Source organism: Nymphaea colorata, chromosome 4, assembly GCF_008831285.2.
Source record: "Nymphaea colorata isolate Beijing-Zhang1983 chromosome 4, ASM883128v2, whole genome shotgun sequence".
Lineage (NCBI taxonomy): Eukaryota > Viridiplantae > Streptophyta > Magnoliopsida > Nymphaeales > Nymphaeaceae > Nymphaea > Nymphaea colorata.
Window position 1 is genome coordinate 24,438,276 of NC_045141.1, and position 110,841 is coordinate 24,549,116.

Here is a 110,841-nt window from a genome sequence, read left to right on the forward strand (position 1 = left end):
CGGAAAATGCCGGTGGTGCAGCAGACGAGAGCGAAGGTCATACCACAGAGGTCCAAGTGATGCCCTGGCTGCTGGTGGTGCGGCACAAACTAGGAGTCATTTTGACTCCCAGTCTGTTTGGCACCACCGACATCCAGAGCGTCGGCTAGACCTCCGGTGGCATGATCTTTGTCCTCGTCTACTGCATCGCCGGCATTTCTGGTATAGCAACCCTCTCTCTCTGTCTTTCTTCTCTCTCTCCATACCCCTCTCCTTATCCTCAATGGTGGCGTCAAACAGGTGAGCACATAAGCCCTACGGTGATGTTTGGGCTATATGGGGCCAACACATCATCTAGGGCTAGGTGAAGTGCCTGTATTAAACAGAAGATGGTCAATTGTCTGGATGTTTCAGGATGCGGAACGATTGGCTTTTAGGTTAGAAGCAAAGAGGAAGACATTACGTAGTGATAGGATCAATTAGAAACCAAAACTTGCAATGGGAAGAGAAGAACAAGATGAAGAAGGAGACGTGGTAGCAAGCAGGCAGTGGACATCTTCTTCTTGTTTCTAGATTACTGAATCATCATGCCGCTTCTCTTCTCCTACTGACTGCAAGGTGACATCTAAAAGCGAAAATTGGATGTTTTAGCGTTTTCAAAATCGACAAGAACAACCTTAAGCTTCCACAAACTGAAACCCTTTTTTCATTTCTAGTAGCGCTCAACACCCAGCTGAAACTTAGCCAAGCCGATCTGAAGCCCTATTATTGGGCCGAGAAAGTTGGGCTGAGCGCATTACCTGACTCGTGGTCCAGCAGCCCAAGCTCCCTCGTGCTCGACTAACCGGCATCCCTGCTTACTGACACCAGGCCGATTGAGGAAATTACATTTGTCATTTTAAAAAATATGAATATTTATAGTATAGAAGATGAACCCAACTAGCATGATACAATTCCTATGAATGAAATTTCATAGCTTAATACATAGCTTTTAGGTGAATGTATCAAAAACTATTGCCATGCATCGAAAGTTTAGAATACAATAATGATCACAACTAACTCTTAGGAGTTGTAGGGCTCTAACACTCTCTTAAGACATATGGACCTACTAAAATAATCATTGCAAGCGTGTCAAGACCAGTCTAGGTGTAGGTGCGGTTGCGGCATTGGCACAACACAAAGTCAGTGGTTAGCAACATGAACTCAGTCAAATGACCATGGATGTCCAATGCTTCTGGAGGCCGTCGTTTATTTCTAATTTGGGATCCAAGGTGATATGAAATCATTGAGGAAAATTATTAGGAAAAAAGGTGAAGTGAACAATAAAAAAACCGTAGAAATTGAAAAAAAAGAACTACAAAAACTATCCTTCGCGTGGCATCCCTGACATGCAAAGACACCTAATGGAGGAAGCACAATCATGATCAAGATATAGGGAAATTTGGGTGTTTTGTGCCTTCTTTCAGGTCCATCTTATCCTTTTAGGAAGAAGGCAAAGACGGATTGCAATGGATGAAACTTGATGGAATGCAAAGGGTGCAAAAAAAAAACAAAACAAAACAATACAAAAAAATGCTCAAAAAGAGAAGTTGGGCAAATTTATTTGGTTCTGTGGATTGAGCCAACTGGATTGGATCTCCAAATATCCTTCCAACCTCCCTCCCTCCTTCTCCATTCACCGCTCCCTTTACCACCTTCCTTAATTAACACATGTTTTTAGGCAATAGAATCGCTTATGTGGTCTCGTTTGCAATCGGTTCAGCCACTTGGAATTAACACATGTTGTTTAGGCAATACAATTGACGGTGTGGACATCTTTGCAATCAGTACGGCCTATTGCATTGAATATATCAATGTCTTTCCATCCTCTGATGTCCTTTGCAATCTATTAAGCTAGCTGCATTGGATCTCTCGATGACCCTTTGTGTCACTAAGGAGTCATTTGGCAGCAAAAGCATTTTGTTAATGTTTGATAAATTTGACCTAAAGTTTGAGTACATTCGTGAAACACTTCTTTTAGTATTCCACAATTCTGCCTCACTATTTGTGACAAATTCATGACACATTTTCAAAGTATTTTTGTTGCCAAACGGCCTCTAAAGGTCATATTTTATGTTTGAAAAGAAAAGCACTACCCACCTCTCCCTACCTTGTCTTTCTTTCATCCTTCTTTTCCTTCGACATTTTACAACCCTAGTTTACTTACGCACATCTCTCACTCTCTCTCTCAGTTTGTTTTTTACTTCACTTTTTTTATGCTGTCCAATAAGATGAGTTTGGTGGTAATTTTAACATTTGCGTATTTTTTTATTAATTTTATTGGCTAAATTCTTTAAAATTTTAATATTTTGTATGTTTAATAATTTAAAGTTTATAAAAAATAACTTTGGTGTCCATGTTTACATTTGCACAACATTTTTTAATTAATTTTATCAGCTTAGTACTTTAAAATTTAATATTCTATGTTTCATAAATTTCAAGTTATAGGTTTTGGTATATAATGTTTTAAAAATTTTGCCTTGTTTTTTTCAATAATCAGCAAAATAGGGATGACAATGGTCACCAAAATGTTGAGGATATAGCGGTCGAAGAGGAACGAGTGTAGACCTGCAACATTTATAACGGTGAGATTAATCACCGGTATAGGTTTTGTAGTTTCTCCGTAGTAGCGTCTTACAATATGCAGTAATACATTTTGCTTTAATTTTGTGGAAATGTTGAATTCCATCTTTATAACAGTGATATATATCACCACTGTACAAGGGTGGAGCCTGTAATTTTTTATCCCAAGGGTAGAACTATACTTTTAAAATTTGAATAAGAGGCGAAATAAAAATTTTCAAATTATATATATATATATATATATATATATATATATATATATATATATATATATATATATATATATATATATATGTGTGTGTGTGTGTGTGTGTGTGTATGTATACATTAAACTTTTTTGATTTACATATAAATTTTTAGAGTTTTTAAAATTTGAAGGGGCCAATCCCCCTGCCCCTGCCGCTATAGCAATTGCAGTTCATCATCTTCAAAAACGTGATTCAAGTCATTTAAAACAAAATGTTTAGCGGCATTAATATTTCCTTTGTTTGATTTTATGAGAAATTTGTCCTAAAACGCCATTTATTTCCGTGTCATTGTTGAGTATGCTTCTACTGGGGTGATGACATTGGGTCTGATCAAGAATAAAGTGATGATGGCAATTCTATCGTCTACTGTTGCCAAATGTACAGATGTTAGCCTTTGCTCCCCAGAATCAATGGTCTTTGTAAGTTTCAATTCCTTCTTCACTAGATGAAGGACAATCTCTAGCTGCCATGCTTTGAGGGCCATGTGCGACAAAGTGCGCCCTGAAGAAGGCTCCACTTCAGAAATTGATTCATCTTCTGGCCACATCTTATTCCACATGCCCATGGATGCAGGCAACAGAGCTCGTTCATTACCTACTAAAGAAGAAACTGGAACTTATGGACACAACTTAGGAGGAGCAAATGCTACTACACATTTACAATTGGCAGCGATAAACAACAGAATCGACATGATCAGTTCTATTCTTGATCAGAAACCTTACGCCATTGTCATGAGACAAATGTCATAAGAACACGATGAAGATGGCCCTCGCCCTCGTAAGCAATAACTACTTGCCAGCAGCTGCCCAAACGTCACAGCTGGGTCTATGTGCCCACCTGTTCACTGCAGCCATTAGAGATGGAAAATGGCGGTGGTGCAGTAGATGAGAGCGAAGGTCATACACAGAGGTCCAAGTGATGCCCTGGCTGCTGGTGGTGCGGCACTAGGAGTCATTTTGACTCCCATGCATGATCGTGAAGAAGGTGATGTAGGGAAAGAGGAAGGTGGCCATGAACTCGGAGACCTTTGCCCTCCAACCAAGACTTGAGCTTGCCAGGCTTGGCCATGAGTGACAGCAGCGGGTCCATGTAGTCTTTGTACTGGCTTTACGCTATCGTTCCGATTGGCTCCGTCTTCGAGAACTTGTTGGCACCGAGTCTAACATTTTCTTCCTTCCCCTGCATTTTCAATCCTCTTTCTCGCATGTGCTGTTCCTTTCTTTCTCTCCCCTCTCTTCTTGGTCGTTGTGCTGTTTTTTAACGCACATGGCTTCCATTTATAGGAAAAGATGAACACTGAACTCTCTGAAGTGTGGCCGGCCTCCGACGTTGTGAGAATTTAACGCGAGGTCAGGTTTTGTCAACCTGCTGACTTATTTGTAGTTATTTGTAACTGCTAACAAATATACATAGATGGGACATCTAAGTTTCACTTGAATGTTAGATGTAACTGTGTATAAGATTTGAAAAGGATTTTTTATTGTCCTCTTGAGACCTACGGCCTTGCATTTTTAATGCAATGCCCTTGGTAGTATGGTTAGCAAATGTAAAGCAGGATCAAGAACCTTGAGCGATAATGGCGAATTTCCATGCATTCCAATATTTAAGCATCCCTCGGCCAAAAGATGGATAGAGGGCAACAGGAGCTCTCAGCCAGGTGAGGACATCGAGCTGCTCCTTTCGGCCGTGGTAAGTGAGGTGGCATAGGAGGGGGTGTGTAGTCTAAACTATATAGAATGCGGCTAACTCATAAAATAAATAAATTTCATCCCCAAGAATTTCTAATACCCTTCTCTCTCTCTCGTCTTTCTCTCTCCACCTCTTTTCTATATAGCACAGTCTGAAATTTCCAAAAAATTAACTGATTTGTTGGTGCAACATCTTTGATTCTTGGCAGGTATAGTCAACCGAAATTCAATGAGGGAAGAGAAATTTTAGAAAGAAATCAAAGTCTTTCCATTCTCCTAGTAATAATATGTTTCTTAAGCAAATCGCCCCACTGTCTCCCCAAATCGACCCTCACCGGCAACCCGCCTGGCCGTGCCGCTTTTTGTCGCCGGCAAACCATTGCCCTTCTCGGCCCCTGTCCAACCCACCGTGGAATTATGCAATCATTGTATTAGAAAAGCCACGTCCTGTCGGAATTCGACATGGGGTGCAATGATTTGCCGGCGAAGAAAAACAGTGGCATTGGGCGGGTTGCCATAAGGGGGGACAGTATAGTGGCGCGCAAAATGAAAGAGATAGACAGGCAAGGGGATTTGGGGAGCTAGTGGAGTAAGTGGGGGAGTATTTGCTTACGAAATTGTATTAACATAGATGTTGCTATGCTGATCGTGTGAGTGCTGCTTGCTGGCTGATTTCTTTTGTGAGAAAGGAGTGCTATGCTGAAAGGTGTGAGAAGGAAGAACTACCCAATCAGTTTCTAGAACCACCGAGCGTGAATGTGTAAAGTGATCAGTTTCTCCGTTATTGTGTTCATCACTTTACACACTTCACGCTCGGTGGTTCTAGAAACTAATCAGCCGTCTTCCTTCTCACACCTTTCAGCATAGCACTCCTTTTGATGAAAGTTAATGCAAAATTAAAAGCATGCAGCTGCCTTTATGAAGAAGGTGAATGGTTTAACTTTTGGGTTCTCCAAAAGTTCCATCGTGCCAAGACATGTGCCCCTTCACCTTGCTTATTTTTTTCAGTTTTTTGTTTTTAATATGGTCATTATATTTTTAGTTTTTTGTTTTAATATGTTCATAATGACCATAGTGGAATTACCAAAAGTCAATGTCATTTATTTTTCTGTTTTTTTTACATGTATAAATATGGCCATTTGGGTTGGCCAAAGTGTGTGTGAGAAAGCATTTCAAGTGTGCTCCAAATTTTAGTGTTGTGTGCTCTTATCATGTGTCATGTCTTTATGATCACGTGTAGAAACAAGTGCTCGATTAGTGTGTTGTGTTCTTGTGTTGTGTCATTCATAGGAGCACAAGAAGAGGTCGTGCAGGCAGGTCATTCCTTTTGCTAGCAGGTCGATTGTGTTGTCGTAATTGTTGGTAAAAGTGCAAAAGAAAAGCCTGCAAGTTAAAGTCTGCACATAACTTGTTCGACAAAATTTCTGTGGGAAATTTTTGTTCGTTATGGCTAGTGGCATGTCCACTTCGAATATTTTTCAATCGCTCATACCTGTATTTAGTGGTGATAATTATGGTTTTTGGAGCATAAAAATGAAGACTTTCTTTTTGTCACAAGATCTTTAGGATTTAGTTGAGAATGGCTATATGAAAAGTGCAGAGAGCTCAAAACAAGGAGAAAAAACAGTTGAATCAAGAGAGCAACAGAAGAAGGATTCAAAAGCCTTGCTTGTTCTTCAACAAGCTGTGCGACTATCTTTCCTCGAATTGCTGGTGCTACTAGTTCAAATGAAGCTTGGATTATTCTCAAGCAAGAATATCATGGTGATAGGAAGGTAATGACAGTGAATCTCCAAATCCTCCGTAAAGAGTTTGATACATTATTTATGAAAAACAATGAATCAGTCCAAGATTTTTTTTCAAGAGCTTTCATAATTATAAATGAGATGAAAACCTTTGGAGAGGTTGTTAGCAACCAGAAAATTGTAGAAAAAATATTGAGGAACTTATTGTCTAAATTTGATCATGTGGTTACGGCTATAGAAGAGTCTAAGGATTTGACTGCATACTCTGCTAATGAATTATTGGGTTCTCTTTTAGCCCATGAACAAAGAATGAACAGGTCAACTGAGAAAAGTGTTGAACAAACATTCCAAGCTCAAGTCAAGTTGGAAGACTTTAGCAAAGAGAGAAAGGGAGCAACTGTACAAAAGAATGCATGTCGTGGGTGAGGTAGATGTAACTATCATGGACGTGGATGAGGAAGATTTGAGGCAGACAGAAACAAGTCAGAAGGGGGTGACACTAACAATCAAAAACATGGCCACAAAAACAGGTATTATGTTTTTTGCAAAAGAAATTGTCATACTGAATCGTACTGTTGGGATAAAGCAAAACAACAAGCTAATGTAGTGGAAGAGAAAGCAGAAGATGGTAACTTATTTTTTACTCATACAGAGTCAAATAAAAATATTGATCATGTATGGTTCTTAGATAGTGGATGCAGTAATCATATGACAGGAAAGAGAGGCTTGTTTTGTGATATTGATGAATCGGTGAAGCAACAAGTTCGACTTCGAGACAACAAAAATGTGCAAATTGATGGTAAAAGCACAATTGAGATATCAATTAAAGGTGTTACTAAAAGGTTGGTACATGATGTTTATTATATACCTGGATTAGCATATAACTTACTAAGTGTTGGACAGTTAACACAAAAAGGATATTTGATTTCATTTCATGATGATGTATGTGAAATAAAAAAAAACGTTCTACCATGTCACCTATAGTAGTGCACATGACAAAGAACAAAATGTTTCCAATCGAGGTTTCACACTTTGATGCATATGCCTTAGTTGCAGACATGAATAAAGTGTCTAAGTAATGGCACTTAAGATATGGACACATGCACTACAATAGACTGAAGTTATTGGGGCAAAAAAAATTAGTTGTTGGTTTACCTCGTCTTACCAATAGTGAAAATATTTGTGAAGCATGTGTGTATGGAAAACAACACTGTCTTCCATTTTCAGTTGGGAAAGCATGGAGAGCAAAAACTCCTTTAGAATTAGTGCATGCTGACATTTATGGACCAACAAGAACTCCATATCTGAATAATAGTAGATATTTTCTACTATTCACTGACGATTTTTCTCACATGAGTTGGGCGTTTTTTCTTGTTGAAAAATCTGAAGCCTTTGAAAAATTCAAGGAATTTAAAGTGTTTGCAGAAAAAGAATGTGGGCGACCTATAAAAAAAATTCGTATTGATAGAGGGAGAAATTTTTTGTCAAATGATTTTGACAATTTTTGCAAATTACATGACATACGTAGACAGTTGACAGTAAGAAAAACTTCCCAACAAAATGGAGTAGCTGAAAGAAAAAACCATACAGTGGTAGAGATGACTCGTAGCATATTGAATGACATATATGCATCAACGTCAAGTGCTACTCATTCGAAAGAGACCAATTCAGATCATGAAGAAGATGTCGAAATAATTACAGATGGGTCTTCTCCACCAAGAAAGGTACAATCTCTACATGACATATATGCTTCTTGTTCATTTGCTTTTATGGTAACTGAACCATCATGTTATGAGTAAGCATGTGGTAAAGAAGAATGGGAAAAGGCAATGCAAGATGATATGGATACAATTAAGAGAAATTATACATGGCAGCTAGTAGATTTGCCACAAGGAAAGGAACCTATAAGTGTGAAATGGGTTTACAAATTGAAGTATAATGTTGATGGAAATGTGAAAAAATACAAAGTCAGACTAGTCGTCAGAGGGTATGTACAAAAATATGGCATTGATTATTTTAAAACTTTTTCTCCTATTGCTCGTTTTGAGACTATTAGGCTAGTATTGGCATTTGCAGCTCACTTAAAATGAAAGGTATTTCAATTTGATGTCAAATCTGCCTTTTTGAATGGTGCTTTGAAAGAAGATGTATATGTACATCAACCACAGGGCTTTGTCATAAGTGGACATGAGAAGAAAGTGTATAAGTTGAAGAAGGCCATTTATGGCCTCAAGCAAGCACCAAGAGCATGGTATGGGAGGCTTGACACATATCTTCACAAAAATGGGTTTTGACGTTGTGAGAGTGAACCTACATTATACTTGAAAAATGAAGACATTGATATGCTTGTAGTATTTGTTTATGTAGATGACATTATCTACATGGGATCAAGTGATGTGCTCATTCAAAAATTCAAGGACAGTATGATAAGTGAGTTTGAAATGTTAGATTTGGATTTATTGCATTTCTTTCTTGGTCTTCAAGTTGTCCAAACAAATAATGGCATTTTTATCTCTCAAGAAAAATATGCATTAAGCCTACTTAAGATGTATAAAATGTTAGATTGCAAGTCGTGTTCTACTCCTATGAATGCAGGTGAAAAGTTGACTTTGTCTGATGGGACTGCTAAAGCCAATGAAACATTGTTTAGAGGTCTAGTTGGTGGCTTATTATATTTGACTCATACACGACCAGATATTTTATTTGTTGTCAGCTTGGTATCCAGATTCATGCATAATCCATCATTACACCATTTGGGGGCAGCAAAACGTGTTTTGCGTTACATCCGTGAAACTACTGAATATGGAATTTGGTATAAATCAGATGTTTGTTTTAACTTATTTGGTTACACTGATAGTGACTGGGCAGGAGCTGTAGATGATCGAAGGAGCACAAGCGGTTATGTTTTTACACTTGGATCAGGTGCTATATCGTGGCGTTCAAAGAAGCAAAGTACGACGGCATTATCATCTTCAGAAGCGGAGTATATTGCTGCATCTGCAGCTACTTGTCAGGCAATTTGGATGCGTCGAGTTTTGGAAGATCTTGGTCAAAGTCAAACTGAAGGAACACCAATTCATTGCGACAACAAGGCAACCATAGCAATGACAAGAAAACCGATTTACCATGAACGGACAAAACATATTGAACTTCGTCATCATTTCATTCGTGAGATTGTTGGTAAAGGTCAAATTGTGTTGAAGTATTGCTCAACCAATGAGCAAGTTGCGGATGGGTTTACAAAGGCACTTTCATACCCAAAATTTATGAAGTTTCGGTCTCACCTTGGTGTTTCAAACTTTGCATTAAGGGGAAATGATGAAAGTTAATGCAAAATTAAAAGCATGCAGCTGCCTTTATGAAGAAGGTGAACGGTTTAACTTTTGGGTTCTCCAAAAGTTCCATCGTGCCAAGACATATGCTCCTTCACCTTTGCCTATTTTAATTTTCAGTTTTTTGTTTTTAATATGGTCATTATATTTTCAGTTTTTTGTTTTTAATATATCTATAATGACCATAGTGGAATTACCAAGAGTCAATATCATTTATTTTTCAGATTTTTTTACATGTATAAATATGGCCCTTTGGGTTGGCCAAAGTGTTTGTGAGAAAGCATTTCAAGTGTACTCCAAATTTTAGTGTTGTGTGCTCTTATCATTTGCCATGTCTTTGTGATCACTTGTAGAAACAAGTGCTCGATTAGTGTGTTGTGTTCTTGTGTTGTGTCATTCACATGAGCACAAGAAGAGGTGGTGCGGGCAGGTCATTCCTTTTGCTAACACCTTTCTCACACAATCAACCAGCCAGCATCACTCACGCTCACACGATCAAATCAGTTAAATTCTTGAAAATTTCAGAGTTCTAAACTTTTTATGCGTGAGAATTCTAAACTTTCGATACCCATTTCTCTCTCTCCCCTAAAGTGCTGATCGTGCAGATGTGAGAAAGAAGACAGTGTGGAATTAGTTATTCTTCTTTATTATATTTATCACGTAACTGAAAAATAACGTGTACTCCCCCGCTTAATGTATAAAAGACACCTAAGCACATAGCAATTAAAAGAGTGAAAAAGAGAAATTTTTCTTCCATCGTCATTTTTTTATATGGTGTCAACACCCATGTCTTCTCCCATTGCTCACGTCGCCTCAAACCAGAAGTTTTCTAACTTTCTTACCCATCTACATTGAATGTAGCCAATTTCATTTTCGTAAAACTTTCTCAAAAGGACGATGGAAAAAGAATTTCTCTTTTTCAATTTTCACTCTTTTAATTGCTACGTGCTTCGGTGTCTTTTATACATTAAGCAGAGGAGCACACGTTATTTTTCTGTTATGTGATAAATACAATAAAGGAGAATAACTAATTCCACACTGTCTTCTTTGTCACATCTGCACGACCATCACTTTCCACACGTTTCAGCATAGGAGAGAGAGAGAGATGGGTATCGAAAGTATAGAATTCTCACGCATAGAAAGTTTAGAACTCTGCAATGACCACTACCAACTCTTAAGAGTTGTATGACTCTAATATTGTAAGAAATATGGACTACTAAAACAATCACTCGATGCAGTCATGAACAAATATCTCGAGAGATTTGAGCGCTCTGTGCCTCCTTTCCAGATCGATCCTACCTCTTGAGAACGAAGGTAATGCGGAGAACGAATCTCGATCGACTGTAAAGGATGACTCTCGACAAAAATGTAGAGGATGCGCTCAGACAAATTAACAGACAAATTAAAGCTGTTCCATGGATTAAATCGCCTACCCTATCAAACCATGGCGAAAAGCTTCTTTAAAGCTTCTTTGTTATATATAATAGAGTCCACAACTCAATTTTCTTCTTTATTTTAGGTAATGTTCTAATATTTCCATAATGGTCATTAACAGATTTGATAAAATGAGCCGTCAAGATTTTTTCACCAAATTTGTCAATGTCAACATTATCTCCAAGCAGGGGAGAAGCAAAGGCAGGGAGGGTTCTCCCTCACATTTTTTAAAAATGCAAAAGACATATATGTAAATTTTAAATTTTTTTATTTAACATATATAAAAATTTTGAAAATTATATTTTGGTTCCTATTAAAATTTTAAAATTATAATTCAACTCATTCAACGAAAATTCCTAGTTCGGAGCCGCCTGTCTACAAGGTGATCACCAGGTTGACTTGCCTCTATGTCATCTTCCTTAATTAACGCATGTTTTTTAGCTACATAATGCACTCATCAATAATGCAAACTATTGAACCAACTAATTTTGATCACTATATCTCTTTTATCGCAGTCTGTTGAGCTAGCTGGATTGGACATCTTGATATCTTTTCACCCGCCGACTTTCCTTGCAATTTGTTGAGGCAGCTACATTGGATCTCCATGTATCTTTTCACCACTTACTTCCTTTCCAACATGTTGGACGAGATAGATTGCATCAATTGGTATCTTTTCATCGCCACCCCAAAAATCTAGGCGGTGTTGCGGTGAGTCCCACTTTGCTTCGAAAAGAACCAAACGAACCTCTTGTGTTGTGTAGAAGGTACAAACTCAGTTGTAAGTTGCTCTAGCGCCACCTTTTCCATAGAAAATGACATTTGTAGTCTAACTCAACATGAGAATGATAAACGGGCTTGATAGAAACCTCCAAGACTGACATATTATCGCAACATAGAATAGGAGCATATGTGTATATATATATATATATATATATATATATATATATATATATATATATATATATATATATATATATATATATATGCAACTTTCTGCATGTGTGAGAGGCGGATTCAGCTCATGTGTGTCTAATGTTGACAAATGCCTAAAAATGATGAATTACTTACTAAAACGCAAACATTCCTTGTTTCACTATAAACTATTGCTAATACTCTCGTGATGGTAGGTTTTCAGATTTTAATTTCTAGCCATAGGTAAATTTGAAATCCCAAATGTGTACATACATATATATTTGTGTTACTAAAGAGCAAAAAGACTTTGCAACCCTCCCACCAGAAATATCGAGTCTAGCCCTGAAGTCGCCTGTAGTAACAAAAATCAAAATAAAGACTGACCGTCCTGCTGACCCGAATCAGAAAAATGAAAAGAAAAGTACCCACTGCTTAGTTATCTTTATAAAAAGAAAAATAAGCATATTTGTCCTGATGCCCAGCCTTACTATTTTATCTTCTTTTGAAGATGTGTGTATTTGTTGCATGTATAAGACTGTGCTCGTAACTCGATCTAATTTTCTTTTGAAGGTGTGTGTATTTGTTGCATGTATAAGGCTGTGCATGCAACTCGATCTAATTTTCTTTTGAAGGAGTGTGTATTTGTTGCATGTATAAGATTGTGCACGCAACTCGATCTAATTTTCTTTTGAAGGTGTGTGTATTTGTTGCATGTATAAGACTGTGCACCCAACTCCATCTAATTTTCTTTTGAAGGTGTGTGTATTTGTTGCATGTATAAGACTTTGCACGCAACTCAATCTAATTTCAAATTCTTTATGAACACAACCTTTCTCTTTTTTTCCTATTGCATTATTCATCCGTTTAGTGAGTCCGTTTTGGATTGCTTAATTGATCCATGTGACCCACGCCCTTTGCACGGAGAATATTAAAACTAGTAACAAGACAACACATGCTTCATTAAGAATGCTGGTGCTCATCTGCAGGTAGAAGTTGAAGAATTTGACGAATTCGGACACGACTTCTCGCGTTCCTGTTCGTATTTGCAGACGCAAGGGACAATCAAGCCTTTGCAATCATCTTCTAGTTTCCTTGGCATGTCAAGATTATTGGGATATGGAAGTTGACTCGAATAAAATCGTTCTAATAATTGCCCAACGCTGCTTGTCTCTTTCCTTCCGTTTTCTTCTTGAGTTCTACTTCTCTTTCTTACACAGACAAAACAAAAGGAAGTGTATAGAATATGATGTGCTAAAAGCTTCCAAGAGATGGAATCATAAGGAAGATTGAGTTAGAACATGTAAAATATTGTCCCAGCAGATTTAGCAAGTCCCAACATTGAATTGGCCACATACCTTGCTTTTTTGGATGCGGACGGAAGCGAGTTTTTTTCTTTAATGCGTCTGGACTTGGTGAACCATGGCGGAAACCTAAAATAAAGAAGAAAATTGAGTTGTGGACTCTATTATATAACAAAGAAGCTTTTCGCCATGGTTTGATAGGGTAGGCGATTTAATCCATGGAACAACTTTAATTTGTCTGAGCCTTTATTTTGCATCCTCTACATTTTGTCGAGAGTCATCCTTTACAGTCCATCGACATTCGTCCTCCGCATTACCTTTGTTTTATCACTGAGCACTCTGTTCTATCATGAACAAATATGTCGATACATTTGAGCGCTCTGTGCCTCCTTTCCAGATCGATCCTAACTCTTGAGAACGAAGGTAATGCGGAGGACGAATGTCGATGGACTGTAAAGGATGACTCTCGACAAAATGTAGAGGATGCGCTCAGACAAATCAAAGCTGTTCCATGGATTAAATCGCCTATCCTATCAAACCATGGCGAAAAGCTTCTTTGTTGAGTCCACAACTCAATTTTCTTCTTTATTGTAGGTTTCCGCCAATGTTCACCAAGTCCAGACGCATTGAAGAAAAAAACTCACTGGCTTCCGTCCGCATCCAAAAAAGCAAGGTATGTGGCCAATTCAATGTTGGGACTTGCTAAATCTGCTGGGACTATATTCTATATGTTCTAACTCAAACTTCCGTCAGCAGTTTACACACGTTTCAGCATAGCGTATATCGAGGGGGGGGGGAAGAGAGAGATGGGTATCGAAAGTTTAGAATTCTCACTCATAGAAAGTTTAGAACTCTGCAATGACCACTACCAACTCTTAAGAGTTGTATGACTCTAATATTGTAAGAAATATGGACTACTAAGACAATCACTCGATGCAGCAGAGGCAGGCGTGGGCACTCTGTTCTATCATGAACAAATATCTCGAGAGATTTGAGCGCTCTGTGCCTCCTTTCCAGATCGATCCTACCTCTTGAGAACGAAGGTAATGCGTAGAACGAATCTCGATCGACTGTAAAGTATGACTCTCGACAAAATCTAGAGGATGCGCTCAGACAAATTAAAGCTGCTCCATGGATTAAATCGCCTACCCTATCAAACCATGGCGAAAAGCTTCTTTGTTATATAATAGAGTCCACAACTCAATTTTCTTCTTTATTTTAGGTAATGTTCTAATATTTTCATGATGGTCATTAACAAATTTGCTGACATGAGCCGTCAAGATTTTTTCACCAAATTTGTCAATGTCAACATTACATATAAGCAGGAGGGCTGGCAGGGGCCATGGCAATTGGTTTCCCCTCACCTCTTTAAAAAAATGCAAAAGACATATATGTAAACTTTAAAACTGTTAATTTAACTGGTATAAAAATTTTAAAAAAACATATTTTGGCTCCCCACAAAATTTTAAAATTATAGTTCAATTCATTCAACAAAAACTTCCTAGTTTCGCACCGCCTGTCTCCAAGGTGATCACCAGGTTGACTTGTCTCAAAAAAAATTCCTAGTTTCGTTTGACGGCTCCTGACCCGAATCAGAAAAATAAAAGGAAAAATACCCACAGCTTAATTATCATTAAAAAAGAAAAATAAGCATATTTGTTGCGTGCAACTATCCGGCCCGGTACCTAACCTTATTACTCTTTAAAATTCTTTTGAAGAAGTGCATATTTGTTGCATGTACAAGACTGTGCACGCAACTAGATCTAATTTCAAACTCTTTATGAACACAACCTTTTTCTTTTCTTCCTATTGCATTATTCATCCGTTTAATGAGTTTGTTTTGGATTGATTAATTGACTCATGTGACCCACGCCCTTTGCATGGAGAATGTTAAAACTAGTAACAAGACAACACATGCTTCATGAAGAATGCTGGTGCTCATCTGCAGGTAGAAGTTGAAGAATTTGACGAATTCGGACACGACTTCTCTCGTTCCTGTTCGTATTTGCAGACGTAAGGGACAATCAAGCCTTTGCAATCATCTTCTAGTTTCCTTGGCATGCCAAGATTATTGGGATATGGAAGTTTACTCGAATAAAATCGTTCTAATAATTGCCCAACGCTGCTTGTCTCTTTCCTTCCGTTTTCTTCTTGAGTTCTACTTCTCTTTCTTACACAGACAAAACAAAAGGAAGTGTATAGAATATGATGTGCTAAAAGCTTCCAAGAGATGGAATCATAAGGAAGATTGAGTTAGAACATATAAATTTCATTTGGTCCAATGCAAAAATATTGCCCCGGCAGATTTAGCAAGTCCCAACATTGAATTGGCCACATCCCTTTGCTTTTTTCGATGCGGACGGAAACCAGTGAGTTTTTTTGTTTAATGCGTCTGGACTTGGTGAACCATGGCGGAAACCATACCTGCCTGATTGGTGTTAATTGAAGGAAATCTTTGGCTACCAGAGTTCATGATTGGTTTAGATCGGGTAACATGGAATTTGTGAATATCTTGATCTGACGAAAACCAGAAATATCTAGTTTCTGATTTTATTGTAGGGCCAAGTTGGGCACAAGGACATCAATTCGACGGTCGGGTTTATGTAAACGATTAAGGAGAAGTCTTGTTTTTTCTACTAGAGGATACCAACGGGAGCTGGACCGGATTTTGGAATAAAGATCACCAACCTTATCCGGTTCTTGCCAGATTTCTAAATGCTTCTGGCCTTTTGTACAATTTGGTTTTGGGACAAATCTGGCTTCTTTGGATTATTATGGTTGTTGTTGCTTTTGTTGTTGTTATTGTCGCCGATTATTATTATTATTATTATTATTATTATTATTATTATTATTATTGTCAATATATCTGATTTGGATCTTATATCCAACTAAACCATTCCAAAACAATTTAAAATGGAAAAAAAATTAATACCCAATTAAGAACTTGGATTGTGGTTAGATTTAAAAAAAAAATCCAATCAGATACGGTTTTATATATGTATATAACTAAATCTGTTTTGAATCAGATCGATATATATATACCAATCTGATTCAAAACAGATTTAGTTTTAAATAAATTTTTTATATTCAATGTTCTTACGTTTTGAAAATTGGTCCGACTTCGTTCAAAATTCAGATTCGGATTTTATGGAAAAAAAAAACATGAACCGTTCAATTCTCCAAAGCTTTATAAGATTTTGTTTGTGCATTAATTTATTTTTATAGTTTTTGTCAATCAAATAACCAAGTATATTTTTCATCTATTTATTTTTATAGTTTTTGTCAAACATATAACAAAGAATATTTTTCATCTATTTATTTGCGTATTTAAATTGATGAAAGACGGTTGGTGCTTGGAAGCGAAGTGGTTAGCTGATGAAGCAAAATGAAAGTGATGGACATGATTAGAGGACCATTTCTTGCGGCTCTCGTCCAACCATCTTATATGGAAAATTAGACAAAAGAAGGGCATGTATGATGTCATCCTCATGTTCCCAACCTGAAGACTTGAGCACAAACTCCCCATGCTGGTGCACTTGGCCGGTTTGAACCTTCTTACCACACCACTGTCATTTGTTGTATGGATGATTGAGAGAAAAACAATGAAAAAAATATATAAATTCATATTAGATGACAAAAATATTCATCACTTTTTCTTTTTGTTTTTTTCGTAGCCACCCATTTTAATAATCGAAAGGCCTGATCATATGGCTAGTATATCAAGCCAACGACATTTTCAATTGCAGACTACACGTCAATTGGTATATATATATATATATATATATATATATATATATATATATATATATATATATATATATATATATATATATATATATATATATATATATATATATATATATATATATATATATATATATATATATAGAAAGAGAGAGAGAGAGAGAGAGAGAGAAAGGTATCTTAGTCCTCTTAGATTAGGAACAAAAACTAGACCGATTTAATTATCCAAGTGATATAACGTAGATAAATACATTTTTAAAAGTAATTTGAAAAGAAACGTGTATTAAATCAATCACTTTTCCAAGTTCAAGGTATGAGCTATTTTAATCATCAAAAAATTAACTAGTGAATTCGGTAAAATATTAATAAATTTCATGAAAACAACATGAATTGAAATATATTTTACAGCTGATCATAAGCATGCATGTTATCATGATCATGTCCATATTTTGTTTGAAATAATGTTTTTAACAAGAGTATAAACAGTCCGGTTGGTCTACAATATACCAATTCCTCTACATATGTTGACTCAGAATTAATCGCATAGCCTATCATTTTTGAAACGTATCGTTTTATTGTATTTACGCATATAGATTGATTGTAGGTTTTTCAAACGTATATGTCCGGTGTGCCACGCGAAAAGAGGGTCGTTGCTGGTGGGCGAGAAATACATCGATGGTTCCAGAACTTGTGAGTTCTTTCATTGCCGATCGAGCGTGAGACAAAAGAACGAAGTTGAACCCGAATGGCTTACGATCACTTCATTATTAGACCCGACATAGTCTCAACTGAACTTGGCCAGGGGCGGAGCCTAAGGGAGACCAGCAGGGACCCTCGCCCCTCTTAAAAAAAAAATAAAATTTATAGAAAATTTTACTTGTTTTATATAAAAATTTTGAAAAAATAATATTTTTACAGTAACCAAAATTTAAAAACTTTAATTTAGCCTTACTCATAAAAAATTTCTGAATCTGCTCCTAAGTTTAGCAATACTTGTGATGTCATGACTCAATCGTACAAATACCTATTTGTGTATGGACAGTCGAGTCTTTGAGCGATATAGACAGGGTTTTACAATCTTGAACAGGGACCAAGTCTCCCTGCCTAGGTGTGGTTTTCCTGTCATTAAAAAAAAAATCTTATTCCCAATATCATTATAGGTCATTATTTATTTCTGGAATCAAGCTCTTGAATAATTTGAAAATATAATATACGAATTTGTTTAAAAATTAAAAAAAAAGTTCTTCCAATGCTCTATAAAAACTGTTCAACTTTGGCATATGAATAGGTCGATCGTGGAATCGAATTTGAGTTGGTGTGATTCTGAACTTTGAGTGTGAAAGCCAACCACATGTACCAAACTGGAAAGCGGATGTTATTTTCATCATTCAATTCACAAGTTATTATTCGATAGGAACTGGTTCTGTAACATAACATTGTAACATGCCTCTCCCTCACTACAAATTAAAAGATTAACAGCAAAATGCAGAAACGTAATCACCAAACAATCCCTCGCTTTTTTTTTTTTGAATGACCGGAATGCTTAGCTTGCACGTTAAGCGCTCTCTTGTGGGGCCATCACTGTAACTTTTTTGAAAATCAGCGTCCAATGCTATCATTTTGAACTTAATCATACCAACACTAAATTAGAGTCACATGTAAAGCAAGAAGAGGAGCAAGTAAAATCCTTGCTTGTCAAAATTTCTCCTTGTTTTTCCTCCCTATTGTCGTTTTGTCAAAGCCACATGGAGACTTCTTCGTTTTCACCCACTGGACGAAGTGAAACAATGCTTAATTTAATCAAACACGATACATGTCTTTAAGAAACAATGACCCACCAACGAACACAGAGGAGTAGCCGCGAAACGCGAAGAAGCGGGTGCGCCACGTCATCGACGTACAGTTTCCGACACGTGTCGTGGTTTCAGGCGCCTATTGGAGCCCAATAAGCATAGCGTGGTGCATAAAAGGACACGATTGGACACGTGTCGTCCAGCGGATAAACTTACATGCTCCTCGGAAGATGGCGTATGGCTTCGAAACGAAGCTTCTCGCCCCTCAAAAGAGAACCGTCCGATGGGAACCTTGGGACACGTATGGTCACGTGTAGGGCCGAGATGCGTTGGGATCCCGAGGGAGGCGCTTATAAGATGGAGAGGCAGAGCCGGTGGAGGCCCAACCAGTGGGAAAGATTCGCCAGGGAAAGCGCAACCCAGGAAATCATTTCTCTGCATTCCGTTTCGCAAGGGAAAACGAGAACTAGGAAAGAGTTTTCTCGTCTTCACTGTTGATCGTCGCCAGACCATTCTGAGAGCTTAGCCCCGCGCGTGGACATGGCCTGTTTCGGGCTCGCCCACCAGCTCAGGTCTCTCTGCGGCGCTCCCGTCCATCACCCCGACGCCACGAAGTCGCAGGCCGTCTCGGACGCGCCTGCGCTTGCAGCCACGGCGATCTGGAGGCCGCCGGCGGCCCCCCTACTCCGGGGCCGGGTGCCGGACCTAGTCTCGCCCCCAGTGAGTCCTCGCTGCTCGTCGGCACCGTCGGAGGAGTGGCTCCGCCGCGGGCAGATGCGCCCGGACCTCACCGCCGCCTGCCTAGCGTTCGACGAGGCGGACCTGGAAGAGGTGGTGGCCCCTCACGCGGCGTCGAAGGGGAAAGGCGGGGAGGCGGCCGGCCAGAGCGGGGTGCCGGTGTTCGTCATGCTCCCTCTGGACAGCGTGAGGCCGAACCATGAGGTGAACCGCGGGAAAGCAATGAACGCGAGCCTGATGGCGCTGAAGAGCGCCGGCGTGGAGGGGGTGATGGTGGACGTGTGGTGGGGGCTGGTCGAAGGGCAGGAGCCGGGGCGCTACAACTGGTCCGGCTACGCCGAGCTGTTCGAGATGGCTCGTCGCCACGGGCTCAAGGTCCAGGCCGTCATGTCCTTCCACCAATGCGGGGGCAACGTTGGGGACTCCTGCACGTAAGCCCCACCCTTTATCCGGCGAAACCGACGGCCGGATTTTCTTTCTGATCTCCCTTGTTTTTTTTTCTGATTGATTTGAGTTTTATCTCATCGGAGTCTCTGCATGGATTATCAGAATACCGTTGCCGAGGTGGGTGGTGGAAGAGATTAACCGGGACTCGGACTTGGCGTACACCGATCAGTGGGGGAGAAGGAACTACGAGTACGTGTCGTTGGGGTGCGACGAGTTGCCGGTGTTGAGGGGGAGGACGCCCGTGCAGTGCTACTCCGACTTCATGAGAGCTTTCCGTGACACTTTCTCCCACCTTTTGGGTGATACCATCGTGGTATGCAACTCTCCTTTTCTCTCTCTCTCTCTCTCTTAACCCCGCTTTGGCAACATCTGTTCTGTGTTTGCTTGCGTGGCTTGCTGTAACTCTAACGATGACAGTGATGTCTCATGTCCGCTCTTGAACAATATTTGACCGTAAAGGATGATTTTCATAACAACCTGACGACTTTCTGGTGCTTATTTGCCGGATTTTTATTTGGGAAACATACTTTTCTGGTGCTTTAGCTTAATACGATTGATAAATTCTTATTCTCATAAGTTGTAATAAAATTTCTATGTTTATGCTTGTCGTTATCGTTGCCTGCCGAATATTTGGCATAAGTTTTAGGGATGTGTTGTTCGCGATTTGGTTTTCTTTTCCTGGTGAAAGCGTGCATCTCTGTTATTTACTTTTTGTGCCGTCGAAAAATTGCAGGAAATTCAAGTGGGTATGGGCCCGGCCGGCGAGCTAAGGTACCCTTCGTACCCGGAATTGAACGGGACGTGGAAATTTCCTGGAATTGGCGCTTTCCAATGCTACGACAAGGTAATTGAACTCGAATCGCCAAACTTGTTATTATTAATTATACGGTAGTTCAAACTTGATATAAGCCTCACATGGCACGTTTGCAGAAAACTTTTTCTGTTTCGGAAAAATGAAAAGTTTCCAGAGACAAGCTGTCTGTAACCCATTTTATGTCGCCTGATGGGCACATAGCACTACAATTTTTCTTTGGAGAAATGATTCTCTTGATTTTCATATCCCCTAATTCCTTGATTATGATCCAAAAATAAAGAAACACTACTATCTCATGATCTATAAATCGAAAAAGATGGTTTATAAGATCGTTTGGATAGAAAGTAAAGGAAAAGATATAATTTAGAATGCTTTAATATAATTTATGATACTTTATAATAATACCTTTTAACATTCAAAATATTTAAAAATTTGAGAGGGTTATAAATAGTAAAAAGATATCCTTAATCTTTAAAATGTTTAAAAAATTAAGGAGGTTATAAATTGTAAAAAGAGGCAGAGGTTGATTTACATTACATTTTTCTTTTTTTTTTATTTTTAATTTTCTTTCATTTCCCTCTTTTTTACATTAATCAACCAAAGGATTCCTTTCCGTCCAACCAAGGGCCTTAACAACCATGATGGGTTGAGAGTGAATTGCTTAGGAACTAACTAGTGTATTCTGGTGTTGGGTTTATGCAGTACATGGTGAGCAGTTTGAGGGCGGCAGCAGAAGCGATCGGGAAGCCGGAATGGGGCCACGGCGGTCCGAGCGACGCCGGACACTATAACAACTGGCCGGAGGACACCCCCTTCTTCCGGAAAGAAGGCGGGTGGAACAGCCCCTACGGCGAGTTCTTCCTCTCTTGGTACTCCCAGCTGCTTCTCAACCACGGCGAGCGGATACTCTCCTCCGCGGAGGCCATCTTCCGGGGCACCGGTGCCAGGCTCTCCGCCAAGATAGCCGGCATCCACTGGCACTACGGCACCCGCTCCCACGCCGCCGAGCTCACCGCCGGCTACTACAACACCCGATTCCGCGACGGCTACATCCCCATCGCCAAGGTGCTGGCTCGCCACGGCGTGGTCTTCAACTTCACTTGCATCGAGATGAAGGACTACGAGCAGCCGCAGGAGGCGCAGTGCTCGCCGGAGGGAGTGGTCCGGCAGGTGGTGCTGGCGACGCGGGAGGTGGGCGTGCCGCTGGCCGGCGAGAACGCGCTGCCGCGGTTCGACGAGTCGGCGCACGACCAGATCGTTCGGTCTTCGTCTCTCCGGAGCTTCTCCGGAGACGGGAAGGCCGGGCGGGGAGAGGAGAGCCGCGGCGCCATGTGCGCCTTCACCTACCTAAGAATGACTCCCCACCTGTTCGAGCCCGATAACTGGAGGCGGTTCGTGGCGTTCGTGAAGAGGATGAGGGAGTCCGGTAAGTGCTGGGAGCAGGTGCAGCGGGAGGCCGAGCCGTTCGTGCAGGCCTCCGAGCCCTTGGTCCGTGAGGCGGCGGGTGAGCTCGTTCGTGGTTGATGCCCGGTTCGGTTTGCTGGGGTTCGACTTGGTGTTTGCTTGATTTTGCAACATAACGTGCCTCCCTAGGAGGGGCTGCACCTGGGTGGGTGCGTCCGACTTGGCGCGTGTCCTGGGTTTTTGAGGGACATGGCCATGTGGCACACCCTTGATTAGAATACAAGTCTTCCTACCCAGGAAGAATATAAAAAAGAATGGAACAGTTTCTTCCAAGCGAAGTGAAAAAGATGAATGTTATTAAAAAAATGGCGATTGTTCATGTGAAATTGCTCTGTTTTGTTTTGTAGATCCTTGTGATCTCAATACCGACTTGAACTAAAACTAAATGGACCAATCCTTGCACAGTGAAATTGATAGATCCAATGTGTAATCAAATAATGGAGTTGAATTCAAACAGGACAGAATAATTTGCGCCATTGCGTTTGGAGCAAGGATAACCTTGTCTTGAAGCAACGGTTATCAGAGCAATCAAACGGGACATGGAGTCAAGATTCATAATATACATTAAGTAAAAGCGCGGACTCACTTTTCACTTGTTTCTCATCAAACCATTTCTTGTAAATATTGCTCCACATTGAAGCGTGTATTGACCGATACCCTCTTCCCATACATCCGATACATACATCCGATACGTGCCTGCAGAACTTTATACATATTTTCTCCTTTTTTAATCAATTTAAAATATTTTATACTATTTTAAAACTAAATCAAAAAATCTGTTCCATAGGGGCTGTGAGTCTTAAACTTTAGAAACCTTGACTAGTCAAGCAAGCTAGGGGCCTAATGTTAGTCTTAAACTTTAGAATCCCTGACTAGTCAAGCTCGGGATTCAGTCCGAGTTAAAGGCAACCTTTGTCTTAACTTGACTCATTTCGAGCCGAAACGCAAATCTTCCGGCTCATCTTCTCGAACGGACTTGACCAAGTTTTTTCAAAAGCCACCTGAATTTCTACCAACTCTGGTGACTTTGGCAATCTATTCTTTTAGAAGCCACATATGATTTTTGTTTCTCAAGTATCTTGAGAGAACCGAAATGGATTCAAAACCATTCCAGACTTCCCAGTTAAATTTTAAAGTTATGATAACGTTAAAATATTTCCTATTTACCTCGTTTGACTGCTTTCCTTCTTACTTAATGAGTTTAACTTACTTGGTAAGCGTAAAGGCTTTGAATTGTTTTATCGGCAAAGTTTTCTGCGTAGGCGTATCATTTTAGAAAACGATACGATGTCAGGCTGCATCTGGCACATCAGATCGACCGGTATTTATAAATTAAATTAAAAGATCAGAAATATTATAGAAAATTTTGGGAGAGACAAAGAAGAGCCGCTCGATAAGAGGGACTTTGACAACACAGGTTGAGATATAAAAATAGGCTTTTTCATCAAGTGGCATACAACTGGGGGGATATTGTGGGGGTAAGTGATGCAAAGCATCATCAGATTCTGGTTCTAGTTTCGGTCTCACTTTTGTGTTTCAGTGCAGATTATGAGTGTTCCATCCATGAAATTTTTTGTAGATTTGGAGCATAATCGAGATGAGGTGCCTTTGAGTATATCAACGGATCACTTCAATGCACATCTAGCTCTTTCGTCAGCAATTACGATTTTGGCTTATCTTGTTTTGAGATTCATTTTGTACTTATGTTCAATTTGCATATGTGTGGATTCATCCGGATTTGGGACTGTGCTCAAAACTCCACCCGTTGTTTCCTTTTATCTATATAAATGGACGACGACTTATTTTGTTTATCATCAATGCAGTTAAAGAAAAGTGAATGTTCTTTTTAAGTGTTTTGTTTTTCCTTTACATTTTTTTTTATCATACAACGTCTTTACTTTTGCTTCCAAGGTTTCGTTTGTCATCTCCAACTTGAGCTTGCATTAGTAAGGGCTGGCCTAGGGTGTCATATCAATAGCTCTTGAACATCTTGGATTCAATTCAACTTTTGGATGGATGTATCCCACTCATTTCCTGCCCAATGCAGAAGCAAAGAAATGAAGGGTTTTCTTCGGACGGTGAGTTGTTAACCTTTAGTTCAATCAAAAAATGTTGTTCTAAATCACAACAATCGTGGTTTAGTTCATCAGTGCACAATTGATCAGACCGAAAATCTCACGTCCTCGGTGCGAGAGATGCATTTTGATATGTATCTAACACTGAACGCTATTCTAACTTAGGTGGAATGAATACACGTGCTTGTTTGACGGTGGACACCGCAGATAGGCGCAAGCAAGAGACGAGTTGGACGGAACATCTTCTTTGTGTTCTTCACAGTGTGTTGTTGTTGTTGGTGGTGGTTTTTTTTTTTTTTTTTTTTTGGTTTCCTGTCAAAGATCATTTCCTCCCTGGGCATGGTTCGGTAGCTGGACGGAACGCTCTGTTCCAGTTCCAGAATGGTTTTGTTTCGTTTCGATTGGATCGCCTGGTTTTCTGGAGTTCTCGGCATCCGTTGTTTGATGGGACACAACGGAACAGAACACCCTGAGCTAGAGGCACCGCAGTCGTTTCCTTTTGGAATACGCGAACCTAAGGACCGAGGACGGCACTCGCATTTGCAAAAAGAGAATGTTGGATCCACTGATCCAACTTTTAAAAGGGCAAATCATTGTTCCATTTGTGCAAGGGATCGCCGTACTAGTGTTTGATCTCCAAAACCAAATAGTGACGGATCTGATAGTGGCCTTGATTGGACATCCCATGAATTTTTTAGCTGCTTCAGTCATCCATTTTAATCTTGGACACATATGGATAATTAAAAAAATACAAGGAAACAGTTTGGTACCAGACCCGTTAGACCATCATAATTGCAACCCGATCCAATCGACTGCCTTCTTTCCTACGGCACTGAATCGAGAGGCTTCTGAGTCAGGGAGTACAATCATGAATGAATGCCTCCAATGGAGTCTTTGTTACTGTGCCTGCCTGCGCCCTTCACTCGAAGGCAGTGCATTGGAACAGCGCTCAAGATCTTGCTTTGCTCCCAAGAATAAGGTCCTCAAATAAAAATAAACTAAAACCAAATCGCGATCTGCACATAAATCTTAGATGAAGGAATTGAGTCTTTTCGAAGAGAAAATCAATGACAAGATGAGATAGAATATTGTAGTCATTCTTCAATGCTTTTTTTTTTTATGTCCTACATTAAATGCAACACACTCAATTTAAAGGTACCCGAGGTCACATAAATTTTCTTGTTGAAGATCACCACACTTCGTTTCATCATCTGGATTTTCATTTATGATGACTTTGATTTTTTTGTTTTAACTTACATAACGAAGTTGGTGAAGTGCTTTTTGAGGTAACCCATGAAAGGGGGCATACTGGCGCTTGTAGTTCAACACTCTTAAGCTTAATGTATGTATGTTTTGGAGATCATACTTCCACAATTGCATATATAAGTATATATTAAATGTCCAACCCTCACCTCATTCATTGAGAGAAAGAAAAACTCTACCGTATGAAGTGAGAGATAAACTCTTCATAATACGTTGTAATTGTTAGACTTGAACTTACATGCATAGATATAAAAATTTAGCTCTATTCTTTCAAATATTAACCACCTTGCTTAACTTTCCCTTTCATTTGTTAAGTAATTTGTCAAAATTATTGGGTTCATGTGTGTGTATATATATATATATATATATATATGCACTATAACAAGTAGCAATGAGTATGGCCAATATATTTCTCATTAGATATGTACGAGTGAGTACGAGGGTGCAAGACTTTTGTTGAATCTGCCACCAAGTACGGAGCTTCAGGAAATAAATTGACGGATAATGAAGAGAAGAAACGATGGCCGAGATCGTAAAATTTTCATCCTTCGTTGGTCCTCGTCTCGTTTAGCTAGCTGGTGGAAACTGGTCGGATTCTAGGCTGGATCATGCATTTGTATCTGAAATAAGAAAAATGTATATCTTAATTTAGTCCCCAAAAATCTATTATAAACGATGAGGCGCGACTTATTTCAGATCCATAACTTCTTCTGATAGCTTCGGGTGAAGAAATGAAAAAGGAGCCACGTATTGATCCAAATACGTACTTACCCGGTTAAGATCCAGTAGAGTCCAAAAAATTGATCGGATTTAATTTGTATAGTAACCAATTTCTTATTTTTGGGTCACAAAGTACTTGGTAAAATCGTATCACGTTCAAGTCCAATATGAGAACATGCAATGTTCATTGTCAGCCGTTATGATCCAATGAAGACTTTACCAAGAGGATTTTGAGAAAGCTATTGGCAGTGGTAGGTAGGATATAAAGTGTACATAAACCAAAGATACATAATATACAAATCTAAGGGCTAATTCTTAGTTTAACACCAGGATAACAACACTATATTTTTTTAATATTGTTTCTTTCTTGGGAGGAATTTGAATCGATGCCAAGATTTGGATAACATGGTCCACACCAACGATGAAAGGCCACACCAGAATTTAAGGCGCTGGGTCATTTTCTTTGGTCCATGATTCGAATAATCAAGTCATCTTGTCAATTCAACTATTCGAGTGATCTTGGGGAAAAATCAAACAGTAACAGTAGAGCACAGGAAGAAAAGAGAGAGAGAAGTAGCTTGTTTAATGGTAATAAATGCAGATCGAGGGAGTGGTAGATGCAAAATTTAAAGCTGGACATTAAAGACAGAGCGGAGCGATGGGTAGGTTTGCGTTTTTATTGCTCTGATAAAAGCTCGCTGGCCTGCCCTGTCTCTCTCTCTCTCGCTCTCTCTAAAGAGTCTTAAACATTCAGACAGGAGCGGACGTCGCCGGATCCGCTCTGAATTCTGCACTATCTCCGGCGAACTCCCACGCAGAAACCGCCCTTCCCGATGCTGTCCATGCAATAAATTGCCCTTCTTTATTGTACCATCCATTTCGACTCCTCTTCTTTCTTTCTTCTGCTTCTTCCTCTTCTCATAGTCTTTGGCGACCTAAGAGCGCAGTCACACGTGCTGCAGACGGAGCATTGAGCTCATGAGTGGAAGAAGGGGAAGAGGAAAGAGAACAAGAAGAAGAAGAGAGAGGTGTCTGAGCTAAGGAGTCCGACAATGGAGAAAAAGAGGAGAGAATATGGTATATTAGAGTTCTTCATCCTCCTCTTCTTCCTTCTTGAGAGCTCAATGGCTAGTGGTCTGGAGTTCAATTTCACCAAGCATGTCAATACCTTCAGATTAGCGAGGATACAGAGACATTTGAACAAGATTAACAAGCCTGCGGTTAGGACAATACAGGTAGCATCATGTTTCTTTGAGTTCATCATCATCATTCCCATTGCCAACATGACTAAGTAATTCAAATTTCCAGAGCGTAGATGGGGACACCATCGACTGCGTTCAAAAGCACAACCAGCCTGCTTTAGACCATCCGCTGTTAAAAAACCACAAGATTCAGGTAACTGCCTTATATGCTTTTATCTGTTTTTCCAATGATCTTTTACTTTATATGTAGATAACTTGTGAAAACCAATTTTCGAATCTCTCTTTCTTTTAGAATGTACCTACAGTCATGCCAAAACCGAACCTACAGAGTAGGAACTATTCTGGCAGCGGGTTTCTGGCAAGAAGGGCATGGCAGACTTGGCACGGAACAGGGCACTGCCCCCGCGGAACAGTTCCCATCCGAAGAAGCTCTGTGAACGATGTCTTGAGGGCCAAGTCCACGTTTCATTATGGGAAGAAGAAGGTGGTTCGGCCTCTAAATCAACAATCAAGATCCACCGAGGCGCCTGATGTTGTTAGCGGCAACGGACACGAAGTATGTTAGCCAACCAAGGCATGAAAGAAACTTGATTTGAAAGCAGAAGATTCTCTAAAAAACTATTGTTCCCATGTTTATTTCACTTCAAACCAATCTGACTGAAAGGACAATGTGCGTGCAGCATGCAATTGCATATACTGGAAGTGGGGAGTTCTATGGGGCAAAGGCCACCATCAATGTATGGGATCCTTCCATTGATGGGTCCAATGAGTTCAGCCTCTCACAGATGTGGGTTCTTTCTGGGTCCTTTGATGGGTCTGATCTAAATAGCATTGAGGCCGGTTGGCAGGTACTTTTTGCTTCTTATTTGCCATCATTTTTGTTTGTATGAGAGAGATGGGACTACATACTGAAGTTATGATTTTCTTTCTAGTCAGGTTAGCCCTGAACTTTACGGTGACAGCAGACCAAGATTATTCACCTACTGGACGGTTGGTTTCTCTCTTTCTCTATCTCTTTCTCTCTTTCTCTCTCTTGAATCTCTCTTGAATATGGTTTGCTTTGGTGAACAGAGTGATGCATACCAAGCAACAGGATGCTACAACCTCCTCTGCTCTGGGTTTGTGCAGACAAATAGCAGAATAGCCATTGGAGCATCGATATCGCCTGTTTCTTCAGATTCAGGCGATCAGTATGACATCACCATTCTCATCTGGAAGGTATATTTTGAAAAGATGTTCATGAAATTGATGTATCATTAGCACTTACATATCCAGCTTTCTAGATAGACTCCAAGCACAAGATGACAAGAACCAGCCCTCATGGAGTCATGAGTCATGATGGGGCTTTTTGGTTTTCCCCTTTTCACGCCAAAAACGACGTTTGTAGAAGGAATTCTAGATATTCCTTGGACTCTCTCCCTCTCTCTCTTCATATGGACGCATTTTATGCAACCCCATGCTGAAATCTGTGCATTACATGTATTTGCACCAACATGTGCTTCAAGCATTTTGATTGGTTTTTTGGCCTCTCTTTGCAGAGGTGTCCTCTCTATAAATCCTTATGCTAGGAATCTATTCTTGAATCATGTTTTTTGACAAAAAATTGTGATTTTTCGCATCTTATTGGAAAAGGTAAGCCCTTGATCTTCGATGCTGCAAAAGACATGTCGCTGCAGTTACCATGACATTGCTTCAAACGAAAAATTTTCAAAAAAAAAAGAACTCATTTGCTTCTGTTGCTCTGCTCCTCCCCTGACATCGCTTCATCGAATGCCACAGCAATGCTGAGCACCACCTTCGAACACTGGCTTCCTCGCTTTCCCTTCATGCACAGATGTTTCCATTGTCCTGCGTTTCACTTGCTGATAAACGCCTTACAGGCCAAGACAAAGCGGATTCTTTCATTCACTTGTGTTGTTTCTATCATTCAAAGTTCCAACTGTAGACTATTTGTTTCTTTTTTCTTTTCTTTTGGTGCAGAGTCCAAATAGATTAAACATGAAAGTAGTATGAAAGAGAGAACTCATTTTCTTTTCTTCGTAACTTCTGAAAGGATCCGAAATTGGGGAATTGGTGGTTGAGCTTCGGCGAGAACAACCTGGTGGGCTACTGGCCGGCGGAGCTCTTCACGCACCTGGCGGACCACGCGGAGATGGTGGAGTGGGGAGGGGAGATCGTGAACACGAGGCGGAACGGGCAGCACACGTCGACGCAGATGGGCAGCGGGCGGTTCGCGGCGGACGGGTTCCGCCACTCCGGCTACTTCCGCAACATAGAGGTGGTGGACGGCGACAACAGCCTCAGCCCCGTTGGGACGCTCTCCACACTCGCCGAGGACCCCCACTGCTACGACATCGCCAGCGCTTCCAGCGAGGCGTGGGGCAATTACTTCTACTTCGGTGGACCAGGGAGCAACCCCCTCTGTCCTTGAAAAAGAAAAAAAAAAATACAAAGAATCTACTCTTCTTTTTTCCCTTTTTATTTTTTTTACTGTCTAATTTAATTCTTTTTCCTTAAAAAAAATCCCTCCTCCTCTCCTTCTCTCTCGTGTAACATATGGACTTTAGTATATGCTATGAAGGATAAACAATTAAGAGTAGGCCAGGTCTATGTTTTCGCTTAAATTCTGCATGGATTAAGTTTAGTTTTGTATTAAAGATTGTTTAAACATTTATAAAAAGATTACCTAAATGTTTCTATAGAGATTTGGTAAATGAGGTTTGAACGTCTAAGTTTGTACACGGAAATGTAAACCTATCTCGCAACTACTAGTCCTGAAAACGATGCCATTGTTGTCCTCGAGTTGCAGTCAGCAGTGGAGTCAGTACCTCTGCGTTGCTTCAAGGGCAATGGTAAATCATGCCTCTTGCGTGTGCGGCAATCCACTTATATATTTTAATTCTGCACTTTGTTCTCTTTGATCCTTAAAATACATTCTTGGAAGAAGGCAACTGGTTAGGTTCTTATGTATCGAGAAGTGAGAGCACTTGTTGAGTTGCGAGTTCATTCTATGTCGTTGGGTATGGCCATGATATTATATTCAACAACGATTGGCGTGCACCAAGGTTTGTCACTAAGGACAAGCATTCAAATAAAATCCAATCTGGATTTCTGCCAGTTTCTCTGTCTAGAGATGCAAGTCATGGATTCCAATCAACGTAATTACATAAGAGCGGAGGCAGGTGTGGCCACTGTGTGGGCAATTATGTATACAGACTCGCAAAAAAATCTTATCTTCATATTGATATTCAGGAAAATTTTTCTACTTTTTCATATATTGTGCTACTTAAAGATTTAAAATTTTGTAAGTGGTACCCTTAGTCAGAATTTTTTGGCTCCATCCCTGCCAAGATGTGTCCGTTTGATTTTAAAAAAAAAAAAAAAAAACACTGCATTCTGACTTGCTACATTATAAAACCCTGTGGTTAGTAGAGTTCCCTCCAAAATCTTTAAAAAAAGATTATGAATATTTTATTTAGATCTTCTTAAGTTTGGTGGATTCATGAGATTTGGTTTTCTTCCTTGGCATCTTATGCAGACGGCTTTCTAATATTAAGATCTTGAGTTAATCTTTGTAATTATAGAGAATACAAAGTAAATATTATTAGCCTTTACATGAAATCCTCATTATTGCTCTTTGTTTATGGTAAATAAACAAAGAGCATTATAACGTCAACATCTACACGGAAAATGATTGAACGGGAGCAATTAATGGCTATGAGGAAAGATCCATCCGAAAATGTGATCGGCTGTGAAAAAGTTTTTCTACATGAAATAAATGAGTCCAGTGAGTGTTGCCAATCGGAGTAAATGCGTTCTCCTCCGGTTTCTACTCTCTAGAGACTCCAAGTGAGTGAATAAATAAATAATAAATGGACTGCTCCCATGGATCTGGCAATGGGGGAAAAAATCTCCGAAAAAATTTTGCCTGAAATGAATGAGTTCAGTAAATTCTTCCAATTGGAGTGAATAAGTTACGTCCTCCGCCTTTGGACTCTTTGAATCCGTCGAAAAACCAGCAACCCTTTTGCCACATGCAGCTGACCATGGCGGTCTGTTCATATTTAATGTTTTAGAAATTTTTCCTGATACGAACCCATTTATTTTCCGATACCCAGTGTCAGAGGCTTCCTTCATTGAATTTTCTGATCCGGTGGTAAGATTTTCCGGTAGTCATCAAATAAAGTTCAGGCGGCCTACCTGAGTTAAATGTTTTCAAACAATTATACTTTCTAATGTTTAAGCTATAAAGTACAAAATATATTGAAAAATATATGTATGGTTGGATATAACCTAAAATAGATATATTTACAAATATGACGGCCGAGAATATGTAAAAATTATGTTTGTTTACAAATAAAAAAACTACACTTATATAAAAGGACATTTTCATTCAATATTTTATAAACTCCGAAACAAACCATTTTTTTCTAATTACTGTTAAGAAAAAGTAGACTTTTCAAGTTTGCCATAGTTGAGAAGTCACAGGTCTGCACCAGAAATATCAGTTGAAAATTGGGACGATATAATTAGAAAATCTTCTTTTACATCTCGATCCCTCTCACGGCAAATCGAGCCTCATAAACAGCTTTAGGGAAAAAAACTAAGGTCCAAGTAAGAGAAGATTTGGAGTCTGGTCATCATCTTAATCATAGAATCGAATTAATATATTAATTGATCTATCATTAACTTTTTCTATTAAAAAAATTAATAAACTGTATGATGAAGTTGGAAAAAAATTAAACTATTATAGCTGAAGTTTGATTCGGTAGTTATTGATCAATGCAGGCCCACACTCAGCACAATCACTCTAGAAATGTAAATGGAATTAGGTCATGCCTTTCGTGTTAATGGGTAGAACACAGTATCAAGAGGATGATATACCAGGCACCCATGCAACCCGAAACATCTCAAAAAACAAGGGTTCGGCCCTTGTCGGAGCAATAGGATGAGCCTCTCCCTCACCTGGGTACTGTTACTTAAAGCTCATATAATTCAAAGAAGCCTACTACGTTTCTCTCAGATTTGAATGTGGACTTGGGGAAACTAATTCCACCTAATTGCACATCTTTCTCGTCCACACATAAGCGAATGAAATTTCACTTTTGCGTTGTAAAATTGAACAGGGTTGAAGAAGATCGGCCTAAATGGTCTTAACTGTCAGATCTTTCACCTACCATATAGGTAAAACAAAAAAAAAACAATAGCTAGAGAAAGAAATTCATGTCAGAAAATGCTCCCTTCAGAGTAAGAGTCAGTCTTCAAGAAGTAACTTGACTTTGACCGGTCGGCTCTGGAACCAATTGGTCTCAGTAGAAAGACAGATTTTCCTGCGGAAAAGGTGGAAACTTTTCTTCTCCAGGACATGGAAAAAGTCCTGTAAGGCAATGGCAGAAGTTCATGTGAGCTCGCAGGGGGCTTTCTGTTTATTCACATGATGACTTCCTCTTCCGGCAAGAGGAGGACTTTTCCATGGAAAGCGGGCGCCATGCATGATTTTCTCAGACATGCATGCCTTTTTCCTGTGAAAGGGAATCCCCCTGGTGCCAATTAAGGTCACATGACCCACATGGATTCTTGATTGGTATCTTAATTATTCGATTTCTAAAGAACTGGCGCCCACTGGATGCGAATCTTATTGTCTTGCATCCTCTAGTTATGCATAAGTCAGCAAGCAGAAAATCAACATTGGTGCCAGTAAGATTAACAACCAATTTGAAATATTAGTTGATGCCAGTTATTGCACTATTCTCCAAACAAGAGTCGCATTCAGTAGTTAAGAGAAGAAACCTTCATATAAGATCTGCTCTTGCCCCGAATATGAACAAGGCTAAGCGATCTGTGGAAACTATGGGATGTAGAAATGCATAAGGGACAGAAAGTTCCGCCTTAGGGCCAGCGGTAGGCGCGGGCGTGAGTGAAGCGGAGGCGAAAATGTTGGCTTAAGTAATCCAAATTCCAAACAATGGTGAGAATCCAATCGCTAACACTGGCATTTATAGTAATTCTGCAGGGGGCCGTCAATATTGTGCTTTTCTTTGCAAGCAAACAAAATCTAAACACCCATAAATTGCGGATTTGTCAATGGACCATACTCACCACATGTGTTTGTGTACATGACAAAGATCATATGGAGCCGTAAGGAGCAGTGTATTATTTGTAAAGTAGTTTGTCTTATGAAGAGATTTAGTGTTGTAGGAACAAATAATTTTCTCAAGATTTTCCGTGGCGTAGGCCTCAAGTCTTTCAGTAGTGTAAGTCGATTTGCATAATGCAGTCTGTGTGATCTTGCAAATAGATACTTGGTCCCATGTTTGAAATGGATTTGGCAATGCTTCTGGACCGTTGATTTTTTTTTTTTTCCTTTTCTAATTGTCATCAGGCAGAGGAACCCTGAAAAGCTGATCTGGGTTATCTTTGTTTGATACCATATGTTACTGACTTGAGGTTTGTCGGATCAACCACACAACAGTAAGCTGGGTCCAGATAGAATCCAAACCAAACCCAATCCTTAAGGCTAAAACTGTACTTCCCTGCTCTTTTTTTTTCTTAAAAACAAAAAAAAAAAAGATGCTTAGATCAACCGCGTTAGGTAGGAAGGATTGAAGTGGGTTTAATTTGGATTGAGCTTGCCTTGAGTAGTTGCTTGCGATATGAGCAACGAGCGAACGAGCACAGTATACTCCGCGAGTCATCCGCTTAATAGTTTCGGAACGAGCCCCGATCACTCAAAGCTAGCGAGTAGAGAACAGATGCAAGAGGTTTCTTCATTTTTTTTTAGGTTCGTGCGTGAATGGCTCAGACGCCTCTCTCGACCTTTCAAGAAATTAGTCCTGACTTTCTAATAAGATCACTGATTCAGGTCAGCTTTGTATTCAGGTCAAATTCTTCAGCTAGAAGCTACTCAAACTCGGCATGGGCTTGACTTGTTTAAGCTCAACTCGCCCATTAAATTACTCAAGTTCAAACATCTGCATAAGAAGGGACGGAGCTCAAGCGGCTCACCTCTAACTTGATAAATCTCAACCAAGTTTAAAGAAATTAAAAAAAACCCAAAAGTGCTAGATTAGTAGTTTTTTCTTCCCATTCAAAGTTGACATAAATTGAGGCCCTCGTATTTCCCGTAACTTTTGTCCCATTTTTCCAAGTTTTATTATGCAGAATAATTGAAGCTGGGTTCCTTTTAAGCTTGAAAAGAGGTCACCCATTTAGATAGATGAATCAAACTTCAGGCTTGTGTATCTTAATGGGTCGAGCTCGCCAGGTTGTTCCTTGCCTTCTCATGGACTCAGCAGCTGTTCGCAAGCCTGATTACTCATAAATCCCGAGAATAAGCATTCTTGCCTGCTCATGGACTCTTCAATTTGATTACTGTGAACATTATTCATCTACACTTAAACGGTGGGAAACACTACTCTCGAACTGAAGGAAGTAACCTTAAGTTGAACACAACTGATGCCCCGCTCGACTCATGCTGTTGGACAACTGCCCACAGATTTGAGATGAAACATAACCATAGAGATCCTAAGGATGAAGTGGAAAAGGATACAAGGACCAGTCTTATAAAAATTGGTTTTTAAATCTAAACTGAAAAGAACGAATAGTCATATAAAAACAGTTTTAAGTAGGAAGCCCTTGGAACAAAAATAACTTAAAGAATGAAAAATTATATCAAAATAATTTAAGTACGAAGCTCTGAGAATATTTTAAAAAATAATACAAATTGATGCGTGCAGCTTCTGAATTGGCCACCGCATTGCCACCAATCTGAATCTACTTGAATCGGTCGAAGAAGAATTTATTTTTCATAATGCTGACAAGGAACAGCAGACATCAAAATCCACAACGCGCACACAGACATAAGCAAGCTAAATCCTGAAGTAATAACAATATAACAGAAAAAACTACGGCCAGACCTGCAGTAAGCCTGGCAGCAAAATGGCATCCAGCCTCCACATATTTGAGGTAACAGCAATCTTGAGATAGAGTTGTCCACTTTACCAGAAATTCCAGTGAAGCAGAAAGCAGGGACAAACACTATGGCAAGAGAAAAAGGATTCAGGTGGTTTTTAGGTCGCTTGCTTTTTGTTTCATTGAAGGCTGTAATATCGCATCTTGGTGGCGACGGCATGTAACCATAGCAGAAATCCGTTGGACCATCTGTAACCATATACGACATTACTATTTAACATGGCATTGTAGTTGAATTTAATCCGAAGGTCCGACTCAGGAAAACCAAGAGAAGAAAAAAACCAAATCACAAGAACAAGAATAACAACAATGAAAAGGACCACATACTCAATCGGTTCAACTATGAAAAACCATTCTATATCTCAAGGACAAACACACATCAAATATCCATAACAACCTGAACATGCCAAATTCTTCCGGTTCAGCATAAGTGAATGGATTCCTTAGCCATTCATTCATTTTTCAGCATTTCCAAAAGCAGCTTAAGTTTACCCGTACAAGAAGCTACATCTTATACCCAATGAAGATTGGTGCCAAACAAAGATACTTGTTTCATTTTCACGTACGAGAAGGATAACAAAACTACACAGCATATTCATTTGTTTAGGCCCCAAGCCTACTTATTTAGGGATGAAAAGCGAGGGCATTTGTCTGGTCTGTTTACGCTTTTGTTCTCGTGAATCTACAACTTCGGTGACCAAGCCCCAAACCCAAAAGCTAAATCTCAAATATCCCAAACATCCTAGTAGAACCTTTACTGACACCATGCCTTTCTTCTGAGTGTTCTATTACAGGTCACGTGCTGAGCATATCATGCCCTCCACGTCTCTTTCTTTTCCCCCAGTTGAAAATAAAGTACCACAACCTTCTATGACATAATCCTCGTTAACTTCCCTGCAGCATTACAGCCGGTGACCAAGATCAATAACGGACTGACTCATAACTCAAGGTGTTCAAAAATGGTCAGTTTGAACTTCATGGTATAGTACGAAAACACATTTAGCGCTCCCATCTATGTACCAAAGAAATGTACCACTATGGCAAATGGGCACTTGAAAAGCGTGTCAGTTACCTCCACTGTCGACTTTGAAGATGCCCCAAGATGAATTCTGTTCGAACAGGATGACAATTGTAAGCTGAAGACACTGACCAAATTAGTAGCTCAATGCAACTGACAAATTTAGAGCTTATGGTCATTCTACTTGGTAAAGACAAACCAATGGTATTCCAAAGGAACAAGGAACTGCAAGTTTCCCACAAACAGCTGGCTGTTACCAATGTATGTCTCTGTATTTTTTTTCTATCAAGGACAATACTAGTGAGACCTCATGAGCTCAAGGACCAATATTGTGCAAGAAAGATCATTTAAATGAAAAGCAACCTGCCCAAAGTAGACACTCATGACTCAACAGGACACTAGAAAAGGCGTGTGGCTACTCAAGTACTTGCATCCACAAAAGTGCGAAGACATGAATCAGTTCTAGCAAGAAGTAGAGATGCGAAGAGTTCAGGCTGTTTCACTTGGTTATCAGAGTATCACCAAGAGCTGAAAGCCTAACATACAAGAATCAAATAAAGACACATGTACATACCTGATCTTATTCCTATGTACTAGCTTTATCTTGTGAAACCAATAAAGCAACTTAAGTAAAACAAATCGAAATTCATTGACACATAATAAAGAAGCAATAAACAGCTATTGTATCCAAAAGAACAAGAAGCCAATTGGACAGTATATTCAAGGTTGAAATGGCATCTTGTCAATTGAAACCATGGAAAGCAAAGTCATGCCAGATTCAATAAAGAAAGACCAAATTTTTAAGAGATTTTTATTTCGAAACAAGAGAAAAAGAACTTTTAATATGATTATGCAGTTCAAAAGTTTTAAGGATTAAGTGATACGAATTCCAACCTACGGAATCAATATACCAAATCCAATGGACGAAAAAATGAAACTCAGAGGCTTAACCTACACCAAGATTTTTAAAGCCAAAGATGTAACCTACAATTGAGTTTCTAACATTATCCTATTTCTCCCCAATCCAATTACGCAAGGAAGAAAACTAAAAAGAAATAGCTAATATGGACGAGAGCAAAAGTAAGATATTTATCATTAACGGATAACTTGACATGGGATTTGTATGCCAGTTGACAACTATGCAGAGCGTGTTGCTTGTTGCACTTAAAGTTTTAGGTTGACATGTTACACTCCAAGGAAAAAGGTAATTCAAAGGTCATATCAGTCTCCTGCCTTGAGAATCTTGATTACCTTAAGAGATAAATGGATTGATACAATTACATGGATTAACCGATGCATAACAAGTCAACCATTCGTTTGCACCATCCAGCTTCAGTGCATAATTTAAGGGTTTCGACTTGTGACAAATGATGACGGGCATAAGCTTAGTGACCTCTACATAAAAGGTCTGTTGACCATGATAGCACATGATATTAACCAAAAAGGAAAACTACTGCAAAAATAACAAGACAATCACAAAGACTATTTGAGGTCCATGTAAGTGAGGAGAAATCAAAACGAAATAAGACATGTCTTGGTATGCTACAGAAAAAGTAGATTGTTTCTAACAAACCAGATAATCTTTATAACTTTCAAAACCAAAAAAAAAAAAGAGTTGAACACAAAGAATACGCTTCGAGATACATGCCGTTCAACTGATATAAGCTGCTACAACCTAAAAATCTCGTCAATATAATTGGAAACATTAGCAAATGTGAATCAAGATAAATACATGACGCAACATGGCATAGCCAAATTCCAAGAAGGTTTGCAAATCCTTCAATGTCGGATAGAAGCAGGAAAATTTGTACAAAAAGTACCTCAGAGAAGCAACCAAATGGTTTCCCCTCATTGCTCCAATTCATTTCTTTTGTAAATTCTGACACCCCAGTGGTACCAATATGACAGCAGATATTCATTTGTTCCTTGTATGAATGGCGCACTTGAAACCAATCAAGTCGCCTGATACTGCACTCAAAGAGCTGGCAACCAAATTTTCAAATCTTTGATTCAGACGCCGTATGGAGAAGCTCTAGAAGCCATACTGGCTACTTGAGCCTGCAACCGCGCTGCTTTCACTTTCGCTGACATCGCCCGTTGAAAGAATTGCTCACGAGAGAGCGCTCTTATGTTCCTCATGTAAGCATCAAAAGGGATGACGCCTTGCTGAAAGGCCTTGTCCAACGCATAGATAGTATCTTCAATGGAGAAATCGGCAGAAGCACAATCCAGAATCTGTCTGGAGAGAGGATCCGCGGGCTCAAAAACGTCGTCGATATCAATATCCGACTTCTTCTTGTTGCCATTTTCCTTCACCCACCCTTCAAGAATATCTGAATTCATCAGCACCACCTGCAGCAACTGCTCCAATGCCTCCTTCTCATCCACCATCTCCTTCAATCCCTTATCGAGCTGCCCCTCTCGCTTCCTCAACGCCCCCTGCAAATTGAAGAGAGAATCCATTTCTGCCTCTCTGGCCTTCCTCAGAGCAACAGTATCAGAATGCAGCATCTCCAGAAGCTTATTGGTCGCATTCCTCTTAAAAACTTCAGACGGATCTTCCGTGGCGGGCGGTGGCCGTTGCGGCGACCCTGGCGACGGCGGCATCATGCGGCCATAAGGCGACATAAGCCGATTGAGGACACCACCAGCACCCGGGCGGCCCCCACCGGCCTGATGGCTCCATACAGAAGAAGAGGATGAGGATGAAGAAGAAGCAGATGGGGCTGGAGGAGGAGGCGACGGCGAAGGTCCGGCCGCTGCAGAAGACGAAGATCCACGGGTAGGACTATGAACCCTGTGACCTGAAGCCGCGGAAGGCTGCTTGGTATAGAGGGGAGGGTCGCGAGAGAACAGATCGCTCATGTTCTTGGACAATTCGATGAGATTCGAACTGGGGAAGACCCAATGGTGGAGGTACGGAACGGAGACCACGCCGGAGGGGTTCACGAGCGGGTGGGCACGGCGGATGATCATGTCCCTGGTGGGGTTCACGAAGACGCAGGGGGGCTGACGAGGGTATGACTCCAGGAGCCAGATGACGACCGGAATGTTGTAGGTGACTCGCTGGTAGGCTATGGGTATCGTGCCCTCGGTCTGAAGGAGGTTGGCCGTCCTGCCGTCGTTGTGGGCGAAGACGGCCGTCTTGACCTGGAGGCTGGGGTACTCCTGAACCAGGTTGACGAGGTGTTGCCGGATGTACCATTTCAGGTCCTCGCTGTATGGCAGGGAGGAAGGGCCGCGCTGCGACAGGACGCCGTTTAGGAACTGAACCGTGAGGTGGCTTGAGTTAGAGCCGTACATGGTCGGATCCAAGGCAACCCGGCTTCCTCGCAGACAATCAATCGATGGTGGTGGTGGTGGCGATGGTTTTGACCTGTTGATCGAGATCGGGATGGCGGTGCGGCCGGTGCTGGAAGCAAATTGAAGAAAGAGAAGCTTCCAGGACTCCTTCGAGTTTCCCTGCAGGAGAAGAAAGGGTTGAGGGTCGGGTAGGGGAGGCGGGGCCGCTTTCTGGAACGGATTCGATTCGATTCCTTGCCGGCGAAGGAACGCGTCCTTCCCTTGCCTACTCTCTTTCTCCTTCCCTTGTTTGGCATTTGGGCTCTTAATTATTATTATAATTCATCTCCACATCATAATCATCTTCTTAATGCAACCCTTCCCTACTCCTCAAAATCTAGTGGTGTGCATGTATTCAACGATGAGAGTAGGATCTTATCAAAACAGCTTCCTTATGCACATTTTGGTTTAGAATTTTCCATTTGAATCTATTTAATGGAAGCTGGAAAGATTCAGATTTCTTGAAACTATGACCAAGTCTGATTCGGTTTGTAAAGCTCAAATTAAATAAGGGACAAGAACGAGGCGTTAACACCATGAGCAATCAGCTCACCTACTCCGTTGAAATGGACTAACCGAATATCTTCTTCGTGTTGACAAAAATAACTTTTAATTTTTTAATGAGCATCAATATATAAATTAAAAAAGTTGCTCTAATGTGTTAAAATAACTTTTTTGGAGTCTCGAATGAATGGAGAAATTAATCTATATAATCTAATATATAAGATTTCCACCAATTTAATTGGATTTTCTAAAGAAGTTTACCTTGGTTTTGGCTCGTAATAATAAATGTTAGGGATGTCAATTGATCACATTCACGTCAAATATTGGACTGTCCTGCTTCAAGAAAAATTGGATATTAAAAATATTTAACCTTTGGTTAACAGATTGGATTGGATTTGGATTTAAAAAATGATGTCCCATGTTTTGCTTTAGATAAATATCCGATCATATTCATATTCAGTTTTAAGTACTTGTCCTATATTCAATATTTATACATATTGAAAGTTGGTTCTTAATATATCATAATGTGGTTTTGATCTGGTTGTGTATTTAAAAGTAGAATCCAGATTCGGATGTGAATTCAAAGGATGAGTTTGGATTGGATTTAGATGGTAAATTTAACAATTTGATCCAGATATGGTGTAGACTTCTCTTCATTAGTATCGAATATGAATGTGAAAACATCCTATAAATTGGATTTGATAAGGAGTACATCCAATTCTAATTTGATCCAAGTCCTGTATATGTCTAGCAAGGGACCTTCCTCTGCTTTAAGCTCAACCCAAGATATTTTCATTGCACAAATGAGAGAAGCGATTTTTCATACGGACACGAGTCCATATCTGGATCTGAGTCTGAAAAATGGGGATTTATGTTAGAAACAGTTTAGATCAAGTTAGATAGCTGATCCAAATCAACACAGCACTACAGGATATGAATAAAAAAACAGGTTATAAATGTGGAAGCTAGTTGGTTTAGGTGCTTATGTTAATGGATTTGGACTCCACTGCATCAGATTCCTCTGCACTTCTTTGCATGTCAAACATTTATTTTGAACTTTGTCCTTCTTTTTTTTTATTTTTCCTTTTTAATAAGTCAAAGCATTGGGTCGGATTTACATTTGGTATCATTTGGTTTTGGATCTGCTGCATGAATCCAAAGTAAATAGGGGTTTGATAGCCTGAGATAAGTTATTGAAGATTTAGGGTGTCGTTGATGGTTTGGAATTTTGATTTGAGAATGAAAATTCCAGAATCATAATGTCTCCCCCAAACTAGAATGGAATCAAAATTTTAGATTTCAGTTTCTCAATGCTAAAAACAAAATATTTTGTTTATTTCATAATTTATATTTCTTATAACATAAGTATTTTGAGTCTAAAATTTTATGATTGTAGGTACATAAAACGCCCTCTACAAACCATGGATTTAAGATTGGACCCTCCACTTTTGATCTTAAATCAGATTTTTTTTTTTTTTTAATGCAACGAAGTAAAATCAAGATCTTCAGTTTGACGAAACTGATGGATTTTTTTTACATCAGCAAAAGCATGCAACACCAAATACACATTGACATAACAGCCATATATTTCAAATTCGAAGTAATCAAACTCCCTTAATAAGTACTGGGTTTAGATCTACCTGTTCCCATTGGTGGGTGGCGGAATGGTAATTTCTTATTGAAGTAGAGTGCTTTCCTGAGCGCTCGAGGCGTTCTCATGACGCACCGACCGAATGGCAACAGTGTTACTATCGTCATTATCAGGGCTTTTTTGTTGGCAAATTGTTTTTCCCTCTAAGGTCCTTCTCCCGCCAAAAGCACGATGCTGCATTTAAAAGAAGAGGGGCGCCTCTCACGCAGTCGATCTAAATCCCCTTTCCCTTCAACCAGAGCGATCTGCGACATTTTACCGATTTAAACCCTAATTTTGCCGTCGGCGGTGTCCTTGATCGTCTCCGCATCATCGCTGCCGGCGGGTTCCTCCTCATCTGCTTTCATTTTGCTCAACCTCTTCGCCCTTCCAACCTCATTGGGAATCTGATTCGTCTCTTCTCCAGAGCTCCTTCTTGCTATTTGTTGAGGGGCGTTGTGCGTTAATGCCGTCCGTTGTGCTTCCATAGAGAAGCGGATTGAAGGGGAACCTTGAGAGGATTTTGTGCAAGACGATGATTGTCGTCCGTTCTCATGTACTTTTTTGGATTTGTGTTCGAATTGTATATGAAGATTATAGGCTGGAGGGCAACAGGGGTGAAGGAGTTCGCGAAATTGAAGAGTTCGACTCCTGTAAGTTCGATTATGTGGTTGTGTCTTTTCCTTGTTGTGCTTGCTGTTTTTGCCTTTGTGCAGCCAGGTTTTCCTTGATTCTGGTCTTGTATGTGGCACTGTTTTCTGCAGGAAGATCGAAGGATTCATGCATCGATGCTGCAGGGACAGGCTTCATGCCTCCTGATGATTTCTTTGAGTACGTGAATTTAAAACATTTTTTCTGTTTCTTTTAGAGTCACCTGTTCCTCGTGTTTAATATTCGACTGTGGCTGCGACTTGTTTTAGCCTTTGAGAAATTGTGAAATAATTAATCATGTCCTTGCCATGATCATAGCCAATCAAATATTTATTCAGTGGCTATATCTTTTCGAGTTTTATTGCAGGGAGCTATTTATTAAGACAATGCGGTTGATTCGCACTCCAGACCCCTGGTCTGGTTCCCTCTTTCCCTTTTCATGTTGATTCCATTTCTGTGAATTGCAAAACCACTCTTATTGTCTAAATGTTATAAAATGGAACTTGGTTACCTTTCTTGTCTCATTCTTTTCACCAAGGGTGATCGTCCCTTTGGGTGGAAACGCTATCATTTATAATGATATCATACGAACGCACTGCACTGTTCATTTGCAGATAAGCCATCTGACGAACTTTTATTACCAAGCTCAGTTTCGTTTTCATCTAATTTGACTGGCAACTGACAAGAAGTGAACGTATCGCGATGGAGTATGGCGATCTGGCCATCCAAAGGTAGATCAGGCGGGAACAAGTCTACAGTATTCCTTTTCAGCACCAGGTTAGTATTTCTGTACAACTCAACCATACGTTTCTTTCTCCATCAAGTTTAAATTATGCTCTGTGAGGTTGCTTTCATATTTCATGTGCTTTACTTGGGCTAGGCCTTTTTCTAGGAAATAACTAGCAATTAAATATCTGTTCCAGTGCACTGCTACTGTCACAAGTTTTTTGTCCCCCAAGTCTGCTCATGATTCGTAGAGAAAATGACGCAGAACTGCAGAATCCGTTCAATCTTGACTAAAGCGATTAGGAGTTATTCCCTATATAAAGGCTTTGTACGTTATTTACTTAATGATCTGAAGGTTCATAACCGGTCTTTCGAGATCTGCATTCCTTATTACACTATCTTGAACCTACTCCTCATCTTGCCTTCTCATAGAGTCCCCACAAGCCTCATGTATATAAATCGTCCACTACTGACCTATGCTAAACAGCAAAATTATTTCTCACCCTGGAAATCCACACTAAAGCTGGTTGGTGCAAGGAAAATAGACTATCGATGTGCTTCTTTTGGTTGGACCGAAACATGGTGGGACTGGGTATGTTCTCTTCATCTTGGTTGAATCTGAATTTGTCATATAAGAGTTCACACCGTGTAACAGGGCTATAATTGGATTTGACCCTTTTGCAATTTTCTTTCTTGCTTGAAACTTAAAGTGGTTTCGAAGGTGAAAAGATGCTTAAAAAAGTGATTGCTTGCAGCGCTTTTTTACCTCTATGTTCGACTTTTCCATTTCTTTTCGTTTCGGATTCTTAATGTTAATGTTGTTAGTTTTGGTATCAGTGCCATAGTGGTTTTGACCATTGGTATACATAAGTTGGCCTGTATCGGCTTGTTTTTCATTTTTAAAATTGAAATTATTTAAAAAAATTATTTTCTTAAATATAAAAAAATCATGTAAATTCATATTGGCTGTGGATGGTAAAAAACAACACTTTCCAATAGAGTTTTATATGCATCACCAGCCTATTAAGCCAGCTCATCTTATGCAACCTGTGCCTACCTAATTGATGCATGCTATGCCTTCCTAAGTCATGCCTAGTCACATGGGTGCGTCAAATATGTGACGCACTGTTGACTGGGATGCGAGTGCACCCTAACACGGTATGAGACTCTGTCATACCGAATCGAATGCTACTGGACGCACCTGTTTTTTTTTTTTCCTATTTTTATATTTTTTTCATATCTTTTCCTTTTCCTTTTTCCATCTTCTCTTTCTCATCCCTTATTTTATTTAGTAAAACTTCTAATTTGGTATGAGATTAGAGTAACTATGATAAAAAAAATTGAAAAATATAGACAAATATATATATATATATATATATATATATATATATATATATTCTCACTGCACTCACATCTTTTCTTTTTTTTTGAAATTTGTTGCATCTCGTACGTGTACGTGCACCCGCACCCATGTAACATAATGATACATTGTATGCATAGGATGACATTCTTTGATCTCTTTCGCCATCCCAAGAGGACTGCATGTCAAGTGACCCCTCCCATGAAGCTGAACCTCTTGAATATATTATTGAAGACGTGTTGAGCATTTTTCGGCCAATCATAATCAAATTGTTGGAAAATAGATTTGATTTCATTGTGGCTTCAAAGTTCCAAGTGTTCACATCTAACCATTTTAAAATTATTTAGAGATTTCACTTTTTATTATTTTTATTTTTTTGAAAATAAATTTACTAATAGTTTTAGCTGATACACAAGAATTGGCCGGTTCACTCACCTGCAGTTCCATCAATTCGATTCATGGCGGATTCAAGAGTACCACGTGTCAACATTTGACAGTTTTAAGAGCCATTCAATTTTTTTTATCTTTTATGTATTTTTCATTTAATTTTTAGAAAATAAATTTTTTTATATTTTTAGCTGATTCTCAACGATTCAGCTGAATTGATGAATTGGGCAACTCACTGAGCAAGCAGTTCCATCATTTCGGTTCACAAATCTATTTTTACAACATCAATCTTAGGTACTTGCTTGGCTAGCAGTTTAGTTGCCTCAAGCCCCAAGGTGACAACATTAAAAGCTTGTTAACTGGTGGCTTATTGGCGTGCTGTGAGAAATCAATACTCTCAAATATCATTAGTATCTGAGCAGCAACTCCAAGAAATCAAGGACAATATGAAAACTCTATCAGGCCAGAGCGGCGGACTCAAGATGGAATAGTGGAAACGGAGATTGAAAATTCAGCGGCCAACTCTTCCAGAAGGAAGTGTATGTTTTTTCGTCAATTTGCCTGTATATTGGACCAACGCATCTCATCCCTCAGCACTGATAATTTGTGCTTGCCACAGACGACAAATTCCTGCAGCCTGGAATTACTTTTTTCCACTTTGGGACACAAGGCATGAAGGGATGCTAGCACTTGTGCCTAATTACGCAACTCATCTTTAGAGGCCATTCACATTGCGGAAATATCAAATCTTTATCGGGGATGAAATCACCAGGACTTGACAGGGCTTCCAACCCACTTTTTCAATTGGTATCGGGATGATGTTTCTCTAGATATCAGCCTTCTAGTCATTGAATTCCATGTAAGGCCAGATTCCCTTACGATCACTGACCGACATTTTCCCCTTGTCGTCCAATCTCAATTGCAGGCGCTCTACCAATTACCGATGCCCAACTCCAGGTATCTATTTTACTATTTCATCCAAAATTTGGCCACCTCAATTGGCACTCATCTCAGACTGATCCATAGTTCAAGTTTATGTTGTCGCCATAAAAGTTGCACATTTGATGCATAAATTAGGTAAGCCTGAATAATGCTTAAAATAGATTCTTCTCCAGCTTTGGATAATATTTCTTTCGATTACCTCATCCTGATGATGTCATATGTGGAGTCAGAGCATTTTAAAGAACTCAATGGCAAGCTTGTCTTCTCATTAGTCAGTGTCGGGAACCACCATTACTAAAAAGAATAGAAGTAGTTATAAACAGATGGGAAGACGGTGAATTGGAACCTCCACCAGTATAAATAAGGTCTTGGCCTCTTATCGTGAGTAATAAGTGGGTGAAGGGAGGTAGCTGTATGAAGTGAGCAACTCAATCTTACTCCCGTGAGCTTGTTAGGTGGCAAAGTTTCATTTGGCTTGGCAGATTTACAGTGTACACTACTTTAGGCACATTATCTTTTAATATTTGAGTAGTGGATCTCTATCAAAATTATTATTGAAATTCATCTCAGGTGTCAAAAGTTTTCCGAATTTTCTTTTGATTTTCTCTACGATAGATTATTCAAGCATCATCTGGGTGGGGTAATATTTAAAATTAGTATTAGTGCTCATGCAGGTTTTGTATTTTACTACAATTGGTATATTGGTCCCAATTGTACTTGAAAAAGTGAGCTTGTAGGTCTACTATTCCGATTGCAGGAGAATATTGGATTTACATTAGCTTTTATGTCAACCCAAATGTTATGCAAATATAAATGATGCCTAAAAAGTTTAATACAAAGAAAATTCAGCCAAGTTTTGATGTCCCAATTGATTTTCAATAATAATTTCAGTGGAAATCTTTCATTCATGTATCAAACGATAATTTAACTAAATGAGGAGCTTAAAATATGAATATTTCATAAGCCAAGGCAAATGAAGTTTTCCCAAGTAATAAGCTCACAAGAGTTTAACCAAATACAAAGAGAAGAAAAACACAAACACTAAATAGCAAACTATATTATTAACAACAAGAAGCGCTAAAAAGGAAATCACAAACTTACATATTGCGCTTGAGTTGCTTATACTTCACAAGACCATTTCAGGTCATGCACCTAACACTTGATACAATCACGTTAAAAGGCCCAGGTCTTAGAGAGGTGAGAGCGGTCGCGTTGAATGTTTTCACCACTGATTCAAGTGGGGACACAAGTTTGTTCTTAGTTTTCCAGAACGTTCGTAAGGAGTCGGCAATGACGACTCCTGCGTCATATGTGCATGAGATTGGTTCCGTGCTGGATATCATGAACTAGGTAACTCGTGCAAAACGCGAACCGGTCCTTACCATCGAAGGGCTCCCCTTGTTCGGTGGGGTAAGTGATGCCTTATTTGTTTTAATATTGTTATTGCTGCAACAACCCTGCGCCTGCGGGCTGCGGGCTGCGGCCGACGAGGCCTCGTACCCTTTTTATTCAACAGAAAAATATATACAATAAAACATTGGCTGACAAGGAGAAGCCTATAATCGAAACCTGGGGAAAACGATTTACAAATTTGCTCATGAAGGAAGATCTTACAAGTGTAGGGCCAAAATAAAGGAGGTGTCTTGAGAGGGGTCGTTGTACAAAATCTGCATGTTTTGAAACTTGTTCACCAGTGCTGCAGGAGACTGCCCCGGTAGTCTTCTACCCTGAAGAGTCCCACATATCCAAGAACACCATTTTTTGTTGTTGGCAATGAGGAGAAACCGGATCTGAGGGTGAAGAGTAATGGCTGATAACGCTTTTACCAGCCCAGCATTCTTAAGAAACAGCTGCTTTTCCTCCCCAATGATTGCCCCCGAACAGATGCTTTGACCTGTGCCATCTTTGACAAGATAGACAAACTTTTTGCTGCCTTTGGAGGTACCTGAAGCAACCTGCACACACATCTGATTGTAGGGAATGATCTGCAGCTTATCAGGCACAAACCCACTGGCTACCCGAACTTGCATTTCCCTCAAATCGTTGGGGGAGTTCCTCATAATAGCATAGAATCCATCTACACATGTTCAACAGAATTAGTTTCCTTTTCAGGTGACTTGAGTGAGTCCTGTGTATACGGTTATTTCTGCTGCACCACAATCTCCATAGGGTGGAGTAGAAGCTGATTCTCCAACATTTCATTAATCAACCACGTTTAAAACTACAAGTAAACCATCTTTTCATCTCCATAAGTATTGAACGTTGGGGCCCATACTTTCTTCTTGAACATCCTCAACCCTCAACACCAAGCCCCATGAGGCTGCAGCAGGGGGGCAAGAGATGAGGACATGGTGCAGAGTCTCCACATTGACAAAACAAAACACACAACGGCTTGCTAAGGCTATACCATTACATTGAATCCGCTCTAAGGTCAGGAGATGATCGATACAAGCAAGCCAGACAAACTATTGGGCTCTTGAGTGGTATTCTTCATCCAAACATGTTTTCGCCAAGGCTCTTCAATGTTGTGCAGCACCTCCCAAATTTCACCGGCTGAAATGGTCTTGCTACTAAGTGCCTTCAATAATATTGTTATTGAAGGACTCGCATAAAACTGCATTTTTCTCTGAGCCTTAACCAGTTGCCGACGGAGCGATTTTCCCATCTCATAATTTGACATGCGGATTTTGTAATTCTATTTGGGAAGGTGTTGCTACAAGTAACCACTTCCTGCTCCTTAAGGGTTTTCTCTAACATTTTTGTCCATGGCCATGAAATCAAGAGTTCATTATATTTATTCAACGTCGATGGTGAGACGAGGATCGCCGTGTCTACAATCTTTCGCTGCTAGATTGCTGATCTACCAACGACTTGCTGCTTCTGTTCAACTTAAAATGCCTACGGGCCGACGGCCTTGGGCATGGTCGCGTGCCCATTTTTTTACTGCATCTTCATCGTCCAAATGACCTCGGCCGCCTGCTAAGAGACTTCCTATAGAAGAGAAACTTCAGGAGTAGGAATAGATGTATAGTTGCCTGGTCCACTGCAGTAGCAGTCTTTTATTTATGAGTGCTTTCAACTATTTGATTGTTCTTATACTCTCTTCTATTCGTTTGGCAGCAGGGACTTTCTGGTGGTAGTGTAATATGAATTTGCTCTAGACATTGGGCAGATTCATGATACACTAGTTCTTATATGTAGGAATTTTAAAGTAAGTTCATGGGACACAAAGTTTCTGCTGCGGACAAACCCTATATGAGAATTTTTGAACTAATGCCCCTTCATCCAAAAATTCTGAGTCCGCCACTGGTCCATTGTCAATCAAGCAATGACATATGGCGTAGGTTTACCTGTCATATTTACGACCCTTGCCATGACCTTGGAATGGCGGTCTTGTAACTTGTTTGGTGGATCATCGGACGGTTACCATCTGCTAACATCGGCTCACCTGAGCAGCCCGTCCACCACATCGACACCGAAGTCCCACTTAACAGGTTGGCTTCTTTCGGCAAATGGTTCGACTGGAATATTCTCTATATCTAAAGTATGCTCTTCAATGCAGCCCCGTAGATTGGACAGGTTCCCTGCAAACAAAGTATGAGGAAGGGGATGTACTGCCGAGTAGATGCGTCATGTGCAACTGAAGTGAAAAAGTTTAGAGACCGTCTAGTTTAGACCTGCTCTGCGACTCAACACATATTCCAGGCAATTTAGCCGCAATATCAACCTGACCATAATCCTCAACAAGTGTCTTCATTCTTAGCCAAAACCAGTTCAATCACAGGAAAACATGGGACTTCCATTGTTCATCTGGTGGTGGGAGGTCGTCTACACGCAATAATGTCACCTAGAGAGAATAGAACCCTAGAGAGAAAGGAACCCTACAATCTGAGGTCATGATTGAAAGAATTTTAATTGATTGGGAGAATTTCAATTGATGTCTTCAACACCACTTGGCTAAAATGGGGATCCGGGCACCGCGGTGGCGGGCCAAGGGCGTCAATGGTACGCTGTTCCTCCTACACCGCTCTTAGAATATGGTATGCTCCTGGTTATTGTTTGCTACTGCCCAGGTCCAACGGCCGCTGGTCTAGAGTTGAGCAATCTCTCACTCTCTGTTTTGATTAACGAATTCCCACTTTGTCCCCCCTCTCTCACTCTTTCTCTCTCTCTCTGACACACACACCCACATACACAATGCCAAACCGTCAAAGCTCAAACCCTCAGCTTTGAGGCCCCTGCTGCAGAGCCAATAAATTTGTGACCACGTTAGGGAATGTAATAAATAAATATTTTCCGTCTATTTGATGTCGTAAATAAACCATTATGATGGTTTTACAACAGCTCCTTTGAACTACTTAGCTTGGGAATCTTACATTTGCAGACTTCTCGACATATTAGTTCTAGTGGACTGCCGTTTGGCAGGGTTGGTGTTCATAATCCGGATGCTCTGTCTGAGAATGTCTACCTCCCTTTCTCGTTTTGCACTTGCCTTCTCCATCTCTACAACCTTCGCCTTTAGCCCTTCGTTGAGATCCTCTTTTGCCTTCATCTCTTCCTTCATCCACTCTAGTACGAGCCTTTCCTCTCCTGCACATCATAAAACTTAGAACCATCAGAAAGTTTTTTCGATGCATCAGTTCCGTGGGTGTAGCGTACACTGAAGCCGGCCAATGCGCAGGCTTTGATCATGTCGGCTATGTTCACAAAGCCTAGCATTTTGAACTCTAGCCTTTCTGAATAGAAAAAGCTATAATCTGGACTCCAGGCGTTTTCAGGAGGTTTGCTCTAGTAGCAAACTTTTCATATATTGAGCAGATGAAAAACAACAGAATTCTCAACTGTCCTTAAGCTTCATTTCTGAAGTGGGTTTGTCCCAGGCCTCTCTCTCTCTCTCTCTCTCTCACACACACACACACACACTTCGGCTCTCTTGCTTCCGCTCTGCTGCACTCTCCCCCAAGGTCGCTGTGGTTGGTGACTAACGACGAGCGTTTCCCTCTTCCTGCCGGCAATTCATACACACAAACACGCACACACAGACATCTACTCCTACCTTGATGCGCAGAGGAGAGAATTGTTGTGGCCTGAATGAGATGGTCAAGTTCGTTCTTGATTGCGAGGTACAGGCGCTTCCATTTCTCGACCGCCTCCTCCCGTTGCTTCTGCTCCTTTATCTGCTCGACCAAGATTTGGGACCATTCGCACTCCGTCAGTTCCAGCAGCTGCAGCCCCTCGCTTTTGCTTTGCTGCTCGCAGCAGCTGGCGAGGGCGTTTATCTCCTCTTCCAAAAACTTCTTCTCCTGGTTCCACTCTGCTTGTTTCCTCAATAACTCTTTCCTGTGAGCTCGTTCTTCTCTCTTCTTTTCTTTCTTCAACTGTTGGATCTGTGCTTCCAAATGAACAATAATCTGCTTTAGCTCGGCTGGGTCTTCACATGGTTTTGACCTCAATTGTTTCCTTAGTGCGCCTCCCATTTCTAGGTTGCTGCCTGATCCAAGGAGGGAGGGAGGGAGAGAGAGAGCGAGCTTTTAGGAATTAGACGTTAAAGGGAATGAAGGGAAGCTATTTAAAAATCTAGCAGGGTACACAGCTCTCTTGTGGAGAGGGAGGACGTGTTACATTCCGTGGACTCCTCCTTTATCAACGCTCCTTCATGACAGGTCATACAGACCAACAGAATTTTGCCTCACATTGGATCCTTTATGAGACTTGAGGATAATGCTACCCATAATAAGTTACGTTCTTTTCTATCGATTTTACTGGTGCTCTTTTTTCTTCCTTTTCTCGGACTCCAGGTTCTTTGGCTCGTCGTGCCTCCATTCCCTTGCCTAACTATAAAGCCACTATGTTAATTTATCTTTCATTACAAGCAACAATTTGGTGTATAAAAAGTCAATCTCTTTGTTGGCATTCTCCCCCTCAATGGACGGGTCACATGAAATTGTGCCTGCACATCATTACAAAGGACATGGGAACACATGCATTGAGTATTCTGCTGTCATATGCATGCGTGGCCCTCGGGTGTAGGTGTGGACGGGCTTTAATGCGCATTTACTTAGGGCAGTGCGGAGCGGTTGCTTGGGGATGTGGGGGACGTCAGAGGAGACCGCCGTGGATAGACTGAACTACATGTCTACTGAGGGGGTCCGCTACTGAAGGGGATACCAGGGAACCAACCGGCACCATCCATCTCAATCCTAAAATTTTGTGTTCATATCGGGGTAGTTATGCAATTAAACCTCATAACTGCACCAACCCTTCTCCCATCACAGCTCGTCCCCGCATTAGATGGACGGTGGAAAATAGTAGTGGCAGGTTTGTTTATGGACTCCATTATCAGCTCATTACTGGAACATAATTGCCCTCCTTTGGCTACGGAAAACGGACCAATTTACCTTTATGAATCTCCTTGATTGAGGATCAGGCCACTTAATTGGGCCTGCTTCAGAACACTAGGTGAATCCCCATCATTGTAGTTTTTCGTTGACAGCAGTGGCAAAAAACTTGGCAGTAATTGGACTTGATCACAGGGCTTTTTGCTGAGCACGCTCTCATAACTTCTCTACCTTTCTACCTGTCCTCTGGTAAGGTTATGCTGGTAAGGTTATGTATCTTAATCTCGTGAGTTCCTGCCAGTAAGGACTACGGGATTTCTGCTACTTGATGAAGATAAAAAGACGCCGTTCTTGCTGTAATTTATTTACTGCGTTGCGCTGATAGTGTGTCTGCTCTCCTTTGATCTGGAGATTTCATTTGGCTCCCAAGCAAAATCAAGTTGTCTAGTGTCTTCAGCATGAGAACCAAATACATGGTGCCTTCAAACATAACCAGATCGATCCACGTACTCTTATGAAAGGCGAAGCTCATAAAATGGGCATCTTAGCGTGAGTCCCTAGGAAGTGAAACATTTTCTTAAAAACCTGTCTCAATCTAATACTTAAACATACTCTGTAGATGCAAAGAAAAATTCAAACCAAGAACATCTGCATCTAAGCGAACTCCAGGAAACCTGATGATGCCTCCTTTGTGCCCTTCACCATATTTAAAGGTGTACACAACCATGGTGGACATACTTCTCAATACTGCATTTAACAGTCACCTGCTTGGCTTGATGATCATTATTTATGGACAATTAATCAGTTCATATCCTGTCATGTGAAAAAATTCTGAGATGTGTTCTAAGTCGCCCAGGTATAAGGTTTAAGTACTATACATCTATGTTTACGCCATTATAATTTCATAACAAGTTCAGTGTGGACTAAAGGTCCGCAGTACAGTCTGCATTTTATAATACCAGGATCTGATATGATTGCATAAATGTGTTAAGCGTAATTAAGAATTGATAAATAACATCAAGTTTTTTGACAAACGAAGTATTGTGGCCTTGTAGCTCTGGTAGCATTGTTAGGCACTTTTGGATCTCCAAAACAAATCTGATCTCTATCAAGACAACAAATCTAGAGTGCATTTTGAATTGTTGGATTTAAATGAAAATGAAAATAAAAATAACTAAAATCGCACGTAGGAACTATTTTAACAAGTACGCATGTGTGTAGAGATAGTCAACATTGGGCCTTCTACTGAGGCATATGGTGTGCATTATTTTTCATAAATCTACAACCCCCCGCGCAAGCCTAAGCAGCATAAGCCCTGTGGTTAAGGGCGACAGCATCGGGGTTTTAATGTTTATGCTGCCCGGCGAGCCCCAAAGCCCCTTGGGCTTGGTTGCTGTTCGCTTTGGAAAAAATCAAATATGTAAATAAGCTTTTTTAAGGGTTTTGAAAGTTACGGTCTTAACCTTCTGAGCTTGCAAAATCTAATATAAACGTTGGGTTTCAATATTCTTTATTCATTTATGTTGTTAGACTTGTTAAAAGAATATTAAAACACTAAGAAACACGAGGGCAACTTTAGAATTATGACATTCTACCCGTGATAGTGGAATTTCATAACAGACAACCTGCTTTGAGGACGCGCACTTGCGAGGAATGCTACATATATGAGAGATGTGTAATATGCATGCTTAGAAAACATATAAGTCAATACCAAAGCCATTTTTTTTATATATAAGATGGTGTGTGGAAGCCAAAAATAGTCAACATGTGGATCATAGAATATTGCAAGATCTTATTTTTTACACCCATGAGGTAGATGCATTAAAAAAAAAAAGTGGAAAATGTTAAAAAATGAAGTGGATAGTTAAATCAGTCTGGAAATGAAAGCTCATATACACGTACTTGAAAATTTACCCAAAAGAGAAAAAAAAAAAACCTTTATAGGCGATCTTGTAGACTATTTGCGATGTGGAAGACTAAGAGCAGAAACCATTTTTGCACGCTTTGGATCTGGAGTCCAATATTGCTGTGTATTGCTGATGTGCGTTTGCGTCGGCCCTCATTAGGACGATGCCAGCGTCAGTTATCGTCTCCACCTCATCGGTCCACAAGGGCTCGTATAATCAATACAGCCTTTAATTGGTCGATTAAATGTGAAGTATCTCAAAAGTTACTGATGTAGGTCGAAACACAACAACAGAGCTCCAGAACTAAATTATCACAGGCACATGTGAAATGGGTGCGATTCACGAGGCTTTGGAGGTTCCTCGATCTGCTTATAAGCCTTTATCTGACTATCCGCTCGTGATTGCGTGGGTCACTACTACTGCACAGTAGAAATGGGGAAGGCATGAGGCATGCCTTCCACAGCAAGCACGGGCTAACTTAGGACCCGGTTGATGTGAAGAAAAAGTTGTCCAGAGCGCTCAGATCATTTTTTCGGGTTAAAAAGTGAAATACAGTTCAGGTTGGTCAGGTCCAACGGGTAACCAGCCCGACTTGGGCTCGGGCTAAGCTCGAAAAAAAGGCACTCTCTGACGGGCTCGGGTGGGCTTGATTTATATATATAATTATAATATTTTTATTATGATTAATTTTACTTATATATTATTTTATATTAAAAATATATTTTGTAATTTAATTTGGCTGGGCTTGAGCCAAACTCAGAGGCTCAAGTTTTAAGTGTCAGACCGACCCAATGCTCAAGCTTAAATACAACTTTTTTTTTTTAAGCCAAAAAGCCGCCTTTTTCGATAATTTGTCGTGTATAACTTTGCTGTTAAGTAAAGGACCATGCAAATACTAAATCATCACCATTAAAACACACCATGTGAATGCCAAGTGAAAACTGCCGCCTCAGGCGGTGAAACTCAACCGGGCTGCAAGCAAGTTGGCTCACACTTGGGTTCCAGGTTTTCTTGGTCCCCCATAAACTATTATCCTGGTAATCAAAATTTTGCGACCTCAAAATTTGACGTAGAGGAAGGCTCTGGGCTGTGTCCCAGACGCCTAGCCGATCAAAACGCCTTGGATGCCTTCTTGTCTTTTGCCTGCTAAAACTAATTCGTATTCAGTGGAGGAGATCTTCTCCTGCAACTACAGCTTGTCACTCGTAATATGCAGAACAAAACCAATATCCCCCACCCTGACCAAACGAAAGCACGGAAAGTTTTTTGGTACAATAAATCATGCCAATTATTCATTTGTACACTTGGTCCTTTACGAGAAGGTTAAGTTTCATTATTCCTTGCAGAGTTACCATCCTAGACGCACGATTCATCTCTCCCTTTTGGTTTCTTTTTTACGGGCATGTTGGGGTTTAGGCTGATTCCTATCACGTTATGTTGAAGGCCTATCAAGGTCTTCGAACTCTTAACCACTTGAAGGCTTTATGTTCTATCTCCGATTCAGTTGTATTTCTTGCTTTGCCTTCCATTCGATCCCAACCTCAAGTTCTTGCAGCACTTCCATTTCAAAAATAAATTACGACTTACTTTAAACTAATCAACCAGCTGCCGCTCTAGTTTGGGAAATATAATTTATGAATTATGTGAATGCATTAGTAACTTGGTTGCTCCGTGGAGAATCCGATGTCCTTGGAAAAATGTGCATCTTATAGTGAGCAATTTCCTCCTGAGCGTCTTCCCCAGAGGTGGGCTTTCAGTGGTAGCCAGAGCCTTCTAATAACCACTTGTAACTGGAACGAATTTTATTGTCGACGAAACCTATTAGTGGGCTTCGTGATAAGGGAAGGCCCATTTAGAGATAGATCAGAATGGCTTTTCCTTATAGTGCTCCTCAAGTCCATTACGTTTTGGTTGTTCTTTGTGTCGCTGAACTTTCTAAGTCCCACTTTAAGTCCTATGTCACGAATGAGATTGGAAAGATACAGAACAGATATAAGGTGTTGAGGGTGATCCGTTTTTTAAATCTAATGGCAAGATGCCGTCTGACAACCGGACCACTAATTTGGCGCGGCTGATAATCTACTTATGAGAATTTGGAAGATCACGACAGTTTAGGTGTTGAAAACCTTGGCTTTGTTTTAAATGCATTGGCTTTTAATTGTCTTCGCTTTCCTTGAATCAAGGAACATTTGCATATCACGGCCTCCTCAAGCAACTTCCTCTAATGGACTACAAGCGTGGGCAGTAATACTCGGAGAGCATATCTTCAAGATTCTTTTCACGTGTCCAATCAATGTGACCATTATTGGCTTGTTGGCATGTCTTTTTTTCTTTTTTCTTAAACGCCCTTATTCTATCGACTTTATTTGGTTTATGCAACCTTCGAATACGTTTTTCTGATGTTGATTCGAGGCTTGACTACCCTGATGATGCCTCTGATAAATGCAGTAATCAGGGGAAGTCTTCAACATCTACGCCTCTTGGCGTTACTAAAGATTGACAAGACAGTTGGCCTGTAATTCTTCCTACTTGCACAACAAGTCACATATTCATATATTTTTTAAGGCCATATTGCAACCCAAGGCCTTGTCCGTATTGGCTAATTTCCTTCTCTTGCCCATCCGTGAAGAGCAAGATGTTTCTTGTCATATCCCATGAGTATGGACAAAACTATTTCCATGACAATCGTTTGATGTAATCTTATCAGAATTGGCAAATCGTTTAATGCGAACAGCCTCCATTCATGGCCTATTTAAGAGGGCCACATGTCGATTTTTGTTTTTCTAATATTTTAAGAAAATTTTCAATTAGTTTTATATATTTTTCACAATTATATGAATTTTCAAATATTTTTGTCTGGTTCACAACCGATTGAGCTGAGTGAATCAGCAGCTTCGTCAATTTGGTTCGTAGACTGATTTGATCTCAACTAATCTTGGAGACTCGAGAAAAACAAACAGGTTTTTGCAGAAATGACCTCTGGTTTTCAGCCTCTATTGCAAAATGTCCTTGCCTCTCTCGACATGATTAGCCATTCCGACTCAAAACACAAGGGGCCGTAGCCATTTACATGCCCGACCGCGATGGTGACCATCAAGAACCCTTCGAGGAAACAAAGAAGAAGGTGACTTTAATGTCCTTGATAAAGAAACCGTTTTAGTAGGAGGATCCTATCATTGTCATCGAAGGGTAAGGGGCATTACCGTCACTTTCAGAGTCATCTATCCACCCTTCTCTAACTCAATGATCAGTTTGCTAAGCTAAAGTGAAGTTAAGTGGAGTAGTCTTGATTTCACACTTCTTTTAATAATGTGGCAACAGCATTTCACACTTCTTTAGAAGTCTGGATTTCGTGGATATGCACTGAGAAGTCATTCTAAAATTGATATCCTACTGACACGTAAAGTTTTCCCAGCATGACGAGTCCTTTTTTTTTTTACATTCTCTTCTGTACAGATATCTGTATATGATCCCAATACAATATGCAATAACTCCCACTCATGACTCCACCCATGATTTTCAATATCCACCGATGGTGTAATTAAACTTCCTAATTTTATTTAATGTCATCGCAAATGCAGCCATCTTGCACAAATATAATATGAAAACACCTTAATGGAATAACAGGTATTATCACATCAAGCAAGTGCATTAATAAATAAGTCAGACGGTCTTACAGCTGGACTGCACCTGATGGTACCACTTGTAGAGAAAATACTAGAGCTAGATATTCTTGTGTGCTAACTCTAGATGTACCCAAATTTAAATTACTAATATTTCATGCAGAGGAAATCCGGCAAGAGTTTTGATGTCCCAGATATCCTGAAAAGCGTACTTGACAGAGATTTAATTAATCAAATCTCGACGACCAAATTATGGTAGGCTTAATCAAACAATATAGAAATGCATCAACACTGAAATAGTAAACTTCTATTCTTCAACGAGATAGTGATTACGAAGAGAGTAGAAATTTACGAAACAAGACCACGAAATAGCGAACTTCTCATTGCCCAAGCACCCCGTAGTCTTGATTCGACCCACTCATGTCCACATTTGACCTGCCTCCCTTGGCTCGAGCAGAAGCCTACCCTACCCTGAAAGTAACCGCGTGGAGATCAACTTGGACCAGCCCACTTGCACCCAGATACTGAGATTTGATTGAATGGATCTCTATCAGGTTTGCTGTTTAAAATATTGGGGACGCCAAAATTCTGTGGGATGTTCTTTTAATGAAACACTTATAATTTGAATTTAGATAAAATCTAGAATCAAAATCAGAGCTTATTCTGGTCTAGTATTTTCTTCAATTTAAATGCTTCCAGGTGAATGGATCTCCCCGTCCACAATCAACAAAGGGAAAAAACTCTCACGAGAAAGTTGAACGCCCGCTTTCTGAAGAACGGCACAAGCCCTCCCCTTCGATGGCAATTCCTGCAGCGGGCGTTCAACTTGCTCCTGAGAGAAACGAGATCACCAATTGCCTCTAAGTAAGTGATCAGTGATGAATTTGCAGAAACCCCAAGGAAGAACATGGCCATGATGGTCTCATATGTCAACACTTGGACCTTCCGTAGGCTGCCATTTTGCATGATCATAAGGTTTCATTTGGACCCGGAATATGCAAAACTCAAATCTCAACTGAAACTAAAAACTAGCTGAACCGATTTTTCTTAAGGTCCTCCTTTATTTATCAATCCCAGATTAGCAGTTTCAAGCATACATAAAAATATGTGGATTATGGCATTTTTTTTTTAAATCATTGACGCGAATTGAATAGCATCAGTGAACGAACAGGCATCTTCATCGGCTACATATTTCAACTGCCGCTGTATAAAGCGCCAGAGCTACCATAATCACTGGCGCTAACATTTTTTTTGGCCATTCAATGAGTACATAGCGATCAGACCGCTGGCGTTACCAGTACCGCTAAAATCGCGCCAGAGCTACTGTCCTCCAGCGCTCTTCACGCGCCAGTTCTCCACAGAATCTGTTGGCATCCTCGCTCACCACCATGCTTGGTTTTCGGATGTCTCATTCATTTGGGTGTTTTTAAAAGCTTCGGTTGCTCCTCCCGGAAAAAGACTACGGATCACTCTAAAGGCACAGAGTTATTGGCGTATCAACTAGCAAAAACCCACTTTTGTCCACCTGAAAATTTTCTGCTTAAGATCTATCTTCTCCGTGTCTTTAATGGAGTGAAAAAGTTTCGGTCAAGATGATGATTAAAGAATCCAACTCCAGATACAGACGCATGTATCCAGTTTATTCCATTGCCACGTTAACAAATGGCACTAGCTACAATTCTTAAGCTGGAGATTAACCTCATTAATCAATTATTTGGAGATTGACATCGCTGGTCATAAGCCTAATTCCTCTCGATTAATCCCCGGGGACAATAATAGCATTATCCATCCACAAATGCATCACGTCAAGATGCAGATTGTCTCATGGTAGAAAATGAATGAAATTGGATGGTTCGTTTCTTAATCTTTCTGACATGATCCTACAGAACCAAAATCAAAAGGATAGAGAAAGTAAGGAACGATTCTTTGAAAAGTTGAAGATTGGCTTTTCTGAAACCAAACAGATTCGATCTTATGGATATGCAAGAAACTTAACAAAAAATGGAGGTGATCAACGATAAAAGGGGATCTCTATACGACCTGCTCACCCAAAAAAAAAATGAAAAAGAAAAAAACTCTATGCAACCAACAATAGCGAACCTTGTTTATTACTAGCACTATAAATAATCCCAATAACTCTTCTTCTCAAAGCAATAAGGAAAAGCTTCTAAAGAGACTGAAAGTTGCAAATGTGATCCCTATGGCACAGAATAGAGTTTAATAAAATCAACAGGGAAATGGTTCTGGAAGCTCCAATTGAAACTTTGGTACGGATAACCTTCTGTGATTCGCTTCTCTTTCCATCCATTTGGCCAAGTAACGAATGGTCAACCCAAGCAGTTGCTACAAAACCAAATTCTATAGTGCTAATGAACCAAACGGCAAATCGAAAGGGATGAACACACTCATGTTAAATTTAGAAAAAACCCATTTGTCCAGGTAAATGAGATAAGACTCGAAGCAATGTCTCCATGCCGCCCATGCAAATCGAACAGGTGACACACCCACAACATACAAGTCACACTACACATCATTTGGTGAGAGCGAGCTGAAAACGAATACGAATTCATTTCAATGAAACACATCCAAGAGCAATGGATGTAAAACATACAAACAATCGTATGCGAATGCGAAGATTCAAATTAGAGATAAGATCATGGCACCGAAAAGCCTTCACTATGGTTGTGATGTCCGCTCTAAGATTGAAAAGTAAAATTTCAAAGTCATACACCTGGATTTTAAAGAAGACATTGTTTCTCATCATCCAAATGTGCCACCAAAAACAACACAACCAAACGCTCCAAAGGAAACACCATCTCTTGGAGTTTAGAATCGTTATGAGGACCAAAGAGAAGGTCACGCGCAAAAGACTGTTCGAATACCAATGGGAAAGGATAATTCTATGATGCATGAAAAAGCTTTTGTGCTACCACACGCTCCCAAAATAAGTGAAAAGAGCAGTGCAAATGAACGGATACCAATGGAGATCAAATTTGATCATAGGATCTGGATTTGGTGAGGGAAAGGGAGGTCCGATTGACTAATCATTCAATTTGGCCATTTGGGTGCAAATGAACGGATTCAGGTACCAGTTTCTACCCGAGTACCGGTCAAGGTCCAAGTCTTTTGGACACAGTACCAATCATTTTTATAAGCACCTGCGGTGGTGAGGTTCGCCCTCAGAACTATTGAGTGGGTCCATATCTAAGCTCAGGCTCTTCTCACCAACTTGTATTAGGTTTTTTCTTTTTTTCTTTCTTTTTTTGGGGTGGTGATGGGGGAAAGTACTAGACCTTATTTCTAGATCAACATTTTCCGGTCATTTTAGTCGGAGACGGACAGGACCTTAGCAAACAACTGGTAAAATTAATTAAAACGCCCCAACCTAGAGAACCTGCGAAAATTAACCCATTATCACTTGCCGGACTTGTTAGTTGCTACAAGCCCATCAGAGAAACTCCTTAGAGTAGGAATTACTTTTTGAATCCAAAAAAGTGTGGCGGAGATGTGGTAGCCTATCACTTCCGTCTCTGCATCTAAAGATTCCAAGCTCAAGACAAAAAGTGCTTGAACTACCGCTACTTTTTCTTGCCATAATTTAGATAGTGGGAGGAGAAAATAACAATCCATCTCTTTCAATGAAGGAGCACATTGAGTTCTCGAATTATTCCAACAAAGTTCGTCATCAGCAGTCCTACATACATCGATGGACATCCCAATGTCTCCGTTCATCGGAAAATACACTCACTTTCACTGTAACAGTAAGGAATGCTTCGCAATGATCTCGATAGTTGTGACTATCTGCTTTGGAAAGAGCCATTTGAGTTTTAGAGGTAGTGGTTCATCATGTCTTCGTTAGTTCGTAGGATCATCTTGTTCGTCTTTAATTTTTTTGATGACAAGGAATCCTCCAAAGGCAAAAAGATTAGCACCGGTGACAAGGTTTGCATCCTTACCGACGAAGACGTATAGAGAAAGGTCAGAATGAAAGGCTGCAGGGTTAAAAGCCACCGACATAAAGTTACTAAAACTGCTTGATCATAATTGAGTTTAAGATCCTCCACACCACAAGGAACGAATGCATCATTCAGCACGTGTTTCCAACAACTGCCATTTATGGCGCTCTCTCTCTCTCTCTCTCTCTCTCTCTCTGAACTGGTGGAGGACAGTAAAGCCAAATGGGAACAATAAATATGATTTTTGACCCCCAACAGCTATCTTGACCAAGCAAAGGAATCCTAGAGGAAGCTGTGGTCAGTGTCTCCTTAGACAACGAACCGAAAGAGTTAATCTAGAGTTTTTGAATCAGAAAGAAGAAGAGAAGAGAACTGATGTGGGTTCAGGAGCAATCAAACTTGTAGTGCTTATCTACTGACAGAGAGACCTCCCAAGTGCAACTGAGTCCCTTCGGGATGACCACCAAATCACCTGCTCCGAACTCTACATATTCAGACGACCCCCTTTTGCATGCCCTGACCTTGCCTTTGAGGAAATAGCATGTTTCTTCAGCATCGAATTTCAGAGGAAATTTTCCTGGAGGGCATCCCCATCTGCAGAAAACAGCCAAACAACATCCATACAATGGTACCAAGAACTCGAAACTGAAATCATTCTTCTTCAAATTCCATCTAATTATTAATTGCAAGTTAAAGGGTTGCGTTTATAATATTGTTGGTCTTTGGATAATCGAAGAACAGATCATTTCTATAGGACACTCCAAGCTCCCGACACCTTGGCATGTATTGGTTGCCGTTACAGTGGCCCCCGCTTGGTGAGATTTATAAGCTGCCCTCAACACGAAACAGTGGGGGGAAAAAAGGAAAGAAGAACAGAAAGCAAGACAAACAATAAAAAAGGAACAAGTAGAGCAGAAAAGCTCACTTCGGCCACAAGTGCACCCCCAGTTCTGACAAGCGCGAGTTTGATGGCTTGTGCTCAATTGTTATATCGAAGATGCTGACCTCCTGCAGCCTCAACTTTGAAGTTCCCTTATAACAATCTGCCATAGATTAGGATGGGGAAAGAGGAGGAGTGCAGTATAGCACCGGGGGGAGCAAAAGAGGGAGGAAGAAGAAAGAAGAGGAGGAAAAGAAATGAGAGATGGAGAAAGAAGCTGTCTTTATCTTCTCTTGTTGATCTCCTAGGGTTCTTAGGATTCTCCTCCTTTGAACCGACTTGGTCTTGGTCTTTGGTCTTGATAATGCTGATCAGGAAGATGGAAGATCATTTATAAGCGTGTACAAGTGGAAACAGTAGAGTTGAAAGTTTGGATCGTGAAGGGGACTATTTGGTCAACGTTGACTCGAAATGTATACATGGCATGACCTGATTGGTAACCCTCTGTTTGGATTCTTTGGCCGGCAGAATTCAATGCACTTGCCATTAGTTGGATCCAATTAGGAATAGCTGACTGGGCAAGATTATGTACAAGTGCATGCTCTTCGAATCTTCTTGCTTTTGTTGATTTAGACAAATCCTACCACATAAATCTGATCGACACAGACGATTTAGTTTGATTTTCCTTCTTCTTTTTTCACATAAAAGTGTACATTATATTCACCAAAATTTGGTAGTTTTATAATGATTAAATTTTTAAAATGCTACAAAATCCTATGCATCTTGCCAAATCAATCTTGTACATCACCTGTGTGCAAAAAGAGAAGCCTTTTATACAGCTTGAACCTTCATCTGAAGCTTGTTTAAGTGTAGTTCATGTCAAAAACTTGAGGCCATATAAGCAAGAAACATGGCAAGCTCAAGTTGCTGTTGTATTTTTTCCAGGAAGAAAAAGCACTGAGTTTAAGTTATACAAGATTATGCTGAAAAATGCACTTGATGTATAGATCCTGAACCTTCTTCAATTTCGAAATCTTGAACCATAGAGCAAGATACAAGGCCCTCGTTGGTACGGTATCCTTGAGGTTTAATTGACAACCTTTTTGTGAAAAAACGAAGAACAAGCATGTCCGTGTTTGAGTTCGCTTCTGTCACCTTGGTCCTTTAGCCCTGTTAACCCTGTGGGCTGCTGAAAGGGACCATACCGCATTTGGAGATGGGCCCTTTGATATGCGGATTGTATTTTCAAAGGAAACACAACATAAGTGTAAAGATAATGAGATATTTAGATTATTGTTTTAGAGTAAAATAAAGATTTTCTTTTGCAAGATATTTATGGGTCGTATTACAATATTATTTACACATTAGTTTGGAAGAGAGGGTAAGCCCTGACCACCAAATTTTCGGACGAGAACACTGTGAACACCAGGTGATCAAAGCCTTCTTTGTCTTTATAAGTTATTGCTCTGTGTCTTCTTTTAACCTCAGAGAAAAGGTCCTCGACATTAATAAACTTACTTTGACAATAACAAATATGAATGGCAGGTTAAATGATATGTTTGGGAAGGACAATTTTTAGATCATGTAAATAAAAAGTTGAATGGTCATAACACATAAGGAGGACAAACACTCAAGGACTGCAGTCATTTAGGTAACATGGTGGTACTTAATACCGGGTGGCTTTCAGATGAAATAAAAATTTCAGGTTCCATATACACTATTTTGTGTGATGATATAAAACTTTTGTTCCATGCATTTTAGTTCTATGTTTGTTTGTTCATAGAAGTTTTCATTTTGTACATCTTAATGTAGAAACAGGGCTGAAAGCAATGGTCAAAAAACTTTACTTGAGCTTAAAAGCTCCACCTGTTTAGCTGGTGGAACTCTATTCCCGGAACGCAAGTTCCAGAACCTGTTAAAAAGTCTTTCCACATTTTGCTTCTTGTTGGAAATTTTCTTAAAATTTGAATTAAAGTTCCACCTCTACAATGGAATACCATGTATTCAAGCCAATTCCTGAAGGACTATCAAAACAACATCAGAAAAGGTATATTTGCATCACTCTGTAACCCCCAACAAGGCATGAACCATCTTTTTGCCAAAAAATAAAGAAAGAAAGTGCGACTCTTTTCTGCGTAGTTGAAAAGCAAATAAAACTGAACTCGACATAACTTTTAGGTGGACAAATAGTGTTATGACTTGATATGCCTCTTAATTGCGTTGACCACCTTTACGTTTTGATCACAGAAAATGTAAGAGAAGCCTCTGTCATATTAACTGCAGAAAGTTCTCGGCCCCATTGAATGGAACTGATGCTAATTGGCCGATAGTACCACCACAATTGTCGTCCAAACGAGAACCATTAGATTGAGAATCGTGTTCGATGGGATATCACCACACAATTCCCCAGCCATGTGTTCCACGAGATATTCGGCGAGCTGAAACAATCTGCGGTCTAAAAGCCAAGGGGAAAAGGCATTGGTGGTCGGATGGCACATGCAGCGGTGTTCTGGTTTCTTTCTTTCAGTTATTCTCTTATAAAATGCTCTTATAATAGATTATCAAGAAATTCATTTACAGATTCAAGATGGTGGATATCTACACATCCTATTATCTCATTCTCTTAGAAGAAAAGAAAAGAATTCCCAATTTGACGCGAGTTACAACCGTCTTCACGAAAAACTTTTCTTACATAGTGATTGCCTAGTGAAATGTGTCGCCAAATGTTGTGTCTTGCATCGATAGAGTACCACCGACACATTTCCTGTGGTGAGAAATAACATGGAAATTTACTAGTTCGACAAAATATGAAAAGATAGTTTTCACCGTGTTTGGAATGGGGAAAGATACGCACTGCATCCCACCCAAAGCAATGACTACGGCACTACAGAAAAGAAAAAATGATGACCAGCGAAATTGCATTCTGGCTGCTCATATGCCTGCCATGACCCATCCCACTAATGGCAATCAGTTTGGGTCTAGTATGCTCCCATAATTGAAAGGGATATGTGGCAGTTACTCAATCCGTCCCATTTCGTCGACGCCTGTTCACTTTGACTATATGAGATTGATCGGAGAAGTGCGTTTACACATAGGCGATAGCTGTCTAGGAGACCACCATCAAGTTAATCAGATGCCAAATGAGAACCATTAGATTGGAATCACATTGATGAGGCCATCACCTCCCAATACATCAGTCATATGCTCCATCATGCTAGCCAACCAATGTAAGGTCCATGATGGGTTTTATATATATATATATATATATATATATATATGAAGAGAGAGAGAGAGAGAAGAGGTTCTCTTAAGACAAAGGGAAATCGAAGAGTTCTTTTTCTTTGACAATGTGAACACAAAACTAATACATCTCTTTATGAGTAGTTGGCAGCACTATGAAAGGAACAGAATGAGCACTATGAAAGGAACAGAATGATTTTTTTAATGTTTAGTTAGGGGAACTGTCTTTCATATAAAACCCCTAAGGTCATACCTTTATACCTCCAAGGTTATACATTGTTTTGGGGCTTGGATGGAGTTAAGGTAGGTACATCTATCTTTCATGTCATGTAGCGCTTGCCGCAGCCCAAAAAAATAAATATAATCTAAGCATATTTTACAGTGCCCAACACAGTGGACAAGATTTGGCTGCCTGTTGAGTCACAGGAGACCACAAAACCGAATAAGATTGGGGCATAGGCTCCCACGAGCATACTCAAACCAGCATCCAAAAAGGTAATCTTGGTACAAATAGGATGACTGAAAACTGTCTATACCGCCGTCTTAAGCTACAGGCAGATCTCAACGGGAACCAGACCCAGACGCTAATTTGATGGACAGACACCGTGAGGTAGGTCGATAAAAGAAACAGCGGATTATGCAAGAGTTTCCCCAGTCTGGATCAAAATCTTTAATCTAACAAGCCGCCCAATTCGTATTATCTGAATCAGGCTTCAAGCCCTCATCCCAATCAGGTTTAAACCCATGTTTCCAGTGTCCGATATTCGAAAATACCTACAGACGGATCCTTGTCCGTCAAGAAGAATGGTTAAACAGTTCAAACAAAGATTAACCAAGACAGATACCATTGTCGCAAGGTCAATGAACCCACAATTTTGAAAACATCGGCTTGACCCAGGCCAGACGCACCAAGTCACTGACGGCACGCGCTCAGACAAAGGTATGGCTGACCATAATTGTGATCATGCTCCTACAAGGCATGGTTTGGAACTTGAAAATTGAATCATCGCGTTATTCACTGCAGGATCAACGTGCATGACAGCTTGAGGTAGCCTGGATTCATCATGTAGTTGACCCTGAATTTGATCGCGCAGATGCATGTGTTTGCTGCATCCACTAATGTTCATCAAGAAAGCCAAGGATAGATCGGAGCGACTTCACAGTAAACAGCCCAGGTCGCTTACATGTGCCTTAAAATGAAAAACAACTCTTCCGCAAGAAGAAGAGATTGGGCGGAACGGTTCATTTTTCAGCCCCTAAATGAAGTACATCCAAGAAGTAAACAGTTTCCCAATTTTTTGTGGGCGCAATCTACATGAGAATTGTCATTTGGGACAGATTTAGGTACATCTGTTTTCAAGACCAGCAGCATTCAAGGTGCCTCAGACTGTTTTCTGCTTAAGGTACCTCAATCTAACATGCTCATGCCGCAGTATGGTGATTAAACTTGTCACAGCAAAGATGATTTACAGATCTTAGAACCAAGATAATTCATGAGATATCAGAACCATGGAGACCTTTGGAATATTGACAGTAAACATCCAAGACAAGTTTCGTCGTCGTATCCAAAAAGAAACAAAAAAAATTGACTCATATCTCGCACTAAAGGCAGTATCATTTTACATAAAATGCCTAAGTTACCTTGGCCACTTTTCTCGGCTCAATTTGACCTGTTAGTGGACACTGCATCTCCGTCCAAGTGATAGGAACCATGGTTGCACCTAAAGCATCATAAAGAACCAAAGTTATCTGGCTGAAGACGGCTTTAAAAACAAATCTATCTGCCAAATATTTCCATCGGTCACCCATGGACGAACAAATTTTCATCAAATATCATCAGAGATGGTAGGTGCCCAATGACAGAATACAACTCTCATAAAAAAGTTATCCATAACCATGTTCACTTTCTTATCATGATTGTTCAATTCACAATTGATTATCTGGCAACATCTGTCTTTTATCATGGCAACCATTATGATTACACCTATATCATATATGTGTTTATTCTGAACTTTGAGAGTAATGCTGGTTATCAGCTCATATATTTACCAAACCAGGCCCAAGAAATCATGGATTAATGCAAGATGATAAGAAAAGTGTCTGGTGAAAGACTCCCATAAACACTACGTTAGAAACCTTATGCGATCAGACAAAAAGCAAATAAACAGAAGACACATCATCCTGCATGAGATTAAGAAAGATCATCATCTCTGCCATAGTATAAAGTATAAACAGCACCAAGTAACTTATAATGCAACTAAAAGTAATACAATAATAACGGCCTCTACTCTATATTATAAAGCAAAAACATCACCAAGTATCATATTATTCACAGTATGAGCCTGTTAGTTGTTAAAGGTAAAAGACGGTTACCAGCAATACTTTCAGCAGACACCACACCCAACTCATTCTTTGCAGTTGAAAGGTAATAGGCTCGTGCATCCCCAAGAGACAGCTTCAAAAAGATTAAGGCTAACAGTTTCCTTTCTTGTAAATAACCAAGGCAAAAAGAAAAAGGAAAAATTTATCTATCTAGCAGGCGCTATCAATATCACAATCAGCGGTTATGATAAATCAAGAGTCCAAAAGAAGGGGAAATAAGGAAAATAATATTTATAGTCTTCAATCAATTAGCTTCTGATCTAAAATATGGATACCAAGACTCTCGTTAAAGACCTTAGCATCAAGAGATGGAACTAAACAAAGGGGAAGATTAATGAGAAACTTGCATAAATATTGGCATTTGAGAAAGGAGAAAATGAGAAACTAATCTATGTAGACCACCTTTGGCAGCCTAGTTTCTTCTAACACATGTTCTCAGACAGTGTCATACATTGGACAACAATTCATAACAGAAGATAGGAGTCAATGGTACAGGAATACTAACAGCCAGCAAAATAATAAAACAGCAAACTAAAATGGCATGACTGTCAGTGGTGCACAGTTCAATAAAAGGCTTAGAATGGTTCAAATGCTTTCAGGGCTGGTGAGCAGATTAAACTGCATTGTTATCAGACCCTGCAAGCAGTTGCACTTGAATCCCTTTCAGGTGTCTTGGGGAATGGAAATTGAAGAGAAGCATTGTGAATGAAATGATAATTTCTTGAAGGAGAGAGACTCCTATTTTTGCTTCCCTTCCATCCCCTAGGTCTTGGAGGTTTACATGGTTCTACTCCCCTACAGTTATCAGCTTAGAATCAGAAACATTTATACAAAATATTACCCGTAGATGGAGATTGCTGAAGCCATATTAACCAGTATCCATTGTTCGAAAACATGATTCTGATCAGAAGATTAATCAATCAGCCCAGAAGTTCATCTGCACCCCCAACTCAGCCTTGGCTCTTAATACCCTTGACTCTAGCTCAATCAGTTGACCCTATTGCAGATGCTTTATTGAGCCGCTTACATCCTTGGGATCAATTTTTCTAAGAGATACATTGGCTGAGAGATCTGCCAACATCCCTGGGTTCAATTGCTTTAGGAGATGCTTGTCTTATGAAACTACCCAGCTAGAACACTTGTGTGGATTGTCACATAACCTAAGCCTCTCAGCACCGGCAGCTCCGAGCCTATGTACCATGACCCTCTCAGCGTTGTTGACATGGATAGAGGTCAATGCATTTTGTACTTGAGCCAACTCCTTTATCAGCAAATACTTCAACTAACGTGTAGTTGTCCACAGGATGCAAACATGATTAACAAGATTTTTGTTGATTCTTAAGTATTAATCTTTAATGCACTTTGGACTTCTATCTTGCAGTTGACTGGCTACATGAAAAACAGCTTGTAACCTGGAACAATTGTGAGTATATGTGTTTAGATAGCTATGCTGTTGCGCTGATTTTTCTAACCACACATATACACTGTCTCCAATATGCAGATTCTGCACAAAATGCATATGCAATATCTACTAAATGAAGCTAGACACGTTAGTGGAAGGTAATTCTGTAATTTCATCTATAAGATCTTGTAGCTTAAATGTCTCATGCTGGATATCCATGTTCTTAGAAGACCATTTTGTACTATGGGTGCATGACATGCAATGTATGATATGACTAGTTGGTCCCAGAAAAGGCATCATAGATGATCCCAAAACATCAAATTAGCCAATCAAAAGATGCAGAGCTAAAGACAATGACAAAAGCTTCCAAAACCAGAGTCTTTGGCCAAAGGACATGCTCAAAATAAACTAACACTAAACCAACCATAACATCACAAAGATATTAGTTGCGGAAAAAATGGACAATCGGGTCAAGTAATAAAGGATACAACAGCAGCCCGGACAATGTCACCAGGACGAAAAGATAAGTGCATATCAACCTTGTCAATTTCTGTTGCTCGAACATCTTGTTGCCTGCCAATTTAGTTAAAATCTGTGTTACAAGCTTCCTAATATTGTACACATTTTCACAGTGATATTATAATAATATAGCTTATTAACTCAAAATTACCAGAACAAAGCCATATAACTTAGTGAAGCAAGTTCAAGCAACAGAAACTATAATATTAATATCCACCAACCAAGTAATGACATCCCTTCTCTATGTGTTGTATTAGGCTATTAGCACATCAGAGCATAAATTTATTTTAGATAGCACTTACACAATTTTGCTGCCACCTACCTAATAATACCCGAGAACTTCTCTTTAACAGACTTAGGCCCAACACACATTATATCAACCGAAGCCATCCTAGCCATCACCTTTGTTACCTGTTATAGCAAAATTTCAATGATGAAACACCCTGAGGCAGTATTTTTTTGACCAGTCAAATGGAAAATAAAATCAATTAACAATTGGCATTTGATAATAAAGAACCCTTGGGATAGCAAACAAATAAATCTGTCATTGATGCATATGGCAGCAGGTAGAACAATAGAAGTATAATGTTCTTGATTTATGAAAAGAAAAGGTAAAAGGAAAGGACTGTTTGCAAGCATGTGAACAAAAAAAAAGATCAATTACATTATGACCACTACATACAGAATAATCAGGTAAGGATAGTTCTATAAAGTATAAAGAACACAAAATAACTAATTAACCTAAATGGCATCCCAATAAGTTACAATGGAAGAGACAAATTTATTTCCTATGGCATTTCAATGTATTTTTTATCCAACCCAAAAGGTTGGTCATGTCTGAACACTGAACTTCATGATAAGTGCCTATTGCTTGTGACAACATCCATTACCACCACCGAAGAGTGCCTCTAGTAAATCTAATTTAGTTCCAATAATGAAAAAGCAACTTGTCACTTAACCACCGCATGTGACTTGCGCAACTATTGAAGTTTACTAGGTCTTACGGATATTCAAATAAACATAAATAAATAGTGTACAATGAAGGGGTTTGGCATATGTGACTTGCGCAACTATTGAAGTTTACTAGGTCATACGGATTATCCAAATAAACATAGATAATTCATGGTTCAGGATAAGAATAGGAAATGGAAACTAAAATCACAAGTTTGTATAAGCCAAATCGGCATAACACAGAGCAGCAGCTAACGTGAAGTCATTGTTATGTATCATATCGTCCGCCTTACTGTCCTCATACCCAAATCCAAATGTAACTTCTTACTTACGTATACAGCCAAGGATACATGTAAGAAACCAAAAACTAGACAGAGCGGGTGACAAATTGATTCATTAAATTAGCGAATCTTGACTGATCATTTAGGCAACTGTAATTATAATTGGGGATGAGGTTTCAAATCCCATGTAATATGATTCTTAGTGAATGTCAATCAAATGAAAAACATGAAAGCCCACGCAGCTCCAACTCGGGGAGAGAGAGAGAGAGGGGGGGGAGAGGGATTCTGCTTACTCTAGCAAGCACGACGGATCCAGGTTCAGGAACGACACCGCATGCTTTATCGCTCACAACTTCAAGAACGTGTCTCTACAAAAGCCACAAAAATCACGCGTAAATTGATCGTCAACGGATATAAAATTGACTTGCGCAAGTGGACGTTGGCTGCAGCCAAGTAACCCACGGACGCTCACGAAGACACACAAATGAAGATGTATACGTTCTCTGTGGAGCCAGGAGGAGAAGGAGATCTGGTAAAGCGACCAGTCATGGATGCATAGATGGTGTTGTTATGGGGGGAAAGGTAGCAGCCCTTTCCCGCCACCGCCTCCGTGCCTTTGCCCACCACCTCCCCAGGAGTGACCACCTCCCCCTCCTTCGCCTTCGCCGCTGGACCCATCTCTCTCTCCTTCCCTCGCTCCCTCTCCCTCTCCTTCCCTCGCTCCCTCTCCCTCTCTCTGCTTTTAAACCCTCCCGCGCGATGAAATGGAGCGCCCCCCTTGGCGCCGACCAGCAACAAGTCCAAGTCTTTTTAAGATAATCCGAGATTATCCCGACAATTTGGCTACCACCTCAAAGACGGCTTGATCGTGACAAAGCCGGTTTTGGTGCTCAGCCTAGGCCTGACTCACGGCCGGCCCTCTGACCCTTTTGGCCTTCAATTTTGGATCACATTATTTAACCAAAATGTAGGCTTTGAAACTATAACATGTAAAATTTTGTGAATGAGTATAGTTTGTAATTCATTAAGGCGGCGTTTGAAGCGTTAAATGCCATGCATCTAATATCATGCATTGGTGGGGTAGAACAAAAGTTTCAGATTCTAAAATGTCATCATGTGTGATGACGAAAATTTTCAATCGAGGCAATCGAATACCCCGTCTCATAGCATGTTATTAATTTGATGAAACTCATGGCCGTTGCAAAATACACGTTGTTAATGTGAGATTCCAAAACCACCTACTGCAAAATACATGTTCTGATGGAAAATATCAAATGGGTACCATTAGAAGTTTGTTTGATAGTAGGAACATACTGTGAATGTTGGATGAATTTGTCTTAAAGATTGGGCGAAGTTAAAGAGACACTAATACTAATGTTTCAAGAATTTGACTTAATATTTGAGGCAAATTCATGTGACACTATAAAGTGTCCTTGCAGTCAAACGACCTAGTAGGTAATATGTAGAACAAACAAAACACACACACAGAGTTTTGGTATATTACAAAGATGACAAAAAAATAAACGACGAAAAGCGTATGGAATGGAAGAAGGAAAACTAGAAAATATGTAAATGGACTATCAGAGAGCAGCAGAAAGAGGAGATGCAAGGAGGGCATGGACTAAAGCAGCAGCTGCTTTTTGCCCAAGAGATTCAATCTGGTTACAACTGCGTATTTGCTACAAAAGAGGGAAATGCATACTAAGGATCCCGGTTAATCAAAGGTGGTGAACAGAGGGAGGAGACTGGGGGAGTGATGGGCTGCAGCAACCACAAGTTCGAAGGCCCGGGCAGAGAGAGATATATCCTCCAACTCCACGACAGGAATTAAAGACTTATGCCGAAATTAAAGATTTTCGAGTTGAATAAATCAAACACTCGATGAGCATATTACAACCACAAGTAGTAAACAAGTAGCAATATGATAATCTCGAATGGCGTCAAGTTGACGACCCATGAATCAAGTGTCAATCTTGTGATGATGTTGCTTTAGCTTTGTGATAACATTATGACCACAAACATATGTGAAACAAAAAAATTCAAGTTATAAGAGGTACTAAGAGAAAGAGATGATTTGAAGAAAACACCTTCAAATTCTCTTGTCAATGGCCGAAGGTGCCGTCAAATACACTCTTTACCCAATGGGTTAGTTGGGTCTCAAACTATGGGGCATAACCTGGTTCAACGCGCGGGCTCGTGCCCACACAAGTCCACACATATAATTCTCATTGTTTGTCAGTCATTAAGCTAATGGAATTATTACATATAGATTCATTAACCTATTACAAAAACTTAAGCTGAAATAATTGGAACTAATGTTCTATAAATGTATTAATTGTTCGGGGCAGGTTCATGAAACAATATGCAACTTTTCCATTAGCCAAACGATCTTCACGGGAAGGAGAAGACATAAATGCAGTGCATCTTTTGGTTGGTGACATGTAGGTAAAGAGATTTCTCTATATATTGCAAATAGTAATGTAGAAGCCTTTATTACTCTTAGTGTTTGTCGATAGAAAATGCTTCATAAAAATACTACACGAGCACTGTTTCATTTGCAACAAGCAATTGAGAAGTTGTTCATTTCCTATGGGTTACATTGGCAGTCATTTTAAATTCTCTTGAGGTTGTGTTTGTTTCATCATGAATTCAACCAGCGAGGTGATATGAGATCCTAGACGTCCATAGATTTAAGGTCAAACCTTTCACCATCTGACGTTAAATTCATAGTTTTTAAACATGCAGTATGGATTTAAAATATAGGCTATTGCGATTCTCAATTTAACACCTAAAAAAACACACATTTTTATGCGGTCTAACATCCGAAGCTAACCTCAGTTTTCTGTCAAGTAAGCCAAGGATGCTTAAACTTTGTACGGTCAATGCTGTTCAAATTAACTAAGCCACTATGGTGGGCGATGCTAAAAGCCCGTTAAAAACGTGTTATTAGCGTTTAAAATGATTTTGAATATCCAGTTGAGATACAAATGCCAGGTTTCTTACACGGTATCTATATTATCCATTCGGGCGTAAATCACGGAACCCATAAAGTTTGGTGATAATTTACAAATAGCTCATGAATAGTGCTGTGCTTCCAGTTATTTGCTAGGAAGAGGTCCTCCTCCTCCTTTTTTTTTTTTTTTTCAAGAAGGACTTGTCAAAGTCAACTTTTGCGTACTTTTCCAAATCGACGAATCCCACTCTTTATATACAATAATTATATACATGTATATATGAGGGCTACTTGGCATGAACTTATCTGTAAACATTTGATTCCGTTTATTTGTTTGCTAATATATTAAATTTGAAGTCAGATGGAAGAAGATTATTATTTAAACATCTGATTAATTATATACGTAGTGGAGTTCTTACATCAGTTAAATTCAAAAAAGAAGTAACTAATTTTAGAAGAGAATCAAGTGAGGGTTTGGATCCAATTTCCGTTACCAAACCCAACTAATGAGATTCCATACCCTAATCGACTCTATCACACGCTATCCAATCGGTCAGCTACATTCCGTACCACCTTCAACCTACTGTGAACATCCATATTACCAACTTTAGTGCGAAAACGTTTCTCAAATTTTCTAAAAGATTAGACCAGTTTTTTTGTAAATTCTAAATATACGAGCATCTACCATGTAAATCTCGTCAATTACCGCAATTTCAAATTCGCCTGTTTCTGACCGGGGTGCGAAGAGGAAACTGGCTCATGGAATGGCAAAATCGTGAATTTGGTGAAACGCAGGGATATCTGCACCGAACCAATATTCCAGGTAACCGCCCCGTCTTACGTAGCCTCCTCCTTGGACCGTCCTCCCTTTCTTTACACGTACACACACTCTCTCTCTCTCTCTTCCCTCTAGGGTTTTGAAAACTATCCTGCGGAGAGAGAGAGAGAGAGAGAGAGATCGTTTCTTCCTTCCGAGTAGAGAGCGATCGTCTCCTCGTTTTGGCCACTGTCATCTTTCTTCTCTTCTTTTCTATCTCTTTCCCTCTTTCTTTCCTGATCATTCGTTCGCGCGGATCGACGATCGTGGATCCCAGTGGTATTTCTCCTTCCTGCCATTTGATCCTTCTGTATATACAAGAAATTAGTTTCTGTCGTTTCATCATAACATGAGTAGGACGAGTTTCCATGAAATTTCCTACCTGAATCGTGAAATTCTACAAGAGCTGTCCAATTTTGCGAAGCTAGATTCTTGTTTCATTCATTGAGAATTCTGTTGAGCTGGAGGTCGTTCCTGGAACTTACTCTGCGGAGTTTGTTCCTGTGGGTGGTCTTCTTGTGCCTGGGGGGTTTAAGGGGGAGCACCAAATTGGGGTATGTGGGCGTGAGAGGTAAATTGCCGTCTCGATTATTGTTTGGTATTTTCTTTTTGGCTCCATGATCTTGGGTTCTAGGCTTCCCTGCATTTCCTTTGGTTCTTTAAGGGAAGATGGGATGTGGAGCGCAGTTGGGAAGAGGTGCAACTTAATGCGCCCGTAAAACGAACCATATCTAGGGTAATCCTGGGTCATCTGGAGGTGGCAGTTGAGGAATAAGGATGCGCGTGGCGGTGAGATGCAATCAGATGGTGAGAAACTAAAATCCCGTTTTTTTAGGGTGGATCATCTTGTCTGCAGAAGCGTCTGTATTTCTTTCGGGTCCATGCAGCTTAATTAAGAGTTGCTGTCGCGAATGTCGATTGGATTTGATTTGATCAGAATTTGATGCGGCCTTGTTTAGTGTGTATTTCCTGATTCCCTTCTCTCCAAGCGTTAGTGACCTGGTTATATTTAGTTGGAAGATCAGAGCAGCTTGTTTTGTTAAGTTGTTTCTTCTGTTTGGTCACTGTTCCTATATGAATTTTTTTCAGCTAGTTTTCCTTTGTTTTTGGTCCCCGTTTTGGGCATGTATAGTTAGATTTTTTTTGTGTTATTATAAGATGCTTGCCGTCTATAACCCAAGCACCTTATCATTTATTCCTTCTTCAAAATTCAAATGTAACATTCCCTCATCGATAACGTGTATCTATATATTTTTAACCCTGCAGGTCATATTATTTGTCATATTTTATTTGCCTTGTTATGCCAATCATACGTAATCATGTTCTTGGTACTAGTTGTAGTTTTGTGTTGTTTATTCTAGCCATGATCTTGCATACACTACCCATTGGCAAAACTTTGTCGCAGATACTTTATGCATTTTTGTTAACATAGCCAATGGAATTTGTGGTGCCAACTCTTTGCTGGTGGTATATGCATTTTTCATATGCCAATCGTAGTCCTTGTTGTCAACCAAGTATAAGTTACATTTTGTGCATTATGGATGTAGTCTGGTGCACCAACGACTATTACAGTTGTTCCATGCTTTCTTCAAAGACGAGAAAGAAACGGCTTTACTTGGTTACTTAGTTTTGCGATACCATTTTGTTTCAGGACATTGGAAATGGTTGCATGATGCCTTTATATCATATGTGATGGATACGAGGTTCAATATGTGCCTTAGTTTTGTCATTTGTAATTTTGTAGCTTCATGATGATTTACATACAAGGATTTTATGCTTGATCATTCATGTGATGCATTCTTTATATTTATAAGGGGCATGTGGATTAAGGAAACAAATGACTCAAGCTTGGTTGGATGATGCTAATGCTCTTTCAACTTCAACATCACACACTAGTTCATCAAGAGCATGCTCTCAACCTCAGACATATTCATGCACAAAACAGAGGTAAAAATGGAAGTTTGCAGCAGGCGTGTATTATAACTTCCCAAGTGAATGTTAAAACGTCAAAGTATCTCAGATGCATGATCATATTTTGTATTTTTTTGATCTCTCTCTCTCTCTATTATTATTATTAGGCATTAAGAATTCAATTTTTTCAAGTTGAGGAAAAGTTATGGTGTTTGTGAATTGAACTTGCTTTTTTAGGTTTTTAATTGTCTGCTCGTGCTTGCGGATCTTAGTATTCGTTTAAACTTTAAAATTACTGGCGCCTTCAGTCATAAGTAGAAAAAGAAAAAACCTTGGGATTTTGATGTCAGCAGTCACAATGCGGGGGAGGTGGCTTGGATTGGATTGCATCATCAAAATGGCATGACCTGAGAAAATGGGCTAGCACCTCACACTTTTTCTTTACTATGCTGTTTGTTGCACTCACCCATCGAGTGTTATTTTCCATAAAGTGGTCTACTTTAACAAGAAAAACTATGAAATAAGCAGGCACTAAATGTTGTCTGGATGGTTTATGTCTGTCTACATGTCTAGAGTGATAGAAATGTAGCACCAATATCTGTAACCCGAAAACAGCACTCACGCAGGAGAGAGAGAGAGAGAGAGAGAGAGAGAGAGAGAGAGAATGAAAACAAGAAGAAACTGAGGAGAAGAAGCCGTAGCCAAAATGGTTTGCACGGCCTCTATTTATAATCTCATTTTCAGAATTCTAAGAGTCTCCAATCGTAGAATCCTAGGAGATTTCACAAGCTCCAAGGACATTAATTACATCATAGAAACCTAAGAGACTTCACATATTACAAGGATATTAACTACAACATAGAATCCTAGGAGACTTCCCATATAACAAGGATATTAACTATAACATAGAATCCTAGGAGACTCTTCACATGTTACAAGGACATTAAATATTTTAACACATTCTACAAGGAGGTGGAATCCTAAGAGACTCCTCTTCAACGTGCTGGTGAAGGATTTATATTTTAACACCCTCCCTCAAGTTGTGCATGGTTTTGCACCATGTACAACTTGCCTTTTAGAAACCAGAATCGTTCCTTTGTTAATCCTTTTGTAAATAAGTCTGCAACTTGTTCATCTGTACGAACATAAATAGGCTGAATTTCCTTGTCTTCCACCTTTTGTCTAACAAAGTGTTGATCAATCTCAATGTGCTTTGTTCGACCATGTTGTACGGGATTAAAGGCAATGTTAATAGCGCTTTGATTATCGCACATTAACATTGATGTTTTAATCTTTTCTCCAATGTCTTCTAGCAAATGTCTAACCCATGTAACTTCAGCAGTACCTGCAGCCATGCATCTGTATTCAGCTTCAGTGCTGGATCTTGCTACTGCCTTTTGCTTTCGACAACTCCAAGACACAAGATTACGTCCAATGAAAATACAAAAACCAGAAATGGACTTTCTTTGATCGGGATCTCCAGCCCAATCTGCATCTGTGAATGTCATAAGTTGATGTCCAGTAGTTATATTTTCACTCTTACCATAAACTAAGCCATCTCCTGCTGTCCCTTTAAGATATCTTAATATTCTTTTGACAGCATCCATGTGAGTATCTCTAGGTGCATGCATAAATTGGGATACTTGATTCACAGCATATATAATATCTGGTCTAGTAAATGTAAGATATTGAAGTGCCCCAACAATACTTCGATATTGCGTAGGATCTTCATATAACTCCCCATCTTGAGCACTTAGTCTTTGATTTAGAACACTAGGAGTTCCAACAGGCTTACAATCAGACATACCTGACTTTTTCAACAAATCCAACGTGTATTTCTGTTGTGTCAATGTGAGGCGATTATTGTGCCTATCAATCTCCACTCCAAGAAAGAATCGTAAATCACCAAGCTCTTTCATTTTGAAGTTTTGCATCATCAAAACTTTAGCTTCTTCTATGTGTTTTTCTGAATTGCCTGTGATAACAATATCATCAACATATATAAGAAGTAAAGTAAATATGTTTTCCTTTCGATAAATGAAAAGAGAGTGATCTAGAGGACATCTCCGAAAACCACATTCTTGAATCTTGCAAGAGAAACTGTCAAACCACGAACGTGAGGCCTGTTTAAGTCCATAAATAGATTTTCTTAGTTTGCAAACCCATGCATGAGAGTCTCCTTTCGTGTATCCTGGAGGTTGTTCCATATATACTTCCTCCCTTAAATCACCATGAAGAAAAGCATTCTTCACGTCCATTTGATGTAGTCTCCATCCATATTCAACTGCCAATGATATAATCACGCGAATTGTTCCCATTTTGATTACAGGGCTGAATGTCTCATCATAATCTTCTCCATATTGTTGTGTAAACCCTTTTGCTACTAACCTTGCTTTGTGTCTTTCTATGCTGCCGTCAGGTTTGTATTTAATTTTGTATACCCATTTGGAGCCCACTACGTTCTTTTCGTGTGGCCTCGGAACGATCTCCCATGTTCCACATTCATGCAAGGCATCCATTTCTTCTTTCATAGCTTTTCTCCAATGATGTGATTTTGATGCTTGATCAAATGAAGTAGGTTCTTCCTCCTTGCCAATTTTTGCCATGAATAACTGAAAATCAAGTGATAAAGAATCATAGCTAACCCACCTGTGAATGGGATGACGAATGCGTTGGGATCTTCTAAGGTGGGGCATGTTGTCTTCTTCACTGTGAGCATCTCTGTCCCTTAGTCGTCGACTGTAGATAAGACCCGAATACCGATGTGCATCGTTGCTCTGTTCATTATTGTTTTCGTGATGACTTGATGACTGTGTTGGATCTTCTTGATTTTCACTTTGAGCCATATCCGACGGTTGTATTGCTCTCTCTGAATCTTCACTTTGAGGCACATCATTTTCTATAACAGGATCTGCATTGAATAACTGTGTACTGGTCCAGGGATCATAAGATTCAATGGTCATAGGCATTTCATTTGTATTATCAAAACTATGTTCATCAAAAATGACATTTCTTGAAGTTTTGATACGTTTAGTTGTTGGATCATAGCATCGAAAACCTTTATATTCATCAGCATATCCAACGAATCTACATTGAATAGCTTTGTCTTGAAACTTGTTCCTCAAAGCAGCATCAACGTGAACATAGCATACACAACCAAAAACCTTCAAGTTCTTGTAATCAGGTTGTTTGCCTAAGAGTGTAAAATATGGCGATTTAGACATCAAGAGTGTCATAGGCAAACAATTTATTATGTATACAGCAGTATGGAAGGCTTCAGTCCACAAGGAAATGGGCACATTAGTATCATGCATCATGCTCATGGCGCTTTCAACTATATGTCGATGTTTCCGCTCAACTACACCATTTTGTTGTGGTGTGTAAGGGCAGGAAATTTGTCTAGTTATCCCTTTTTCACGTAGAAATTCAATAAAATCAAGCGAGGAATATTCTCCCCCTCCATCACATTGAAAATGCACCACATTGGATGAAAATTTAGTTTGAATCATGGCATAGAAGTTTCGAAATATGTGAGGTACTTCTGATTTGTGTTTCATGAAGTAAATCCAGGTGAAACGTGAGTAAGAGTCAATGAATAAGACATAATATCTTGACCCAGACATGGAATCAATAGGGGCTGGCCCCCATACATCAGAAAAAATAGTTTCAAAAGGTTTGGAAGCCCTTTGATTTATATTATGGAAAGGTAAAACATGACTCTTACAAAGTCCACAACTTGAACATTTTTTGACACTTGAAGTAAGAGGTAAACTTGATCTTGGAATGAGACTATCTGTGACAAGTTTTTCAATGAAATGTCGACCACAGTGTCCTAGCCGACTATGCCACAAATCAGACTCCAAAAATTGGTTAGGGCCCCTTACTTTTGATTGAAAATGGCAAGAACTTGGCACTGATGACGCATTATGAGAAAGAGAAAATGTCTTCAATCCTATATCAAAAGTGGATGAATCCTTGGGTAGACATTCCTTGAGGACGTACATATTCCCTTGACGCTCCCCTCTAGCGAACATTTTCTTCGTTTGGAGGTCCTTGACATAGACAGAAGAAGGTGTGAATTCAACAGAAGAGCTTGTATCATCAATGAGTTTAGAAATGGATATGATGTTCTTTTTGATATTGGGAGCAAGAACAACATTAGACAGTGATAGAGACGAGGATGACAATGGAATATGTGCATTTCCAATATGTGTAATAGGATGAGATTTTCCATCACCTGTTATAATGCAACTTCTACCGTAATGAGGGGATAAGTTAGTCAATTTACCTGCATTTCCTGTCACATGGGTAGCTGCACCTGAATCCAAGAACCATTCTCCCTGCTCATTTTGCTTTATAGTCATCTTTGAGAATGCGGCCATCAATAGCTGTTGCATATCTTCAGCGGTGGATTTAGAACTTTGTCCTCCTTGTTTATAATCATGTCTTACCCCTTTGTTTTTATTTTGAGGATTAAACCAACATTGTGCCTTCATGTGTCCTTTCTTGTTGCACTGAAAACAAATTGGTATTTTTCTTGAAGTATCCAAAGGAGACATACCTTGGTTATGTGGTGTTGGTAGAATGCCACGACCACCATGGTTGGAGTTCCCATGGCTCTTACCAAACTTTACATTCATAGCCAACACATTTTGGGAGTTCCCTTGATCAGTCCTTTCAATGACTCTTTTCATATTCATTTCATGTTGGAGAAGTTTACCTTGTAGTTCGTTGAAGGAAGGCAGAACAGGAAGGACCTCAAGAGCTGTAATAAAAGCATGATAATCATGCCCAAGTCCATTCAAGGTTTGCTGCACCTTTTCCTTATCAGAAATGTTATTCCCTGAGGCAGCAAGTTGGTCTGCGACGGCCTTAATACGCCCCAAATAATCCATGATAGACGTTGAACCTTTGCTCAAATTCTGAAATTCTTTCTTTAAGTACATAATTCGAGCTTCTGATATTTGGGAAAAGGTATTAGCAAGGGTTTCCCATAATTCTTCTGCAGTACAATCATCAGAAACTGAAAGTAACACTTGTTGAGATAAAGTGGACAAAATATACGCAACCAGACTTTGATCACGTCTCATCCACATAGCATGTTCAGGATTGTTGTCTTCATGAACAGCAATAACTTCTCCTGCCTCATTTTTTATTTCCTGTAAGACGGATATTGGTGGAGCCTTTGTTGAACCATCGAGATGTCCAAAGAGGCCTTGACTTCTTATGAAAGGCATGATTTGCCTTTTCCAGATCAGATAATTCTCATGGTTGAGTTTTTCGGTAATAAGGTGAGGAAGAAAACTTGAGGACATGCCAGAATGCGAAAGGTTTTCCATGACAGCAGAAAGGAATGGTATATAGGTAGAAGATGAGAGGGAAAGAAGACACGATATAACAAGATGTGTCCTTGGTAAGCAAGAAGAAAAAGGAACAAGAATTGCGCAAGAGAAAAGTAAATTCAGGATAGAGACAAGATGAGAAAAGAGTTCTAACCAGATCAGACCTGTTTGGGCATTTCGTTTGGTAGAGATAACGTAACCTGGCGCTCTGATACCATGATAGAAATGTAGCACCAATATCTGTAACCCGAAAACAGCACTCACGCAGGAGAGAGAGAGAGAGAGAGAGAGAGAGAGAGAGAGAGAGAATGAAAACAAGAAGAAACTGAGGAGAAGAAGCCGTAGCCAAAATGGTTTGCACGGCCTCTATTTATAATCTCATTTTCAGAATTCTAAGAGTCTCCAATCGTAGAATCCTAGGAGATTTCACAAGCTCCAAGGACATTAATTACATCATAGAAACCTAAGAGACTTCACATATTACAAGGATATTAACTACAACATAGAATCCTAGGAGACTTCCCATATAACAAGGATATTAACTATAACATAGAATCCTAGGAGACTCTTCACATGTTACAAGGACATTAAATATTTTAACACATTCTACAAGGAGGTGGAATCCTAAGAGACTCCTCTTCAACGTGCTGGTGAAGGATTTATATTTTAACATAGAGCACTGTCACAGATATCGAAAATCTCACAATATTTATGAGAAAAACAAGTAAAACAAAAAGATTGGGAAATCTCAGCAAAAATGAATATTTCACAATTTTTTTGCTTTTTATTATTTCCTCATTTATTTTATTTTTTTCTAATATTTAGGATGTTTATTTTTCTAAAATTTGCCAAGTTTTTTCCCAATTTTTTTCCCAAAAAGACAACTTCATCAAGAAATACTCGAGAAAAGCCTTGCCGACATTTTCTTGAGAATGATATTTGGACAATGGTCTAGACTCCAGGGCATGGTACAGAAAACATGCAAAAAAAAAAGCTTATAAAACACAATAAAGAAGTCAGCCATTTAAAATAAAAAATGCTGTTTTTTTAAATGCCAAAAAAATGTAAAAAAGCATGAATTTATTTCTGTAATTTTTATTCTAGGCATTTTTTTCTTGTTTAATGGGAAACTGCTTGTTTTCATTTTCTAATTTGTATTTGTTGCTTATTTATTTATTTTTACTCCAGGGCATGGTACAGAAAACATGCAAAAAGAAAAAATGCATATAAAACACAACAAAGAAGTCAGCCATTTAAAATAAAAAATGCTGTTTTTTTAAATGCCAAAAAATGTAAAAAAGCATGAATGTTTTGTGTTATTTCTGTTATTTTTCATTCTAGGCATTTTTTTCTTGTTTAATGGGAAACTGCTTGTTTTCATTTTCTAATTTGTATTTGTTGCTTATTTATTTATTTTTTGATGTTTATGTCATTAGTTTTTTACTTATTTTATTTTCCCTAATTTTTAGGATTTTTTAATTTTTTGAAAATTTACCTATTTTTTCCATTTTTTCTCTTTTTTTTATAGTTTGGCATATGGTATAAAAAAAACTGCACTGTTTAAAACGCGAGAAGTTTTTTGTGACTATGGTCTAGAGATGCATGTGTGGAACTGTCATTTTATTTGAGACAAATCATCAAAGTGTGAACCTTTTCGCAGATTCACACACATATACATATTTAGATATATACATGTGTGTGCTTAATAGGTATACAACTATACATGGTTGCATGCAAGTACACATGGATGGAATGCATGTGTGTGTGTTAAGCAGACATGAAAGTTGGATTTAAACTTCTTTTTTTTTTTATGGTAGTGGGAGTCATATAAGAGTATGGTTGTTGGTGTAAAAGTTCTGAAAGAGTACTTGATGGTTTAATATTTGCTTTAAGCATTCTCATCTTATCATGGTCGCTAAGTAACACAGATGCTTCAAAGATGCTGCTGCACCTGAGTTGACATTACTCGGTGTAGCAACAAAAGTTGCCTTCTTTTACATTGAGTCACTAGTAGAATCCTAGCTTGTCCATTGTGATTGTTACTTTTGTTGTTTATGCCATGGACAATTTTGTATCTTATGCACCCGAGCACATGTGCATACTCATGGCATCTGTAGAAAAATGGTGCACTTGCAATAGTATCTGCCTTCTGTACACACACCCTGCACTTGTGTGACATAGGATTATCAGAATGATGTGACTAAGTATGAGTGATGATTTACTGATTGATACTGTATACTAATTAACTTTTATGTTTCTTTTATCAGTCGCGGTAATGTGTTCCAGTTGCTAGCTTGGAGGGAGATTTCTCCTCAAGTAAAGAGGTCGGCCAAAAAACTGTGGGCAAATGCTGCTGTTCAGGATTCAAATTATTGCAGGGCACGATGTGAAGTGATAGATGCAAAGCAGCGTCTCCTTTCATGGTCCTTTGCCATATCTTTCCTTCTCTCTCTCTCTCTCCCCTCCCCATGATATATCTCATGCTTTTAATTTCAAGTTACTTTGGTTCTGTGTTGTGGAAGATTCAACATGAATCTATGACCATGCTTGTATATTTTCTTCCTCTGTCTCTAATAATTTGTTTATCCTACATTTTCATATAGGCTTAAGCCTTCTTTTTTAATGTTTGATGGAAGTCTTCTGAAAACAGTTTTTTCAATATATTTCCAGGGTAGAGTCAGAGTCACTGAGGCATTTATCTGCTAAATACTGCCCTTTGGTGCCACCACCTAGGTCAACTATTGCTGCAGCTTTTAGTCCTGATGGGAGAACCCTAGCATCAACTCAGTAAGTTCAAAGAGTTTCCGTAAATGCAGTGCATATATTGTGCTTGTTCTTGAGCTGACATGCTTTTCTTTACTGCCATACAGTGGTGACCACACTGTAAAGATAATTGATTGTCAAACTGGAAGCTGCTTAAAAGTGTTGAGTGGGCATAGGCGAACTCCTTGGGTGGTATGTGGTTTTTGGTTTTTGTTTTGAAGCCATCTTTTTCGTTTCCATACATTTTTGGCATTTCGCTTAAGAGAAAGGTGCCATGTTGTGAAAGGCAGGATTTATTGTTGGCCGACATCCGTATCACATTATGTTTTAGATTTTAACCTCTAAAGTTGTTATTTGTCTTGAACTTGGGTGCACTTAGGTGCTTCGCTGGCTTCCAAGTTGGCCACTATTTACTATTTACATGGGAGAGAGTTTAATATTTTCACCATGAAAAGGATTTCATAAAATATTCATGGACATGTGAATTCTGTATGGTATTATGATATTGTCCCTTTGGGCAGTTAGTTGGTCTTTGCCAGGTCTTTTGATTAAATTGGTATGGAGAAAAATTATCCAGTGGTTTTAATTTTTAGCATGGTTCTCCTTGAGATGATAAGGTGTCATATGTAGAATTCCTTGAATGATGAGCTTTCATTATCTTGAGGTTGGTACCAATGGCATTAGTATTGTTAGTTGTGGTAATTGTCTCAATTTTCAATTTTTGAGAGTTTAGTTGTGTTTGCTTGGTTTGTTGATAGTTTATTCTTGTTTTGGAAATTATGAGGCCTACATAGAGCTGAAGCCTGGGGATCTTGAACATTGTCAGCTCTAAGGCTTTAGATTTGAGGCATATATTTTAGTATAAATGATTGCGGTTCAACTGTTCCTCTGAGTACTATGATTCTTTTCCACGAATTGCACGTTAAGGTTAAGCAAAGTTGGACAATCTTTGCAAATTTAGGTTTTCATTATTCTCATTTAGTCTAAACATGAAATGAGTAAATGGTTGTTCATTATTTTCTGTACTGCCGTGAGCAATTAAGATTGATCGATCATGGTAAACGTAAGAAAAAGTATTTCACTTTATAGCAGGATCTGAAAAATGAGAAGTTGCAGACTTGCAGTCTTACTGCAGGTCTCAAAAGCAAATTGATTTCTTTGTGAAAGCTTTATAGTGAACCAAGGAAATATCTGTTCTTGCTGATTAAGAGTAGAATTTGCGCACTTTCTCTATGGAGAGTGGAGACTATGGGCAACCAATAAATGAAGCCCTTTGGCTCCATTTTTACTGCTTTGTTGATGAAACATCCTAGTTTCTGTCCATGGGGTTCTGCTGATGATGTTAAGTGAGATAGGTATTAGTATCCCATTTTTTCTACTTAGCTTAGTTCATTTTACATTGTAACACATAGTTTGAAGTGCTAGACTGAGTCAGTCTTTCTCAGGCGTTGTTCTCTTGACATCTTTATCGTGGACTTCTAACATCAGACAGTTCATACTTCATATGGACATAGTTCTGTCACTTGATCGGGTTTGGCTCGTATAATTGGGTGAATGAAATTCCATGGGACTTATTACTTATTAGGATCTTTGAAGGTAAATTCAATGTTATGAAATGTTCAAACTTGCATGACAGCTAACCTTTGTGGTTTGTTAAGTGGCAGAACCAGGTTTAGGTGGGTGTTAAGGAGTGTGTCACTTGGGCAATATGATTTGCACGACTTTTTAATAACGTGTACGATTAATAAAAATGTAAACATGAAGTCTATGAAATTATGTTGAGAGAGTCTTTTACCTATTCAAAACATTTGGAGAAAACAACCACAAATTTTAGCTTAGGCAAAGCCCTGGAATTTTAGTTTCCAAGGGTCATCATGACATTGACATAAACATGGAAGCAAACAATAAGTGTGCTCAGTGCTGGGACTTGGGGGAGTGTGGTTCTGACTCTCTCAAGCAAGAGGCTTAAGCGTCTGAGCTGTTTGTATACCAACTACCAAGTACCAAGAGATTTGTTCTGGACTGGAGAATATGGAGGAAAAGGTTGGGGAAGCAATGATGAAAGACCTCTTGTAACTTATGCTACCAAGAGCATTCTTCTAGTAGTAAATAACATTGTTGTCACTGGCGTATCATATTGTGTATCGGTCAGGCTGACTTATACACCGTATCGTAATGTATCGTAAATGTGCCGTAACGTATTGTAAAATTGATTTTTTAATTCAAAAGCACTAAGAATAGTAAAAAATAAGGAAAAATATCCAAAAAAGAAAAAAAAATCAAGAACAATATATTTCATATATATAAAAAAAAACTTATCACACATAAATAACATTAATGATTCATCATTCATCATTCATAAACCATAGGCATATATATCAACAACAAATTCAAAAAATGAAAAGTATGACTAAGAGATTCAAAATAGCATATTAAAACATCCATGATCCATCACAGGTTTAAAGAACATTTATCGCATATGAGTTTAGACTTTAGACATTGGACTTTAGACTTAGTAGTTTTGGAACATTTTTCATGCTTATTTTGGGGTACTTATATGATGAATTTGTTTTTTTATTTGGTCTTATAGCAGTACAAGACGTTTATTTTGATTCATCTTTTCTCTTTTTAAATCCTTTTAAGTATGCTAAAATCTGTGTTGTCTCTGCAGGTGAGATTTCATCCTGGGCATCCAGAAGTTCTTGCCAGTGGAAGTTTGGATCATGAAGTTCGTTTATGGGATGCTAATAGTGCAGAATGCATAGGGTCACGTGATTTCTGTAATCGCTCTTCTCTAAAATCAAGTTGAATTTCCACTAAAAGAGATACTTATCTGGACTAGTAACGGACAGACTATATCATGATCTAAATTATTTGTCCTCTTCTCGAATTTTCAATTTAACTGCCTCAAATTTCCTTGAACAGATCGTCCTATTGCTTCTATTGCTTTTCATGCTCAAGGGGACTTACTTGCTGTAGCATCAGGTCATAAGGTAATAAATGCTGATTGATAAGTGAGAAGATTCTTTTCATGTCCTCTGTACGAGATGGGATTGTATACTAAACATTAGGTTCTTGCTTCCAAAAAATTTTCAGCTGTACATATGGCAATACAGCAGGAAAGGGGAGTCTTCTCCTTCCATTGTGCTACGCACTCGTCGCTCCTTGAGAGCTGTGCATTTTCACCCTCATGCTGCTCCATTTCTTCTGACTGCTGAGGTATTGTCTTTTGATATGAATGTACTCATTTCCAATTCACTGCTTTTTTATAAAATAGTTGGCATGTTCAACTTCTTGCAGGTTAATGATCTTGATTCACCAGATTCTCCAATTACTCTAGCTACATCTCCTTGCTACTTGCATTATCCTCCTCCTGCTGTGGTATTCGCAAATGTCCATTCTGCTTCCAGCCAAATTAGTGATACAGGGGTTACCAACCAAGCCCCTATGATGCCCTTCCCTTGTTTGCTTTGGCCAGCTGCTTTTGTTGGAGAACATGTTTGGTCTTCACAGCAAGACAGTATGGTCATTGATTCAAACACTGGGCCACAAACAAGGGAATCTTCTCTACAGCTTCTGGCAGTGACAAACACAAACAACCATGAAAATGTAGCAGCCATGTCCTCATTAGTTTCTAGTTCAAGAAATCTACCTGAAAGTATAAGCAATCACATTGCTGGCAACACACGTTCGGAGTCCACAGCAGACATGATGGAAACTGCTGATGGGCAATCTTTTGATATGCTTGAATCCAGAGGAATGGACAACACTATGGAGAGGCCAAATGATGCCAATAACATGTCAACGTTGACTGAACCTCCTGTTCCTTCAGTACTTAATGGTACAGATCACCCACAATCACCTGGGAGGCAGTCCAGCCCAGCAACAGCAGGTGCTTCTACCATCAATCCGTCAAGTATTTCTGGAAATTCCAATCTTCAAATGCTCCTAAGAAATATTGCTGTTGGACATCTTCATCAGTTTTTACCACTCGGTGATCCATCATGTTGGGAGCTGTCCTTTTTGCAAGGTTGGTTGATGGGTCAGTCACATGCTGGAATGCATCCAGTATTGCCTGTTTCTGATGGGTCCCATGGGGGTTCGCTGGGGATTAGGGGCATTGCATCCAATGTCATGGCATTTGATTCACAGGCAGCCCAGAGTGTGGAAGCTAGTGGTGCTTCTTCAGCAGTAATGAGAGGTGGCTCAAGGTCCAATTTCCGTCATCGATCTCGTTCAAGAGTGATGACCAATACAAGCTCAGGAGAAGGACCTGCTGTTGCTACTATTGAAGATAATGTTCCCCATACTGGTGGTGCTACATTGGCTTCTGATGGTGCTGCACCATCTTCAATGTCAGCTGCTGCTGCTGCTGCAGAGTTGCCTTGCACTGTGAAGCTAAGAATTTGGCCACACGATATCCAAAATCCTTGTGCGCCTCTGGATCCACATACTTGTCGCTTAACTATACCACATGCAGTTCTTTGCAGGCAAGGAGCTTGGTTAATCCACATTTTGTTGTAGTAAATTTGTAGTTTGTATTCATCTCAGGCCAAATTTTCTTGAGTTGATTGGGCATGTTTCTTTTGTGTTAGTGAAATGGGAGCTCATTTTTCCCCTTGTGGACGGTTTTTGGCTGCTTGTGTTGCATGCGTACTTCCCCATGTAGAAACAGATCCAGGAACACAAATGCAAATGCATCAAGATGTTGTTGGGGCTGCAACATCTCCAACAAGGCACCCAATTGCGGCACACCGGATTGTTTATGAACTTCGTATATATTCTCTTGAGGAAGCCACGTAGGATCTTGCTCTCTATTTCCCATTTATTTGTGTTTACTCTCCTAGCTAGGAAAGTTGAATCTAAACTTTTGATGCATCATTTCTGATTTATTTACAGTTTTGGGGAAGTGCTTGCATCAAGGGCTATAAGGGCCGCTCATTGTCTGACCTCTATTCAGGTGAGTTGCTTGGATAAACATAAAGTATTACAAAATATGTGTTGTCTTTGAGATAATGTGTCATCTTATTGACATTCCTATGGTTGCCTGTTTATGATAGTTTTGAAAATGAAAAAGCCTTGCATGGTGATACCTTTTCCTTTAATTTTAAAAGTTTCGGTGGTCTTGATGGCTTTCATTCTGAACGTGTACCTGTTTCACCTTAGTATGGTATGCAACCTTCTTTTCTAGCTCCTCTTTGAATCCAACGAACTGCCTCTGTGGCATCCAATGAGACTTCCAGTTCTCTCAATTGTGAATGCATCCTGGTTTCTGGTAGTTAGTTACTTAAGGATTTTAATCTGCTCAGTACCATTGTGAAAAGAATATACCCACCTATGTCACATAGGTACGGGTGCCGGTGTGGGTATGAGTACTGACCATTTTCAAAAAACATCGGTGCGGGGGTAAGGCTGTATATATATATATATATATATATATAAACAATAAGAAATACTTAGAATATATGTATCAAAATAAAGAATATACATCAATATAAACAAATAAATAACATAGAAAACATATATCAACGGCTCTTGCAGCAGTGTGTTTAAGAAACCTATGAAAAACTTTAAACATATGGCCAACCAAGCAGTCCCCTAGTCAAATATGAACATCAATCGAATTTTCACATCCAAAGAATAGAACAAAAAGTAAGGTGGAAAAAATTAAATCAAAGTAAAATTAAGCAGTTTAGATCTATAGGTACCCAAGTGTCAACCCATTTTGGGTACGGGTATGGCGACACGGGTACGTGGACCTTACTGAAGTACCCATGTGACTTAGATACCCACGCTATTAATGAGTTGCTCCTAAACGAGGTTACAGGATTCCACTCTTGGAGTAAGGACCTTCTAATGACTCTTCAAATGTTCCATATGTGAATGGTCCATATCTGTGATGCCATTATTACATAATGAATATTTGAAGCCATCATTCTCTAATTTGATTCTTCATGTGTGACGTGTAAATTATTTCATCATGTAGGAGAGAAGGAAAGCTCTTTCTTGATTAGGAAAGAAGGAACGAGATACATCTGCTTTATGTTTTTCTAATAGACTTGTCGAGATTACCTTTAAAGTAGTGGGAGGCATCCCTAAGCTTGCCATTTTCATATTATTGAGATTTAAGAATTTGACAATTGAGATGACTTCTACACTAGAAGCAGGTGAACTTTCAATTGCACTTTTTTTTGTCATGTCAAAGATTTCGGTCTTTTGAACTTGGCTATTGTATGTGAATTTTTGCCCCCAATCTAGGCTACATAATTTTATGCTATTTTGTATTTTTAATTGTAGCAGGGGTATTTTTCCTTTTTGTGGTTGTTTAGTTCTCTTAAGTAGGAAAAAAGATTAAATGGATGTACTCCCTAGCGTTTGGTGATCTGAAAAGCGTCTACATCACCGGAGTCAGTGAATCATTTTTCAAAAGATCATTTCATTTTGCAGAAGAAGATTTGTAAATGTTCACGTGAATTCTCATATCAAATTCTATTGTGGAATAATCAGCCATAATAGGATCCAAATAGCTAGCCATGATAGGTATGATAATCCACGCATGACATCACAAATAAAGGGTGACTGCTACTTAGTATCTGCAATGTGTCTGAAGAAATATTTAAGAGGATGAAATTTGTATATTTACATCTTGCCCAAGTAAGGAATCATATCATATGTTTTGAACTTGGAAGTTTCGCGAGTTCGGAAAATCATAATAAAACGCTTGAAAATCCACCAATTTATGAAAAGTACTCATTTCATTGACAAATTCATTCTAAGGACATGGTAAGAGGGATTCATTGATCTCTATTTGTCAGAATGGTCATATTCGTCAATGTACACAGAAACTGATTCTTGATATTATTTCGAGGCAAGGCTGTGTATTTTGAGAGAAAAACAGAGAATTAGAAATGCCTTTACCACATACTGATTTGTGGAGAAAATATCACTTCTGGTAGGCTCTAAAAAAGGGACAATGCAGAAGTTTACTCTGCACTCATTCTTACAATTGCTTCCACTTGAAGGTGTTTTATCAATCAAAACTCAGTCCTCCTTGGATTTGTCATGGCTATTCCGTAGTTATATCAACTTTGAATTTTTATTTTGCTACTTTATTGTGAGGTTATGCAAGCATTCTTTTGTTTGGTTTGCTCTATACGTAAAGGACAATTACTTGCCACTTTTTGTTGCTTTTCCAATTTTCTGCACTTGGCACTTCACGTGTATGTGGTCCCAGGGTGGCTGATAGGATGTTTTTACTGATTCAGTGAAACTTTTCCTTGGAAAGGCCATGTCTAGGAAGAAATCTTCAAAGCATACTTGTTTGAAAGATGCTGCTGACAGATGCTAAGACCTTATTTCATTCATAACTGGTTTTTATCCATCTAGAGGATCAAGCAATTGGGAGACCTAGATTTATTAAGTTTATATGATGCAATTTTTCATTTGTTTTGCACAATAAAAATTTCCCCTTTTAGACTTCATTCCCAGGCTTATGTTGGATTCTGGCTATGGCAGTTTTCACCCACATCTGAACACATACTACTAGCATATGGTCGCCGCCATAATTCTCTCCTAAGGAGCCTTGTTGTTGATGGAGAGACGACTATACCAATATACACTATCTTGGAGGTACGTTCTTGTTTTAAAATCTTAATTTTTGCTTCTAATGTAACTTTCGTGTGTTAAGGCAGTTGCGTTATTGAATAAAGTTATTGTATTGACTGTAGCTGCTTCTATTTTTGTCTTCTTCTAGGATGTCAAAATTTGTCTTTCTTTGTTCTTTTCAAATCTTATGTGGTAATGGAGTCAGGTGTTATGAATGCACCATATTTCTTCAATATATATAGGTTCTAGGTTCGAGTCAGTACATATGCTGGGAAGAACAGTTTATAGATGCAATTGAAGGTCTGATTTATCCTTTTATTTAAAGACGGTAAATGTTAAAGAGGAGTACTTGCCCTTCCACATGTATTTGATTCTCATTTCTTTGTTTCCAACTGGAGTTGGATTCATAGTTCCCTTCCAATTAAATTTGTGGTTTGCTTCCAGGTTGTGTCTGGGAACCTGCCAATCAACCAGATGAGTCACTGGCTTGGTCTTCCACTGTGAGGTCCCAGTGGAATGTCCCAGAGTTTGAAGAGTTGGGGCTAGGTCATGCTCTGTCTTTGCGAAGACAGCGGAATGCTGCATGCTAGTCTTTGCTGTATGGGTTCCTTGAATTTGTGTCTAGTATCTACCACATTCACATAGTATATATTGTATCTTATGTAGAGTTCTCTGTATAGAAGGTACATGTCGCTGGGGCTGACCTGGCTACATTCATGAGTAATCCTGAATCACTGGATCTGAAGATCTCTGATGCCTCCTTTTGCCTGGAGTAGTTAACCTAGATTCTGCTTCCACTTTTCTTATTACTTCTGCCTTCTACGTCTGTTTGTGTTTGTTAAATCCTGTAATGTATTCATTGTTTGGTGCATGGACCTGTTGCTAAAATCTTTGAAGTTGGAAGTGTATTTTGACATCATTGACTCTATCAACACAAAATTAGGTTGTATTTTTGCTCGTCTGTTCATTACTCCAATGAAGTCTGCATTCCTTGAATGACCAAAATTAATAGCTAGTGCATTGCACTAGTTATTTTTTTTCCGTAATATGTTGCTTTAATCTCATTAACAGGTCTGTTTTGGTTTCATTGATAAGAACTAATGAGAAACAATTTATTTATCTTATCCTGAGTCTGCTTTGCAAAATGTAAAAATTCTGGTTCTTGAAATTTTCAGGTATATAAAGTTTCAGACATGGAACTTGTCAGAGTCCTTCCTAGCGCTGACGACGAAGTTAATGTTGCTTGCTTTCATCCAGTAGTTGGAGGTGGTCTTGTCTATGGGACGAAGGTAATAAAGTACTTTCCGTATCATGTGACCATCAAGTTTTTTATCTTCTTATCCTAATAATTCATATTTTTTCTGCATGCAGGAAGGAAAGCTTCGGCTTTTACATTATGATGGTCCCAATAATGCAAATTGCATGGGCCCTGGATCTTCTTTGGACGACAATATGCTTGAGGTAGAATGGAAGAAAAGTTCCTCGATCATTTTGTCCTTTTTAAGTGTTTTTCTTGGGTTGGTTCTTTTGAAATGCGATTGGCTGTTAATAACTTAATACTGTTTGTTTCTACCTGATCATAGTCAGGGTTCTGAATACAGGAAATTGTTGTGCTCAAATGGACTTAAAATAGAAATACAGGAAATTGTTGTGCTCAAATGGACTTAAAATAGAAACCTTAGTAGCCTAAGTATGTGAGGGTCATGTGACACTCTTTCTGTCAGAGTATTGCTGCAATTATGGTAGTGGAGTAACCAGTATGCATGTAAATTAACATGCATGTACTCTTGTGATTTCACTGTTATGAATTGTGGGTAATAAATTGCTATATGTTGTTGGATGGTGGATCTCATATTATGATTTTTTTTTCTTTTATCTGTTTGTTAAGTTGTACCTGCATTTTTATTAGTGGGAGCTTGGGAGCTGAGGGTGCCCTGCAAACTTGTATGCATGTCTTGTTTTTTAGTCTTCAGATAACGTCAAACATAGTTTGGTGGGTGTGATGAGGTTTAGGGATCTGGAATGCATTCTTGCACTTGAAATGCGGGCAGTGTGTTGGTCTTTTTCAGCTTCGAGATTTTGTTTGGTACCTCTCCGCTTGTTTGAGAACTTTTGATTCTCTAGAGTTTGATTGGAAGACAACTCAAGTAATCTGCATAAGAGAGAAATGGTGTTTGCTGACCGTGAGCAAGCAACTAAGTATCTCGAGCCAAGTGCTATTTCTCCATATAATAAATTGAAAAAGATGCTCATGCTTTACTTGGCAAGCAGCACATGGTTCATGAAAATTTCTAACGGCTTCTACGTCTTGGTCACTTTAAATGATGGTGCTGGACCATGTCAGCTGCGCATTTATTGATATTGGTGCCCCATGGTGCTGGATTATGCCATGGAAAACTTGGACGAGAGCATATGAACTTGTGTTATATGTACAAGGAGTGTCTTCTTTATTAGTGTGTGTGTGTAAGGGTTTTTTCTTTTTTTTTTCCTTTTTTGTTTTTTTTTTTGGTTGTTGGGGGTTGGTTTTGTTGTGTTTGGGAGTGGGGGCGTATTGCTTGTGTTTATTTTTTAAATTAAAAAAATGGAAGTTTGAGAGGGGAATTCTGTAACATGAAAACTTTTCATGTTTTTATACTTTATTGCATTATCACGTTGATTGATACTTCAAGGCTATTATTATGGGCATGGATGTATGCACGCACTCAAAATGCCTTTAGCAGGAAAAGGTTTTCTGGAAACAGCAATGTGAAAGGTGAAGCCTTTTGGTGGCTTTATGCATGATAAGGTCGCCTGTCTTTTTGCCTTCTCTGGATATGATGAACCTGATTCTACTTGATTACAGAGTTAACCAGTATGTCCAGATAACACACTCAATCTCGAGGATGTATCTATATTATATGGTCACATGTCAAATCAAATAATATTAGAAGGTTACTATTGACTGAACGTTTAGTTTCTGAAGATAGGTTGTGAAGATCCAATCATGCGTTGCTTCAAGCATGTGGTTTTAGATTATTTTTGTTGTAGCAACTAACTGGTTTTGTTGGTGGTTCGTGTATGCTTAATTTGCTATTATTTCACTATTATGGTCTGAAGATATGGCTAGTCTGAAAAGGTTATTTTCTATGCTGAAATATACTTTTGTGCATGTACTTGTGTTTTTTGGCAGGTGCAGACATATGCCTTAGAGTGTTGAATATACTTTCTCGCCTCTACTGCCAACTAGATGCTGTGTGACACAGTGATACCCATCTTGAATGGGGTCCTTGCCATCTTTGCAGAAGGATGCCACGGAATGGTGCTGCTGTGCATGTTCACCATATTTATAGCCTGTGTATGTATGTTATTTGTAACAAATCATCTATGGTAGCTTTTACTGCTGCTAGTGTAAAATACTGAGGTGAGCATGTAGTGCCTGATAGGTTCTTCCAAAGGGATGTAACGCTAAATTTTTGACATGGAAAAATTTGTACAAGATACATCATTGGCCAATCAAATCAAGTGTTTTCACAGCATAAATTCTTTAAACAAGATCTTTCTGCTTGTTGCCTTTACTGACATTGGAAGTCCTTTTGTGGCATTTTTCTGCACAATCTTGAAAGAAGGCGACACATTTGCAGACCAAGCTAGCTGCGTGATGTCAAAGAAGATTATTTTGCTTTCTTTTGGACGGAGGTTATTTGCTTTTTCTCTGCCGACATGCTGCCCACGGCTCCCATCGTCTACATCTCCGGCATTTATATGTCGTGTGCACGAATTTAATCATACTCGGATAATGATGTTTTTACTGAGCCGTACCAGGCATGTCAGGGTTAAAAGACGTCTTGGCAACTGTTTTTGTAATCGTTTCTTTTATCTCCCCTTTCCTAAATAAAATACGGCACCTGATTTTTCAATCTTACATTGCAGGCACAGGCATCCAATTGCTAAAACATTTTGAGATCTTCTAAGCCCACAGCGAAGTACATCCAACCTGTGAGAGATGCGTCCCATTAGGGGGTTGGTGGGGAAGGGACTGCACCCGGTTGCAGACGTTTAGTTGTTGTAGAAGGACGTTTGCTAGCTAGAATCTGTGTTTATAATTTTAATTTATCGGCTAGTTCTGAAGTTTCATGATACAGTTTCCCGTATCATGCATTTTTGGTCATCTCTTTGCAACATTTCATGTTTCAACGTTTGCCAATAAAAGTGCAAGGAATGTCTTTCAAATAACTTTCAGGCTGAAAGGGGGGATTCATGAGTTTAGTGTCTTGTCGTGGACCCGTTGTTCTCATGTCGCAGAATTCGTCGTATAACTAAAGTGGCAAAATTTGGTAACAAAGAAAAGACCACTTGTATTTCTTTCTACTTTTCTCCGAGAAGTTCAAGCAATTGCATTAGTTAATGCACAATCCAGTAAATTTTAAGCCCATTAGTCAGTGTTTAAAATTTCAGTGACAATCAAGAATGGCTGGTAAATGGCTACGCGGCGAAGATAACTTTTTGAAGACGCTGAACACGAGAGAGAGGGAGAAAGACAATGGAAGCACTGGGCGAGGGTTGGCCCAGACGGTTGACGAGCTCGGGTTGGTCAGCAGACTGTCGACCTGTCAAAATGGGTGGGCTAGAAGGTCCCAACATACCCCATTTTTCTCTAGGACTGATCTGTCTACATTCTTAGACAGTCTTCTCCATGCTGGGTGAGGAAGCATTTATCAATATAGTCAGCTGTCCCAGCTTGGGTTAGGTTGGATCGGGCTTCCAGAACCTTAAGACACAATCCATGTCAAGCTCCAATTATCGATTGCGTTCCTATTTTAGCCAAAGTCTGCTTGGGTAGGACAGAACTCGTTAGAGTATTTGGATCCATAAGGCTGTTCTAACTTAAAATGCACATCACAGTGATAATCTAGTGACGTTACACTTTTTAACCTTCTAAGAGAAGTGGCCAAAGTGGAATCCATCCTACAATTGAGATTTGAGAGCTTTTGAGCTATTATGCTTGGAATAAGATACTTGTGCCTTGATTCCGATTAGAGGGTCTATCGTCAACATTGACTGGAAAAAGAAGAAAAATAGTAAAAACAGCCAAATTACATAGAATTTTCAACTAGAGAAAAAATACGAAGAAACGCTTAACTCTGCAAGCGGAAGTCTGAAAGTTTTCCCATCAGATGTAATAGCTCAAATCATGAAGATTGCCGGGTCTACTGGTTTTGGACTTGGAAATCATTAGCTTTTTGACAGCCTTGCTCACTACCAACCAAAGTTTCATATTAGATTGTTAGTTTGTAATGGCCACGGATTGTTATTAGTTTATCCTTACCTGCTCTTCGAAAAGCGTGCAAGTACTAACCGTACCTAATTCTGACTACGTCTTCTTGCTTTATCAAATGTAACGGCTTATGAGTTTCATGACATTAGACTTGCGAAAGTGTCAACTGTTGGTCTATATTGGAAGAATTCCGTGAACTTGAGTGGATTAAATACTACTGAAAGGTGAATTCTTTTCTGACAACAGCCACCATGTAAATTAGTCGCCGCAGTTAAATTTGCAAATACAATTCAACAAACGTTTATATTATGAATAAGCTGGTAAATTTGCTGTTACTAAGGGTTGGTTTTTGTAGTTTTCGTTGATTTTGAAAATGGCTTCCAGGCGGTGACCCCACAGTAGAGGCTGCATTGTGCATGCCACCAGTCACCTGGAATTCGGGTGCCACCGTCGTTCACGTGCATCCTAAGGGATAGGGTCCCCTTACTGCACCCCATTACGTCGGCCAAAGCTCAAGCCTTGGTGAGATTGCATTGTTCTTCCTCTGCGGTGCATTCGACTGCATAGAATGTGCTCCCTTCACGTTGTTCTTAAGCATCGTGAAGTAGTTCATTTCATCTTCTAGGCTGTGCACATACATACCCACGTTGTGGAATTTGGAGTTATTGCCTAAGCAGTCTCTCCTGCCCATCTTTTAGATGCTTGCGAAAAGTGTAAAGACACGCCAAGCGTTCGACAAAATGCCTAAACAAAAGCAGAGTCTTAGATAGCCTGTGTTTTTAGGTAATACTAGATTGGGAGAAATGGTGCTGTTATTTTTTAGCTGATGATATGACGTTTAGGCATTTGCTGCCTTACATTGTTTTAGCATCGTCCTCTGCTGCACGCAGCATGGAATGTTCGCATAGATGCTGTCTTGACGTAGGGAGAAGGATGCTTACTGGGAGATTTAGATGACTGATAGCACCAGCAGGCATGTGCTCATCGAGCGAGTTTACAGATTAAGTACTTGCATCTTTCTGTTTCTGCGTGCATTTGTGGTTTCCTTCTTCATCATTGTTCGTGGATTGTGCACTCATAGGCATGTAGTTCGGTTGAGGAAGCTCGAGGGAAGCTTGATGATGCTTAGTATCATGTCGAACCTATATAATTTGTCAATTTTTTATTCTACGGATATCTGACATCTTTACCGCCAATTTGTCTGTTCCAAAAAAGCACAAGCGGCAGGCCCAAAACAGGTACGCCATTACCGCTGATACCGTGAACATATTACCAATCGAGAAGATGGGCAGTGAAGATCTTACATCTCTAGATATGATTTCATAGCTTATGCAATTCGGTCGCAGCAGAATCGGGTTCAATCCTCACCAAGTCTGAATTCTCAACGGTATGGAGTAGCTAGCAAGATGTTGGACTGTGACATGCATGTAATTGGTGATTTTGTAAAAAGATGAAGCTAGAACGTTAAGAATGATCAGCTTGGCATTTCTTGTTTGATAAATTGTTTGCCGCAGTTTCGCCAGAAGACCAAATACATGGCATGACCTCGATGAAATTCTACATGGAAATACATTATAACAATATTCTAAACTATTAGGGTAGGGTTCATTGTTTTATCTATTTTCATTTGATATGAATTAGTTTTCCGGTCTGAAAGTATCTCTTGCCCAACGTTCTATATCCTTCTCTTAGTTTTCTCATTGCACGCTGTGGCTAGTCTACGTGCAGATGCTCATCTGTTCCTTAGATTTTTTGTTGGCTGCATATCCGGGTTTGGGCTCTTCCCAGCTTGATGTCATTGTTGCGTCTAAAGATGTAAAGAGGATGGGTTTTATTCTAGATGAGGTCACTTAGGTTGGTTTGTCGAATGCTTTCTTCATATGGGAACTGTTGATGACAAGGTTGGAAATTTTGAGCAAGAATAGGGATGGGCTGAACTCCAGACTCTGGAGTTGTCCCCATGAACATCAATATCTATTAAGTTACTAGCCAATGAAGTGAACTAGTTAAGGGCTTTAAAGGGCTGATTGGCAATAGCAACTTATTGTTACTATCCCACGAATCTGCCCAAAATAGTATCCTACATCCTATGAATTTGCCTCGTTTTTTGGCATATTCATGAAACAAGAACAGAGTGTTAACAGCCCGTAAGGAGCGCAAAAGTTTTATGCTCCATGAAGATGGAAGGGCATAGATTTGTATGACGTATAAACTGCAGTTCTGCATGGTTGTAGAAATGCATGGGAAATCAAATAATGAGAAAAACAGTCCAGCGAGCCAATTCCTTCTGCCCTAGTTGAAAACACTAGATTCTTATTCACAGTGCTCCTACTTCAGTAATTGAAAACAGCTTGTAATTACTTCAGCTTGGCCCCCAAAAGATGGCTTACTCACTGGTGCTACCTTGGTGTCTATTGTCTAACATCCGAAGTGAAGCTGTGGGAAATGCGATGGTTTAGAGTGCAGTGTTCCACCCTGCAGATAAGAAGCATGAGGCTAAGGAAATCAGTGCGGTTTCCGAGACTGTTATTCTGTTGCAAGAGGATGCTAGTCATCGCACGCACGTGATAATGGGATTCCTTTGGAATTTTAATTTCTTGACAGATGAGTTTTATGCTGCTATCTTCATCTCCAGTCATCTGTGCTATCCACAGAAAGAAGAGGATTCGAGTGGCTGGGCCAACTTGCAGTCAGCCACCTGATGTGCTGCTTCTTAGTCGATCATCAACTCATTCACTTCGACAGCAGAATATTTTCATTTGCACTGAAATTATTCAAACCAATTTAAGGGAATAAATATTTTGCTTTCGTGTGCCCGATTTCTTCAAAGCAGTTAATTAGGAATAAATTTCTGGACTGCAAGAATAGATTCGAGATAAAATTGGAACCTAAACATGAAAAGGACACATCGCAAATCCTTTCACATGGCTTGGCGATGCATTGCATGTGGGAAATAATGGGGAACACCTTTCCTGGCTCCTCAACTATATGCCCATTAATGAACTTATCGTTTAAGATTCCATATCGATGGTCATGGATGACCCACTGATTGGTTTCTGCTGGTCAAGATTTGGCAATTTACTGGAAGATGGTTCAGTTCATTGGTCGTCTGCCATTGGCCCTTGAGCCAATGTTGTGCTTTAAAATTTGGTGGACCGTCTCCTGGGCCCATGGTTAAAATGATGCCAGTCAAGGCATAAGAGGAACTGTTCACGCCACAGCAATGAAAAGGTTCGTTTTGGAAAAGATCCAAGAACATGACCAAGACTTATTTGCAGGCATGTCTTTTCTACCTCATTGACTCGAAAAGCACAAGCTTTTGCGCAGTCAACATCTGTAAGGGAGCCGCCATGTATCTAGAAGCTGGTTCTTTTTTTCCTCCTTTCGTGCGTGAGTCTTTTTCCGTAGACATACCTAGCACACCAATAACACACATGATCAACTTTTGACATCCACCAAAGAGTGCGAGCCCAAACAGTGGTTGACTTGGGTTCATGCTTCCATACATGGTGAACTCTTAGCTGCTTGCTTGCCCTTGGAAAGCTGAGAAACACAGGTCAAGTGACCAGCTGCTCTTTCTGCAAGTCGACTGCTAAAAAGCAGGTCTGTGGATTTTAGAAACTCACCAGCCAACAAGCGATTCACAAGAAACTGTCTTTTCCCCTTTGTCTATCTCGTTGGTTTCTCTGGTTTGGCTCTAATATGATTTTCTCCCCGCACCTTGTTGAGTTTAAAGTTGTTGAACCATGAAAACATTCAGTCCGTTTCTGCAAGAGGCCACTGCTGCTCCAATTATTGAACGTGTTTCAGTATTTTAGACAAACATTAGGAAAACATTCTTTTATTCAAAGGACCCATCCAGCTTAATCTCATAAACTTGTAGTCAATGCAATAAAGGCAGAGAGGGTCAGTGGGTCACCACGGGCGCTCTGGTTCAAAAGCAGAAGCGGTGAAAGATGACAGTAAAATACCACCACCACCTACCACAAATTCCAAGAAGGGTAGAAAGAAGACAAAGTTTCAGCTTGGTGAAACTGTGATAGTTAATGGGAGCATGACGCGGTAAAGGAAACGAGGCAAATGCTCTTCTTTTTTATTAAAAGTACCTTTCCCAGCTGGTAGGAAAGAAAAGCGACCACCTCTGGTAAGGGAACAAATCGAGAGATTAAGAACCCTTACCTCTTCCCCTTCCCATGTGCCACAGCCTTCTTCACTTCTTCCAAAACAGCATAAAAAATCTGCGGCCACTAACCAAACCAAAGCCCTCCCACCTTTTCTCCAACACAAACACACGAAAGAGGGAGAGAGAGAGAGGGGGGAACAGAGCTCCGACGAGATTAACCCATCTCCTAACATAGCACAAGAAAAAGCGGAAGATGAAAAGAAGAAATGATTCACAAGGCACTAACTACCACAGAGGGCCAGAAGAACTGGGCTCTAATTGGCTTAGACTTGATTGCCGTTGTTGGTGGGTGACGGGCGATCCCCAACCTTGAAGGGCGGGGTCATCATGAAGCCCTTCTTGGAGTCGCCGCCTTCGCCGTCGTCGTGCCAGGCGTAGGCGAGGCCGCCGTGCCTCGTCTTATCCATTCCCTCGAGCTCGTCCTCCGGCGAGATCCTGAGCAGCCGGAGCTTGTTCAAGATGAAGAAGAGGGGTCCCATGGTGACGCTCACCCACCCGATGATCGTCAGGATCTGGATGAGGTTGGCCGCGAGCAGCTTTCCTCCGCCGCCCATGAAGAGACCGTACGGGCGGTCGGCCTTGTTGGAGTAAACCTCATTGACATAATTCTTGGTGGCAAAGAGGCCGGTGAAGATGAGGCCCCACATGCCACAGCCGCCGTGAAGCTGCGCGGCCTCTAATGGGTCGTCATACTTGACGATGGCCGCGAGCTTGTTGCAGCCGATGAGCACCCATGAGGCGACGAAGCCGCAGATGATAGCCGCCCATGGTTCGACGACGGAGCATCCGGCGGTGATGGCGGCGAAGCCACCGAGGAGCCCATTGCAGACATCCATCACGTTCCAGTGGCCGGAGATGAGGCGCTTGCCGAAGAGTGTGGTGAGGGCAGCAGTGCAGCCGGCGAGGGTTGTCGTGAGCGCGGTGCGGCCAACACCACTCCACTGGCCGTAGAAGCCGCCGGGGGTGTAGGAGACGAGGATGGTGTTGAAGGAGCCTGGGTTGAAGCCGTACCAGCCGAACCAGAGGAGGAACGTGCCGAGAACGACGAGGGAGGCGCTGTGGCCGCGGAGGGCGACAGAGCGGCCTGAGTGATCGAAGCGGCCGATACGGGGCCCCTCGATGAGTGCGCCCCAGAGGCCAGCGACGCCTCCAACGAGGTGGACGACGCCTGAGCCAGCGAAGTCGATGACACCGGTTCCGAAGAGGAGGTTAGAGGTGTTGAAGGCGCTCGCCCAGCCGTCGCTGGCCCAGAACCAGTGGGAGACGACGGGGTAGACGAAGCCCGTCAGGAAGGCGGAGTAGATGAGGTATGCAACGAACTGAGTGCGCTCGGCAATGGAGCCGCTGGTGATGCCGGCGGCGGCGATTGCGAAGGCCCACTGGTAGAGGAAGTTGCTGTAGTCATACGTGGGGTTGGGGAAGGCCTTAAGGCCGAAGAAGTGCTTGCCGATGAAGCCGTTACTCGGTGAACCGAAGGCGAAGGCGAAGCCGAAGAGATAGTAAAAGAGACCACCGGCCGCCGCATCCAGAACGTTTGTAAGCATGATATTCATGGTGTTCTTGGCTCGAACGGACCCGGCGCAGAGCATGGCGAATCCGAGCTGCATGGAGAAGACGAGGTAGGCGGAGAAGAGGAGGTAGGTGTTGTTCACGGCGTAGGTGGTCGCCGTGAACTGATCGGCGGCGTTCTGGAAACGGCCGCAGATGAACTCCGCAGCTGTGGTGGCATTCGCAGAGGCCCCCAGCAGGGGACCCAGGAAGTCGGCCGAGCAGGTCAGGTTGGCCATCGTCCTTGGCCTCTCTGACTCTCTTCTCCGTCTGCTCCCCTTATTACGCACAGAGAGAGCGACAGAAGGGGGAAACGTTCAGAATGAAGAAGAAGAGGAGGAGGAGGCCAACAGAGGAGCAGAAAAGGTCTGAGGAATTGATTTTCTTCGAGGGGATGGAAAATATTTGTCACACGGCGTTGAATGTATGGCTATAAATAGACAGGCCGGGACTTGGTCCCTGTCGAGACTCGAGAGAGGGGAGAGTTGCTGTCATTACTTTATACTTTAGAGAGAGAGAGAGAGAGAGAGATTTTCTACTGAAAATTTCATAAGAACATGTCCAAATTTTAATGAGTTTTGTTTGCAATTCAGAGAGTTACTGATTATTAATAAGAACTTGCCATCTTTGAATTCTTGACTTCATGGCTGTCCTTAATATAGAGATTGTTCCTATTCCGCATATTTTCACTTCCAGCCAAGCAGAAAAATATACAGATACCTTAAATAACTTTCATAACTTAGATTCATACTAAAAAATTGGCATGTTCTTGGTGCCTGTTGATTCTCAACTATTACTTAGTCAGTTCACTGGGGCAGAGTTACTAGTAAAAATGTATTCGAAAAACTTCAGAAAATAAAAATTAGGCATTGCAGACTTTTATTTCAGCTAGGAATCCTAATTATGAACAAATGGAAAACAACTCACTTGAATGCAGAGTTGGGTCCAGCGTGAGGTGGAGAAGAAGTCAACCGTCTGGGCTTTTGTGAACAGTTGATCCTTGCCAGTAGCAAGACTATTTTGATTATATCATAACATATGATATAGTTGATAGAAGAGAGCTACTTATTGTGTTTTGCAAATGAATGCATAAGATTATATATAAAGACTATAGTCAAAATTCTGCTTGAAATAGGTTAATTTGAAGCTTTAATTGCCGCCGATAAGCTGACTTGAGCTTTAGTTAGTTCAATTTACAATGGCGAGGCTGGCGCTTTTATAATTAAACTCAGGGGCGGAACCAAGGTAGGGCTCGCTTGGGTCCTGGCTCCACCTTAATTTTTTTTAATTTACATGTAAATTTTAAAAAAATTCACTTGTTCTATATAAAATTTTTGGAAAACAATATTTTCGCCCTAGTCAAAATAAAGAAACTTTAATTCAGTCCACCTCATAAAAAATTTCTGACTCTGCCCTTAATTAAATTAAGCTTGAACGGGCCAAGTAATTTGGTTCTTTCTGCTCAGTCACCATCCTTAATCTAGGTTTGAAAATAGCAAAGCTTGGCCTCTGGTTCAGAAAGTGGACCAACTTCCTGAAACTTGGAAACGACATACGTCTAACCAACGGAGGTTCCATCAATTGAACCTTCTCCTTTAGGCCCGGCATTTAGATGATACTTTCCTCTAATTAGGGGCGAAGGGAAGGGAGACTAGCAGGGGCCTTGGCCTCCCTTCAGATTTTAAAAACTTTAAAATTTTATATGTAAATCTAAAACATTTTAGTTTAATACATATATATATTTTGAAAATTTCTATTTTGGCTCCTCTTAAGATTTTGAAACTATAGTTTGACCCTTACGACAAAAAATTCTTGGCTCTGCCTCTAAGCGGGTCTTGTAGAAACATGGTTTTATGAAGATTAAGTTTTCAAATGACTTTTGAGAACTTGATTAATTATTTGTTTGGGTGACATAACTTAGGAGGGCTTCATGTTTTTCACTCCCTTTTACGAAATCAAGTTCTGTTAAAACTGGGTCTTTCTCAAACCCAGATTTGATGAAACTCAAACCTTATGAAAACCTGGTTTTGGAGGTAAAACAGATTTTGCTTCCAAAACCATGCGTAAGGATTTTCTTAGTGTGGAATGTTGTGTTTACCTCCCATCTCGTCTTCGAAAAGCTTTTATTCTAAGGATATTTGATTGTTTATGATATTGATCTGGTTTGAGATCTTCAAATTAATTTGAGATAATATACATACATACACACTCACACACATAAGCCGGATGAGGGCAATGCATATATGCACAGTAAATTTCTTAATTCAATGATCATGAGATTTTTCTCCCCGTTTTTCGTAGTAAAGTTTGCTGGGCTAAAGCAGGTACGTTACTTTTTAGGTATAAACAATCAATCAATAGGAAGGATAAAAAAATCTGCTGAACAAGGCAGTTATAAAATACAAAATTTCCATCACAACCATCGAAACATTGACGAAAGCGATTATAAATATACTCCCTAAAATTAAGAAAAAAAAAAACATCACTGTCTTCCATTTATAATGGTTTACAATAAATTCAAAAGTAATGCCGAGAAAGTGCAGAGAAGTAAGCGTTTGAATATTCTTGTTTTGCCTGATGACCTTCTGCTAATAACTGGAAACGTGAATATATGTATATGTATATATAGACATCATATTTAATTAGGAAATTTTGGGGTCCACGAACATAGTTTTAGATTCTCCTTCTGCATACTGTTTGAAGGGATACTTGTAAGGAGAATACTTGCTTATCTAGATAAAATTTTACAGGCCACTTAGGCATCCGTTCCCTCCACAACGAAGGAAAGATGAGAATAGAAGTCACACATCCAACAAAAAAGGTGGATCTGATATATGGACCCAAGTCTAAAGAATTATCACCTTGAGCAAGTCCAAATGGAAAACAGTTACTTTTTCCTTATGTTTTCAAAATAAGCATTTAGATCCAGAATCCGGAACAAATCTAACCTCTCTCTCATAGATATCATTCTCTTCTCTCATAATAACATTTAAAAATTTCTTTGTGAAGGCTCTGCCAGCATCACTGATGATGCACCTTAATAAAAGCCAAATATTTTTTTAATGTGTTGATAATCTGTATAAAATCAGCAGCTTGGATTAAATTAATGGTGGAAATTGTCAATGAAAACGAGAAATAGCTTAAGAGTTTGGTAGTATGTCCAAAAAAATCACGGATTCGAAAGCACTACCATAATTGCATTGCATTACATTACATTACCAAGTGGGTAAAGAGAAACAATTGCCATCTATACTGACATGAGAAGCTATGTCACAGGCCGGGCACTCTTTTTTTTTTTTTATTATTGCTTTTAGTTGGTGAAGTGACGGGATCTTGAGATTGAGACACCGGCAGCTACGAACGTCACCTTAATTAATGCTTGAACTTTGAACAATTTCCTTTTCGTCATCATTTTAACAAAAATAGTTTTCAATTTTTAATACTAAATACCACCAAACGAATATGCTTAATTCATTAAAAATGAATACAAGAAGTGCTTCCATCTCCGACTTGAAATGCTGGGAAACTTTTAGAATTGAATCTAAGCATGAAATTCTGCTCCTTGGTCAGTCCGTTCATTAACTTGTGGAATCGGTCGCTGGTGTTTGGTTGGTAAATTAATTAACAAGTAACTTTCCGGCCTCTCAAGTATGTTCACCATTGATACAATGCATCGGATGGTTGTAAATTGAACGGAGTTCAAAATAAACTCATACCAACAACTGTTTCTTAGATAGAACTAACTAAGTTGATGCAATGTAAGGTGAATCCTGAAATTACTGCAATTAACTTAAAAATATCGGTTTTTGGATCTACATGTAAGATTGTTGGCTGTAATTTTTGGGCTTGGTCGGAAATCACATCCATGCGATTAATTTTGTTGGGAAATGCGACTCTTAATGCAAAAAAAATCACGAGACCAACAACGTGTCCTCCGGACGCCCACGAATCGTGTTTGTCCTTGTAAGAAAAGGAATATAAACACGTTCCCGTCAACCAATCGGAAGCGAACGCACATGGTCGGGACAAGTTCCCTTTCTTTTTTCTTTTCTTTTTTTCCTTTCTTCTCGAGGGTCGAAAAAGGGTCCGCTGCATGGACCGTTCTTGGTGGCGTTAAAAATTTGGTACGGACAGACCCGACCGTAGGGACGTCGGGAAACAAGCTCTCTCCCTAGTCCTTTTCTGATTCCTTTAGCATTGTTTTCGATCATTATAATAGTTGTAATTGCAGCAGCTTCAAGACTCCTGCTCTGTCATCTACGTTAAACGATGGATTTCAGAGCCTTAGAAAATTAACAGACCTTCAAAGGGATTAAACACCTTCAGATCTCTATCTCTCGCTTGGAGAAACGAAGCGCTGCATGTTTTTTGATTCTTTGACCACCAACATGTGGGAACAGAAAGGATTGGATCCTGAAAAACTTTAACATTGTGCTCCAATGGAATTCATGGGGATCTCCCTCTCGTGACAGAGGGAGCAGTGGGAGGGTCTACAATTAAATAAATTAGTTTTTGTGGGGAGAGTATCTGCCAATATTTATTTGTTCTTCAACGGTGGGAAGCGGTTGCGCGGGCGGGCATTAAAAAAATCAGCGGGTGAAGTCAATGAGCGGAAACGTGAGCCTGTTGAATGGAGACGATGATGATTCATTTGCGTGTCAGCTAACAAAGTTCAGATTCAATACACACAACCAACAGCTTCGATCATACGAATATCTTGCGAATGTGACCTCACGGCATCGTCGATTTGCGAAAAGAGATACCTGAACCAAGAAAATACGACTTTTTGAAGTTTGGACCTTAATTTTCAGCTATTGATTTTCAAAGACCTGAAGAAAACCAGGTATCGTTCAGACTATTTAAGGGAATGTTTTCACAGAATCATGCAGAAACACCTAACGTAATGCGCGCTTTCAGAAAGCAAAACAGAAAATTCTGAACGAATATGGAACTCCGAATCTTACAAAATTCATGCATATAGTAATGGTATAGAGAAGCTAGCAAGAAGGCAGAGACAACAGCAGACTGGAGAAGACGACAGACGGACGGAGTAGGAGTTAATGCGCTAGCTTCAACAGGTTGAGGTGCAGGATCCGAGAGATCGGCATCCCGACCTGGTTGGGGAGGCATCTCTCTGTTCTTCTCTGCTGCAACGCCTCCAAGGCATGAAGCTTCTTTAATGGCGGAATCTTTACAGGTTCTGGCTTCGCCGTCCCCAATCAACCGCGAGAAATTAGCGGGCAAAAAAAAACTACATTTGAATATTCTCTCGTCGACCAAAAATATGCACCGGACCCCACCACACCGCGTGCTAAAGCTGGTGGTTTCCCCCTCCCAATTCCGCCATGAATTGACGTCACTCTGGCTTAAGTTCATACGCATCGATGAGCACCTCTCTTGGTGCAGTGCAGAAGCCGGTCGCTTTCTTGAGGGTTTGAAGAACGAATTTCTAAGTTCAACTGTAGAAATCGTATCAATTTACTAGATAATTGGTAACTTCAGTCATTGTCAATATTACATAAGATCATGAGTTTCAAAACGGTAAAATTACCAACCAACATATTATGAAGATTGGGGCTTAAAAATTGACAAAACTAATGTGGGGGGTCAACTTTCACTAGTGGAAAATAGTATATAGGAACATGTAAGCATGATCTAAGAGCTTTCTTCTTTTTCAAACTAAATCTTTGTCCTTATTTGGATAGTAGATATATAATGTTATGTAAGAGCTTTTGTCATTGTCAAATTAAATCTTCGTCCTCATTTGGATACTAGATATATAATGCAAGAGTTTATCGCCACAAGTTGTTAGAACATTGCGTGCACACAATGCATGGATGAATACGGCCAGGCAAATGGGGCGTTAAGATTGTAGGCGTTTGTCTATCTTAGAGTACAAAGAAGTCTGAACTCTCAGTACGTAGAAAAGGTTTAATCTAGTTGACAAAGGACTGATAGGACAACCAAGCCATTGGCTTGGTTTTGTCAAACTAGTGCAGTTCAAGCGTGGTCTCCTCAAACTACATGAAAACTTAATGGCACAATTTAATGAAGTGTCATGTACTCTTAGGTGAGGAGGAGAAGCATTTTATTCTACTCTCCAACAAGACCCAAAGCTTCCACTGTTCCCTTTATTTCTCCCAAGATACCAAGTCTGCTTTCAGTGTCTCAACATGATGTGTCGTTATGTTGCAACTTACATATCGATGCGTGCAGCACATGAAGTTGATGCTCCAAAAATTTGAAACAGATACTTAACCACCTACCAGCTTCTATTGCTCCAACCCTCTCAAAAATAGCACAGTGCACGGTTAACCCATCATATCACAAATGCATAACCATATGCTAAAAAAGTTGCATTTAGATGAAACCCTCAAACATTTTGGAATGAGGATTTCTTATAACTTGCATTTTGTTAGCTTTCAAACTTGGTTTGTATAGTTGGATGACACACTCGAAAAGGCACTTTTAGTTAAAGCCCTTAGGGGAAAGGGTTTCATGTTAGTTACTGTCTTTTAAAAGTACCATTGTATCAAAACACGTGTCCACCAAAAAAGTTGTTTTAGGGTGTCATCCAAATGCACCTTCTTATGTAGATATTCTTTCTTGTTCTTTTTATATCTCTTTGGATCTATAGATAGAAAAAACAGAACTAGAACAACGCCCTAAGTGAAAGGTACCAACGTTAAATCTAAACAAGTTTGGTACAAGTACAACTAAAGCCCGAAAGCGGAAAAAACGAAGGATGTACTAAAAGGCACCAGATATTAGTGACACAAGTAGAACAGATTCAAGTTTGGAATTAAAAAAAAAAAAAGAATCAGAATCATCCCACTTTTTTTTCTATGTTTAATTATATATATATATATATATATATATATATATATATATATATATATATAAGCACGGTGCTTGTTCCTAACAGGAGACTCAA

The 110,841-nt window shown here is 39.8% G+C and overlaps 8 protein-coding genes and 1 long non-coding RNA gene across 17 annotated transcripts; 4 read left to right on the forward strand and 5 right to left on the reverse strand.

Annotated features, from left to right (window-relative positions):
* Positions 1 to 18,845: 18,845 nt before the first annotated feature.
* On the forward strand, positions 18,846 to 22,534 carry LOC116252107 (beta-amylase 1, chloroplastic-like). The gene is made up of 4 exons (XM_031626179.2): positions 18,846 to 19,967; positions 20,086 to 20,296; positions 20,717 to 20,827; positions 21,500 to 22,534. The coding sequence occupies exons 1-4, from the start codon at positions 19,339 to 19,341 to the stop codon at positions 22,319 to 22,321; spliced, it is 1,773 nt and encodes a 590-aa protein (XP_031482039.1). The 5' UTR covers positions 18,846 to 19,338; the 3' UTR covers positions 22,322 to 22,534.
* Positions 22,535 to 27,023: 4,489 nt separating this feature from the next.
* Positions 27,024 to 30,224, forward strand: LOC116252109 (uncharacterized). The gene is made up of 7 exons (XM_031626181.2): positions 27,024 to 27,554; positions 27,628 to 27,714; positions 27,814 to 28,077; positions 28,202 to 28,369; positions 28,458 to 28,511; positions 28,593 to 28,739; positions 29,575 to 30,224. The coding sequence occupies exons 1-7, from the start codon at positions 27,372 to 27,374 to the stop codon at positions 29,950 to 29,952; spliced, it is 1,281 nt and encodes a 426-aa protein (XP_031482041.1). The 5' UTR covers positions 27,024 to 27,371; the 3' UTR covers positions 29,953 to 30,224.
* A 5,169-nt stretch (positions 30,225 to 35,393) lies between these two features.
* Positions 35,394 to 40,077, reverse strand: LOC116252108 (protein ELC-like). 5 transcript variants are annotated; one of them, XM_050077651.1, is made up of 3 exons: positions 38,331 to 40,077; positions 36,565 to 36,601; positions 36,024 to 36,386 (listed from the first exon to the last, which is right to left on the reverse strand). In XM_050077651.1, the coding sequence occupies exon 1, from the start codon at positions 39,811 to 39,813 to the stop codon at positions 38,521 to 38,523; it is 1,293 nt and encodes a 430-aa protein (XP_049933608.1). In that variant the 5' UTR covers positions 39,814 to 40,077; the 3' UTR covers positions 36,024 to 36,386; positions 36,565 to 36,601; positions 38,331 to 38,520. The 5 variants fall into 5 exon arrangements, with proteins under 5 accessions (XP_049933611.1, XP_049933608.1, XP_049933610.1 ...); XM_050077653.1 differs by having other exon boundaries at positions 36,526 to 36,601; XM_050077652.1 differs by having other exon boundaries at positions 36,513 to 36,601.
* A 2,156-nt stretch (positions 40,078 to 42,233) lies between these two features.
* On the forward strand, positions 42,234 to 46,680 carry LOC116253618 (uncharacterized). Of its 3 annotated transcripts, XR_004172497.2 has the most exons (6): positions 42,234 to 42,639; positions 42,751 to 42,817; positions 43,005 to 43,052; positions 43,252 to 43,414; positions 45,405 to 45,649; positions 45,730 to 46,680. It is a non-coding gene; the product is annotated as an uncharacterized LOC116253618 (long non-coding RNA). The 3 variants fall into 3 exon arrangements; XR_007573235.1 differs by lacking the exon at positions 43,005 to 43,052 and having other exon boundaries at positions 43,561 to 45,649; XR_007573234.1 differs by lacking the exon at positions 43,005 to 43,052.
* Positions 46,681 to 50,329: 3,649 nt separating this feature from the next.
* LOC116253344 (uncharacterized) lies at positions 50,330 to 51,708 on the reverse strand. Its single transcript, XM_031628121.2, has 2 exons — positions 51,109 to 51,708; positions 50,330 to 50,642 (listed from the first exon to the last, which is right to left on the reverse strand). Exons 1-2 carry the CDS (start codon positions 51,527 to 51,529, stop codon positions 50,425 to 50,427), a joined length of 639 nt encoding a protein of 212 aa, XP_031483981.1. The 5' UTR covers positions 51,530 to 51,708; the 3' UTR covers positions 50,330 to 50,424.
* Positions 51,709 to 61,941: 10,233 nt separating this feature from the next.
* On the reverse strand, positions 61,942 to 63,099 carry LOC116253367 (uncharacterized). Its single transcript, XM_031628151.2, has 2 exons — positions 62,802 to 63,099; positions 61,942 to 62,470 (listed from the first exon to the last, which is right to left on the reverse strand). The coding sequence occupies exons 1-2, from the start codon at positions 62,924 to 62,926 to the stop codon at positions 62,260 to 62,262; spliced, it is 336 nt and encodes a 111-aa protein (XP_031484011.1). The 5' UTR covers positions 62,927 to 63,099; the 3' UTR covers positions 61,942 to 62,259.
* Positions 63,100 to 67,471: 4,372 nt separating this feature from the next.
* Positions 67,472 to 72,255, reverse strand: LOC116253029 (uncharacterized). The gene is made up of 6 exons (XM_031627742.2): positions 72,030 to 72,255; positions 71,825 to 71,899; positions 70,622 to 70,710; positions 70,269 to 70,353; positions 68,370 to 68,451; positions 67,472 to 67,717 (listed from the first exon to the last, which is right to left on the reverse strand). The coding sequence occupies exons 1-6, from the start codon at positions 72,207 to 72,209 to the stop codon at positions 67,629 to 67,631; spliced, it is 600 nt and encodes a 199-aa protein (XP_031483602.1). The 5' UTR covers positions 72,210 to 72,255; the 3' UTR covers positions 67,472 to 67,628.
* A 3,090-nt stretch (positions 72,256 to 75,345) lies between these two features.
* On the forward strand, positions 75,346 to 96,453 carry LOC116252626 (uncharacterized). 3 transcript variants are annotated; one of them, XM_031627013.2, is made up of 16 exons: positions 75,346 to 75,580; positions 76,953 to 77,004; positions 77,116 to 77,248; positions 84,822 to 84,977; positions 85,225 to 85,341; positions 85,425 to 85,509; positions 87,989 to 88,097; positions 88,243 to 88,310; positions 88,414 to 88,536; positions 88,618 to 89,807; positions 89,913 to 90,116; positions 90,217 to 90,277; positions 92,833 to 92,946; positions 94,098 to 94,211; positions 94,294 to 94,383; positions 96,092 to 96,453. In XM_031627013.2, the coding sequence occupies exons 3-16, from the start codon at positions 77,139 to 77,141 to the stop codon at positions 96,116 to 96,118; spliced, it is 2,568 nt and encodes an 855-aa protein (XP_031482873.1). In that variant the 5' UTR covers positions 75,346 to 75,580; positions 76,953 to 77,004; positions 77,116 to 77,138; the 3' UTR covers positions 96,119 to 96,453. The 3 variants fall into 3 exon arrangements, with proteins under 3 accessions (XP_031482873.1, XP_031482872.1, XP_031482871.1); XM_031627012.2 differs by lacking the exon at positions 76,953 to 77,004; XM_031627011.2 differs by lacking the exons at positions 75,346 to 75,580; positions 76,953 to 77,004 and adding an exon at positions 75,876 to 76,108.
* Positions 96,454 to 102,239: 5,786 nt separating this feature from the next.
* On the reverse strand, positions 102,240 to 104,686 carry LOC116253532 (ammonium transporter 1 member 1-like). The gene has a single exon (XM_031628379.2). It carries the CDS (start codon positions 104,144 to 104,146, stop codon positions 102,623 to 102,625), a length of 1,524 nt encoding a protein of 507 aa, XP_031484239.1. The 5' UTR covers positions 104,147 to 104,686; the 3' UTR covers positions 102,240 to 102,622.
* Between the last annotated feature and the right edge of the window lie 6,155 nt (positions 104,687 to 110,841).

Excerpts from the sequence above, each read along its gene's own strand:
- LOC116252107 (XM_031626179.2), top strand. The coding sequence starts at position 19,339 with ATGGCCTGTTTCGGGCTCGCCCACCAGCTCAGGTCTCTCTGCGGCGCT. Across the intron at positions 19,968-20,085 it reads AACGTTGGGGACTCCTGCAC|AATACCGTTGCCGAGGTGGG; the intron begins GTAAGCCCCACC and ends ATGGATTATCAG. Across the intron at positions 20,828-21,499 it reads CTTTCCAATGCTACGACAAG|TACATGGTGAGCAGTTTGAG; the intron begins GTAATTGAACTC and ends GGGTTTATGCAG.
- LOC116252109 (XM_031626181.2), top strand. The coding sequence starts at position 27,372 with ATGGAGAAAAAGAGGAGAGAATATGGTATATTAGAGTTCTTCATCCTC. Across the intron at positions 27,715-27,813 it reads TAAAAAACCACAAGATTCAG|AATGTACCTACAGTCATGCC; the intron begins GTAACTGCCTTA and ends TCTTTCTTTTAG. Across the intron at positions 28,740-29,574 it reads TCACCATTCTCATCTGGAAG|GATCCGAAATTGGGGAATTG; the intron begins GTATATTTTGAA and ends AACTTCTGAAAG.
- LOC116252108 (XM_050077654.1), bottom strand. The coding sequence starts at position 39,813 with ATGTACGGCTCTAACTCAAGCCACCTCACGGTTCAGTTCCTAAACGGC.
- LOC116253344 (XM_031628121.2), bottom strand. The coding sequence starts at position 51,529 with ATGGGAGGCGCACTAAGGAAACAATTGAGGTCAAAACCATGTGAAGAC. Across the intron at positions 50,643-51,108 it reads TCTCTCCTCTGCGCATCAAG|GAGAGGAAAGGCTCGTACTA; the intron begins GTAGGAGTAGAT and ends TATGATGTGCAG.
- LOC116253367 (XM_031628151.2), bottom strand. The coding sequence starts at position 62,926 with ATGGCAGATTGTTATAAGGGAACTTCAAAGTTGAGGCTGCAGGAGGTC. Across the intron at positions 62,471-62,801 it reads GGGGTGCACTTGTGGCCGAA|ATGGGGATGCCCTCCAGGAA; the intron begins GTGAGCTTTTCT and ends TGTTTTCTGCAG.
- LOC116253029 (XM_031627742.2), bottom strand. The coding sequence starts at position 72,209 with ATGGGTCCAGCGGCGAAGGCGAAGGAGGGGGAGGTGGTCACTCCTGGG. Across the intron at positions 70,711-71,824 it reads GATCCGTCGTGCTTGCTAGA|GTAACAAAGGTGATGGCTAG; the intron begins GTAAGCAGAATC and ends TTGCTATAACAG. Across the intron at positions 70,354-70,621 it reads AAGTTCTCGGGTATTATTAG|GCAACAAGATGTTCGAGCAA; the intron begins GTAGGTGGCAGC and ends CTAAATTGGCAG.
- LOC116252626 (XM_031627011.2), top strand. Across the intron at positions 90,278-92,832 it reads ATTGTCTGACCTCTATTCAG|TTTTCACCCACATCTGAACA; the intron begins GTGAGTTGCTTG and ends TGGCTATGGCAG. Across the intron at positions 94,384-96,091 it reads TGGACGACAATATGCTTGAG|GTGCAGACATATGCCTTAGA; the intron begins GTAGAATGGAAG and ends GTTTTTTGGCAG.
- LOC116253532 (XM_031628379.2), bottom strand. The coding sequence starts at position 104,146 with ATGGCCAACCTGACCTGCTCGGCCGACTTCCTGGGTCCCCTGCTGGGG.